The following is a 104,581-nucleotide window of genomic DNA, read 5'->3' as shown; positions in this document are numbered from 1 at the left end:
TATTCCAGACAATTCTTTTTTTAAAAATTTTTTATTTAAATTTTATTTCTATTTTTGGCTGTCTTGGGTCTTCGTTGCTGCACGCGGGCTTTCTCTAGTTGCGGAGAGTGGGGGCTACTCTTCGTTGCAGTGCAGCGGGCTTCTCATTGCAGTGGCTTCTCTTGTTGTGGAGCACGGGCTCTAGGCATGCGGGCTTCAGTAGTTGTGGCACGTGGGCTCAGTAGTTGTGGCTCGCGGGCTCTAGAGCGCAGGCTCAGTAGTTGTGGCGCACAGGCTTAGTTGTTCCGCAGCATGTGGGATCTTCCCGGACCAGGGCTCGAACCCGTGTCCCCTGCATTGGCAGGCGGATTCTTAACCACTGCACCAACAGGGAAGCCCCAGACAATTCTTTTGCTGAGGCCAAAATAACTCAGTATTGAAATAGACAACAATGCCTGAAGATGGTTTAGCTGTGTAGAAATTTGGAGAAAATATCAATTAAGACTCAACAAAAATACAGATAAATTTTAGAAGTAAATTGAAAAAATAAAGCCATAGAGGAGATAAAATAGAATTGTAATAGAATTTTATGGAATTTAGGGGGTTGGAAGGTGTATTAGTTAGATAGAGCCACTATAATAAAGAAGTACAAACTGAGTGGCTTAGACAACAGAAATTTATTTTCTTGTATGATCTCACAAGCTAGGATTACAAAATCAAGTTGTCAGCAGGGAACCAAACCAATCCTCTGAGGCATTTCTCCTGGGCGTGTAGATGGCCATCTTCTCCCTGTTTCTTCATATGGTCTTTCCTCTGTGTTCATCTGTGTCCTAATCTCCTCCTCTAATAAGGCCATCAGTCATGCAGGATAAAGGTCCACCCTAGTGACCTAACTTTAACTTAATTATTTCTTTAAAGGTCCTTTCTCCAAATACAGTCACATTCTGAGGTACTGGGGATTCGGATTTCAACATATGAATTTGGCGGGGGCTGGGGGTGGGGGGGAGGCACAATTCAGCCCATAACAGAAAGGAATTTGTTTCATCTTAAAAAGAATAGAAGAAACCACAAAGAAAAAACAGATATGAAAAACAAAGATTAGACATTTCAATATGTCACAAAAATTTTAAAACAAAAAAATTTAGGACTTCCCTGGTGGCACAGTGGTTAAGAATCCACCTGCCAATGCAGGGGACACGGGTTCGAGCTCTGGTCCAGGAAGATCCCACATGCCACAGAGCGACTAAGCCCGTGCGCCACAACTACTGAGCCCATGTGCCACAACTATTGAGCCCACGTGCCACAACTACTGAAGCCTGCACGCCTAGAGCCTGTGCTCCAGAACAAGAGAAGCCACCACAATGAGAAGCCAGCGCACCGCAACAAAGAGTAGTCCCCTGCTCAATGCAACTAGAGAAAGCCCACACACAGCAACAAAGACCCAATGCAGACCCAAAATAAATAAATACATTCATAAAAACAATTTAGGATAAATATGTGTAGTTAGTATCTTAATAAACAGTTCATACAAATATTAAAAAAAGAAATATAATTATTCCAATAAGAAAAACATGAACAGACAATACACAAAGAAGGTGGCTACTGAACAAACATATAGAAATTTGTTACCTTCACTTGTAATCAATAATATTAAAGCAAGATACATTTTTTACCTTTCAAATTAGAAAATAAATTTAAATGATACCACTATATGCTATAGAGAGAGCGCGTGCTCATCATCCATGATGCTTTAAACTAGTAATAAAAACCCTTTTCAAAAGCAACTTAGTAATGTATATCCAAATCTATAAAGTATGTGGTGATATTTTTAACCTATAACCCCAATTCTGGATATTTAGTCTATGAAAACAACACAAAATAGGTTAGAAGCCATGATCGAGGCATTATTTAAAGTAGGAACCTACGTGTCCAATAATAGGGGAGTATTGCATCCCTCCACTTTCCGGGCTATTATGCAGCCATTGAAAGTGAAAATAATGAAGGCTGTATAGCAATGTGGAAAGTGCTCAGGACAATTTTAAAAGAATATCAAATTGTGTGTATACTATGACTTCAATTATAGGAAAAGACTGTTAAGAAATATACCAAAATAACTTTAGTCGGTTATAAATTGAAGAATTATGAGCTTCTCCTCCTGTTTTTTTGTTTTCCATAAGGTGTTTAAGAGTCATCTGTTTAACTGGGCATAGTTTCCAAAGTACGCAATCCGCTGTCCCAGTGATTGCAAGTTTCTGATAAAGGGTATTCTAAGACGGTGAGTACCGAATCTTCCCACCATCTATTTTCTTGTTTCCCTTTTTAGGTCCTGGCAGTACATGTTAACAATTTAAGGAAAATGGTACCGATATCAATATTGTTATGTTTTTGTATTATAACAAACAAACCATCAAAATGTCAAAAACCTGGTGAAGTGGACAGACATTATCTTTTTAAAAATGATGCTTGGGAAGTATTTATAGTATTCCAGGACTGGGTGAAATCTTAGAAAACATTAATTCAATATTTTCCCTTTTGGATTCACAAACTATTTTCATAGTAGTATATAATCCTTCAAAGCCCTTAGGAATTTTAATAATAACTTAATTTTTTCATTGTGTGGTTTTGCAATTAATTTTGTGTAATTTTTGCATAGAAATGTAACTTTAAAGAAAAGGTATTTAGATTGCTATTTAATTAAGGTGGCATTATAGAATTCATCTTTATACAATATTTATAATATTTGTAATAAAAACATAGGCTGGCAATGCTTATTTTCCATTTAAGAAGTGATGCTCGCTGTTTATTTCACATTCAGTTAATTGTGTAAAAGATGAGAGGTTTTCTTTTGAAGATCAACTTTTTAAAAAAATTTATTTATTATTTGATATTTATTTTTGGTTGCGTTGGGTCTTCATTGTGGTGCACAGGCTTCTCATTGTCGTGGCTTCTCTTGTTGAGGAGCACGGGCTCTAGGCACGCAGGCTCAGTAGTTGTGGCACACGGGCTTAGTTGCTCCGTGGCATGTGGGATCCTCCCAGACCAGGGCTCGAACCCATGTCCCCTGCACTGGCAGGCAGATTCCTAACCACTTTGCCACAAGGGAAGTCCTGAAGATCAACTTTTAAAACATAGAAATGAGGCTATGACATATTATCAAAAATAAATAAAAAGAGCTTGTATGATATGTTACTTGGAATTCTTTCATTCTGCATCTAGAAAAGGCAAGGGATGTATTTTTTATTTTTAAGTACTGTGTTCTGTTTCAAAATGATGAGCAAAGGTTTCAAACTACTAATTTTAAGCACTTCTCAAATAATTAGCAGGGTGGGGAGTTTTTATTCACAATAAATGAAATACAAAGTTAGACAAAATTGCCACTATATTTTCTCTTTTTAAACATGTCTTAAGGTAGTTGCGACATCTTGGTGGGCTACATCAAAAAGAAATATAAGTCAAAACAAAACAAAACCCCCCAATACAACACAACACAACAAAACCCCAGATGATTGCATCTCAGATGTGATAAAAATTGCCATGAGACAAATTTACTGAATTACCATGCACTTCAGTAACTTATAACCTTATGTTGTGGTCTTAAAGCAATCATTGTAAGCATAAATTAAAGAACTCATTACTAAGAATAGGAGCATTAAATTCATTATTCATTAATTGTGTTAAAACCATCCACACAGCTAGAGGTGGTTGGCTGAGTGACTGAGTCGTGAGTATACATATTGGTCTCCACTAATATGTGGTACCAATTTGGAAACTCTCAAACTCTTGTTTTAAAAGAAAAAAGAAACATACAATGGAAAAAGAAAAAAGAAAAATAACAAATAGCCCTTTCAGGCTGACTTTAAATAAAAGCAAGATATGGAAACAGAGATCATTACCACCTTGGAAGATGATATTAACCTTCTGAAACACCTCTACAATGCCCAGAGACCAGGAACCCCTGGTGTAGCATAACCCTGTTTGACTGGACAATGTATGAGACCAGAGAAGTTAAGTGATTTGTTTCAGGCCACACAATTAACAATTAATGTGGCTTCAGTTTCCTTTAGACATTGGCCATATAACACTTTACCATCCCATTTACAAAAGCTGCTCTCATTTGGTTTACACATTTGAATTGAAATATGTTGGACATGATGGGGAAAGAGAATTATCCTAAATTATACTAACTTTGCTTTTTTTTTTTTTGGTTGGAGCAGTGTGGCTTGTGGAATCTTATTTCCCTGACCGGGGATCAAACCCAGCCCGCAGCAGTGAAAGCAAGAGTGGAGTCCTAACCACTGGACCGCCAGGGAATTCCCTAACTTTGCTTTTAATAATCACAACATATTTATGTCATTTCTAAGTTTCAGTAGTGCACAGAACTTTTTGAAGACACTGGATACTATTTTGCATAGTCCCTTCTTTTATTTCAAGTCTATGAATCCAAGGTTCTCAACATATTGTGAATTCCAGCAAGTCAAGGGTCCTCAGTAAGTTTAATACAGCAAGCACTTACAAAGTGCCAAACTTTTTAAACAATAAGCCTAAGAAGCCAGTTGAGTGTTGCCTCCTTTCCTTGATCTTATCTGTAACAGAGGAAAAAACTAAGCATAGCAAAGAGGTCAAAAAGTAGCAGATATTGGACTTTGATAGTCCTGTAATCAATCATAAGCACCTAAATGTCTTTTGCTAGACAAGTTGCTTTGGTCCTGTTAAAGTGTTCCCTTCTCCAAGTTGCCCCACCAACTTCTTTGAACTTTACTTTTAAGCCCAATGTGCCTGTTACAATAGTAAGTGGGTCAAGGACTTGGTGGCCCAGGCCTATCATTAACCTCAAAGAAGTATTAATTCTCACGGTAATCCTCTAAACTAATCTTCACTTCACCCTTAAGTTACCACAGTAATACCTACCTCTTAGGGTGGTTCCCTAGACGCAAATTCTAACAAGATTTGGACGTGGTGATTTATTGAGGGGATGCTCTCAGGAGAAAGGGAGGGAGGGAGGAAGGATAAAACAGGGAAGAAGCTAAGAAAAGATTTGGTCTCAGCTGGAGTCTAGCTGCAGCCTAATCCTATCCAGAGCTCTGAAACATGAACTGCACCAAAAGAGTTGGCCCTACCTTGACACAAGGGGACAGCTTTTTGTGCGACCACGCCAGCTGGTCGTTTATTGGTGTGAGGAGGGGAGGTCATAACGACAGGGCTGCTTTCTTTCAGCTGAGGGCAGTTCCCTGGGGAACAGGATAGCTGGGACCTGTTAAGGAGCCAACACTCTGGATCTGAGAGATGCATGCCCTGGTCCATTCAAGGCAATCTGGGCAGGGCACCCATAGTATCAATAGCATCTACCACACCTTGGTATCACACCTTCCTCTGGACTACCACCCAGAAACTACAAAAAAAGAAAAAATGTGAAATATCAAAAACATACTAGTTTTACACAAGCATAGTAAACAAAGGAGAAAAAACCCTATGTTGAGAGCTCTAGAGTTGTGAAAGGTATGGACTGAAAAGATGTATGTACTCACGTGGCATAGATGACGTGAGTTTTATCTTCACTCAAGACTCCAAGAATCCTAAACTAGCTGCTTTTAACACTTTTACATTCAACATTTTTCCAACCCCAATCAAAAATATTACTTATTATTCTGCTCCATAGCTGTAAACAAAAATACCCACACTTGGAATCCTAGACAATACTATGGATAAGACTGAAAGTGTTGTCTATTATGGACACTCCATATCTTTACTGCTGTAATATAAAGTATAGTAACATATAACAATGAAAAATTCAGTCTTTTATTCTGTTCTGAGGTATAACATAAAATACATAAAGTTTGAACCATGTTTAAGACAAAATACTATTAGCATAGCACAAAAGCTAATGAAATATCCTACAATGGTAGCAAAAAATGTATAAAGTTCTTTTCTTAATTAAGTCCTCAAAAGTAGAAACTAAGAAATAATCTTTAAAGAGCTTTATGTAGTTCCATTTAATGTTCATTTTTGTCTTCATGTCTAGAAAGCCTTCCTGTGTGATAGCAATGACTCAAAGTATTATGTATGTAATTGGCTTTTAGAACCTATAAAACTATTTATGATCTATGATCATAATTTGTATTCTGGTAAGGTTTGAGAGGAACAGACTGAAGAGAATTAGGACGGTAAGCATAACTCTGTGAGAGATTTAAACCTAGCTGGTTAAAACAAATACTTTGACGTTTTATGGTCTGTGAAGAGAGGAGGGAACTTACCAGTCTGTATCCCCTTTCCTAGTAAAGTCATGAGGCGTTGTGGATATTACCAGTGTTCAGCTCAGTTATATAGTAAGTCATACACATACATCACAATCTATTTTGTGTAGCAAGTGTAAGTGAAATGCCTTGATAAGGAAAAGGATGTCAATCATTGTAAGCAATGATGGCAAGAGATGCCTCAAAGGAAAATGAAACCCAGCTGGTGATGCTTGGACATGGCTTTCCAGGTACACAGCCTTTGCTCCTTCCTATTCCTCCCCATAGCATGCCCTCCAAAACTCAGAGTGGAGCTAACAGGCAAGATATGAAGTCAGTTGTTGATAACTTATTTAGCATTAAAGCATCAGAGGCAGAAATTAGGAGGTTATAACAAACTAACAACCCTGCATAATCCCCGACTCTACAAAATTCACCACCCCACTGACTAAAGTCACATTACTGAAAAAAACCAAATGAAAATCTAAGACAGTAAGCAAAAAGTATATACTTTAGAAAAATCTTTAATGTGTTGTTTTGAACAATTCTATGAAACAAATATGTAATGTAATTATATTTTCTAGTAACCCATTTCATTGTGAAATTCTTCATTCAGGGCTCAAAGCTTCTAGGATTATCAGTGATGTCAAAAATTCTAAGAAAATCTGACCAAGTCATAGCTGTTTGTAAAATTTTTTGTTTATATTTTTCAAAAAAAAATCTCTTTAGCACTTGGACAAGGGAATATATGCTACATAGTGATGGCCTTTTAATTTTTATTTGTATTTTGTTGGCAGTTCAGTTCAGTTGGTTTTGACAACATTTATTGAGCACCTACTATGTACCAGGCACTGTACTAGATGCTGGAGACACAAAGATGAATAAGACATGGTCCCTGTCCCCAAGGAGCTTACAGTCTCTTAGAGGCAAACAGGTAGTGCAAAGACATAGAGTTTATTCTAAAATGGACAAAAATATCAATAATGTAGTAATATTGGGCCTTTAAATACAATGGCACGTCATTGTTTGTAATGTCAAGGCAGACAATTAAAATGAAGACCATTTGCATGTGATAAAACAGTAAAATCATTAAGACCTAACTTTTAAAGATTCACATGATAAAGGTAGTTAATACTAAAAATTTACATCATAGTTTTTCAAGTATTTCATACTTAGGAATATTATTGCCCACAATTGTGCTACAGTCAAAGCCATAATTCCAGGTTACTGAATCATTCACATCTCAGCACGCTGGGATTCAGTTTCTCACTGAGTTTATGAATTAGAATGGCTAATTCCTCAGTCGCTTGGCTCTTGTCCTCCAAAAGTTCATAGCGAAGGCTGGAGATATCTTGCTTGATTTCTTTTAATTCACCTACGGTATTTGTATTAAAAAACATATAATTGGTAATTTGCCCTTCGTATTTAGAAAAAAACAAAGAGTGAAATTTATACATGAATGCATTTGTCTCATAACATCTCCAACATAGTTACTTTAGAATGTTTAAGCAATGTCTGCCTTTAAAAATGTACTGGCTTTTGAAAAAAAAGCTATAAAAAGTAGTTCAGCTATGTTTTAAAAGTAAAACTCAGCTAAAGTATTGTCCTGTGGCTCAGCCAATTTTTAACACAGGGTGATTTCTCTGTTAACTGGTCTATAATCAGAGTATCTCCTTTCTATCTTCAGGGAGTTTGTCTGGTTCCCTGAGCCATAAGGGTTGACACCTATATGGATCATCTCCCATTGCTAGGCTGGAAGGAAATCCTAGCAAAATGAAACATTTCCAAAAATGAATCAATCTATATAACAGGCAAATACTCACATGTAAGAAGTAAACTGAGGTCAAGTTTGAAGTAAGGGAAAGGAAGGAAAAAGAGTAGGGGTATTTCTTAGGGAAGGCAGTGGCAATGAACATGGAGCTAAGGAACAAACAAATTAGTTTCTGTGGCACAGGGGATGATGTATAAGGAAATAACAAGCAATGGTGAAATTAAGGAGTTTAGATGTAGTACCACTGGCAATGTTTACATACGCAGAAGTCTCCATAGGAAACTTCTGGCTATTAAAACACAACTATTCCCATAATTTAGCTTGGTAATACTTTGAGCATGTGTAGATTGCAATTAATAACTGGATTCTCTTGCAAATAATTGTAATGTAGATAAGCCATTGACTTTGAAAGGTAAACCTTGGCGCATGAATTTATCTTGAATCCAAGAAATGATTCTTTAAATCACTGGCACTTTAATAGCTTTCTATAATAGAATCATATGTAAAACATATCTTTCATGATATTTCCTGGTATCTTTATGATGCTTTAAAGTATAATCTATGTTCTTTTATTATATAAACGTCAGAACCTTTTATTTTAAAGAATTCTAGCTCTTCCTCAAGAATACACACAAAACATTTGATTCTTTTTGTGGCAAAAAAAAGGTGGGGGGGGGGCTTTTCCTTTCACATTTGGCAACGTAGAGGAAATAAACTGATCAAATTAGAAATCGCGAGGCCAGTCTTTGGTGGAAGAAATGGATTCTCACAGCATTTAATATCATATTTGGACCATAAGCCCAGTGGGCCCCCTTTCACCTCCCTACTACTACATTCTTCTTCCTTGTTTTTGAGTTATGGGAAGCCTACACACTAAGTGTTGTACTTAGTTTGCCAATAGAGGAAACACAAATTACTCAACCTCTTCGGGATTTAGCTTCTTCATTTATTCAGTGAACAGGTTAAATTATATGATATACTTTCTTAGTTAGAACTTTGTTCAAAACTCCAAATTTTCCTTAATTCACTTTCCTCTTTTGTATAAAAGGACTTGGAAGATGACTCCTTGTTTTTGATGCTGTCATGGTGGCCCATTGCCCCCTTCACTTAGTTTTTTTGTTTGTTTTCAGGGAGGTTATGGTACAACAGATAAGGTTTCTGCTTTCTAAACTAAAACTCAGTTCCAATCCTGTCTCTCTGAGACTGTTTCTAGGTCAACATGATTGGGTTTTTGCTGGTTTCCAATCACACATTCTTAGATTTCTACAAACACATACCATTGTATTGACTCAGATTTGTAAGAGATTCCTTGTATTAATCAAGTAATGGCTTCAAAGCTCAACAGTTTAGTTTAGCCTTTTCTTATCAGCGTAGCTCTATCTAGTAGCATCTCACTGGTGTTGAAAGCTATAGTTTCTATTTTTAGGGCAACTTATTTCTCCCTGGTTGAATTCTTTCCATCTCTGGACCTGTACTTTGTCTTATACCCCAGCCTTTGATGAAAAACTGTTACAGTCCAGACAGACGTGCTGCCTAGGATATGCCTGGAAAACAGGTGCCAAGAAGAAAAGTGAAAGGCAAAAGAGAAACACCAGATGAGAAAAATGGGTTAGAGATTTCTTTCTGGACAACAAAGTAAAGATTTTTCTGAAGAAATGTGGATTCTGTTTGAGCCAACATTATTCTATCTGCATCACTGGAAAAATGTTAACACTCAATGTGAACTCCCTGAAACAGAAGTGAAACTACAGACTACTTATGTAATAGGGATTAAAAACTCCCAGAAAGATGGCAGACTTTACATTCTAAGAAATCAGGGCATTCTGTAGTGATAAACTGTCTCTGATTGACAATTTAAGTGACGGTTTCTTTAAAAAGAAAGAGTTTTAGAAATGTAGCGTAAGATTCTCCTGTCAATCTTGGAGGAACCCAGTTACCTGAGATTGGATTTTTTTTTTCACACGTTTTAATTTTAATTTATTATTAAAATGTTTTGTACTGAAATCAGTAATGCTCCCGTCTTTCCTACTGGGATTAAGTGGCTTAGTCTTGCTTTGATATATTATGATGAGTCAAAATACAAGGCAACTCCAAAATCAACTTAAATTTGTTTTCTTTTTTTTTTTGAAAGCAGGGTAAGAAGGAATTGCACTAACAATAGTTATTTCTGGTTGACTTTTACTTTCATTTCTTACTCTCCCATATTGGATTTTTAAAGTATCCTTCAATATGAAGTTTTCCAAGTTTATTAAATTAGTTGTAAAAGGATGTTTCTCAAGTTGAAGGTGCTTACCTTCATTAACTTCATCATTTTCTTTGTCTACTTGTGCTTTCAAAACATACCGCTTTATAAGTCTTTTCATTATCTGCTGTTGGGCCAAAAAAAAAAAAATTGGATCACCAATGATACACATAAGTAATCTGGATCCTATTTCCCAAAGAGCCTTACATACCTGTAAAGCAAAGAACCCAGGGGAGAGAAGCTGTATGTAACTATTTACAGAAGACTCACCCAGATTTCAGAACCTCATCCCTTTTCACCTTGTACTGAGTTTTACTGAATGATCCACAAACATTGCCCTGACCCAGCCTTCATTCACCCTCACTGCCACCCCACTCCGGGGATGCAAGAAGCTTCGAAAGAAGTTAAGCTAAAAGACTTCAATTCATGGCTTCTCTTTCAAATAATGATTCTCTTTAAGGCGCATTGACACTAAATTATCATCTATAGATACCACCTTATTTCTCACTGTTTAAAAAATATATGTTCAATACGGAGAATTTGGAAAATACAGGGAACTAACCAATAAACGAAAATCATCAATGATCCCACCGTCCAAAGATAATCATTGCTGTTATTTTAGTGTATGTCTTTCCAATATCTTTAAATTTTGTATATATACTAATTACTATATGTATTACATTTTATGTTGTCTAAATACCATATATTCTGTTATATGTTTTCCTCTCATAGCGATATATGTTGTGAATATATTTCAAACTAAATAAATGCTCTTACAAGATAATTATTTACCATATGGAAAAAATTAAATTGGAGCCCTACTTCATACCATGCACAAAAAAAGGAACTCCACATGCATCTTAAATATGAAAGACAAGGCTTTTAAATCCTTTAAGAGGAAGTATAGGAGAATATATTTATAAATTCAGTGTACAACTGGATGTTTTTTAAACAAGATAAAAATTCTAATTATAGTATTTCTACTATAATTATAATTCTATTATAATTTCTACTTTTCAGATTTATAAACTCAACTTCATTACAATTAAAACTTCATTAAAACTTCTGTTAATAAAGGTACCATAAAGAAAGTAAAAAGGCAAGCCACACACTGGGAGAAAATATTGATGATACTTACAACTGGTAAAGAATTTGGATCCAAGATATATGAAGAACTTTAATAAGAAAAACTCAAATAATCCAATAGAAAAATGGGCAAAAGAAAAACAGGCACTTCACTGAAATGGAACTGTGAATGGCCAACATGCATACAAAACAGTCTCAAAATCTTTTCTTGGGGAAATACAAATTACAATTAAAAGGAGATACATGGGGGTGGGGAGGGGAATTGGATGAAGGCAGTCAAATGGTACAAACTTCATTATAAGATAAATAAGTACTAGGGATGTAATGTACAACATGATAAATACAATTAACACTCTTTTATATTATATATGAAAGTTGGTAAGAGAGTAAATCCAAAGCGTTCTCATCACAAGAAAAATTTTTTTTTCCATTTGTTTAATTTTGTATCTATATGAGATGACTGATGTTCACTGAACTGATTATGATAATCATCTCATGATGTATGTAAGTCAAATCATTATGCTGTACACCTTAAACTTATACAGTGCTGTATGTTAATTATATCTCAATAAAACTGGAAAAAAGGAAAAAAGTGATACAATTTTATATCTGAAAAGGGAAAAATTAATAAATCTTATAATGCCAAGTGTTGGAAAGGATATGGATCAATGGGACTTTTGTACTTCACTGGCATGAGTACAAGTACAGTAGAGCACTTTGAAAAACAAGTCGGCATCATCTTTTTGTAATTGAAGTACAGCTGATTTACAATATTATATTAGTTTCAGGTGTACAACACAGTGATTCAATATTCTTATAGAGTACACTGCATTTAAAGTTATTATAAAACAATGGCTATCTTTCCCTCTGCCGTACAATATATCCTTGCCGCTTATTTTATTCATAGTAGTCTGTACCTCTTAATCCCCCACCAATTTGGCATTATCTTTTAAAGTTGGACACTTGCATATCCTTTCACTCAGAAAGGCCACTCCTTGGTATAGGCCCTAGAGAAACTTAGCACATGTGGACCAAGAGACAGACATAGACAAGGTTTATAGCAATCTTGTCTGAGACAGCAAAAAACCTGGAAACAGTCCAAACAAATACCAACAGAAGAATAGACAAGTAAATCATGGTACGTTACACAGTGTAATGTCATTCTGTTCACTCATGAAATTAATTAATGCAATTAATGAACCATGGCCACACACAACAGTATGGATGAATCTTAGAAGCATAAATGTTGAATGACAAATTCAAGTTGCAGACTTCACAAAGTATGAAACTATCCTTATAAGGTTACTAAATAAAAGTAAATCCACAAAATGCATTTTTAGGACTATCTATATTTGTGATAAACCTATATTTGAAAAGAAAGCCAAAGCCAGAGGATGAGAAACCCAGACTTCCAGATAGTGACTACCCCTTAGGTGGAGGCAAGGGTGTGGCCTAGGGAGGGACACCCATGCAGAGGCAGTGGACAGATAATGTTATCCCTCTCACGGAAGTGGTGGCTTCCTAGGTATGCATGTAATTATACTTCATAATTGACGTGCTGCACATATTCTTGTGCATATATCAAGCATTAAAAAGACAATAAAGAAAAGAAAAAAAAGTTCTAACTGAAATGCAGATATAGTGAGGGTGGAAAATGTACCTCAGTTTTAAGAAAGTATGAATTATGAACCAAAGTGACCTACTAGATGCCAAGGTCAAGTAAAAAGGAGAAATCTAGGATAATTCAAAATGTCTGTCTCAGAGAATAATGACAGATTGAGAGGGAGCCCATGCTATCAAAAAGGAAAAGCCCATTTATCAGTCATAATAAAATATGTATAAAACTTGTTGAGTTGTGTGGAATCTGGACCCCAGGACAGACCTTAGGCAGGACTTTAGGCAGGACCTTAGGCAGGACTCATTCATTCATTCACCAAATATTTTTAGTGAGCGCCAGCTCTGTGCCAGGTACCATACTAGGCACTGGAGATGCAATAGTGAATACAATCCCTGCTCCAACGAAACCTCACTGGGACAATTCACTGTGGGTGGGATATAATTAAGTTTTGGGGACAATGCCGGCATATTCCTATAGAAAGAAAAAACAACGAAGTGTTTATCAGTGAAAAGCAGCTTGAAAGGCGGTAATACAAATCAGTGGGAAAGAAAAGACTGCTCAACAAATAGGGCCTAGACAATGGACTATCCTTACAGGGAAAGTTAAAATTAGACCTTCCTCACACCATATATTAAAGAAGAGAGCCAAATGGACGAAAAATCTAAATGTGAAAAGCAAAAACTTTGAAAGGAATATGGTAATGTTTCTTGAGAAAGCTAACAGAAAGGATAAGCCATAAGGAAAATGTTGATACATCTGACCATATTAGGACAATTTAAAACTTTCATACAAGGAAGAATATCAATAACATGTAATCTTATGTCAGATGGGATTTTTCCTGCTGTCCTGGAATTGTTGATAAACCCAAGACTGATGAAAAAGGATGCTAAGTACCAGGTCAGCCACCATGGTCTAAGACCACGTTGGTCCCTGCAGCTGGAGCCATCCACCTCCCCTCAGGGCTTACTGAGACTCACTAGATCAGTATTGAACTTACCAACTACTTTCTCCTCACCTCACATTAGAAAAGAGAGTGAGACACGGGAGGGATCATGGGCTTTGAGGGGAGAGAGGTTATTCTCTCCCTTACCTGTGTGGAAGGGAGAAGGTGCAGCCCGCCTCCTAGAAGCGAAGGGAAGAAGGAAATCCAAGGCAATGTAAAGTTTAGGGTTGCCTGTACGAAAGGGAGCCTGGCATCCTGCTTCCAATTAGATGGCTGTTCTAGCAGGCTTGCTGGCCTGATCCTGGTAATTTAGTCAGAAAGGAAAAAGAACTGTGATAAGAGAGGAACAGCCATTGGGTCAACCTGTACTCTCAATATTTGACAAACAGAGACAAATGTCCACTATGTTGGGTGGAATACACATCAGTGGGAAACGATAATCTTTTCAATAAATGGGGCTTGGACAATGGGCTCTCCTTATGGGAAAGGTGAAAATTAGAGCCACACCTCAAGTGAGAGCCAGATCTCTGCATCAGGGAGCTGTGCATCGCCTTCTCAAACCCTTTAAACGTGCCCCCGCCCAGTTAGACAGGTAGCAGTTTGGTGACGGCCACAAGCAGGACATCAGGATTTGATCAGTGTTAGAGCACTAGTGACGAACAACAAGGAAGAGACTGCAACCTGCAGTTAACTCAAGGGAAAAATGTTTACCTTTCAGCTTCTTCCCCTTGCCTCTCCACATAGCACAGGATGAACACCTAGAAGAGCTAACAGGAGGAGGTGTGGACAAAGCAGACCACAGCCTTCAGCCACTGGAATCACCTTCAGAGGTTTAGCTTGTGCTATAGGAGTGAGGAGAAGAGTGCTAGATTGATTTGGAGAGGTTTTCTTTCTTTCTTTCTTTCTTTCTTTCTTTCTTTCTCTTTCTTTCTTTCTTTCTTTCTTTCTTTCTTTCTTTCTTTCTTTCTTTCTTTCTTTCTTTCTTTCTTTTTCTCTCTCTCTCTCAATAATTTTTATTTATTTACTTATTTATTTACTTATTTTTGGCCCTGCAGCATGGCCTGCAGGATCTTAGTTCCCCCACCAGGGACTGAACCCCGGCCCTCAGCAGTGAAAGCACCAAGTTCTAACCACTGACTGCCAGGGAATTCTCAAGTTTCAAAATAAACATAACTATCTCTTTAATTACAAACATGAGACTTTCTAATAACCCAAAGTCACTGGAAAGTTATGGAGCCTTGACAAGGTGTTGTAAAGGGCTCCTCCATTCAGTGGAAAAGAAAAGTTCAAAAGAAGACAGTTAGTGGGAAATTATTGAAAACAAAGTCACTTTCATACATTCACAGGCTGCGACTCCTTAGTGAACCATTACATGAAGTTAAAAGACAAACCAAAGAGGGAGACAGGCTGCTTGCAAAACATACTGACCAAGGATCAGTATCCAGGACATGATAGAATTTTGACAAGTCACTAAGGTAAAGACAAACAGCCAAGTAGAATTAGGAAAAAGAATTTAAATTCACAAGAAAGGAAAACTGAATGACCAACAAATGGATGAAAAGATGTTCAATCTCATTGGTAACCAGAGAAGAGTACATTTAAAAAATTAATACCAATTCACACATATACGTTTGGCAAACGTTTTTTCTTTTGAAAAAAATTCAAACGCACAGAAAAGTTGAAAGGAAAATAAAGGGACTTCAGACTTTTCACCTTGATTCACGAATGTTAGAAATTTGCCACATTTGCTTATCTTGCTCCCTGTGTCTATTATGATTATATTGCTAAAGCATTTGAAAATAATTTTCAGACATCATGTCATTTTATCCCTAAATATTTCCATGAGTATTTTCTAAGAATGTTCTCTTATATAACCATGCTACAATGATCAAACTTTAGAAAAATTAACATGGATCAAACTGTCTCATTTTCCCAATCAAGGATCACATGTTGCTTTTAGATGTCATGTATCTTCAGTCTCCTTTAATCTGGAACAGCTCCTTGGCCTTTCCTTATCTTTCATGATGCTGACGTTTTTGAAGTATAAAGGGAAGTTGTTTTGTAGTTTGCAAAATTTAAAAATTCTGATGATACCAAGTTCTTGTGAGAACATTGGGAAACTCTTATACCCTGTTACTGGAAATAGAAATTGATATTACCACTCCCAGGTACACAACCCGGAAAAACACTTACAAATGTGCAAAAGGAGACATTTACTAGAATGTTCAATACAGCATTATTTATAATAGGCAAAAATGGAAAATAAGCTAAATTTTCATCAACAGAGGAATAAACAAAAATTGTGTATTCATACAATGGGATATTATAGAACAGTTAGAATGAAAAACAAGACATATGTGTATCAATATAGATAATTCTCAAAAATATAAAGATAAGTGAAAAAACCAGAATATGTAATGTTATTTATATATATTTCAAAACCACATAAAACTAGTATCAATACATAATGGTATGAATATACTTATGTAAATAATAAAGTATACGTGGGAAGAACATACTAGAACTTCAAGATAGTGAAGATCTCTGGGGAGGGATGAAAGCCAATGTAACAGAGTAGGGGTATTTTAGTTGTATCAAAATTTCCTTACAAAAAAGATCCGAAAAGAATATGGCAAAATGTTAATATTTATTAAAGTAAGATGGTAGTGACATAGATGTCCAACAGGACATTTTGTGATACCTTTCTGTGTTTGAAATAGTCCATAATCAAAATTTAAAATATAATAAAATAAAAACAATTAAAATACTCTTATAAATAGGTTTTTAATGCTGCCTAGCAAATCGATGTGCCTCGCTAGCCTGGGCATTCATTCCATCTTCAGTAGCCAACAGTCATTCAGTCATGATAAACAAATATTTTTCACTTTTACAAACAAAGCTGTAAAAACTTCATGTTGTAAAGAAACTGAGAATAACTCAGGGCTTATAAGGGTCTTATTTAGTACCATTCAGAAGTGCATTATTTAGAAATACTATCTCCAGAAAAAATGAAACTTCTAAAAATGGAAATGAGGCAGAAGTTTGGAGTAAAAAACTTAGGAATTTGAGGGGCTTCCCTGGTGGCGTAGTGGTTGAGAGTCCGCCTGCCGATGCAGGGGACGCGGGTTCGTGCCCTGGTCCGGGAGGATCCCACATGCCGCAGAGCGGCTGGGCCTGTGAGCCATGGTCGCTGAGCCTGCGCATCCGGAGCCTGTGCTCCGCAACGGGAGAGGCCACAACAGTGAGAGGCCTGCGTACCGCAAAAAAAAAAAAAAAAAAAAAAAAAACCCTATGAATTTGAATGTAGGCCTTTATTTACTAGCTGAGTGAATTAAAGGTGCTTAAACTCTTTAAGCTTCCATTTCCTCATTTATAAAATGGGGGTAATAAAACTCAACTAATAAGTTGTACAGATTAAATAATCAAATGCATGTAAAAAGCATAGTTCCTGCTTAGAAAAGGACAGCTCTTGTTGGTATTACTTATAAAGTTTGAGGACTAAGATACTGCTACCCATATTCCCTAGCATAATACTCTAAAACATTTATGTAACATTATCCAAAACCACACTTAGAAAGTCTATGAAAACTTACATTTACTGCCAGAAGGGACAATAACAGGAAAATAAAATATTTTAAACATTCATATAGTGTTCAAGTTCCCTAGAAATATCCTGAACAAAACTATTCAGATTAAATTCCCTCATTGAAGGGAAAAGAAGAGGGCATATTCATCTCCATTTCATCTTTAACCCACAGGGAAAATGGTAGTTATAGGCTTAAATTTTTCCCTTCAAAATTTGATGTGTTTTAAGCTTTCCGTGCATCCCACAAAAATGTTCACCTTAATATTTATAGCTTAAATATACTTTTCTACCACTGCACCAAGTTGGAGTCTCTCTAAAAGGCAAGAAGACACCTGCTATTGGGCTGAAATCAGTTTCCCCACCTATGACACTACCTGGTAATAGTCCATCCCTTAGTTCACGTTGGAAAGATAACTGATGTGAATTCCAAAATGATTTGCAGCTCAGAGAAGGTGCAAAGTTTAGCCATTTCCATTCTATTAGGTAGCTTGTCTGGTGAGCCCAAGGCAGTATTGTATAGCAGTTGAGGAAGTGGGCTACAAGGACAAATAGCTTGGACTTGAGTGTGTTTTGAGCTATTTACAAACAATCAAATCTTGGTGACAATCTGTGTAGTGGAAATGTTAGCATCTATCTTATAAAAGATAATACAAGTTAATTACATAGAAGGTGCTCAATTAATGTAACTATTATTCTTATTATCATTTATGTTTCTTTTATAAAGAAAATTTTGATTAACCCATCTTAATAATGCTGGTACTATAGGCAAAGATCATGAAACTTGTGAGTAATAAGTAAAAGTATCATTTAAAATATTATCTTTACCTCAATTTCTGATGGATTCTTTAATCAAAGCCAGTACCACAAATTAAATCGATCAATAACAGAATCATCTTCTTTCCCTCTTGGTCAAATTGCTAACTAATGCAACAGAAGTCTATAAATTAACTTCCACATTCCACATACCTCCAGAAATTATCCATATTTCTCAATATGAGCATGTGAGTCACTGTTTAAGGAAGACATTGTAATATTATTGAGTGGACTATGGATTTCCTCTATCCAAGGTGTGGAAAGCTTGGTCCTAGTTACCTCAAACATTATCTCCTGCAAACAAATCCAAGTTCATTTCTCAGCCCTCCATTAAGACTGGGAGAAGGAATGAGATTCGGATGGTTGCATATGTGTGCATGCCCTGCCTTTCCAGAAAGCATCAAAGCTTATCTTTGCACATGCTTATTTTTTACTGATTCAAATTCAACTAACAATTGTTAAGTAATCTATCAGATACTTTTACATTTATTTCCTCATTTACTCCTACAGAGAAACCAAATTTGACTGACATTGGCAGATTCTATAATCTGAATTTTAGCAACCTATAAAGTGTGACTATAAGGTAATAAGATTGATTTGGACAAACACAAAGAACTTGGAAGTAGAGAGCAGAATTTTAGGGAGGGAAGGGTCCTTGGAAATCATGTGTTTTTCATTTTTTCTTACCACTCATTGTGACATACATACCCTGACAGATCACCATTGCACAGCCTCTGAATAAACATCTGTGATTCAGACCCTGCTACTTTTTCCAGACAGTTGGTTTGGTCTATTTTTGGACAATTGTAGCTGTTAAAAAATTCCTTTGTATTGAGTCAAAACCTGCTTCATTGTACTTTCTAACTACTGGTCCAAGTTTTGTTCTTTGGAGAAACAGAGAATAGATTTCCGTCTTCTTCTACTTGATCAGCTTTCAAATATTTTCCTCCTCTGGGTTTCCCTGGGTTCCCATACCATTTTATTTATATCTCACTTATACCACATAGCCATATCCCAAGGTTGTATGAACGTTCACCTACTTTTTTCTTTCCTTCCCTTCCTTCCACCTCCATGCTGCCCTTCCACTCCAGTGGAGAGATACTTGAAGCCATGGACTGTATATTTGTAGTCTTACAACATAAGACCATGCATAACAGAGGATATCCTGAATGGGTCATGAAGCTTAAGGTGAATTCCTTATATTACCATGTACTTCCAGTAAAATCAAGACTACATGAATTAGATCAGAGACCATCATGTGGGCCGAAGACAGTCTAACACTATCTGAGCCAGAGGTGTTCCCAAGCCAAAGAAGGTTGTTAAAGCAGAGCTGCCACAGAAGAGAGCAGAGAGATAAGAACTTACAGCCCAGCTTTTGTGGAGGCTTACAATATATTCTCATTTCTCAAGGTCATATTAGCATATCTATGTACTTTTAACTTGAATTAACACAGGTATTCATGAGCAGAATTCAATCATAGCTATCCCTCCAAGTCTTTATGTTCTACAGAAAAATCATTCCCAGTTTTTCAAAAAAATTCTTTATATACATAAAAATTACCTCTGCATGCTTGTAATAATTAATGTTAATATAAATAATACTGCCATTAATTAAGGCACCTAAAAATTTTTCCTTTGTTGCCCTTTGAGACACATCTGAATCTCTTGTCTTTGAAGTAATTGTCATGGAGAGGAAACATTCATTTGAATGTAAAACATGTAAGATGATGACCTGATTGGTGATGGCCACATATTTTTTGAAGGTGGATGTAACTTTTTTTTTGCCGAGCCCTGCGGCTTGTGGGATCCTAGTTCCCCAACCAGGGATCAAACCTGCGCCCCCTGCAGTGGAAGCGCAGAATCTTAACCACTGAACCGCCAGGGAAGTCCCAGGATGTGATTATTTTTGAAAAAATGTGAAGTCAGATGGCACTGTCTTGTTAATAAGGTGAATGATTAGCTGAGTTCAGGACTGAGAAAGTAACAAAGCACTTTTTTGTGTCTTATAAACTAATTATAGACGTAACTGTTTAGAGATATTCCAGAAATATTCTGATCTGTGATATAAACCATTAGAATTAGTGTATTCCAAAGGTCACCCCTTTGAAGGAAAAATCCCCATTTAGCAGATTAAGATTTGGAATTTCTTTAAGGTAAATCACATAATCATACTACATGAAACAAAAATTCATAACAAATAAACCAATTGTTATCACTCATGGAGTTCATAACAGGTAGATTTTTATCTAAATGTAATCAAGACATTTATATGAAGTTTGGGGTATATATGGATGATTGAGACTTTTTCCCTCAGTTTCTCTTTTTCTGCTATCACTTCTGGGGAGCTACAGAAGACTATGCCACAGGCACAGGGAATTCTTCTCTTTAGAAAATACGAAATATACAGGATTCTGGAGTCTCTAGGCATTTAGCAAGGATCATCTCATGCGGAGGCATAGCCATTTTCAATTTAACAATATACTTAGAAGTTTCTCAACTTCTTCCAAATCACTCAAAAGCAATAAGGAGAATAGGAAACAGAAACACTAACTCCCTCATTAATGAGACTTAAAGGAATCCATATTCTTTTTTAGAAAGGTTATATGTAAAGGTCAAATGGGGATATGGAGAAATGCCAAGAGCAGACATTCATGGCTGAGAATGTCCTTGACCTTTTGATACAAAGGCTACAGAAGCTTGGAATTATAGAGCTGAAGGAGAAATTATAAAGAAAAGCCATAATTGCTAGAAGTACTTTGTGAGTGAGGTGGAGAGGGAGAGTCTGCCTTGTGAACAATCCTGCAGTGCTATTTTTGACAAGAGATAATAAAGAATAAGTTGAACTCACATACACAATGCTGTGCCTAAAGGCAAATTCCTACTAGTCTGGGACGGGCGCCCTGGAATTCTCTGGCCCGACTCCAACCTCCTGAAACCAGCTGGTCCGAGAAGAACTTACTTCATTCAAAACTGAGTAATAGTCAGTAAGGAATCTATAAAACATATACACTAAGACAGTCCAAGGAAAAAAGGAAACTAACAAATAGCAAATAGAGAACACTCACTAGAAAAATGCTAAAGAAGAGATGAAAACACATAACACCATTATTGAAACATAATCTTTTAAAAATAGGGACCAATCATGTCTTCAAAATAAGAGCACAAGGAAAATATGGTAAGTCAAAGTAGGAAATGATATATAAGTTGGAAAATCTCAAGAAGAGGAGGAAGAAAAAAATTAAATCATCACAGAAATGAAAGATATATTTGAAGCAGCACATATGAAGACAGACAGGAATAAAAGACAGGATGGGAAAAAAAGGAGCCAAAGAGAGAAATGGATGAAAAATTCAAAAGGAATAGAGAAAAAAAGATTCAGCAGGCATCTAATTGGTATCTCTGAAGATGAGACCTCAAATAATGGAACAGAAAAAATATTTCAAGGTATAATTCAAGGAAATTTTTCAGAAATAAAAGAAGACTTGAATGTACAATTTGAAAGGACATACTCCATGCTAGGAAAAATTCATGCAGATCCACCTACAGAACAATCAATTGCAAGTTATTGGATTCAAAAGATAAACAAAGAAAATTTGGGCATTCAAATCAAAATCTCAGGTCAACTATATGAGAGAAATAATCAGGCTGGCCTCAAACTTTTCCATATCAACATTCCATTCTAGGAGCATTGGAGCAATGTTTACAAATACATCAAGAAAATAAAGTCATATCTAAGAATTTTACAGCTAGTTAATATGAATATATAGAAAATAGGAAACAGTTTAGGACATGAAATAACTCAGAGAACGTAGTTCCCATGAGCTCTTTTTTTTTTTTTTTTTTTTTCCCGGTACGCGGGCCTCTCACTGTTGTGGCCTCTCCCATTGCGGAGCGCAGGCTCAGCAGCCATGGCTCATGGGCCCAGATGCTCCGGGGCATGTGGGATCTTCCCGGACCGGGGCACGAACCCGTGTCCCCTGCATCGGCAGGCGGACTCTCAACCACTGCGCCACCAGGGAAGTCCCCCCATGAGCTCTTTTTGAAGAAACTGGAGGAAGACAAACTTTACCTGACAAAGAGATTAATGGAAAATTAAGGCCAAAAGACTGGTGGTGAGTACTGACTGTTTAGCTGTGGGACTAAAACTAAAACAAATGTGAATTATAATCTTACAAGGTAGTGAAGGGGATCAGAAAATATCACCCTCAGATATATCACTTTGACATAGGATTACTTTGAGCTGAAGGCAATTAAGAAGCAGAAGACACAGAAGGAGCTCACTGCCTTCTTCCCAACTGCCCAAGAACAGGACATAAATTTCCCTTTGTGAAGGTCTTCCCCCTCCCCTCTCCCATACCAAGAGGAAGAGAAACAAGCATCACCACTAGAAACAGAAAGTTGGCTCAGAGATGGCTCTGCACAAACACAAACCTTACTACAATAACCCTAATCTTCCATTAATTTCCCCATATATATACTCACGTTCCCACAATTTACCACCCCTGGGAGCCCAAAGACATTCTCTTTCCTTTGTCTTGTCACTTCTCCACAATTCATTGCCCTTTTTAGGATGATATATAAGCCTCAATTTCTAACTACCCCTTTGAGTTACTCACCACAAAATTCTCCCATGTGTTTGCACTTTGCATGCATAAATAAACTCTGTTTTTTTTTTTCTTCTGTTAATCTGCCTTTTGTTAGTTTAATTCACAGGCCCCAGCTACAGAACCTAATGGGTAGAGGAAAGGTTTTTTTGTTCCACCCCTACAATTCTAATGATTTAACTAGCAAAAGCTGGGAGGAGGAGGGGAAAATGGTGAAAAATAAAATAAATATACTGATTTTTTCATATTTTATAGCTGGAGGGTCAAAAGATAAAACTTGAAACTTATAAATCAAATAACAGATATAAGTATGTGTAAAGCACCAAGACAAATAATATAATCCACTTTGGCAGAGACTGCCAATTCTCTTCCCTGGTTTTTTAGCTCAGCACACGGCCACTAGGAATTAAGACTTATTTTGTAGCCTCCATTGCAGACATGCTGTTTGTGTAACTTTACAGAATTTCCTTACAGGAAGGAGGCATCTTTCTTTCCTATCACTGTCTGACTATATTTTGGAATGCAGATATAATAGCCAGAGCTCCAGTAGCTTTCTTGGACTGTAAGATCATGTTAGAATGAAAGCCAATCATGACAGAGTAATATTATAGAAACAGCCTGGGACCCTGACAGTGGTGGGTACCATACCAGCCCTGGAATGACCACCTCCAGAATTCTTGAAGAGAAGAGAGAAGCACATTTCTATGTTCTTTCAGCTATTAGTGGTTGGTATTTGGTGGTTCTGTGTGATTTGCACCACTTAATCCTAATTAATATGAACACTCTGAGGACTACTTTAAAGTGATATTGGGTACACGAATGAAGATCTGAACAAATGGAAAGGTGTGTCATATTCTTGAAAAGGAAGACACAACATTATAAAGATGTCAATTCTTCTTAAGCTAACACAACCCATAAAATACCAACAGAATATTTTGCAAATTATACAAGCTGACTCTAAAGTTTAAGGAGAAAAATAAACAAGAAAGAATAACCAGGAAAATTATGCAAAATAATTTGAGTAAGAGTCTCTTCAAGTAAGAGTCTTGAAGTAAGGACATATGTATGTGTTTCTGTGTATTTTGTTTGATTTTGTTTTAAACTATAGTAATTAAAACAATATGGTTCTATAGCATATTGAAAGCCCAGAAATAAATCTAAGTAGATATGGGAACTTAGTAAATGATAAAAGTGATATTTCAAATCAATAGAGAAGACAGATTATTCAACACACCCAGTTCTGTAATCATCTGGAAAAAAAATATATTTGGATCCCCATCCACACATTGCATCAAACTATATTCTACACAGATCAAATATTATCATGTAAAAAGTGAAACCGTTAGTGTACCAAGGAAAATATGGGTAAAACATTTCTTAAATATCCTCATATAGGAGAGGAGCTTTTGAAATAGGACACAAAATCTGAAGCCATAAACAATTTGTAATGTTGACTACACACAATTCTAAACGGTTGGGAAAAAATACCCACAAATATTAAAAAGACACACAACAAACTGGGGGAAAAATTCTCAACTCCTATCACAGATAAAGGGCTGATTTTCTTAAAATTAATTCTTAATTCTTAAAAGAATTCTTAATTCTTAAAAGAATTCTTCCTAATTTATAACAAAGAGCCCATCAAGAAAAGCAAATAAATATTGGGTCTTAAGCATATAGAAAACTAAGTCTAAAAAGATGGTCAAATTCATTCATTACAAAGAATGCAAAGTAAAATGTGACACTGTGGTCTCATTTTCACCTATCAATTTGGACAAGACAAAAACCTTTGGTAACATACTATTGGTATATTAAGGAGGAAACGGGCACTCTTGTACGTTTATTGTTAAGAATATAAACCGGGCTCAGACGCCGGCCGAAGCCCTCGATGGCGCACTCGGGAGCAGAGAAGGTGAGTGTCCAGCGCCCCACATGACTCAGACCCCAAGCCCGGCCCTCAGGTGACTGCACCTGACTGGGAAGCCCCTGACAGGAGGCCACCATTCAGGCATCTCTGGGACCTGAGGAAAGGAGCCCCAGGACAGGACGCCCGGCCCTCAGGTGACTCTGTGACAGGACGGCTGCCCGAGGAGTGAACTTCCATTTTGGAGAGGGGCCCACATGTGAGGGAATAGCAGATGGTCTCTATCAGCTGAGGGCTTGAGCTCAACAACCAAAAGGAAGCGAATTCCAACAACAACCATGTGCCTGCTAGAGGATCTGGAGCCTTAAATGAGTCTCCAGTCCTGACCAGCAGCTCCCGTGCAGCCTCCTGTGTGAGGCCCCGAGCAGAGGACCCAGCTCACCTGCACAGGTACCCACAAAGAAACGGTATCCTGGCAAAATGAGGCAGGAGCAAAAGAGTTGAACATGCATGAAAAGGAAAGTGACTCATAGTCCCTTCAGTCTAGTATAAAACGGGAAAATTGTTACAATCATTTGAAGACCCAAGAGGATGATAAAAGGCACACTATCAATAGAGAACTGTTTACTCATGAGAAACTGCTACCGTGTAGGGGAAGGATAATAAACATGACTTGGTCGTCTAAGAGCACTCAAGTACTTCCACCCAACCTCGGACAGAGTTAAAGACAGCTTCTTTGTGGCTGGCAGAGAAAACCAAGCAGCTTCACTGGCGAGAGGATTCTAAGGGAGGAGGAGAAGGAGAGTAGCAGGAAGGAAAACAGACATCAAGAGGGTCTTGGTGCTCTGGCCTGGTGTCAGGCCTGAGCCTCTAAGGTGGAAGAGCCGAGTTCAGGACACTGGACCACCAGAGACCTCCCAGCCCCATGTAAGATCAACTGACGAGAGCTCTATAAAGAGACCTCCATCTCAACACTAAGACCCAGCTCCACTGAACGGCCAGCAAACTCCAGCGCTGGATGTCCCATGCCAAAAAACTAGCAGGACAGGAACACAACACCACCCATTAGCAGAGAGGCTGCCTAAATTAATACTAAGTTCACAGACACCCCAAAACACACCACCAGACGTGGATCTGCCCACCAGAAAGACAAGATCCAGCCCCACCCACCAGAACACAGGCACCAGTCCCTTCCACCAGGAAGCCCAGACAAGCCACTGAACCAATCTTAGCCACTGGGGGCAGACACCAAAAACAATGGGAACTATGAACCTGCAGCCTGTGAAAAGGAGACCCCAAACACAGCAAGTTAAGCAAAATGGAACGACAGAGAAATATGCAGCAGATGAAGGAGCAAGGTAAAAACCCACCAGACCAAACAAATGAAGAGGAAATAGGCAGTCTACCTGAAAAAGAATTCAGAGTAATGATAGTAAAGATGATCCAAAATCTTGGAAATAGAATGGAGAAAATACAAGAAATGTTTAATAAGGACCTAGAAGAACTAAAGAGAAAACATACAATGATGAACAACAAAATATATTAAATTAAAAATTCTCTAGAAGGAATCAATAGCAGAATAACTGAGGCAGAAGAACGGATAAGTGACCTGCAAGATAAAATAGTGGAAATAACTACCACAGAGCATGATAAAGAAAAAAGCATGAAAAGAATTGAGGACAGTCTCAGAGACCTCTGGGACAACATTAAAGGTAACAACACTTGAACTATAGGGGTCCCAGAAGAAGAGAAAAAGAAAGGGTCTGAGAAAATATTTGAAGAGATTATAGTTGAAAACTTCCCTAACATGGGAAAGGAAATAGTCAATCAAGTCCAGGAAGCACAGAGACTCCCATAGAGGATAAATCCAAGGAGAAACATGCCAAGGCACATATTAATCAAACTATCAAAAATTAACTACAAAGAAAAAATACTAAAAGCAGCAAGGGAAAAGTGACAAATAACATACAAGGGAATCCCCATAAGGTTAACAGCTGATCTTTCAGCAGAAATTCTGCAAGCCAGAAGGGAGTGGCAGGACATACTTAAAGTGATGAAAGGGAAAAACCTACAACCAAGATTACGCTACCCAGCAAGGATCTCATTCAGATTTGATGAGGAAATTAAAACGTTTACAGACAAGCAAAAGTTAAGAGAAATTGGCACCACCAAGCCAGCTTTACAACAAAGGCTAAAGGAACTTCTCTAGGCAGGAAACACAAGAGAAGGAAAAGACCTACAAAAACAAACCCAAAACAATTAAGAAAATGGTAATAGGAACATACATGTCGATAATTACCTTAAAGGTAAATGGGTTAAATGCTCCCACCAAAAGATACAGACTGGCTGAAAGGATACAAAAACAAGACCCATATATATGCTGTCTACAAGAGACCCACTTCAGACGTAAGGACACATACAGACTGAAAGTGAGGGGATGGAAAAAGATATTCCATGCAAATGGAAATCAAAAGAAAGCTGGAGTAGCAATTCTCATATCAGACAAAATAGACTTTAAAATAAAGACTATTATAAGAGACAAAGATGGACACTACATAATGATCAAGGGATCAATCCAAGAAGACGATATAACAATTGTTAATATTTATGCACCCAACATAGGAGCACCTCAATACATAAGGCAAATGCTAACAGCCATAAAAGGGGAAATTGACAGTAACACAATAATATCAGGGGACTTTAACACCCCACTTTCACCAATGGACAGATCATCCAAACTGAAAATAAATAAGGAAACACAAGCTTTAAATGACATATTAAACAAGATGGACTTAATTGATATATATAGGACATTCCATCCAAAAACAACAGAATACACATTCTTCTCAAGTGCTCATGGAACATTCTCCAGGACAGATCATATCTTGGGTCAAAAATCAGGCCTTGGTAAACTTAAGAAAATTGACATTGTAAAAAGTATCTTTTCCGACCACAATGCTATGACACTAGATATCAGTCACAGGAAAAAAGACTGTAAAAAATACAAACACATGGAGGTTAAACAGTACACTACTAAATAACCAAGAGATCACTGAAGAAATCAAAGAGGAAATCAAAAAATACCTAGAAACAAATGACAATGAAAACACCACGACCCAAAACCTATGGGATGCAGCAAAAGCAGTTCTAAGAGGGAAGTTTATAGCAATACAATCCTACCTCAGGAAACAAGAAACATCTCAAATAAACAACCTAACCTTACACCTAAAGCAATTAGAGAAAAAAGAACAAAAAAAAACCCCAAAGTTAGCAGAAGGAAAGAAATTATAAAGATCAGATCAGAAATAAATGAAAAAGAAATGAAGGAAACAATAGCAAAGATGAATAAAACTAAAAGCTGGTTCTTTGAGAAGATAAACAAAATTGATAAACCACTATCCAGACTCATTAAGAAAAAAGGGGAGAAGACTCAAATCAACAGAATTAGAAATGAAAAAGAAGAAGTAACAGCTGACCCTGCAGAAATACAAAGAATCATAAGGGATTACTACAAGCAACTATATTCCAATAAAATGTGCAACCTGGAAGAAATGGACACATTCTTAGAAAAGCACCACCTTCTGAGACTGAACTAGGAAGAAACAGAAAATATAAACAGACCAATCACAAGCATTGAAATTGAAACTGTGATTAAAAATCTTCCAACAAACAAAAGCCCACGACCAGATGGCTTCACAGGCAAATTCTATCAAACATTTAGAGAAGAGCTAACACCTATCCTTCTCAAACTCTTCCAAAATATAGAGGGAGGAACACTCCCAAACTCATTCTATGAGGCCACCATCATCCTGATACCAAAACCAGACAAAGATGTCACAAAAAAAGAAAACTACAGACCAATATCACTGATGAACACAGATGCAAAAATCCTCAACAAAATACTAGAAAACAGAATTCAACAGCACATTAAAAGGATCATACACCATGATCCAGTGGGTTTTATCCCAGGAATGCAAGGATTCTTCAATATATGCAAAGCAATCAATGTGATACACCATATTAACAAACTGAAGGAGAAAAACCATATGATCATCTCAATAGATACAGAAAAAGCTTTTGACAAAATTCAACACCCATTTATGATAAAAACTCTCTAGAAAGTAGGATAGAGGGAACTTACCTCAATATAATAAAGGCCATATATGACAAACCCACAGCCAACATCATTCTCAATGGTGAAAAACTGAAAACGCTTCCTCTAAAATCAGGACCAAGGATGCCCACTCTCATCACTATTATCCAACATAGTTTTGGAAGTTTTAGCAACAGCAATCAGAGAGGAAAAGAAGAAGTAAAGCTGTCACTGTTTGCAGATGACATGATACTATACATAGAGAGTCCTAAAGATGCTATCAGTCTTAGAGGAAAACATAGGAAGAACACTCTTTGACATAAATCAGAGCAAGATCCTTTTTGACCCACCTCCTAGAGAAATGGAAATAAAAACAAAAATAAAGACATGGGACCTAATGAAACTTAAAAGCTTTTGCACAGCAAAGGAAACCATAAACAAGACCAAAAGACAACCCTCAGGATGGAAGAAAATATTTGCAAATGAAGCAATTGACAAAGGATTAATCTCCAAAATTTACAAGCAGCTCACGCAGCCCAATATCAAAAAAAACAAACAACCTAATCCAAAAATGGGCAGAAGACCTAAATAGACATTACTCCAAAGAAGATATACAGATTGCCAAGAAACACATGAAAGGATGCTCAACATCACTAATTATTAGAGAAATGCAAATCAAAACTATAATGAGGTATCACCTCACACCAGTCAGAATGACCAGCATCAAAAAATCTACAATCAACAAATGCTGGAGAGGGTGTGGAGAAAAGGGAACCCTCTTGCACTGTTGGTGGGAATGTAAATTGACATAGCCACTATGGAAAACAGTATGGAGGTTCCTTAAAAAACTAAAAATAGAACTATCATACAACCCAGCAATCCCACTACTGGGCATATACCCAGAGAAAACCATAATTCAAAGAGTCATGTGGGCTTCCCTGGTGGCACAGTGGTTAAGAATCTGCCTGCCAATGCAAGGGACATGGGTTCGAGCCCTGGCCCAGGAAGATCCCACATGCCACGGAGCAACTCAGCTCAGCTCTAGAGCCTGCAATCCACAACTACTGAGCCCACGTGCCACAACTATTGAAGCCTGTGCACCTAGAGACCATGCTCCGCAACAAGAGAAGCCATGACAATGAGAAGCCTGCACACCGCAACGAAGAGTAGCCCCTGCTCACCGCAACTAGAGAAAGCCTGCACGCAGCAGCAAAGACCCAACACAGCCATAATTAATTAATTAAATAAATAAATGAGTCTTGTACCACAATGTTCATTGCAGCTCTATTTACAATAGCCAGGACATGGGAGCAACCTAAGTGTCCATCGACAGATGAATGGATAAAGAAGATGTGGCACATATATATATACAATGGAATATTACTCAGCCATAAAAAGAAATGGAAGTGAGTTATATGTAGTGAGGTGGATGGACCTAGAGTCTGTCATACAGAGTGAAGTAAGTCAGAAAAAGAAAAACAAATATCGTATGCTAACACATATATATGGAATCTAAGAATGGATCTGAGGACATAAGGAGGGGTAAGGGTAAGCTGGGACGAAGTGAGAGAGTGGTACTATCAAATGTAAAATAGATAGCTAGTGGGAAGTAGCCACAAGGCACAGGGAGATCAGCTCGGTGCTTTGTGAACACCTAGAGGGGTGGGATAGGGAGGGTGGGAGGGAGACGCAAGAGGGAGGATATATGGGGATATATGTATATGTATAGCTGATTCACTTTGTTATAAAGCAGAAACCAATACACCATTGTAAAGCAACTATACTCCAATAAAGATGTTTAAAAAAAAGAAGATGCTATCAGAAAACTACTAGAGCTAATCGATGAATTTGGTAAAGTAGCAGGATACAAAATTAATGCACAGAAATATCTTGAATTCCTATACACTAATGATGAAAAATCTGAAAGAGAAATTAAGGAAACACTCCCATTTACCACTGCAACACAAAGAATAAAACACCTAGGAATAAACCTACCTAAGGAGACAAAAGACCTATATGCAGAAAACTATAAGACACTGATGAAAGAAATTAAAGATGATATAAACAGATGGAGAGATATACTATGTTCTTGGATTAGAAGAATCGACAGTGTGAAAATGACTATACTACCCAAAGCAATCTACAGATTTAATGCAATCCCTATCAAACTACCAATGGCATTTTTCACAGAACTAGAAGAAAAAATTTCACAATTTGTATGGAAATACAAAAGAACTTAAATAGCCAAAGCAATCTTGAGAAAGAAAAATGGAGGTGGAGGAATCAGGCTCCCTGACTTCAGACTATACTACAAAGCTACAGTAATCAAGCCAGTATGGTACTGGCACAAAAACAGAAATATAGATCAATGGAACTCGATAGAAAGCCCAGAGATAAACCCACAAACATATGGTCACCTTATCTTTGATAAAGGAGGCAAGAATATACAATGGAGAAAAGACAGCCTCTTCAGTAAGTGCTGGGAAAACTGGACAGCTACATGTAAAACAATGAAATTAGAACACTCCCTAACACCATACACAAAAATAAACTCAAAATGGATTAAAGACCTAAATGTAAGACCAGACACTATAAAACTCTTAGAGGAAAACATAGGAAGAACACTCTTTGACATAAATCACAGCAACATCCTTTTTGACCCGCCTCCTAGAGTAATGGAAATAAAAACAAAAATAAACAAATGGGACCTAATGAAACTTAAAAGCTTTTGCACAGCAAAGGAAACCATAAACAAGACGAAAAGACAACCCTCAGCATGGGAGAGAATATTTGCAAATGAAGCAACTGACTAAGGATTAATCTCCAAAATTTACAAGCAGCTCTTGCAGCTCAATAACAAAAAAAACACACAACCCAATCCAAAAATGGGCAGAAGACCTAAATAGACATTTCTCCAAAGAAGATATACAGATTGCCAACAAACACATGAAAGGATGATCAACATCACTGATTATTAGAGAAATGCAAATCAAAACTACAATGAGGTATCACCTCACAGCAGTCAGAATGGCCATCATCAAAAAAATCTACAAACAATAAATGCTGGAGAGGGTGTGGAGAAAAGGGAACCCTCTTGCACTGTTGGTGGGAATGTAAATTGATACAGCTACTATGGAGAACAGTATGGATGTTCCTTAAAAATCTAAAAGTAGAACTACCATATGACCCAGCAATTCCACTACTGGGCATATACCCTGAGAAAAGTGTAATTCAAAAAGAGTCATGTACCACAATGTTCATTGCAGCTCTATTTACAATAGCCAGGACATGGAAGCAACCTAAGTGTCCATCGACAGATGAATGGATAAAGAAGATGTGGCACATATATACAATGGAATATTACTGAGCCATAAAAGAAATGAAAATGAGTTATTTGTAGTTAGGTGGATGGACCTAGAGTCTGTCATACAGAGTGAAGTAAGTCAGAAAGAGAAAAACAAATACCGTATGCTAACACGTATATATGGAATCTTAAAAAAAAAAAAGGTTCTAAAAATGGTTCTAGGGGCAGGACAGGAATAAAGACGCAAATGTAGAGAAGGGACTTGAGGACACAGGGAGGGGGAAGGGTCAGATGGGATGAAGTGAGAGAGTAGCCTTGACATATATACACTACCAAATGTAAAATAGATAGCTAGTGGGAAGCAGCCACATAGCACAGGGAGATCAGCTTGGTGCTTTGTGACCACCTAGAGGGGTGGGATAGGGAGGGTGGGAGGGAGACACAAGAGGGAGGGGGTATGGGGATATATATAAACATATAGCTGATTTTCTTTGTTATACAGCAGAAACTAACACACCATTGTAAAGCAGTTATACTCCAATAAAGATGTTAAAAAAAAGAACATAAATTGGTACAAGCTCCATGAAAATCAGTTTGATAATAGCTAAAAAATTAAAATGCACATATACTTTAACCAGACAATTCTATAGGCTTGCACGTTTCAAATATCATGTATAGAAGGTTACTTACTTGTATTGCTTGTAATAGCTAAATATTGGCAATATCCTCTATTTCCATCAATAGAAGGCTGATAAATTAAATACAACCATATAATGGGACATAACGTAACCATTACAAAGTAAGACTTTGACAGTCAGTGTGCTAAGCAATTTTGCAGAATGTGGTGTTTCCAAGAAAATCATATGAACAGGAGTACACCCATTAATTGACATTACCATTCATTATAAATTCTTTGATCCTCATTCTTGTGATCTTGTACTCAACAGAAATCTAAAGATTTGGTAGTCAAAGTGATCAACCAGATGGGAAGGACTATACCCTCTTCTGAGTTGGAAAATAGTGTTGAAATGTCACATCCAAGATCAAAGGGAAACAGGTATTTTAAAGTAGTACTGATGCAACAGTATAGCCTAAGATTCCATTTGAAAAACAGATTATCTGGCAAAATGTACCAGGTTTTTTTTGTACTGTGAGAACATTATTTTCCTAATATACCACATCTCCCACTGCGTTCTCCAGCTCAAGGTGTATGAAAGTGATCTTCGGAAATTGTGGCAACACTTTGCTTTCAATATCACAAAGGAACTCTTCTTCCTCAATCAAACAAACAAATAAACAAAACAACAGCAAGAAGAAGAAGGAGAAGAAGAGGAAGAACTTGGACTCTGATTTCTAAAGCGCCCTCTAACATACCATTTTCTCTGTTCTGTTCTACCCTCACAGCACATCTGAAGAACAGAAGAATATAATTCTACTCACTTTTCTCACACACACACACACATGCACACACACACACACATGAACACAGAGACATATATGGAACTACATACAGATAAAGAGATATGTCTAATGAATGCTTACCTGATAACGTGTTGGCGGATTGAGAATGCTGTTAAAACTGTGTGATTCAAAAACTCTTGAGTTAGACTGAGTGAAGAGGTTTAACTAGGAAAAAATACAATTAGCCTAGTAAATTAGAATACATTTATTTGGAAATCATAAATATAATCTACTTTATTCTCCCTCATAACTTTTCTGGAGTCAACATTTCCGAGGGACATTTTGTGGAAGCTGAGTTTTATGAATGACTTCATATATTTCCAAAGGCAAAAATTAATGTGAGCAACACGCTCACATTTATCAAAATGCTGGACAGATGTACTGTAATAGAACTGTTTAACTGAAAAAATATTTTTTAAAGTTGTCTCGTGTTAAACATAATTGTTCCTGGGGTCCTTGTACACTTTATCAAAATGTCTTCATGGCATCTAGAAGGAGAAATTGCACAGAAGCAACTCTATCTGCTCCTGAGCCTGTGTTCCTCTCCTACACTTGAACAGATACACACTACAAGTTCAGAGGGTATAGGGTATCATTTGGTATTTTGTAATCCTAAAACATGAGCCAAAACAAAACGTCTTCCTAAGTATCTTGGAAGTACACTGTGCCAGGTTCAACACTTTGGAGAGAACTGGACTAAGGTATTTTGGCTTTTTTTCTTTTCTCTTTCTTTTTAAGGTTTAACTTTTGAGTGGGTAAGAACAGAAAGCAAGAGGAGACTGTCGTTACTGTCTACCCTTCACGTATGTGTACGGGGCCTGCACCTTATTCACAGATAAGCTGCTACCTATACAGTGTGATTCAAAGGCAGGGCCCTTTATCCAAGAAAATGTATTCACTCCACCACCTGTCTTCCCACCATCATAACTTAGGAAGCGGTGGGACACTAGAAGGGAAGGAAGTGGCACTTATAGGTAAGGATCCTCCCGGTTTTGTCCTCTTTCGATTGTGGCAGGAGAAAACCTCAGCTAACAAAGCTAATTTTCCTATTTGCCACTAGAGGTCAGTCTCTGACTGTTGACTGAGGTTAGAGGTAAACGTTAGATTGATTTCTTGAGGTTCCTTCCTGTCCTCTAAACAAGAAAAGCAGAAACATAATTTCTCCAAATGTTTACTAAATTCAGGAGACAGAGAGTATCTATAAAGATTAATAAGATTAAAGAGATAAAAACAGCTCATGAACAATTTAAGAAATAAAATCAAAGCAGCAGGGCTTCCCTGGTGGCGCAGTGGTTGAAAGTCCGCCTGCCGATGCAGGGGACACGGGTTCGTGCCCCGGTCCGGGAAGATCCCACATGCCGCGGAGCGGCTGAGCTTGCACGTCCGGAGCCTGTGCTCCGCAACGAAAGAGGCCACAACAGTGAGAGGCCTGCGTACCGCAAAGAGAAAAAAAAAAAGGAGGTTTTTTTTTTTTTGGCCACACATGCGGGATCTTAGTTCCCTGACCAGGGATCAAACCTGTGCCCCCTGCAGTGGAAGCGCGGAGTCTTGGCCACTGGACCACCAGGGAAGTCCCCAAATGGCAGTTTTTAACCAGATATGGGCAGACTAGGAAGCCAAGCAGCATGGCTCCTGAAAGATCAGTGCTCAACCTTCTTCTGTTTCCAGCAACGTCTCTGAAGAAAGCTATTCTTCCTGCCGCTGTTGCAATACAGGCAGGAGAGGACACCCTAAACAGAACACAGCTGCCCCCCTCACATCCCTGTGAGCAAGCTGGGTTTTTTTGTTTTTGTTTTATAACAGGGGTCTAGGTAGCCACAGCCAACTTGAATGTGCTCCTCTCAACCTGTTAGTGTTTCTCCCCTTCTACATTATGACAGTATCAGGAATGAAGTCAAATGTCAGTGAAATCATTTGCCTACAGAAAGAAAACTTGAGGGTGTGAAGTGCTGGAGCTGTGAGTTCCCATGCTTGAACAGCTTCCCTTTTAAATAATAAAGACTCAGAGAATAATAATCAATCCCCAGAGAAACAAACTGCCTTCCAAACAAAGTCCATCTCAGCAGTAGCAGGAGCTGCCCAGGATGGCAATTAGAACCCAACCCCTTTAAGACACCAGCTAAGCTGCAGCTAAAGGCACAGCCCGTGGGGAGAAGGCGGGGCAGTAACCAAGCCAGAGCCACAGCTGCTCTGGGCAGGAGCAGCCAGGTGGGCAGGAGGCAGCCAGGTGCAGCAGAAGGAGTTAGACCTCTGAGGCCGGAAAACGCCAATTCCACGACTACCCCCACACTGGCTAGCTCTTGTGACCTTGCATAGGTGAGTTGTTTTAATGGCTTCAGTGGTCTTATCTATAAAATGGGAATAATAATACCTACCTCACAGCGTTGCATGAGGTTCAAATGTATGGCAGAGCACTTTGTAAACTGTGAATGAGGAAGGGCACTGATATTTGTTGAGGCTGGAATTTTGTGCCTCTCGTATCCTCCTCACAATAACCCTGTGAAGTTTTCTCTCTTTCAGGTGAGACAACTATGGCTTAGGGTAATGAAGTGATTTATCCATGTTACTTTCTAATAAGCCTTAAGCCAGAATTGAAACCCAGGTCTAATGCCAAGGCTCTCTTCCTTACATTATGCTGCTTCTCACAGTATACAGTGAGATATTATTTGAAATCGTAGCCAATCACTGTCTTAAGAGCCTTAAGAGCCCATATTCAGGTCAAACAAAGAAGGTTTAAAAGGCTACCTTCTTAAAGAGTAAAATGTAGAGTATTACAAATCTTGGAAATGCACATCTCTTTTAAAAAATGAGAAATTAAATTGCACTAATCCTGTCTTTTTCCCCAGCATCAACTGAGAAAAAATATGAACTTCGTGGAGGTAACATTGCTATATTGTGGGCTCCATTTTCACAACTTTTAGGCAAAATTATATTTTAATTTTGCTCCTGTCTGCTTCACTCCCTATTATTTGAGGTTCTGCCAATATCCTTCTGTCTCCTATACCAATTCTACCTCTGCAAATTAAGTTCCTGATTCCTGATACTAAAGAGCTAGCATGGAACTCATCTTTGTTAAAATACTTTGACTCAATCAGTGTGACTCAAGAACAAACCATTCTTGATTATTTATAAAAGGGAGCATTTATGGTTAATATTTGGGGGTGCTCTTAAGCCTGTATCAAGTTTATGATATTAAAGGAAAAACGATTATTTAGCCCAATAAAGGGTTTCTACAAATAAGAATAATATGTTGGTGGTGAACTATATATACAACCAAGAGAAAAATATGAGGATAGAACTATCTAATTTCAGAATAACAATTGAGAAGCATGGAACACACACAAAAAAAACAAAGTGTTTTCTAGCAATAACTTTTCTGTTTACTTTTAACAAGTTAAAGAAGTTTTTTGTTTGGTTGTTTCTAATTTGGTAGTTTACATGAAATTCTGACCAAAAACAAGGCATAGACTAAGTGACTTCTTGATATATTATGAAGACATTAAGTATTAGTCTATGAAAGACTACGGAATGGACGGTTACTTTCAACATCTTCTAAGTTCACACATAAAAATTATTGAACAAACGTCAAAAGACAAGGAGAAAGACAAAACATTTATCTTCAGGTCTCAGAAAGCTTTTGATACCTACCCTGGACTTTGAGTTACCCATTCCCATTTCTATATCCTTCTGTAGCCTTCTCCTTCTGCATCTGGAAAAGTTAATGATCCGCATGATGAAATAAACAAATGACTTTGGACTAGGAACCAGACTGAAGGGTGGAGGTAATGTTTTTCCATCATCAAAATACGATAACCAAAGTTTTGAGCGAGCAAACTTCCATTCTACGTCACTGTCATCCTGTGTCACAAAAACAGAAAAAATATAACAACTGATTTTAAAAACTAAAAAGTCTAGTAATTGATTTCAGTAGGATCTTAACAATGAACATACATTATGCTTTTGAAATACAAAAGTGGCATATATACATTTATCTGCATATTATCTCTATTGGGCTATATAATATCTAAGTAATATCATTTTCATGATATTTAAAATTTTTTTCTCTTCCATATGCCTCTGTCTGTACCCATTGAAATTTAACCAGAATTTCCTGTCCCCTATCTAAAAAACAAAGCATAAGCACAAGAAAAATTCAGGGTCGAGGAAGGATGAAAAGATTAATTCCTCCCTCCCTCCCCACCCCCTCCAATTCTGTGTATTCAACAATAGTTCTCCGTTCCCCTCCTCATCTACACCCATCCAAGCCAGGCTGTAGACACAGCATATTATAAAGGGCAAAGGAAAAAGACAGCAGCATTCAGATGAATTGCACTTTGGAGTTTATGTGTCTGCCATATGTACTCAAATGTCACATAAGGCCCCCAGTGGCCTGTGTCTGTCTTAATCTCCTTTTATCCTCAGTGCTGCCCCTGGTGGTGGGCATAAACATTCTATCTGGTAGGAAGAATGGAGAGAAGAAACGGAGCCCGTCCATGATTGGAAGAAGTTGGCTCAGTCATTTCACACTGCCCAGTCTGCCATTGCTACACCCAAGCAGGTGTTCAGAGTACCAGTTTTCAACTCTGGAGGACCTAACTTCTGCTTTGAGAACACTATCTTATGTGTTTCTAAAACACAGATAGAAAGACTCGATGGACTTAACAAACAGTAAAGCACACTAAACTGGAGTACATAAGAAAATATATATACAGTGATGAAGAAAGGCACCAAATCGAGCCCAATCCCAAACAAAAATAAAGTGATTTCTAGAATACTAAAAATTCTGACTAGATAAAGAACATCATCAAAGTTTACCAGGCACCTAGTAATTCCTCTACTGGGATCTTTCAGATGGTTGGCTGGCCAAAATAGGAGAGAATAATTTCCCTATGGCCAATACTTCTTCTAGACACTAATTCAGCAATATACCCTGAGAGAAGGCAGAGTGATGGTAAATTCATGAGGACCCTGCTGTGCTCCTAGAATATACTAGAAGGTGTATTACCACCTATCCAGATGGAAAACACAGAGAAAGGCCCTGCTTTGGTCTAAGCCTCTTTGTTGACGAGATCAGGAGCTCCAGCACAGGGCACAAAAGCAGACACAGTGTGCTATTAGAACGAAATGGCAAGGACAGACACAGTGGGTAGGAAGCAGATTTACCTCAATTTCTTGATAGGAGCTATTAATCATAGCAATGAGCATGTTGAGTAAAACAACCACCATAGTTACATTGTATATTCCATAAAGAACGTATCCAATATTCTCTATGAATTTGTGATCATATTTGAGCACAACGGAAGTCACTTCAGACAACCCAAATATTGACCAAAACAAAGTCTTGAAACTTTCTTCTACACTGTTGAAAGAATAAGGTACAAAGTAAATAAATAAAGAGTTTTCAGTATGAAAAAGTCAAAAGTAAAAACAAGTTAAGGTCTGAATACTGCACAGACGTAAAATGCTATTGTATTAAACTATCATCATAATACCCCGATCATAACAATTTTGTTATAATATTTAATAGAAAATTTTCATTCAGGTTTTTAGGAACTGGTGATTAAATGGTGCCGATACCTAGTTTTTCTTTAAGTTATCATCAAGTGAAAATTTTCCGAGCTTGGCAGGTGAAAGTTGAAGTCATGCCCCAATACCCATTCCTTTTTCCTAGAAGGATGGAAGTTTGGGGTTTGACTTTGTAGGTGGTTTAGGAATTTAAGTCGGGTTTTCTGGAGTAGAACAAGATTAGGATTAAAATTATATACCCACTTCAAAAAAGAGTATGTACAAACGTATTCCTTGCAGCATGGCAGCAGGGAAGAATGAAAACTAACAGAATATCTATCAATAGAAGAGTGGGTAAATAATTCTGGTACATCTATAAATGGATTGCTATGCAGCCACTGGGAAAAAAATGAGACCTATCTGGCTTTATGTGTTTATATAAAATGATATCCAAGATATATAAGAGAAAAAATGAGATGTAACAAGTGTGAAATAGTCTACTGTTTTAACAACAAAGAGGGGTATGCAAACTCTTATATTCTTGTTTATGCAAAAACCATCTCTGAAAGTAACCAAAAGAAACCATTGCCTCTGTACCTAAGGAGAACCTAAGAGACTGGTGTCCAAGGCTGAGGAAGGGGACAGGCTCTTCACTGTAGATACTGCTCTACATGTATTTTTCACCACAAGAATATATTACCTACCTAAAAGTTTTACTTAAGTGGAAGTGAAGAGAAGGCAACAGAATTAAAGATTCCTATTCTTTTCCCTTCATTTATATAGTCTACTTCCTGATTCTTCCATCACAGCAGTTAGCACTTAAGCCCTCCCCAGACTAATCACCTACTTGTATCCCTTAAATGAACTATGCCGACTGAATTTGGCTGGTTTTGTCATACAACCGAGTGGTAGTCACTGATCTGTGAACCATGAGAATAATCCTTAAACAGTTACACATGTAGAATTCCAGTAAAAAGGAGGGTTCCAAAGTAAGCCCTTTTTTTTTCAAGGAAATAGTACTTTTTTTGGTTTGTTACAACAGATGCTAAACAACAATTTTATAGATTTGCAGGTTTTAGTACTAGTTTAATTCAATCATTCAACAAGTATTGAAGGAGCACCTATTACGTTATAGAAATTGTGCTAGACACAATTTCTATAGAGGGTTCTGTAGAGGATAGAGGGTTCAACAGAAAGGTTCCTGTTCCTGTAGAGTTACTCTCGATTATGAAACATCTGATGATGTGACGTTAAAGCACAGATGCTAAAGGAAGAATAAGAAAGACTATTAGCCTCTTTGTTCCTGCCGTGAATTTAACAGCATCACAAAGTGTCCCCACTCCCTCCTCTTCCTTTGCAAACCTTCCCACCTCTAACGCTGGGAATATAGATTCCCAAGAATCCACACGTGTGGGGAGAGCGGGGGAGGGAAAAGGAGAGGACACTGGCAGTTCCTAAGCTCCTACTACGGGCAAGAGGCTTTACATAAATTACCTTCCATATCCTTACGATGACCTGATTCAAACCTTATTGTGCTTTTTTTTTTTTGGCCTCACCACGGGGCATGGAGGAATCTTAGTTCCCCGATCAGGGATTGAACCCGTACCCCCTGCAGTGGAAGCACAGAATCTTAACCACTGGACCACCAGGGAAGCCCCTACAATACTTATTTTGAAAACAAGAAACTAATACTGAGAAATGTTAAGATACTTAACCAAAGACCACAGCTAGAAAAGAGCAGACGTTGCATTCACAGCCAGGTCTGCCTGATTTTCCAGCCTATGGTCTTTCCACCATATCGTGTTGCCAGGTCCTCACACAAAGCAGTGACGAAATGTAGTGTATAAGATGAGTTCTCATAGAGGTCAAAGGGGTACTACTGTGTGCAGGATCTCTCTGTCCTTCCCCCCTGGGTTCAAACAGAATTTTTTTTTTCATCAATAAAGTGAGTTTCAGTTCTCTTTCACCCCTACGATCTGCTCTATATTAACTACTTGGAAAAATTCATTTCAAAACAATTTAGATGCCTGGAAGGGCTGGATATTCTACTTTAGTCCACAGGGAACTTACTGAAGGTCTAGTTTGTTTTCAGCTGTGGCATTACAGGGCACAGAGGGTACAAACGGAGGCACGGAGGACCTTCTGATCTCCTCACCTGGAAGGACCACAGTACAGACGGAGGGCCCGCCTCCCTGACCGCTAAACAGCAATGGGTGACAGAGGATCTGGCAATGTGGACTTCTCCATGCTGAGGGAACTTAAAGGGACAATAACTAAAAAAGCTTATTCAAGGAAGACTTCATGTGGAAGGTAGGCCTCCAGTGCAGATGTCAGTATGATCAAAGGAAGGAAGTGGTACTACTGTATAGTGGATGGTACAACGTTTAGTTATAATTTCTTCTTCTTCAACTCCCTGTACTGATTAATGATACATTAACATAAAAGCCAATGCTCCAGGACTTCCTTTGTGGTGCAGTGGTTAAGAATTCACCTGCCAATGCAGGGGACACGGGTTCGATCCCTGGCCCAGGAAGATCCCACATGCCACGGAGCAACTAAGCCCGAACGCCACAACTACTGAGCCTGTGCTCTCGGGCTCTTGTGCCACAACTACTGAGCCTGCGTGCTGCAACTACTGAAGCCCACGCACCTAGAGCCCGTGCTCCACAACAAGAGAAGCCACCACAGTGAGAAGCCCACACACCACAACGAGGAGTAGTCCCCACTCGCTGCAACTAGAGAAAGCCCGCACGCAGCAATGAAGCCCCACTGCAGTCAAAAAAAAAAGAAAAGCCAATGCTTCTTTTTGAAATAATAGTAATGGCTACAAAATGATGAAACTAAATTTAACGTCATACATAATGTAAGAGATATCCAGTATTAAAAATTTGCTACCCAATTCTCTTAAAATAGCTAGTTTTATCTAGAATTTCCCTGAGTTTTGATCCACTCTGTGATCAAACATTCACTAAACTCAAAGAGATGAGCCTTTGGAGCAATGTAATCTCACACAAGCACTGTTTTTGTTTTTTGTTTTCTTAGGTTTTCTCCATCCCTTTCCTTTTTTTTCTTTTTTCGGTATAGCTGATGTACGATATTACATAAGTTTCAGGTGTACAACACAGTGATTCACGATTTTTAAAGGTTATATTCCATTTACAGTTGTGACGAAATGTTGGCTATGTTCCCTGTGCTGTACAGTACATCCTTGAGCCTATGTTACACCCCACAGTGTGTGCCTCCTAGCCCCCCCCACCGATTATTACACGCCCCCACTGGTAACCACTAGTTTGCTCTCTACATCTCTGAGTCTGTTCCTTTTTTGTTATATTCACTAGTTTGTTGTATTTATTAGATTCCACATATAAGTGATAGCACATGGTTTGTCTTTCTCTGACATTTCAATTAGCGCACTCCAAGTCTATCCACATCTTCTTTATCCATTCCTCTGTTGATGAACACTTAAGTTTGTTTCTATATCCTGGCAATTGTAAATAACACTGCTATGAACACTGGGGTGCATGTCTCTTTTTGAATTCGTGTTGTTTTTTTTTTCTTATATATACCCAGGAATGGCATTGCTGGATCATATGATAGTTCTATTTTTAGTTTTTTGAGAAACTTCCATACTGTTTTCCACAGTGGCAGCACCAATTTGCATTCCCACCAACAGTGTACAAGGGCTCCCTTTTCTCCACATACTCGCTAACATTTGTTATCTGAGGCACTAACTATGTTTAATGGATTATTTTCCTGCTCTTAAAAACATCTTTATGACAATCATTGAAAAAAATTTTTTTGCTTCATCTAGACTTGTTAGAATTTCCCTTCATCCTACCTTTTTTTGTAAAATGTTTTACTTACGTGGTAAAAGCAGCATTTACTTTAGCCCCAAGGTAGTAAGAATAAAGTATGAACATGCCAATCATAAAAGCAAGAAACACCATAATAAAGAGGACCATGAACTTAAATATGTCCTTCACAGTCCTTCCAAGAGAGATCTGTAAGGGGCCGAAGCTCTCATTCGCAGGGAGGATGTAGGCGATCCGAGAAAAGCTGAGCACGACAGCTATGGCATAGAGACCTTCAGATATGATCTGAGGGTCAGAAGGGAGCCATTTATCTCTGGCTGCAAGAAAAGAGACAGAGATTAAAGATGGAACTTTCTATTCATTGCTAACTACGTGGAACACCTTAAATAGGATCTACCTTGTAGGTAGGTGGTTATTATCTCAATTGAAACTACTCTACATTTAATGAACTGTCCAGGCATTATTTTTCATGTTAAACCAGAAACATATGAATTCTACATTCATATGTTTCTTTTAATGGAGGAAACACTATTATAAAGATACAATGCTGACTTCACATTGAGCAGAAGCAGAATATAGTACAAGAGATGAAAAAAGAGGTGAAAACACTTCATTAGATACAGACTGTGTCCAGGATGACAAAACAACTGACCTGACTGATTTGTCCCCTCAGTTACCAGATTTATTGACCGGCTATTTTATCATCCTATAGGCTCAGTTGGCACAAATCTTCTTTTCCCTAGTTCATGGGAAAACTAGGTCATCTATCAGTTTATGCAAGTAAAATGTCATATTATAAGAAGTGAGAATGTCACTGAATCACAATGGTGCTGTCAATGTGATGTCTGAGCAACACAGCTGGTTCCTGGAAAGTATAAAATGCTACTGAGGTGCAAAAATCTTGGCAACAGATTCTAGATGAGGACCCCCAACACCCCTTTCAAGGTTATTTTAGTAAGTTCACAGCAGACTACTGGGTACTCATTACCCTGGAAGATCAGCAAAACACTATGTGGTTAATTCTGTGAGAACTGGGTCACTCCCAGAAGGATGGTGCACTGCAGACATTTCCAACAACAACAAAAGTGAACATTTATTGAATGTTTAATATGTACCAGACACTGTGCTTTCAATGACTCTATGGATCTGAGGTTATTATTCTCTTCTCAAAGATGCAGAAACCAAGACTTAGAAAGGTTAAAAACTTGATCAAAGTCACAGTAAAGAGTGAAGCCTAAATTCACAAATTTCCATTCCTCCCGATGACAGTCATTAGACACACACAAGTAAATCTAAATAAGAAGGTACTGAAATAGTCAAGATATATGTTACACACAAATACAATCTAAGCTATTTCCTTAATTATAAGTGGTAATCACTTGCTCATTTGATCCTTAGTATATAAAAATCTTTGCTTGCTGACAATAAGAGATAATGTGTTTAAATTTCACAATGTGTAAAACGTGCACCTTCATTTTAAAGCATGCACTCAGCCTTCTTCAATAATGTTAACACGCTGCTGGTACGTATCACAGTGTACTTATAAAGAGTTATTCCTTACAATCAGAACGCATTTAAACTCTGTGCCTGAGTTTCCTTATCTGTAAAATGAGGGTTAGACAATGATTGCTAAAATCTTTTCCAGGTTTAAGATTTTGCAACTATATGAAAATTTGCTAATTGCGGCTTCCCAATTTCGCCTCAAGGGAAGGGAAGCTAACATTGCTTAATATCGGTTTGCAGTGGGCAAGGAAGGCATCGGTAACCATGCACATCTGATGTCACTGGGGTCTCCTGCTCTCATGATCTACAGAAGCCTGGCTTCTCCATCCCATGTCGGTCGTAGGAGCACAACATCCTTCCCAGCATTTCTGCTGGTTCTGCAAAGCTTACATTCTCACTGTCACTTTAGCTCCTATTTCCTGCCTCTGCTGAATTTTTGTTCACTTCCCTCTACAGCAGTTTAGCACCTTTTATTATCTTCTCTAACCCAGGCTCTCATCTTCCACATCAAACAATTTAGCAAGCTATTTTTCCCCCCAATTAAAGACAATTTCACGTCCTAAGAATATATAATGTTATGTCATGATGTTAGGCTTAAAGGTAATTTTCTCCCACCTTGCAATACCTCCTTTTTATAGATGTGAAAACTGAAGCACAGAGAAGTAAACTAATTTGATGAGACAAAAGAGGACTCTGCAGCTGATAACTTACCATAAGTGAAATACTGTATCTCTGGTGGAAGTGTAACTTCACTGAGGTCGCTCTCTTGGACATAACTGTCCACATAGTGTTGTGCTTTTGTCGCCTGAAGGAAAGCCAGGAATCTGGCTGTGAAAGCAGCAATGAAGATGGAGAGCATCCCAAAGTCTAGGACATTCCACAACTGCAAAATGTATTCCCTGGGTCCTTCCAGCCAGAGCTCCTTACACTCAGACCACATCATTCCTGTCACAAGGTGCACAGATTACAGACAAGAGTTTATTGCTTGGATAGGGAAGCTACTATTTCGCCCACCATCTGTCCCCACCTATAAAATGCCCCAGTGTATAGCTTGCCACTGGGCACTGTAAAGCACTGATGGACTACAGCTCGGGAAGGGAGGTGCTGGGCAGAGTTAAGTGAAAGAAGCTTCGACCAAAGGAATGATTCACTCCATCAAGTTAGATTTTGGTGAAACATAATTCTACATGTGGCACCAGAAATGGTGCTACTCTTATGGGGGTAGGGCAGGAGGGAGGGAAGGAAATAAGCAAGGAAGGCTCTTCACATCAAATGATTTTGGCCCATGAAACACTTGGAGGAGAGGAGAAAATTCATCTTTATAAAATGACAATGGTTAATTATCAAATCATGGTGATTATTAGAGAAATAAGCCCCTAATTGAAAACCCTACTCTACACTTTTTTTTTTTTTTTTTGCGGTACGTGGGCCTCTCACTGTTGTGGCCTCTCCCGTTGCGGAGCACAGGCTCCGGACGCGCAGGCTCAGCGGCCATGGCTCACAGGTCCAGCCGCTCCGTGGCATGTGGGATCTTCCCGGACCAGGGCACGAACCCGTGTCCCCTGCATCGGCAGGCGGACTCCCAACCACTGCGCCACCAGGGAAGCCCTACACTTTTAACAAGAACAGTTTTCTAGTCATCCAGGAACACTTACCTCATTCCCCTACCCTCTCTCCTCATTTCAGCTTCATGCTGAGAAGGTGAGGAATGTCATTGGAAGAAGAAGAAACCCTTAAGCAGGAGGCCCTAGGACATTATGAAGAAACTGAAAGCAGAAAATGTCCTTCTGGGAGAAGAGGACAAAATATGCCAGTTTAACAACTTGTCCTGACTATGTAAGGGGAAAATATTGTAGCGCTTTTAAAAGACATGTAGTGGGGCTTTCCTGGTGGCGCAGTGGTTGAGAGTCCGCCTGCCGATGCAGGGGACACGGGTTCGTGCCCCTGTCCGGGAAGATCCCACATGCCACGGAGCGGCTGGACCCGTGAGCCATGGCCGCTGAGCCTGCGCGTCCGGAGCCTGTGCTCCGCAACGGGAGAGGCCACAACAGTGAGAGGCCCGCGTACCGCTAAAAAAAAAAAAAAAAAAGACATGTAGTGGCTCAAAATAAAATTTATAAAATAATTGACCCAGGTTAAGGCTACAGGAGTGAATGAGGAGGAGAACCAACCCATTAATTTGGGAACTGAGAAGATAATAAGAAACATTCTGTGTGAAATAGAATATCCAAAAATGACTTTGGATTAGTGATCAATAGATAAACTGGTTCCAATCTTTATTTTTTTCTCATATTGCTTAAAATGTTTACTTTAACATAGCTATTCAAAATGAGCTATTGTGAGGTGAAGTAACAAACATTCTGAAAATGGAAACTCTCCTTAAAAAAACCTCTGAAATGGAAGCAATAAATGTTCTTTAATCATCAGTTAATAGCCACTAGGTTATTTCAGAACTATTTCAATTAAATATTTGATCATCACAATGAGTCACATTTTATTTTTTTTAATTTATTTTTTAACGTCTTTATTGGAGTATAATTGCTTTACAATGGTGTGTTAGTTTCTGCTTTATAACAAAGTGAATCAGTTATACATATGTTCCCATATCTCTTCCCCCTTGTGTCTCCCTCTCTCCCACCCTCCCTATCCCACCCCTCTAGGTAGTCACAAAGCACTGAGCTGATCTCCCTGTGCTATGCGGCTGCTTCCCACTAGCTATCTATTTTACAGTTGGTAGTGTATATATAAAAATGGCATTTTATTCAGTAATTGAAGTCGGATTTCTGAAACATGGTATATTTATAATTAAGCTTATGTTACTCATAAAACTTTTGTTTAGTGTTAAGGGATACCTTTCAGCATTATCAAGCTGCCACGTTATTCCAGTATTTGCTATTCTGCTTATCTTACAGTGGGGATGTTGTCACCATATAACGTACCACAGCATTTTAAATAGAACATGGCAATCATTATATGGATGTTATTTTGGTAGAAATTAGAATACTTGAAATAAAAGGCTTACCAAGAACCCAGACCATAATTAGCATTTCAGTCCATGTGAACTGGGTGGTTTTCACCCTGAAGATCTGTTTGGGATAGTCAATAACAGTGATATTTGGCAACGTGGTGATTCCTTCGAATCTGTCTGAGGCATTGAACACAAGCAGGCACAGGAAGATGATGAAAGAAGCAGCGTGTGCCACAAACTTCATAAAAGGGCTTCGCAGAATTTTCCCCAGCTGTAAGAAGGCAAGCAAACAAACAAAACAAACAAAAAACACCAAAACCTTTTACTTTAGGAAATCTGGCTTCCACTTATGAAAACTACTATACAGGATAAAAAAAAAAAACAGAAAATGAGAACACTCTCAAAATTCTGCTTTTGTTTCTGAAGAGTTATACATTGTAAAAATTACTCCTTTTAGGGGATGCTTCCTCTAAGAATAATTTAAGAAGTCTTCAAACTTCATTGTTTCTAAGTATCCAATTTGTCTTAGGATGTACTTCATTCACAGATGCATTTCTGGAAATTACAAGGCATATACTGGTTATTCTTATTTTTATGTGAAAGATTATGCAGTGTCAGGATTTTAGAGTCTAGGAAAAGAAACTCCAAATTTGTAATATGTAATTCTTTATAATTGAAATGTTATGATGAGTTTGTGGACTCATTCATTTATAATTGAAATGTTATGATGTTTTTGTAGCACATTACAAAGCCTTTGAAGGTTAAAAAAAACTTACTACTACAGAAGTAAATTTTTGTTCTCACTTCTACATATTCCAAAATCAATTTGTACTTTGTATGATATAAAAAGGCAGAAAATATTATAATAAACATAAATATTTTATCTGTTGCTATCCAATAAGAGCAGAGAGATACACAATAATTAAAACCTCTAGGTAGGTTAACTTAATGAAAAGTCATCCCTGAGTTTGGAAAATCATATAAATAGTACAAAAGCACTTTTAAAATTCAGATTATAATGATTTTAAGGTAACTCTTTTTAAATCCCATGTGATATAATGTCCTTAAAAGCCATATGTTCTAGTAGAAATGAAAAACAATTCTTCCTGTCCCAAGAGCTTCTGCAGTCTAAGAATTAGGTATATTTGGTAGATTTATCAGAGAAGTTCTCTATTCTGCATACTCAGACCCTACTTTCAAACTCAGTCTGTGACCTTAAAAAGTACCAAGGTTCACATGTAAAAGACTGTCACTTCAAACAAATGTTTTTGTATGTCCAGAAACTTAATTTGATGTCAACAAATAACCAAAGAATGTCAAGCATTTCTGGGATTGGACATGAATGCACACAGACAAATGTCACATGTTCCATATTAGACACAGAAAAATAAACCACTCATTTACATAACACTGTGCTGTGCCCCAGCTGCCAAGGAGACACACTGGGGTAGCTCATCCACAGCACATCGTGATCTGGCGGGAGCTGCCAAGTCTGTCTCTCCTAAAGGTTGATCTTTGAAAATGTTAAATAACATAAAAAAAAAAAAAAGCAGCATGCCTATCTTAAAAAATGGGACACATGTGGAGAATTCTTACTATATTGTCCTTTCACCACAGGATAAGTGGTATATGGCAGGTATAAATGTGGGCTCCAGAAACGACTCAATTCCCTCCTTTCCCTTCTCTGCTGGGCAGAGTTCACCACATCATTAGCTGCACTTTTACAAGTGAAGAGAAAGAAGAATAGACTTCAAGATGCCTACTTCAAACTCAATATGTTTTAACTGGGTAAGCTGCCCTAAGAGACAAACATGTATAAATCTGAACATTCCAATTCATTTCCCCCAAGAAGGGAAATTATTTGGGTGGGATATGATTTTTGCTTTAATGAATGCTCTCTCCTTATTTATAGTTTTCAGTTTTTAGTGTTTATGTATTAGCAGAATCTTGAGGTATTTGCCCATGATATATAAAAAAGGAACTTAGCTGAGTCATCAAAATTGATCAAAATGACATTTCTGCCTTAAACTGCATGGGCTGCTCAACGACGAAGTGAGATGGATGAATATTCTTACACGTATATGGGCCTGCGGAGCAGGACTCTGCAGGGGGAGACAGATGCGCCAGAGAGATGACGGATTTCCAGGGTCATTTGTGAGTGGCCTTGACTCATTTTGCCTGAAACTGCCTCTGATTTTAACAAAACCAGATTGTAGAATATAAAAATAAGACTAAAGGATCTCAGAACTGTTTCTTCTCCCTGGCAGTGTCCTTTATTAACCTAATACAGATTCTGTTAGCATGACTCCTATGCCTTTCCACATCTTGTTTAGAGGACCTCTTAGGCACAATTAAAATTGACTGTAAACTGGCAAAGTTGAGAGAGGGATAAAGGTAGTGAACAAAATGATTCAAACAAAACTAAATATATGAACAATCTAAAAAATCCAAAGCCCCCAAACCCAAATTCAACACTTTTTAGAATCTCCTGAAGGAACAAAGGGCTAGGGGCACCTGACATGTGCTTTCTTAAAGACTTTGGATAATACCACTGTTCAGAACTTAGCTTAATACACCCAGCCTCAGATCTTTTTGACAGGTTCAACCGAGCTGCCTTTTCAGTTCTCAGGTTAACTGTTTCTTGGAACCACTGCAGTAGGGCTCTTCCTCTTCCACAGGCCAGCCTGGTAGACTATTTATTAAGCTGGCAATAGAATCGGTACAATTGCTACTTCACTTAAGCAGCTTTTCCTCCTGCTTACCATGGGGATTTAATCTTAAAAGCCTAAGTATTATATGCCTGCAAATATGATCTATCCCACTAGTATCAAATTCTTTTCATCCCTTATTTGAACTAATCCAGTCATTAAAAAGCAGAATTCGTATTCTTGAGTCAATTAACATTCAGGGTAAAACTGATAAGAGCCTTGAGTAGGAAGCTTTTTCCTTTTTCATCCTCAAAGGACATGGTACACCAACCACAGAGGAAACAGAGGTGGAAAAGCCGGTACCCTGCTGCAAGGTGCAATCCAGTAGCCGATGGCAAGGAACGGAAGGCCCAAGGCCACGACCAGAACCACCAGACACTTGATAGCTACCGTCTGTTCCCGCAGGCCTGAGAGGTTCTCGTACCAGATTGTCAAGAGCTGCTGCTGGCAATTGGGGTGAGCCACAAACTGTTGGTCGGAACAGAGAGAGAGGGAGAAAGAGAAGTAGGTTACCATGCCATTGTCGACAGCTGGGCTACCGAATGCATGTGCATCCTAAAGATATTAGGCGCTGGATATAGGCACTGGAAGGTTTCTGGTAATATTCTTTACTTTCCCTTTGTTTTTCAAAATTGCTTCAGAACTATTACAAGAACTAAAGCGGAAACATGAGGGTAAAACTGACGTTGTCCTTAATCATAGTTCTTTCTCTCTGTATTTACAGACTCCTCTCTGGAATCTGGGTGACATACTCTTTCCTTTGCGGAAACGTGTCCCATGTTGCTGTCTGTCAGCTTACTTGCATTCAGTTCAAAATGGAAAAGAAAATAGTTATTTGGTTTACTGGATACTACAGCTAAAAGAGAAATGTTACTGTTTCATGAGCAACTCCTAAAATGATACATCTATGTAAAATATATACATGATATGTCCCATGTGGATGTATGCCCTACCATAGCAAATATGCAAAAGATTTGCAAAAACTCAGTGAACCTCCAAGTGTTATGCTTGATCCACGTTTGCTCTGCTTCCAGGAATTGGCATCAAATATCATGTCCATCCTATTTTAGTAATCTGTACTCTTTTTGTTGTTTCCTCTATCACAGGTGAAAAACACACAAACATTTATCTCTATCAATTCTTTTATAATTACAGCTCTAATCAGGAAAAACATGAGCAAATTATACTTATTTTAGCCCTGCTATTTTATTTTATTATTTTTTTATTTTATTATTGCCATCTGATTTTGCTAAGTCATCTGCCTACATCTATATAGAAGGACTGGGATTTCATTAAGGTCCTGTCTTCATTAAGGTAGCAGAATATATTTGTAGTCAGGCCCATGTGAAAAGGCCCCTACGTCAAAAGGTGCCTATCTGCAGCTGGATATGCCTTTCTTTGAACGGCCAGCTGCACTTTGCCCAAGCTTGGGAATTATTCAGGGTCATTCACAAATCAGCGACGAGTGTCAACATATTTTTAAAAAAGAGTGCTTAGCAACACAAAAATCAAGGTATAACTGTCTTCTATAAAATGCTATAAACAACAAAGAACCTGCTAGGAAGTACCCATGAAATGTTTTTGCAAATTCTGAGAGGCAAAGGAAGCAGCCGCAGTTCCCACTAAGCAAAGGGGTCAACTTTAATCAAGTTCTAGTTAATGAGCTGAATGCTTCTTAGTAACTCTAGGCAATTCCTCAAGTTACCTGGCTATCTATCAATAGCTTACTTATTTCTTCAAGGAAATGAACAGGATTCCACTTAGTGGTGTAGAGTTTACCATCAGCTGTTCTAATTTTTTTAAAAAAAGAAAAGAAAAAACAAAAGTAAAACCTCATCTCCCAGGTTGGGCAGTAGAGGCACAATTTTCCTCAAATTCTCACTCTTTTCCCCAGTGTGCACCCGCCCTCTGGGAAGTCCACTGACTTTGCTATGACAGCTGCCACCACTGTGCAGAAGGAAAACTTGACAATCCATTGACAGAGGTGGTGAGGATGAGTTTACAAATATCAGGTTTGAAATACTTAACTGAATTTTTTCCCAATAATACAAAGGAAATGAACAGCAGGATTTGGGAGATTGAAAGTACTAAAAGGAAGATGCTATTTTTTTCTTGCTCGATGAGTTCAATGTGAAAAAACATATTTTATCTTGTAAGTTCCTTTTAATTTAGTTATAAAAATCCCAGGTCCTGAGGCTCATGGGTCATTGCTAGTGGCTAAGTATACATTAGATCTTCTTTCCAAATTCAAGATTCTGTCACTCTTCCAAAGTTCTGATTTTTGAAAACAGTATTTCAAGATCAATGCAGTCATTATTTGAACTCATGATGAAATAAAATCAAGGTTGAAGGCTTCCTGGGGTCTATGTAACAATTTCCTAGGAGTCTTACTGAGAATTTCTCCAAACTTCCACTTGTGCCCCTGTACTCTATTGGATCAATATCTTTCTGCTTCACCCCTCCTTTTGTGTTAAGAATCTTCATCCCCTCTATGGTTCTTCTTTTTTTTTTTTTTTTAAGATTTAATTTTATTTAATTTTGGCTGCATTGGGTCTTCATTGCTGCGTGCAGGCTTTCTCTAGTTGCAGCTAGCAGGGGCTACTCTGTTGTGATGCTCGGGCTCTAGGCATGCAGGCTTCAGTAGTTGCAGCACGCAGGCTCAGTAGTTGTGGCTCACGGGCTCTAGAGCACCAGCTCAGTAGTTGTGGCACACAGGCTTAGTTGCTCCGCGGCGTGTGGGATCCTCCCGGACCAGGGATCCAACCTGTGTCCCCCACATTGGCAGGCGGATTCTTATCCACTGCACCACCGGAGAAGTCCCCGTTCTACGGTTCTTAAATGTCTGTCTCATTCATTCATTCATTCTTCAAAATGTCATAAGCCCCTCCTACACGCCAGGAAGGTATTTGGTACAAGAAAACCAAAACGGGAACATCAGTATTGCAGTAAGTGATAAGTGGTCCCTGTTCTAGAGCACACAGTAAGCTCTGCATAAATGTGAAGAAGTTATTATAATGGAGACTTGGATTCCATATGCTTGCCAAGATAAATAATCAGCATTTAAAATACTCTTAATTTGAAAGTTGGTCCAAATGTCTTGGTGTTTGGAGGATCTGCATTTGTGGGAAGTTGGAGAGATGTAACTAAAAGGCAGTCCTGTGACTCCATCTAGGCTCAGCTTAGGAATGGGAATGTTGCATTCAGAGAAACCTACAGGTAGAGCATACACTGTCATCAGGTCAGATTACCACTTGGGAAGCCAACACGCACTTGTTTATAGGCCAAGGGTTTCTGTAAAACAGAAAATCCGCATGAAGTTAAGAGACACTTGGACACGTGTCCCTGTGAAATTGATGGACAAACTTCCCTTTTGTGGTTGTCTAGCCTTTCTCAGGTTTTAAACTCTTGAGTACAGAAATAGTAATGTAGTATGGCTCCATCTTCTTGCTCTTCCTCCTTGAGCTAATCTTTAAATTTGAATCTTTAAATGCTTTATGGGATTAATTATACTGTATAAAGTTTACAAGGCCCTCAAAGACTTGGTGGAAATCAATCCTTTCCATATGGCATTATGCAATGATCAATCTTTGACCTGGTGTGACTTGTACAATACAGTGCAGACACTTAACATATGTTAAATACTAGCCAAAATCATGGTGTTTGCACTTCACTTGTTACACTTTAAGATTCAACCTAACAGGTATATCTCCTATACCATTAATTCTACCCTCTTCTTAACTGAGATCACAATACGGCACCATATGGCATTTAATCCACGGAAAGCAAACACAAATAGATATTTTCCTCCAATGATTTAAAATCCTAATACAAGTACACAAGGAACATTTTAAAAAAGAAAAAAAACCAGTATAATAGTAGCAAGTGAGGGCAAAAGAGCTAATCCTTCTAGGAGCTGAGTTTTGCTCTTTTCAATGACTTCAAAATAGGGCAGTAACCTTTATCTCTTAAAACTGATTTACCTCCTAAAAAATGTCCTTATGCTGCCACACCAGTCACAGCCAGCTGGATAAAATTTGTATGCTGTTTCTTAACTTCAGTGGACCAACAAATTGAAACCATTACAGAAATAATACCCTTATTTGAGGTTTTCTGATATAAAGGGAAAATGCTTGACACACAAGAAAATCTCAGTCTTTCAATGGAACAAAACGACTGGAGCATAGAGAACAAACTCTATTCCCTACCGAATGACGGACAGATTGTAAACTGAACCACCAATCAGGGCAGTTGATAAATTTCAACCTAAAAAAGTTACACTGTCTTTTTATCAGATTAGCTTTTCCAAGAACTATCTTCATGGGAATACTGTTGTACAAAAACATGGTAGGAACACTCTGTTTTTGTTTTTAATGACATTGCTGGAGCCACAGTTTACAATATTTAAAAGAAAATATTCTTGTGAATAAAAACTAGATCACTCATCTTCTCTTTAAAGTTCTTTGAATTGTGAAATATAAACTGAAAACTCCACTGTGCTGCACAGCAGAAACTGGCACAACTTTGTAAATCAACTCTACTTCAATAAAAAAATTTTTTTTTTAAAACCCCTGAAAACTTACATTGTACACGTTTTCTGGATTTCAAACCCACTGAGTGCAAAGTGCTGTTACCAAGAGCTAACCGACTGTTACCTTTCAGGTGCCTGAGCACAAACATGGCAGAAGCCCTACAGTGCAGGACCCCTTCCCGTGCCGGCTGCCACATGCACGCCAAAGTCTCTGCAGTGGATTTACCACTCTTTCATTGTACTGCTCACTTTCTGGGCTTTCTTTTCACACTTTCTGCCTACACAGTGGATAATTTAATGTGTCTATATTGCTGCATGTCTCATTTCTAGATGATCTTTCTACGGTTAAACCTAATCTCTCTCTGGAGGAAATAGAGCAAGGAGGAAGAACTCAGGAAAGGATTTCCTCTTTCTCAAGAGCTCGGTTTTCCAGATTTGATGATCCATCCAGTGCTAGTATCTTTTATCTCTGTCAGGGGCTTTCTTACAATAGAGAAAGCTCACTTGAGATAGGTAGGACTCCCGTTACTTCTATGGGGGGAGTGGATTGATATTTATCCTCAAGTCAGAGAAGATAGAGGTACAGTCATAAATAGAGCTCAGGACTTTTTGGAGGGCAAATAGTCCATTATTCTAATTGGAAAATAATGAATGGTTTGCCTAAAATTTAATTTTCTTGTACTTATTTTCAAAAAACCAAATTTCACCCTCAACTCTATTCCATTCTCTTTTGTAGAATAATGTGGGTAACTCTACAAACGGTAATAACATTTACTATCTTTCCAGTTTTATTATTTACCTTAAAGACCCCTCAGAAGTGAATCTGGGATGAATAAGCTTCAACATCCACTCCCTGATAGAAGATACATTATTGTTTGTTCCCCACTAGTAGTGTATGATTGCTCATTTCACCAACAGCACTGAGAATTGTAATTTTTTATTCTTTAATAATTTGAGTGAGAGGAGATGGTATCTGTATGTTAGCATGCATTTCTTTTATTACTAGAGGGTTTGAAATTTTAAAATATGTTTGTTAGCCATTTGAATTTTCTTTTCTGTGAATTACCTATCCAAGCCTTTTGCTTATTTTTCTACAGGGCTCTGAAAATTTTCCCTATAAATTTGTTTGTGTACTTTGGATATTAAGAATATCAATCCTCTGTAAGTTATAGTAAAAAAATGTTCCCAGTTTGCCCTTCACCTTTTTTGTTTATGATCTTTCTGATGTACAGAGGTTTTAAGTTGCATGTGGTCAAACAATTTATATTTTTGTTTTTTATATCTTCTACTGCTTTTATATCAAAAAATCCTTTCCCACATAAACATTAAATTCATGTTCAGACCTCTCCTATTCAGATCTTTTATATTTTCATTTTCTTCATTAACTGTCATTGAGCCTCTAAGGCCTAAGGTGAACTCATGGTTATTCCTAGGGAAGACCTGAGCCCAGAAAGAACCCAACAGACTCAGAATCAGACTTGGGGGTAGGTCTTGGGCAGATGGCAGAAGAGACATCCTGAGTTTCTTATGGGACCTAAACAAATTAACATTAATCAAATTGGCTTCCTTGGTGGAATTATGGGTTGATTTGAACATATACAAGTTTATTATATTATTAGGGGGGGAATTCCATAACATATAAAGTATTTTGAAATCCCAATGCCATGCATATAGCTATGGGCTACTTCAGTGTCACAGTGGGTAGGGTTCATGAATCATTATAACCCAAGAGGTTATTTTACTTGGGGACTAGAAATGAGATGATGGAAAAAGGAAGCAGCAGAAGTGGGTGGGGGTATTTTTGATCCTTGCTAGATGGAGATGGGTGAGTATTGAGTGAAGAATGAAGGAAGCCTTGGAGAGAAAGAAAGAGGAACTAGGGCTTTTGGGGGAGGCATTCCAGAATAAAGTTCTTATATACAGTTATTGGGTGAAGATTCCAAATCAAATATTTTAACTAATATTCCTTTTATAGCATAAAACAGACAAAACCAGAAATACCTGCAAAGTCATAAATCTCCTTTCAGTTCCGAATGCATTTTTGTTGTTGCTGTTTCCTGATAGTTGACGGATAGCAAATTTATTATTAATTGACACTTCATACATTGTAACCTACACATCAATTTATTTAAAATCAACATGCAAGAAGACATTCACTCTGCAAGACAGTTTGGTTAACAGAAGCACATCTGTAGATGAGCTGTCTCTGCTAATACGACACTTTCAAAGCAATAATAAAGAACCAGTGACAACTGAAATCAATTCTCTCCTCTCAGGTGCTAAAGAGGAGAGATGCCTATTGCAAGATCTGTGAATAAATGTCCAGACAGTTTTCTAAAAACAGTTTAATATCAATCTTATGCAAAACTATCTTTTTCTTCCAATACAGCAAAACTTCAACTAGCAAGAATACTCTGAGAGGAGGGCAGTTAATCCAATTCATTTACCTTGTAACTGACACTTCCTTGAAAAGTTATTTTACCTCAGCATTTACTGAGAATCTTCACATTTCACTATCTTATAAAGTAGAGGGGAGATCTGTCATTAATGGCTGGCTATAATCTTGTGAACACTACAATGTGGAAGTTTTCTACATTGTGGTAGAACTGTGTATGTGTGTGTGTACACACATAGAAACACACACACACAGAGAGAGAGAGAGAGAGAGAGAGAGATTCCCCCATCCTCATTTGCTACCAGGGTGCAAACTTTGGCCTAGGTTCCACGGGTCAGAGGCATATGTGCACACCTCTGATTTGGAAGAGGCTTTTTATAACAGGCAGCACTCAGCACTCAGCACATACTTTCTGTTGGTGGGGAGCTGGCCATCTGCAGCAGAGGCAGAATTGTTCTGTTTGGGCCACAGAAACTCCCTTACCAGGTCAGTTCTGGGCCTGGTTCTGGGCAAGCTTTCTGCAAGCACAGCTTAGATAAGCTTGTTCCTCCACCTCTCCTAATGATTCTGTGAGCCTCCTAATATCCTTTACTGAATTATTTTCTGTTTAAATTGGCTATGGTCTACCACTAAGAACCAGAACCAGCACAATAAACATGAAATGTCGTTGATGACTAAGAGCTGAACTTGTTTAAGAGTCATCATTCTGAGAATGAATTTTCAAATGCAGAAATGTGATTAGCTAACACTTATTGAGCAATCACCATGTACTATGCCTGTGCTAATTACTTTACTTGCATTAGCTCATGTAATCCTTAAAACAACCAAAACAGTAGTTGTCCCCACTACCAACGAGCAGAATGAGGTTTAGACTGATCAAGTGACTTGCCCTGTCACACACAGAAGACAAGTCAGGACTTGAACCCTTGCAAGTTGGCTCCAGGGCCTGCCCTCTTATGCACCATGTCACACTGCAGGAAGGACAGAAGATTCCATAGATTGACCAGTTCATGAAACCAGATCTATTCCCGACAACAGCTTACTTCTTCGTGATTTAAAGAGCAAAAATTTAAGTTGTATAAAATATGTATAAGCGATTAGATTCTGGATAACTGAGATTTTTATTATAAGTGAAACGTCCTAACTACAATTTACATGAATTATTTCAAAGGCCCATACAAGTAGCAAACACATAATACATAACTGTTCTATCTGCAGTAACCAGAGTAAAAAAGTAATCATAATTTTTTTTTTTTTGGCAACTGCATAAAATTCCATAGCTGTGTGATCTGAGGCACGTCTTTTAAGCTTGGTGAACCTCAGTTTCCTTATAGAATAGAAATCTCATCATCGAACATTTATTTTATAGGTGAAATGGATAATAACAAAGGCTTACTGCAAGATTAACATGCGAATGTAAGTAACAGTGCCTTACAGAAATGTTTACAAGTAACAGATTTTATTATCATTAAATGCATTTTAATGAGCAGTTTACAAAGCTCTTTTGCATATCTTAATCCACTGAAATCCCACCAAGACCCTGAGACAGATAAGAGGTATTATTCTCCTTTTATATGAGGAAAAAGAAATTTAAAGAAGTTTTATGACTTATCCAAGGTCCAAAAATGGATAAAAAGTGGAAAGGATCGGAGCTAGATACTTGACTCACAACTTTACCATGATACTTCATTTAATCTCTTTCATGAAGTGAAATAAATCTTCTTATCAATAACATCTATTACTGCTATTATTTTAAAATCTTTCCTGGGATTATGGCATAGTTGATATTACATGTTTATTCTAATATGGAGCTGGATGAAAGTAGGCCACTCACCTTTTTGACTTCATACTTAATGGCAAGTTTGACACGACTCAGTGAAGCTTTATGCCTGTGCATCTCCAGAGGCTCTGCTGATTCCAGATCTCCGTTCAGAATGGCTTCTACCTCTTCCGAGTCTCGGCAAAGATCCAGCACACCCACTACGAAGTCTTTGCATTGCATGGAGAGCTTGCGATAGTCATTCTAAGACCAAGAGGTTTAGAGTTTAATGCAGAGAATGTGCTTTAATTCAATGGAAAGTGTTTAGGGGTTTTGTGAATTAGAAAAAAGTCTCCCTACCTCTGGGTAGGAAGTTGCAGCCCCCAGGTGGGTGCAAGTTTTTTTGTTTGTTTGGGGGGTTTTTTTTTTGCTGTACGCGGGCCTCTCACTGTTGTGGCCTCTCCCGCTGCGGAGCACGGGCTCCGGACGCGCAGGCTCAGCGGCCATGGCTCACGGGCCCAGCCACTCCGCGGCATGTGGGATCTTCCCGGACCGGGGCACGAACCCGTGTCCCCTGCATCGGCAGGCGGACTTTCAACCACTGCGACTCCAGGGAGGCCCTGGGTGCAAGTTTTGTTCAGTTCGATACCGGCTGGATTTGCTCCCACCTACCCCCGTAGCCAGTACCTTCCACAACCTGTACAACCATAGGAGACAGTTCTGAAAATGGTGTGCATGTCAGTGATTGATTTATATTAAGAGATGTTGGCTAAATGCTAATGCTGAAAGACTAAAGAATCAAAAGAATCTTTCTTGTACAGATGAACAATAGTTTTCTTGAAGCTCAAACAAAACCATTTCTACGATGAAAGTTCTTTAAATTAAGTGGCATTTTGGCATAGAAGATTGACTATGTATGAAAATAACCTGCCTGATTTACTATCCATTGCCTCTTTGGAGACAGTGCTTCTCAAATTGTAGTCCTCGGACCAGCAGCCTCAGTAGCACCTGGACATGTGTTAGAAGTGTAAATGCTCAGGTCCCACCCCAGGTGTCCTGAGTAGAAACGATGTTGAGGGCCCGCAATCTGTGTTAACACACTCTCCAGGTATTCCTGATACACATTTATGTTTGAGAATGATGGTTCATAGTGAAGGCAAAGAGAAGGATAGGTACCAACATGGAGGGTATTTTTTCTTGTTTGTCTGAAGGGCACATTATAATGTCCTGCAGAGCTTCTAGAGAGAGAGAAATGTCTGATTATATGTAACTGAATTCTCAAGGGTTGCAGAATATCAATACCTGAGAGAAAAATTTTCAGGCTACTGGAACTAACACCTTGCTAAAAATAATCTGTGAATCTTTAATTTCACTAGCATATTTATATAGTGCCATGGACTAGTATGAGGAAGTCAGCTGTCAGCATTCCCTGTTACCTACTGAATGGAGCTCTATTTCTAGCCCATTGATTCCGGTCTAGGTGTCAATGGCCATCTCTTCGGGAAAGGGCCTTACTTTTGCAACCCCCAGCTCCACTTCTATGGCTTTCACTAAAATTTTAGCCCATTAAGAAAATTAATCAGATGATAATCTAATTTGGTGCACTTGAGGAAAATAGAATCCCTCATTCCAACATGTCCTGAGATACTGTATATGTCTAATAACTGAGTAACATTTAGCACAGCAGAATTTCTGGGCTTCCAAAAATCATACTTTAAAAATGATGTATAAAGAATTTCAATTTTTTTCCCCTTAAATGATTAATTAACTTGATTTGATGGGCAAAAATCATGTCACCAACTAAAATAAACAAGAAGAGGAGAGACTGTTTAAAGGCTACACAGACTAGAATAGTTTCCATTTCAGATATCAGAAATCCAGATAAAGAACAGTTGCAGTTAATCCTTTTCCCCTCATAAGGGAACAGATAAAATGAATAAAAACTTCAATCTTTGGTTTCCATTCAAGTTGGTACCATGCAACTGATAAAATTAATAAAATGTTCAGTCTCTGGTTTCTATGCAGAGTGTCAGTTAAATATCCATCTGCCTTCCATTCCTGAAAGACTAATGAAATATTTTATTATAGCATCCAGAAGAAGTGTTATCCATGTCTGTTTCCATATAAAGCTCCCCTTTTAATACAATTTTTTAGATGAAATTTCCTCATGTTCCTCGTCAGTTCAGACTGTTCTGTAAGATTTGGTGCAACACAGGATGGCCAATCCTCCATTGATCAGAAATAAAAGAGACTATTTTCTATTCTTGAAGAAGACATAGGAACCAATTTTGCAGTAATACCTGAATAATAACTCATTATTTTAAAAAATTATAATCTGTAAAATTATCTGATCTTAAGGAAAGCTTTGTGGCCTTTTCATATCCACTAAAAGAACAGTCAAGAAGCAAAAAACAGGTAACCAAGTTGCAAGGACAACACTGTTTTCATAACAATTTAAACATTTCCTGCTGGAAGAAGTCTGCTATCCAAGTACAGAAAATAATCAGAGCTGGAGGTAATAGCGATTTCTTCTACTGGGGTTGTGGGATACCATTTGCCAATATATGCAGAGCTCTCAGGGAAAGATGGAGAGCACCACTAAAGATGGCCTTTCCTCAGCTGCAAAAGGAACTATCTAAAGTCTGAATTGCATCATGAGCTGACTCTGTCCGTTCTACCATGAGGTCCTGTCTCATGTTGCTTCACAACTCAGACCGTTTATCTGCTCTGAATTTTCTAATGATGCTGTCTTAATTTAGTTTTGCTTGATCATCTTCACTGTGCCGCTTTTCCATTACCATGGCCTTCCACAAAGTTACCAGATGGATCTGCAGCCCAGAGCAGGAACTCAAAACCTGGAAGAACTGCTCAAGCCAGAGGAAGAACAACGAAGCTCGCGCCTCATCACAACCTGTCTACAGGTTTCAGCAGGTTTTTAATGTGTATGCTTTAATCGTCATTCTAACCCCTTTTTATCCTTAACAGGAAAATTGAAATTCAACTCTAAGCAGGCGTGGTCCCGTCAGATCCTTTCCCTAATAATAAAAGAGGCAGGATAGTGTAGTGATTAAAAGGATAAATCTGAAACCAGACTTCCTAGGTTCAAACACTGCTTCTACCACTTACTGCTTCTACCACTATGTGATCTTATAGAAGTTACTTAGCCTCTCTGATGAGAATAAGCCTATCTAATATTGCTACTATGAGGATTAAACACTTTGAGTGTGCTTGGTACACATCAAATACTATAGAACTGCTTCAGTGTTACCAGGTACAGCATGTTACATAGAATAGCTAGGACTGGGACTCAAGGCACCCAAATCTAGGCTTAGCAGATGGGACCTTGGCTACAGTCTTTGTTTTCTCATTTGTAAAATGAGAGGTGTGTATAGTCAGATGATTCCTAGAGTATTTTCCTGCTATAAAATGCTATCTTGCTTTTGGATTACATTCATTTTCCTCTTCCTTACAGTCCTACTGTGATATAAGTTGAAATTGTTTTTCTGCTTTAAAGAGGGGAAATTTGAGGCATGGAGAAAAAAAAATGGCTTTTTTTTTTTTTTTGCAAAAAAAGTGCATCATTGATTCAGAATTAGGAAATTAGTAAATTTCAGCTTAATAAATGACCAGCTTCCTTGCCACTGACATTTGAAGGATTAGACATGGAATCCATCCTGTCCAATATTCTGTTTCTCAAAATAGCTTCAGATAGCATCTGCACATCGAAAATACGTCTTTAATAACCTGTCACCAAGCTGTCCTCCATTAATCTATCTATATCTATATCCTAGAATGTTCAACCCTTGGGGTAATGACCTTCACATGTTTTCGGCACCATGCCTCCTGCACTCTTAAAGGAACTTTGAAAACTGCACGGTGGCTGAGAACCTTCCGTGAAACATCTAAGTGATGGCAGTTTGAGGGATGAGATACTGGATCTTACAGGCCATTGATAAGATAAAATAGTCATAGGTGTCTGAAACGGAAAAAAAATCAAGTGTTTTTCACTAGGGAACACGTTGTCTTTTTTTTTTTTTTCCATTTCAAGGCCAGTACTTTGAGCTCAAAGCCTCTATGGAAAGAATATAGTGAACACCATGGAATAGGGTAAATTAAGTGACCCTGCCACAGAAATAAGCTTCACTTCCTGCCCTTTCAGAGCTCCGAGTCTCTGGGTCAGTGCTGTGAAAGCACTATTTTCTCTGTCTGTCGAAAGCCCTGACGGGTGGACATGAGTGTGGGATGAGAAGGCAAAGAGGTGAAAGGAAGGCAGATAATAAAAGAATAACAAGGAGTAGTGAGAATGGGAAAGAAAAGGAACATTTAGTCAGGGGAGAGAGACCTGTAGTCCTTAGAGACTGTAACTTCCAAAGAAGTGTCTGTATTTTGGCTCAGAGATGGTTATGCTACACGACTGCTTTCCATATAATTCAGAAAAAGGAAGTGTGAGATTTAGATGATTTTTGCATACCCTTAGATATATGGCAGCTTTATGGATGCCCTCTTAAACTCAGCTGTGTTTTCTCCTCTTTTTGCCTCTTCACTTATAATAGTTTCCCACCTTTGAAAGGTTATCAAAGGTGACTCTTTATGTCAGGGTAAAGGAGATTCCAAGCATTATCAATATGGGTTTAGCTGGCTTCAAGGGGAAAACTATGAATAAATTTTCTTAACATTGCTTCACTGAGACTACTTCTCTGGACAGAATTGCATACGTCACCATCTTTTGGAAATTATTAAAACATAATCTAACCACAAAGCTACAGTAATCAAGACAGTGTGGTACTGGCACAGAAACAGAAATATAGATCAATGGTACAGGATAGAAAGCCCAGAGATAAACCCACGCACATATGGGCACCTAATTTACAACAAAGGAGGCAAGAACATACATGGAGGAAAGAGAGCCTCTTCAATAAGTGGTGCTGGGAAAACTGGACAGCTACATGTAAAAGAATGAAATTAGAACACTCCCTAACACCATACACAAAAATAAACTCCAAATGGATTAAAGACCTAAATGTAAGGCCAGATAGTATAAAACTCTTAGAAGAAAACATAGGCAGAACACTCTATGACATAAATCACAGCAAGATCCTTTCTGACCCACCTCCTAGAGAAATGGAAATAAAAACAAAAATAAACAAATGGAACCTAATGAAACTTAAAAGCTTTTGCACAGCAAAGGAAACCATAAACAAGACAAAAGGACAACCCTCAGAATGAGAGAAAATATTTGCAAATGAAACAACAGACAAAGGATTAATCTCCAAAATACACAAACAGCTCATGGAGCTCAATATAAAAAAAAACCAAACAATCCAGTTAAAAAATGGGCAGAAGAGGGCTTCCCTGGTGGCGCAGTGGTTGAGAATCTGCCTGCTAATGCAGGGGACATGGGTTCGAGCCCTGGTCTGGGAGGATCCCACATGCCGAGGAGCAACTAGGCCCATGAGCCACAGCTACTGAGCCTGCGCGTCTGGAGCCTGTGCTCCACAACAAGAGAGGTCGCGATAGTGAGAGGCCTGTGCACCGTGATGAAGAGTGGCTCCCGCTTGCCACAACTAGAGAAAGCCCTCGCACAGAAACGAAGACCAAACACAGCAAAAATAAATAATAAATAAGTTACTAAACTCCTACCCCCAACATCTTCTTTAAAAAAAAAAAAAAGGGCAGAAGACCTACATAGACATTTCACCAAGGAAGACATACAGATGTCCAAGAGACACATGAAAAGATGCTCAACATCACTAATTATGAGAGAAATGCAAATCAAAACTACAATGAGGTATCACCTCACACCGGTCAGAATGGCCATCATCAAGAAGTCTACACATTATAAATGCTGGAGAGAGTGTGGTAAAAAGGGAATCCTCCTACACTGTTGGTGGGAATGTGAATTGATACAACCACTATGGAAAACAGTAGGGAGGGTCCTTAAAAAACTAAAAATAGAACTACCATATGACCCAGCAATCCCACGACTGGGCATATACCCTGAGAAAACCGTAATTCAAAAAGAGACACGCACCACAATGTTCACTGCAGCACTATTTACAATAGCCAGGACATGGAACCAACCTAAATGTCCATCGACAGATGCATGGATAAAGAAGATGTGGCACATATATACAATGGAATATTACTCAGCCATAAAAAGAAACGAAACTGAGTTATTTGTAGTAAGGTGGACAGACCTAGAGTCTGTCATACAGAGTGAAGTAAGTCAGAAAGAGAAAAACAAATACCATATGCTAATGCATATATATGGAATCTAAAAAAAAAAAAAAAAAAAAAGGTACTGATGAACCTAGTTGCAGGGCAGGAATAAAGAGGTAGACATAGAGAATGGACTTGATGACATGAGGTAGGAGGGCGAAGCTGGGGCGAAGTGAGAGTGGCATCAACATATATACACTACCGAATGTAAAATAGTTGGCTGGTGGGAAGCAGCAGCATAGCATAGGGAGATCGGCTTGGTGCTTTGCGACCACCTAGAGGGGTGGGATAGGGAGGATGGGAGGGAGGCTCAAGAGGGAGGGGACATGGGGACACGTGTATGCATATGGCTGATTCACTTTGTTGTGCAACAGAAACTAACAAAGTATTGTGAAGCAATTATACTCCAATAAATATCTAATAAAAAAAACATAATCTAGAACATTCCCTTTTGTAGAATCTCTTCTACAGACTTTCAGTATATATCAAGCAAAATGCTTAAAAACAACGTTTGAGTGAAACTTGGAATAGTGAATTAACAAATTTAGAATTATATTTTTTATTACTTTGTTGAAATAAAGTGACATTTAGACTGAATGCTTTTCTATTCTCTTCAAACAGAATTTGAAGTTTTAAATTTGCTCTACGTGAGTTCTGTCAAAAAATAATTCATTTTAGGTACAAGGAAATAAATCTTTTCAAATACCACATAATGAATCTTTTCAACGGGAGTAGATATCAGTGAGATTTATTTTCTTCTTTTTATTTTCCCACATTTTCCAAAAATTTTACAATAAATATGTGTAGCTTTTATATTAGAAAAGTATGTAATGGAATAACAAATAAAATTATACTAAGGCCAGATCTCCAGAAGGACAAAATGTGTGTTGATGGGTGTAGAGGGAATGTGGCGCATACAAAAGGGAAACCCCCCCCACAAAATTTTCCTACCATTTTCTTTCAACTACTTACCTTGAATTATATTGCTAGTCACATTTGTGTAGCTCACACCTAAGTGTGAAAAGCTGCAATAATATCTGAAAAGCAGAATCATCACTTTTTCTGTGATCTGATACCACAACACTAAATTAAAAAGATTAACTCAGCATACAGAAAATAATTCAAGGAATCTATGCCAAGAATCATCCTCTTAGGTGGATAACAGGAGGCAAGAACCTGCTGAAAAACAGTCTGACTTGGACCCGATCTACGAAATCTCCTTTTGCCCCAGATTTAATAGGTAGAACCATCCAAAATGCACGACAGACTGTAACAATTAAATTTAAAAAATGTTCCACTATTAATGTATAGGTTTTATAAAAATAAGTAATTCTGCTTGACTGGAGATGATGTCCAGAAAAAAAGTTCACTCATAAAAAAACAAAAAAATCTATTAAAGCAAATCACTCTGCTGTCCTTATTATTTCTGGGTTGACCTCATGTCTATGGCTCACCATTTTGAATACTGTGGATTTCACTTGTGGATTTCAGGTACAGCCGTTTTTGTCACAAATAAAATGACTTTAGTCATTCATTTAAAATTTTATATTAGCCTTTTGACTTTCAGTCTAAACAGACACACAAAGGGCTTCCCTGGTGGCGCAGTGGTTAAGAATCCGCCTGCCAATGCAGGGGGCACGGGTTCGAGCCCTGGTCCGGGAAGATCCCACATGCCGCGAAGCAACTAAGCCCGTGTGCCACAACTACTGGAGCCCGTGCGCCTAGAGCCCGTGCTCCACAATAAGAGAAGCCACCGCAATGAGAAGCCCGCACACCACAGCGAAGAGTAGCCCCCGCTTGCCGCAACTAGAGAAAAGCCCACGCATGGCAACAAAGACCCAATGCAGCCAAAAATAAAATAAATTTAAATACAATAAATTTTTTAAAAAAGTGATATACAAATGTTTGGGCCAATAAACAGTGCATGCAAAACTAATACTATTTCTATATTTTCTATATTGGGTGCCACCATACAATCATCTACAAAAGAGGAAGAATTTGGAAGGGAGACGATCACACCACATCCCTCCTTCAACAAAAGAGAAGTCTTGTGTACTACTTAACGCTTATCCAGAACACAGAGCAGCACCGTAATTACAGCTCTCTGATCTAGTATATACCCATCCTCAGAGCGAATTTATCACAGCTCCGTGGTGAGAAAGGAAAATCATCAGGTCGTTTCTGAACGACGCTCCCAGTCCCTCGTGGTTTTAAATCCGCTGGGCGAGACTGATTCGGGAGCAAACTACGGAAGGTGCCTGGTGGCAGCCTGGAAGCGGAAGAGCGCGCAGGGCAGCCGGGGTGGAGCGCACAGCTTACCTTGAACTCCTTCTCTATGTTGGCCAGCTTGGCCAGCTCGTTGCTGAGCTCCAGGGCGGTGAGCACGGGGTCCTCGCTGGACAAGGACAGATACGCTGGGCTGGCCAGCCCCTTGTAGGCATTGATCCTCGAGCGCGAGTGGCTGAAGGAGTCGTGCCTCTGCTTCTCCGTGCAGTCCCCGCACTTGCAGAAATAGTCGTGCGGCCGCTCGATCCTGGCGCCCTTCATCAGCAGCATGTGCACCACCTCGTACTTCTGGCAGTGCGCCGCCAGGATGATGGGGGTGATGTCGGGGGAGAAGCGCGTGCCGTCCTCGTCGTAGGCGTAGAAGTCGTCGTCCTGCAGCTCCTGCTCACAGGGGCTCAGGGTGAGGCGCTTGCTGGCCGCGAAACCCGGGTGGTTGAGGATGGCCTCCACGATGCGCACGTAGCCCTTGCTGATGGCGAGCAGCAGGGCGTCGCCGATGCGCGCCAGGTTCTCCTTCTTGAGCAGCAGCTCAGTCACCTCCAGGTGCTCATTGCCCACCGCCAGCTGCAGCGCGTTCTGGCCCATGTAGTCCACGCAGTTGACGTTCAGCGTCCTGGATTCCTCCAGCATCTTGCGCACCACAGGGATGTTACCGTACTCGGCGGCGTCGAGGAAGCGCTCCTCCTCGGCGGTGAGGCTGGTGCCCCGATCGTTGAACATGAAGGCCGGACCCCGGACAGCCTGGCGCCGGCCCTTCTCGCGCATCACTGTCTTGCGCCTCAGGGAAGGGCTTTCCTCCATTGACCTAATCAGCAACAGCAAGAAGAAGAAGAAAAAGAAAAAAAACCCAGATGTATAATATTAGGGCATATTGCTTCCTCCCAGATGTCGGGCCATTTCTGGAGTACACAGCAGCCACCGCGCACATCTGTGGCCCGAGGACAGCCAGGTCCGTTGCTGACACCCGCCTGAAATTTACACCTGTACCTAACACGGGGTGCTAGAACCCAGAGAGGGGCCGGAAGCCCTTCAGAACAAGAGTTCCTGCTCCATAGAAAATGACATTCACAAGGAATAATAATATAAACGATTTCCAGACACCCCGCGTCTCCCTTGCGACCCTGGCAAAGATGGGACTCATCATACCTTGTGGAAATAACCTTACTACTGCTCTTAAAAGCCTTGAAAATAGGGGCGAGCAGGTACCTGGCACCAAAGCACTAGGCTTGAAGGCTAAAGAAATTAAAATTTTCAAGAATTAGGCCAGAACAATCCTCTCAAGTCACTGCATATTTTTAACTAAATAAAATCATTGACACACACACACACAAAGCCCAGTATTTAGGCCAAGTATTATCTTTCAGGATCTTAGATTTGCTATTTTTTTTCTCTTAAGGGTATCCCACTTCACTCCCACACCCCTCCAAAAAACTTACAAGATTCATTTTTTTCAGTAACACAGACAAGATTTAGCAATTATAAAATGAGAATATCAATCTAGATTTATTTTTTTGAAAATAACTGTGTCTTTGTAATGAGTTGTTTAATTACCAATATTATATAGTTACCTCTTTGAACTAAAAGGATATGGTATGATTTATGGTTTAAAAATCACTAGTATTACTTTATGAATAAAGCAACGACCATTGACAAAATAGCATTCACATAGTCAGGGGTTGAAAACTAACTAGAGAGGCACTGTCCTCCGCGGGGCACCTGGAGGTGGGCATTAGGGAGCATCTCTAGCAGGTGAACTCAGAGGCGGGTAGCAGTGTCCACTCAGTTCTCAGTTCTGTGGGCCCCAAATTAAGAAAGGAGCACTGAAGCCACTGGCAGAGGTTTCCCAGATAGAGACCAAGGAAATGTGGCCAGGCAAACCTACAGAGGTAAGGAAACCAAAGAAATCCCCCGACAAGCTTGTAAACTTGTCCAAGGGCAGAGGGTGCTGTGACTGGCCCCCCATTCTAATGACTCAACTAGTGTCAGGTGATCAACTTTAAAAAATTAAATATAGTATTTATATATACACACACATTTATATGAATATACTTATATATACACATATGTACACACACATGTATCTATGTGTAGGAATTTCTAGAAAGCAATACAAGAAGCCTTTCATTGTATTTATACCTGGGGCTCTGGGGAGTGGAACTGAGGAGCACAGGGGAAGGGAGATTCTTACTTTTCACTTACAGCTTTTACACATTTTGAATAGTTTTAACCATAGTTTGAATATTTTTATTAAAAATAAAATTTGTTTAAATTTTAAAAAATCTTAATCCCTTAGTTGACAAATTTTTTTAAATATAGGTACATACTACATTATACATAACCATTACACTATAATCTTTCTGAAGCTAAATAAATGCCATGTGTTTGACTATTATTAGTAGGTGTGGTGTGTAGAATAGTGTGCGGAGTGAGGTGTGTAAAGTGTGTGGTGTGTGTGTGTGGGAAACAAGGAGGTGCAAGGCTGGTTGGGGGCATGTGTTTTTTGTGTGTTTTTTTGTGTTGTGTGTGTGTGTCTTTGTTTGTAGAATGATGATTTTTTAGGTGGACAAGAACTGGGAAATAGCATTCACTGAACTGCATAGAAGAGACCTTTGTTTCAAGATCAAACTCTATGACAAGGGTCTTTTTAAAAATCTTAAAAATACTGTCATTGTAATAAATTGACATACTTATTACATTAGTAGTACTGACTTCATTAGATTAAATATTACTATTAAGCTAAAAACCGGTACTCTTCAAATGGCTAGAACTTCCATATTGTATAAATGATGAATTTTGTGCTTACCATTGATAATATATTGACATTATTTACGACTACAGAATATGTATGCAGAATATGTAAGTCTGCAGAATTCCAGTCTATCTCAGACGGGTAATCTTTGGGGAAATAAACTCATTATTCAAGTGTCACATCTTAATGGAATAGGGCTTTTTATCTAATGATTGCTACCTACAAAGAAAATAACTCATAAAAACCCTACCTTTTCTCCCAAAAGAGAGTGATCTGAAAATACCAGAAAGTGATTCTTTCATAAATTTTTTCTTTGCATTTCTTAGTATTTTAAAGTTTTTTTTCTTAGTATCTCTTCTTCTTTTGGAACCTATACCTACGTTTTGTGTATTTGAGCTGAAATGTGGGGTTTTAGTACTATACAACACAAGTGACATGAGCCCTTTTGATTTTGTCTTTAAAAGATTCTAACACTGAGTTAAGTGTGAAGTAAGATTTTTCAGTTAGAACAAGTTATACTGCTATTTCAAAATAAAAGTACTGACTTAGTGCTACTTGTCTTCATGGTGAATCCACATAAGAAATGTCCTTGTTTTTTTTTTAACTTTCCTTACAGTATTAAGATAAGCTTCATGAATCTGGACTGATAAAATGGTATGAGTCACACAATCAGTTCATCCACAATGCATTAGCATGGCCTCAATCTTGGCTGGTCTTGACAACGCATCTCCTCTGGCATGAGAAATAAGGAAAGAGTGAGGGTGAATGGGAGAGGATGCCTAACCTTAGTAATGCTAACACTAAAATCACTTTGCCAGACATTTTCTTACCTTTAGCTCCTCACCCAGTGGGTCAACTCATTCAGCACTGCAAGGGTGCATTGGACAGTAAAAGCATTGGAGAACCGCTGACCTAAATCAGTTGCCCTACAAGCACAGTGTGCAAGCTCCTTCATGGCTGATATGGATGGCTGGTAATATCTGATTGCTATGGACTGCACTCTGTACCACCACAAATCCATATGTTGAAGCCCTAATCTCCAATATGGTATGTGGAGGTGAGGACTTTGGGAGGTAATCAGGGTTAGATAAGGTTAGATAGGTTATGAGTGTAGAGCCCTCATGGTGGAATCAGTGCCCTTGTAAGAGGAGAAAACAGAGAGCTTGCTCTCCCTACCCTCCCACCACCCCCTCCCTGTAAGGACACAGTGAGATGGCAGCCGTCTGCAATCCAGGAAGAGAGCACTCACCAGAACCTGACCATACTGGTACCATGACCTCAGACTTCTGGCTTCCAGAACTGTGAGAAAATATGTTTCTGTTGTTTAAGCCATCCAGTCTGTGGTACGTAGGCGTGACAGCCCAAGCTGAGTAAGACACTGACCATACATCTTAAGGCAAAAGAAAATGTTTTCGTGCTTTATGAAACAAACTTTGGATTCCTAGTACTTGTCCAAACACTTAAGCGGATAAAAAGTTCTTCCTGAGAAATATTTTTGTGCACCCAAAGGCAATCCTTTGCTCCATTCTATTCAGAGGCAAAAATATAAGCAATGCTCCTCAGTTTTCGTAACTTTGCCGTCCACTCATCTGACTTCTAACAGTGTGACTTGAGTCCCACCTGCCTCAAGATCACTTGGAATACCTGTTAAAATTCAGATTTCTGGGCCCCATTCTAGATGCACTAAATCACTCTCAGGGGTGGGGCCCTGGAATATATATTTTAAATGAGCATCCTTTGCAATTCCCGCACACACTGAAGGTTGCAAACCTCCAGTATAAAAACGGCGATATCCTGGATCAATGACCCCAGGCTCAGAGGCCTGTAAACACTTGTCACACTGGCCCTGCCAAAAGCAAAGTTGGAATAACATGTTTGAGCAGCGCAGGCTAAGAGACAAGCAGCCTTACATTCACTTAGGTTCCCTACCCTTTATTACCACTTAAAATTTGATCTTCAGGACGCTATTCACCTGAATCACAGTAAATGAGAAGCCTGTAAAATGCCTTCACCAGTGACCATTTAAGGTCATGCTCTTTCTTTTACCAAGGATTGATATTTTTAAAGGGTTACTATGTTTCCTTCCAAACTGCCTTTAAAGGGTTAAAGAGGTTTTCCATTATAGTATCTATTGTACCTCTTATGAGGATTCAAGTGCTAAAATCATCCTAGAATTGTGTATTAAGAAGCCTGTCTCTCCAGATGAGTTTGCTTCCCTTGATCTAATAATATGAACTGTATACCCTTGTCTTTTTTTGTGGCCCAGGGTACCCAGGAATTTAGCTTAGATCTAAAAATGCTCAATTACCATCAGTATCCTAACCCAGGTTTCTGGCACAGTCTTTCTCCTTCTCCTAAATCATTTCTGACATAGATTTTAAATCAGTTATCCTGTGTTCCATGTGTCTTAAACCTATTTTATGGTTATCTAAATTCTTTTCTGAAAAGCAGAGTATTAATAAATACCCCCTCATATAGGCCACCCCTGCCCACATTCCTGGATGGTAAGGTCATGCTTTATTTGTCATTACCCAATGCCCCACAGGGAGTAGATACTCAATAAATATCTATTCAACTGAGTATTCAAATCTCTTCCTGGGCCCTATCCTCTCCCTTGGCTTCAGCTCCCACATGTACAACTATCTGTCCTCTGGTCATTCTAAAATGCCCCAACTCACGTCCTCCCTTAAACCAGCTCCCCTCCTAACATTTGCATCTCAGGCTAGATATTCAGGCTTAGCAATTGCAAGGTCATCTGTGACTCACTGTCTTGATCCTGTCAGTCACAAAGTTCTGAAGCTTCTCCTTTGGAATGTTGCCTGTACCTGACCTTTCCTTCCAATTCTCATTGCCAACGCTATCCTCCAGATCTTTACCTCGTCGTGGCTGCATTATTAGAACAGCTCTCCGGCAGAGATGGCACAAGGGAAGGCAACGAAACTTTACTGAGTTCCTGGTATATGTGTCTGTTTCTCATGCACTCTCATATTTAATTCTCGTAACATTGCTAGGAAGCAGGTATTATTTTCTGTTTCATAAATAAGAAAACTGAGCTCAAAGGAAATTGCCCAAGGTAATACACAGAGTAAAATGCAAAACTGGGATTCAGCCTAGGGTCTGTCTGACTCCTATGCTTCCTGGCATTTCGTGCTGCTCCTGATTTCCTCTTTGTATCCCCACAGACATCCCCAGCACCTTGCACTTCTTAAATTCGGCTTTTACTGTCACACTTCTCTCTCTTTTTTTTTTTGTGGTACGCGAGCCTCTCACTGTTGTGGCCTCTCCCGTTGCGGAGCACAGGCTCCGGACGCGCAGGCTCAGTGGCCATGGCTCACGGGCCCAGCCGCTCCATGGCATGTGGGATCTTCCCGGACCGGGGCACAAACCCGTGTCCCCTGCATCAGCAGGCGGACTCTCAACCACTGCGCCACCAGGGAAGCCCCACACTTCTCTTAAAACCAAACCAAAACCAAAACCAAAACCAACTAGGTCCTCCAGCTGATTTTCAGGGATGCTGACAGCCTGCCCCCCCATCCCTAACCAACCTTCTCCTCCCTGCGCTTCAGATTCATTCTTCACTGTCTTATAAACATATTATTCTGCTTATTTCTGTACTGTAAAGGGTACAGGTATAAAATATCCTATACCATCAAGGATATTTTTTTGAAAAATTAGCAAGGTGCTTTTCGATTTTGCCTTTCCAAATACCAAATCTTGACCCTGGTTAATTCAGGGACATCTTGCTTCAGCCTTGGGGTGTGGGAGGGATGCAGTATAGAGTTGCATGAGTTTAGGGGGAAATAAATTTTAGAGGAGGAGTGCACATAGAGAGATAAAGGAATTTTCAGTGGTTTTTTTTTTTTTTTTTGCAAGAAAAATGGGGTTTTGTAAGCAGAATTTGGGAAAAGGGAAATTGTCTTGAGGAAGAATTTGCTTAGTTCCTTTATTTCTCTAATTAATTCCAAAAGAACCTGATCGCTGAGTGCTCTCGTCACACAGACAAGATAATTCTCCCACTTTTGACACCAAAGCAATGGTGCTTACTGTCCTGGGAGAAGAAAGAAATAGCAGAAAGGAAGTAAAAGTCAAGATGTGGATTTAGTAAGGTGAGGAACTACTGAGGGTAGGGGGATTCTTGCCCTGCTTGTTTGATTTGGAGATCTGGAACAGTCCTGCCTGGTTAAGTAGGGAATGGTCTGGGCTTTCTCAAGCCACCCTCAGCTTCCATGTAGTGTGGACCCTGCAATGAGAGCCAGGGAGCCTGCACCCAGACTAAGGATGACCAGCTGTGAGCTGGATAGAGGATGTTGCAGGCACCCAGCTTTGTAGCCCCCAGGAGCTGAGCTGAAACCACATATGCCAGCGAGCACATCTGGGTGACAAAGTCACGTCAGCCAAGATCAAGTTACTGCCACTGACAAGCAGCACCCAGCAGACAATGAAGACTGCCCAGAGACCACAAGAGTCAGAGAATAGCACCCTTTCCTCCCTCCAGGGGACACGTAAGTTCCCCTCCCCCAATGCCCAAATGCTACAGAGAAGAGCAGGGGAACCAGCAGCTTTCCAAGAGCCTGAGCAATTTTATCCAAGTGAGACAGTATTTCTTAAAAAGGAAACTTACTTTATATTATCAAACTAAGATGAGTGAAATTGGCCTCACAGCATCCCTCCACAGTGCCCTGAACCGGGGGTGGACATGCGGACCAGAAAGAGACTCCAACCCCTTATGGAGATTGCAGAGAGGAATCAGTAAGCAAAGGTCCCTTATACACCGGCTCGCAGCACAGGGAGACACTGTTCTAGTTGACTAGATCCCTGCGATAATGCAGGTCAAGGATTTCCTTCTTATTAACCCACATAATTGCTTAATTGCTTAATTAACTTAATTGCTTAATTTATTGATTGCTTAATTCACTTGCTGAATGAGAATGAATGTCTGTTTAGCAAGCAAAAAACAAAACAGAAGTTTAAAAATTAATTTAAACCACAGATTGAACATTTGGTCAACTTTTCTCCCCACTAGTCAGCAGGTAGGAGGCTCAGGGGAAAGGTCTGTTATGAGAGCTACATGCTGCCCATACAAGTTGTTCTGGTTTCTTGTTCCTGCTACACCTGCCTCTGGGATGTTCCTTTTGTTTCTATCCCTGGGCATACTCTTATTCTTGCCCTCTGCCAATTCAAATCCTTCCTACCTTCTGTGGCCCAGCTTACATTACACCTCTGGAAACAGAGGGTAAGGCTTCACATGGTAATAACTAGAAGACCTGCAAGGTTCCGTTCATTCTGAAATGTTGTCTTCTGAGAACCTTTCTGAAACCATTCCTGACCACTTCAGCCTGACCTTTTGCAATATTGCTAGTCTGCCCATAAATCTATACACTTTTTTTTCCCTCTCCTTGATTCTGTCTCCTTGATTATTGTCTCCTATGATATTCATGTCTCCTAAATCTGGTTAAGAATAAATGCTTCCTATCTTATTTTTCATACTTCTTAGCCACCTCTATAGTGCCTAATATAGTGCAGTATATGTTCAAAAATACTTGTCAATTGATGCTAATTCTACAGATAAAGTGACTCAGTCAGAATGTTAACGTCCTTAAGGTCACTGAAAGGAAGAGAATTAGAAAGTGAGAGTTCAGAGGTTCTCTCCTAGAGTCTCTCTACTTTACCATGCTGTCTCTAGGGAACAAGAAAAATGAATAACAAGTTGCAAATCAAAATAGCACTATTAAAATATAGGCTGAGCTTATGTATTGGAATACTTTGGTTCTATAATCACAAGCTCCGTAGCACTCAGCAACAAATGGACATTATTAAAGAAGTCCCCTCAAATCTTTTATTGAAGTGAGGTGAAGAATTCAGCAGCTACTCAATCTATCTAGCAAGCCAGCCAGCAGCCAGGCAAAGTAAACACCACCAACAATGTGAGCCAAAGCAGTAAGAATAACAGTCAAATTGCTTTGACTAATCAGTTCACCACACTGAAGGAGGCGCATGTGCCCACCGGCTAGGATCCGGTCCGTCCTTCTGTGAAGGGCAAGCAAAGCAGGAGGAGCCGCGGAAGATAAGTAGCGAGAAAGGCACAGAGGAGGGGGAGAACGTGTTGGAGAGCCACCACCGCATTAGCTACCGTATTAGGGTTGGTGATAATCGGAAGTGGTAATGAAGGTGGGAAGCAGCAGGCACCTGACGGAGGACAAGAAAGTCAGAGATGAAAAGTCAAAAAAGAGACAAACCCCACAGTCCCCCAGGGAAGCAGGCACCTGTCAGTCAGTGTGGTCGCCTCTGGAGACATCTGGAGACATCTGACACTATGCCTACGTGTGAGTGTGCTCGGAATGAGGAGAGGGCATCTGACAGCCTCGATAATGTCACGTTTTGAAAAATCTCTCATATGTGTATTTGTGGAGGGGAAGCAGTAGAGTGGTGGGGCACTCTGAGCTTGAGGAGCGCCGACGGGCACCAGCGTGCAAGGCTAGAGAGCGGCAGCCCAATCAGTCCGACTGTCTGGTGTACCGGGGACAGCGCTCTGGGTAGCGCCGCTTTCCACACCACCTGCTGCTGAGCCTGCCTCTACCATCACCACGCACAGTCCGACAACACGCTGTCACGACCGCGGCCACAGCAGCAAGACAAGGCACTCCGCTTCAGAAACAGGAACGCGTCACTTTCATGCCTAAAGAGTCCCACCCCAGAAAACGGTTAGAATGTAGAGATTCCAGAACTTCTAAGTCTGGGGAGGGATTTGGATCTCCACAGTAATTAATTTCCTGAGAGTTTCTGTTGGCCAGGGTTACATTCAGAATTCTCCATGCACCATTTTCATAAATCTATTAGACATCTGCTAATTTTGATATATGCCCTAATGACTCAGTCGGAGACAAGAAGCCGTTGTTGGAGGGAAGCTCCTGTCTCTGCTCTTCATCGCTTTCCCCGTCATCCCTCTCAGGAAAGTTCTGGAGACCCTTTAGCAGCTAAGACCAGAAAAGCAAAAAAGCTTTTAAGAGTGCGTTGTTCCCTCTAAAAGTCCACTGGGAGCAGAGGTGAGGACCCCTAACCACTGCCTGCATGAGTTCTTGGTGATGCTTCTTAAACGTACGTGCCCAGAAAAGCGTTTAGGTAAATGCCTTCTAGAACTTAGATGTTTCTGTTTCCAGGAACTGCATTTTGTGTGTAACTCCATTGAGCTGACTTATTATGGTTTTGTGAGTAACTGCTTTCATGCCAGTCTCCTCAATAATACTGTAACATACTTAAGAGCAGAGACTGTCTGTCTATATCTCTATATGCCTGGCTGTTAGTACGTGGCTGATCAATATCTATCTCTTGGAGGCACAGATGTGTGTGTGCTTAAAGCGTTAAGACTGAAGACCTAGGGAACAGACACTTTTCCCCTTCAGATTCAAGCATACCCTTGGTCACATAAAATAATGTGTGGAAGTAGTGGTGGAGGGGAATTTGGAGTAATTCTTCTATAAAAAAGAATGTCATGAATACATTAATATAAGTTAATTATCAGGAATTAAAGTAATATAAACAATCATTCTTTCAAAACAGATTTCTGCTTAATCACATTCAATTCTTAGTTACACCACAAAATAACTGACGAATCTTACAGCTTGTGATTTTGATCTTACATAAAGTTACATTTTGTCAGGATAATCTGAGGGCAAATGGAGGATACGTCTTAGAATTTATAAGCTTTTAGAGTTAATAATTAAGCTTGTCTTCAAAAACAAACTCATTTATTAAACTCAGTACTTTCTAAAACTAATTTTTATTATTTCAGGAAGATTAGTGACAATGAAATTAGAAATGAAGTACAAATTCAGTCTATAATTGATCAAGAACTTGAGATAAAATGAACTCAATAATAAAATCAAAAACCTCTACTGACCCAAGAGAAGTTCCTATTCGGCTATTTAAACATATTAGTCACTATCAATTAGATATATATTAACTTCTAATGTTATTAAAAGCAAAAGGATCTGGTTTTCTATCACTGTCATCCATATCTGAAGTCAAAAGCCTGAGGTTTTTAGATTCTTGTTCCCATCTCATCACCCTGCAACCTATTTTTCAACAGAGAACCCATATGCATCAGTCCTATTTGACAAAATGTATTTAGAAATGCAAAACTGGTGTAAAATATTTAGTAATGTCATGCTCTTTCCTTAACACGTCATGCACTTGTGGACATTTAAATCTCATTTTTTAAAAAAAGGTCTAGGGCCAAATTCATATAGTCACCTATTATTTGAATAGTGCAAAAAAAAGAGGGGCGTTTTCTTTTGAATAGGGGAAATTTTCTGACTAGATAAGTGTAGACAAATACCCCTGACCTAGATACTAAATTAAAGACAAAATGCTATAACAATCCTAATTATTCTCATAAAGTCACTGCTGAGCCCCTTATGCACAAGTGTGAATTTGGCACCCATAGCGCCCAACTCCAGACCTTCTATCTGGGGCCAGATTCCTCTGTGTACACCCTGAACAGGCCACTCTTCTGGCTCCCCTGTCAGACTGATAACTACGTAGTGTTGATTGCCTGAAGGGGGCTATATCAATCCTGAGCCAGGAAGTTGAAAGTATTCCTTCCTATGGAGAGCAGAGAGCTCTGCAAAAACAGTTGTCTTCCTCCCATTACATTTCCTGTGAAGTTTTATAAGGAGAAAACATGAACAGACAGACGTTTGCTATCCTAGCACAGTAATGAAAAATTCCTAAAGTTCTAACCTACTCTTCAGATGTTGTCCAGGATCCATTTACCTCTTTGATATTAAGAGAAAACCATAAATGATATTTGGCAGGGGTCAATTGTTCCTTGAGATATTCTTATCTCCACCCACCCACCCCCGCCCAATTCTTTTTTTTTTTTTTTTTTTCGGTACGTGGGCCTCTCACTGTTGTGGCCTCTCCCGTAGCGGAGCACAGGCTCCGGACGTGCAGGCTCAGCGGCCATGGCTCACGGGCCCAGCCGCTCCGCGGCATGTGGGATCTTCCCGGACCGGGGCACGAACCCGTGTCCCTTGCATCGGCAGGCGGACTCTTAACCACTGCGCCACCAGGGAAGCCCCCCTCCCAACCCCACCCAATTCTTAATCCTCCTACTTAGTTTAAAACTTTCTCAAGTTGATCTGCCATCAGTAGTCAAATTGAAATGATGAATTAATTGAATCTCATAAATGAGTTAATACTAATTATTAGTTTCCTGTGTTGCTCCTCCTAGGAGTAAGTGCATCTAAAATCTCTTTGAGGAAGAGAGAAATGCTTAACCCAAACTCGGCCACAGTGTAAACATTATAGTCAAAGGAAACTGGAGATTTCACAAGGCCTGGGGCTGCTGTGAATTCAATGTCAACCTTCAGCTTCAGTTTCTCAACTGGACTAGATGAAATCCTTTTCGACTCAAACATTCTATTCTTCATCATATTCTACATCAGTTAAATTTAGGAAGTGTGATTCTAAGATGATTTTAGTTGGGGGACTTCAGATGATCCTCAAATCACACTACAGATTACTATCTACTTCATTTGCCTAATAAGATCAGTCATAATTAAGAATAGTCTTCCTTCTGCAACCTTGGTTCTGTTAATAATACTGTCTTCATCTGGGCTTAAATGAATAAACACAATTGTAAGCATGTTTGGTTTCAAGATGATGGAATAAAGGCCTTTCTCACCCCTTCACCTCTCAAAAATTACCCCCTAAACAACACAGAAAACAAAGAACACAAATTTCATCTTCCATGAAACCAGAAGTATTTGTAACTGCACTCCACAATATATGAAAAGGAGATAAGTTGGAAGAATGGTGAATGATTTAACAGAGAGAAGGAAGGTCTAACCAGAGTGCCTGTAACAAAAAATAAGCTGATCCACCCAATACCGGAAAAGACTTGGAAACTAAGGGCAAAAGAAATCTCAGAAAGCAGAGACAAGGCAGGAACCTAAAATGGAGGAATCCGCTGAAATTTTGTGTAAGTGGTGTGTAGTAACCCTCCCCCTAGATTGCTAACCTCCAGCTGATATGATCAAGTGACAACCCTCCCACATCCCTATAAGAAATATAGGATACGAAATCTCTGGAGAAATAGAAACAGAGATTCTCTAAATGCGGGGATACCAGGCCCAGGGGAGGGTAGGAACTAAGAATGGGGGGAACCCTGGCCAGTTCCAGAATACTAGCAGCCAGGTTTATTATCTCCCAACCCCTACTCCCTTGTGACATTAAAAAAAAAAAAAAAGATACTGCATCTCTGAAATAAGAAAGAATGCTATAACAAAGGAATACTCATAAGACAAAAAGAGCTCTTAGAGATTAAAAATATAATAGATAAAATGGAAAAAAATTCAGTGAAAGAGTTGGGAAATATAGCCAAGGAAATATCTCAGAAAGAACAGAAAAGACAATCACTGGAAAACAGGATAGAAGAGATACAAAAACTAGGGGATCAGCCCAGGAGATCCAAAGTCCAAATAATAGATTTCCAGAAAGAAAGAAGAAATATGAAAATAACAGGTAGGAAATAATAAAAGAAATAATACAAGAAAACCTCCCAGAACCAAAGGGCATAATCTCCAAATACTGAAAGGGTTTACCAAGTATCCAGTTCACTGAATGAAAAAAAAGACCCATATCAAGGCATATCATCTAGACATTTCAGAACAACACTAATGATGAGATCATTCTAAAAGCTTCCTGAAGAAAAAAAAAATTAAAAACCACAAACAAAGGAAGTCAGAGGGTTTTGGAAGGGATGTCTTCGGGAAAACACACACAGTAAGAGACTGTAAAAGGTTTTGCTAAAGAGGCAAGAACAAGATGGAACACATATTTACTCCATGAAAAACAACTAATTATAAAAGAAAAGAAATGCAATCATACTATACTACTTGACTCAGCAGTGAATAATAGTTACATGATCATAATAATGAAGACTTTAAGTAAGATATTAACCACAAATTGTACCAAACCATGTGATGGAGGATGGGGGAGAATAAAAGGTATAAGTGAGTGAAAATTGTTTCCTGAGAATACTGATGACATCTAAAAACATGAATAACAAGATAGCTATACCTGAAGGAGTTTTAAGTGGAATGAAATGGAGGGGACAAGCAGAAAAAAGGAGAAAATCAGGGAACTGCTATGGGTTTGCTGTTGTTCTTATAAGCCACATTTTTTAGTATTAAGTTTTAAAACTATATTCTTGCATTATTTTGAAACTATATAAAATAATTTACAACAAACCAACAAAAATGACAACTCTCTATTGTACATAGTGAAATTACTACTCTACAGGATAAACTAAAAATACAATTCAAAGTTTCAGATTATTAAAGGTCTCAAGTCTAATGCCATGCTGTACTATTCTTGAAAATTATAACTATGGAGAAACCTGCCTCTTCCTTAATAATGCTAGTTTGACTTCAGTCCTTAAAGTCCAAATTCCTATCCCTGGAGATTCAACAGTGACTTGGCAAATCTCTGACTTCCACTCCAGCGGTGGAAGGGAAGTGCTACTTCCAGTCTGAAACACAAGCCAACATGCACAGCACTGCTCTCAATCCCACAGCCAAGCTAAACCTAGACTGGAACATTTTCACAGGCCAGTACCATAGAAACTAACATCCAAGTAGACAATTTGGGTTACGAGGCATTGTGTACTCATCTTCAGATCCCCTATCATACAAAGTTGAGCATCAGAAGCTCTATTATTTTTTTAAATCTTCTCATCACTCTGTGGATTTATTTTATATAACTTTCAAAATAAAAATTGAATATATTTATGGTATATAATATGATGATTTGATATACATATACAGTTGACCCTTGAACAACACGGGTTTGAACTGTGCAAGTCCATTTGTACACATATTTTTTTAACAAGTATATTGGAAAAAGTTTTGGAGATTTGTGACAATTTGAAAAAACTCACAGGCAAACTCTGTAGCCTGGAAATATTGAAAAAACTAAGAAAAATTTAGGTATGTCATTAATGCCTAAGATATATGTAGATACTAGTCTATCATTACATAGGCATAAGGTGAGTGACATTTAATTATAATGTTTAAATAATTAAATAATATATTTTAAACATATTTAATAATAGCAATAATGTTAGTTTTCTTACTGCTTTGTAACTTTGCTTTCAAAGAATTACATTACCATATAGTATGCGTCTCTCTCTCTCTCTTTCAATTGGAGAAGACGTGTGTCAGCCTATCATCACAGGTAAGTGGTTTTAAAAAAACATAATTATGTTTCCAATACTGTATTATGAATATGGCATGGTAATAATACCATATGCCACAAGAATTTTATAACGGTTCATTCGTTATTTATAGGCTACTGTGAAGCAGCCATATTGATTACACCAGGCTACCATAAAGCAATCATATTGCTGCTTCTTCGTTATCAATGCATGAATCATTATACCTGCAAATAAATATGAATTTCTTTTTCACATAATTTTTGATGTCTAGTGTTAGTATCAATAATACATATAATGTCTGCCGTGTTTTGTATCATATAAGACAATATCGTTGTAGGTACTGACAGATGATTCATTTTGTAAACAGATGACATAAGCATGGTATCAATAGATACAGTACAATACTGTAAATGTATTTTCTTTTCCTTATGCTTTTCTTAATAACATTTTCTTGCTCTTACTCTATTGAAGAATACAATTATAAAATATGTACATATAACATACAAAATCTGCGTTAATCAACTGTTTATGTTATCGGCAAGGCTCTGGTCAACAGTAGGCTATTAGTAGTTAAGTTTTAGGAGGAGTCAAAAGTTATACATGGATTTTAGACTGTGCGGGGAGTCGGCACCCCTAACCTCTGGGTTATTCAAGAGTCAACTGTACATAGTGAAGTGATTACTGCAGGCAAGGTAATTAACATATCCAGCTCCTCACATAGTTACATTTTGTGTGTGTGTGACGAAGAAACCTGAAATCTACCCTCTTAGCAAATAGTCCAAATATGGAAACAACCTAAGTGTCATAGACCCATGAATGTTAAAAGAAACTGTGGTATATATATATATATATATACAATGTAATATCAATATTATTCAGCCTCTACAAAGGAGATCCTGAGATTTGTGACAACATGGACGAACCTGGAAGACATTAGGCTAAATGAAATAAGCCAGACACAGAAAGAAAAAAACTGCATGATCTCACTTATAAGTGGAATCTAAAAAAGTCAAATACATAGAAGGAGAGAGTAGAACTGTAGTTACCAGGGGCTGGGAGGTGGGGAAACTGGGGAGATGTTGGTCAAAGGGTACAAAGTTGAAGTTATGTAGGATGCATAAGTCTAGAGATCTAATGTAGAGTATGAGGACTATAGTTAATAAGACTATATTGAATACAGAAGCTCTATTATTGATTTACTAACTAATCTTTAGAAATTGAGTTAACTTCATTGTGTATCAATTTCCTCATTTGCCAAATGGGAAAACCTGCTTTAAAGAGGTGTGATTGAAGTTAATTCATTTAAATGACAGCATGAGGTATAATATAAACACAAATTACTGCTTTAATTATGACAAATTTTTGGCAGCACTTCCTCAAGAAAAACTAAACAGAATCCTCTCTCTTTTTTTTTTTAAGTACGTTTATTATAATTTTTTTTTTTTGGCTGAGAGGTTTGCGGGATCTTAGTTCCCCAGACCAGGGACTGAAGCCAGGCCACGGCAGTGAAAGCACTGAGTACTAACCACTGGACCACCAGGGAGTTCCCCAGAATCCTCTCTTCTAGAAGCCTTTCTCTCTTAAAGATAACACTGCTGAGAAATCTAATGACTTCTTGCATGTATGTTAATGAGTAAGGATTGAGTCTTCTTACTAAAAGTAAGACAAAACACAAAGTTTTTCCCTTTATTTACCAAATATTTGCCAACTATGGGTCAATTCTTCCCTTTTCTTGAACCTCTTCTCTCTAGGCAGCCTTGTCTTAGTACCACCTACTCCTTCGTCTTTTTCCGTGTCTTCTGCTTGCTACTCTTTCTTTCTGCCCCTCTAAACAAAAAAGTTCCCCTCAGAAAACTAGCTCAGGCTCCCTTTGTTTCTCTCTTCGCACTCCCTCCTTGGGTAATATCATGAACTCACACAACTCTATAACAATTCCCATTAGACGCTCAAATTCTCCCAAGCTTTAAATGTGCATCTTCCTGCTTGACACTTCTATCAAAATTATCTGAAAACTCAGATTCTACTCTGTTTGTTCTTTTCTTTTCAACAATGACATCACGATCTTAGTCATCTACATCAAAATCACCAAGTCATCTCTGACCCTGCTTTCTCTTTAAACCCCTGATGGACAGTTAGCTGCAAATTCCCATAGATTCTTTGTGTATTCTCTTTTCCTATCTCTCCCCATTCCATCCCACCAGTCCTACACGATTACAGATCCTAATCTCAGCCTGGAAAGCTACAATAGCCCCCTAATTTATTTATTCACATTCTGCCAATTGCCACTTCAATCCATCCTGTTCTCAGAGTGGCTTTTATCAAACTGTTGCCGCTTTGAAACAATCAGTGGCTCCCTATTGCCTCCCCTTGACATACAAGATCCTATACATTAATGCCCCAAATAAGCTATGTTTCAGTAAAACTCAATTAATATTCCCTGGACATGCCTGGCATTTTGGAAGTGGGAGGGCTTGAATTAATTGCCCATCCTGTCTCTGCCTCCTATCCTATTTACTTTTTAAGGCTCATAAAGGTTTTCTTGATTTCTCCACAACCTTGTGTTGTCTATTTCTTCTTTGCACTTGACTCATCAGAGCTCTATTCTGTGTGTATGTATTTAAGCACTTATTTTACTCTAACTTACAGCATAATTGTTCATACGTAGTTTCATTTCCATCTCTCCCTTATGAGATTTTAAACTCCTTGAGTGCAGTAAAGTTGGCGTACTCATCTTTGTGGCTTACTGTACCTAGTCTGCACTTTGCACATGTAAACGCTTAAGAAATGCCTTTGAATTAAAACTCATAAGAACTGCCTTCAAATGCTTTTGGAGTTCATCAGACATATTTAATAACTAAAAACTTCGAGAATGAGTTAATCTTGCCAGTGACATACTACTTGGTCCTAGATTTGCAAACAATTGGGAAAAAAGAAGTTTTGTTTTGAATCAATGGTTGGATAAAGAGTTCTATTAAAGGATTAAAAAAAAAGTCTTCTTAGTGATATAGTAGATGACACTTTTCCTCCTAAGTCAGTCTGTTTAAAATTCCCAGATGTAATACTGGAGCATGGAGCAGTGAAATGAGCAACAGGGTTATGCTAAGGAATCCTTTTGGTAAAAGTGGGATTCTACCCTCGGCATTCTGCTGGATGTTAAATTCGGCTATTCTATTCTGCCTACTGAAAATGACCCTGGGGCTTTGGTAGACTGGGTATCCTTCTCCAATTCCATTCTGGGGCTGTATGCTTACTTTTTGAGCTATTAAACTGTGGCCATATTCTACTCAAAGGTGGAATAAAGAGCTAATCTCTGCTACAGATATCAAGTTAGTCTCTGCCGTTACCAAGTGACAGGCCTCAAAGAAACAAGAAGAGTTTGCTGCTCTACCTCTAGAAGGAACCTTTATTAATGGATATCGCCTTCAAATGACTGGGTCTTTTCAGCCAGCTGTATTTACTTTACAAAATAAGTACACTACAACATTTACCTGTTGAATTATGTAAAGTCAGAAGATAGATAGGAAAGATGTTCTCTTACGAGTTAGACATCGAGGCTACATTAGAATTTGTCCCAGTGCTTTGTGTAATTGACCTCAAGCTTCAAAAAGCAAAATGTGTAATCTCTGCTCCCCCCCCTACGTTCTCAGATAAGAGTGCTCTGGTGTCCCATTTATTGTGGATTTACGATAAAAGGAAAAAAAAAAACTAAAGAATCAAGAAGTTGAGCTGGGTTATAAAAACCAAATTGGCAAAAGGAAAAATGGACAACGTCTTAAAACCTTAGGGAGGCGGGGAAGCGAGCTGGCCGCGCTTTAATCCGAAAGGACCTACTTTCCCTCCATTTCCTGGGCCATTTCCAATCCAGGCTAAACTTCAGCAATAAGTGAACCACACTGGGAAGCGTCGCTCGTTTTAAATCAGAAACCTTCCCTAGATGACCTACTCCCAGCCAATGATTTGCGTTTTTAATAGACAAGTCCGGCCGAGCCAGGTGCGGGCTCTGACCAGCCGAGCAGTGCGCTACCCGACCGGTTCGAGGTCGTCCCAGAAACCTCGCACCCCGCCTGTGGGCAGCTTGCGGGCAGCAGGGGGCGCTGCGGAACCTCCGTCCCTTCCCGGGAGAACCCCTTCCCCGGCCCAGGCGGTTAGTCCAGCCCGTCACGACTGGCCCCAAGTTCTCTACCTCCTAAAAAAGACGCCCAAGGTACGTGACAAAAGAAACAGCACGCTCCCTATAAAACGTCCTTATCCTCTCTGAGTCTCGCGGCTGGTTAAAGGCTGTTTCCAAGATTTAGCAATTAAGAAAAGTTGTTATTTCTCACACATTAAAGCGCGGGCCTCTACCTTTCTTTAAAAAAGAAACAGCTACTGACCCTGAGCCGCCTGGGAACCACAACTAAGAACCTCAAAGCGGTGCCGGCGGCCGCCCCGCGGCCGCTCTCTCCCCGGGAGACCCGCTGGGGCTTCGGCTCCAGTTTACCCCCAAACTGTGACTGGACCGTCGGGAAAAGAGGTGAAAGGGCAAACCTTCACCCCACACTCTGTATCGCACACCGCCCCCTCCCTTCTCCCCACGCCCGACGGCCGGGAGCGTCGGAGGGGACTGAGGCTCCCAGGGTGGCTTCACGCTGAACGCCGGGAGGAAGCCGGGGTTCGAGCTCGCGCCGGTGTCTAAGCACCCTTCCCCTTCTTTGACCTCCCGGGGTAAGCTCCGGGACCCCGGGGTCTATCTTCCGCGAGGTCCCCTGACCACAGGCAGGGGCACGCCGGTCCTCGGTTGCTGGAGAGCAGGCGTCTGCTTACTGGAAAGCGTGCCTGGCGTCCGTTGTGTCAGTCCGCGGGGCTGTTCCGTGCGCTCGAGCCGGGACGGACACCCCGGCCACGCCTTCGGCACCCCCAAGTCCTCTACAGAACAGCACCAAGGGTGCGAGACCCCGCCCTAGGTCTACCGTACACCCGAGCCGCCCCGCATAGGACTGCGGTGGAGGGTGGGCTCTGAGGGTCCGGGGCACATCGCGAGGCGGCTGTGGGCGCGCCTTCCCGCACCCCGCCAGGCGCGGTCCTCCCGAGGCGCGGGCCGCGGGCCGGCCGGGTACTCACATGTCGGGCCCCGGCGGGAAGGGCGGCAGGCAGTAGTCGTGCGGTTCCCGCTGCAAGGGCGCCAAGCGCGGCTCGAGCCCCCCGTTGACGCCCCTCCAGCCCCGTCGGCGGCGCTGCGGCTCCGCGCCTTCGTCCTCGCCCTCCTCCTCCTCCTCCGGCGCGGGGAAGGTCACCCTCGCTTGCTCCTTGCACTTGCTGACCTTGGTGGACATCGCGCCGGCTGCGGTCCGAGCGCGGGGATGCCGGCCGGCGGCCTCCTTCTCCACCGCCGCCGCCGCGCGGTCTCCCCGCGGCGCCCCTTCCCTACCTTCCGCGGCTCCAGCAGTCCCGGGCAGCCCCGGGCGTGGAGGCAGGAAGAGGGAACGGCGCGGCCCGAGACCGAGCAGTTAGAGGCGGGAACCAAAGCCGTGTCGCCGCCGCCGCCCACCATCAAACCGTGGGGGAAGCCGCCACGCCCGTGGCTGTGAGGAGGAAGCCCGGGGCCGAGCGGGCCGCTGGTACTGGGAAACGCTCTCCCGCCCCGCGGCGGCGGCGACGGCGATGCCCCCTCCGTGCCCGTCTCCTGTTTCCGACAGCATCACTTGCTAGGACAGTACAGTTACTCAGGGTGAAGGAGAGAGAGAGAGGGAGGAAGGGAGGAAGGGAGTGAGGGGGAGGGAGGAAGGGAAGGAGGGAGGGAGAAGAGGGGAAGAATCAATTCCTTATCAGACAGTGAGAGCTGGAGAGGAAATCAGACAGGCCAGCAGGTAGGGAGTAAGGAATCAGAGAAACTTCCCTCCCCAATTTCCCCTTTCTCTTCCAAAAGAGCCTTTCTCCACTTAGAGATACAAGTTTCCCAAGGAAGGGAAAAGGAAGTCGTCTGGCTTGTTGATTTTCCTGCAGTTGTATTTACCCTGTTCAACTTTATATTTGTTTCAACAAGCACCGTTGCTTCGTTGTGTTACTTACTCTAAGACTTCGTTGAACCTACAGAGGTTTAAGTCCATTTCCCCAAGTGCCAAGAATGGTAATGTTTTAATCGTGCGTGATGCTTCAGGGGTTTTTTTTTGTTTGTTTGTTTTAAATGAATTTCAAAACATCTAACAAGATTTATATACTTTCCAAGAAATATTTTCCAGCAAAATTTAAAGTATTCTTTTTAAAACTTAAAAATTGCATTTTAAAATTCAAGAGCAGTATTTCTTCTGGGAGAAAAAACTTGTGGAATTTTAGTCAGAATGAGTTTTAGGGATCAAGGAATTTATCACTCGTTTTAGAAATAAGAAAACTGAGGCCTAGAGAGACTGAGTAAACTACTCAAGGTAGGTAATAGAAAACTCAGATGAGACCTAGGCAAGTGTATTTTCTAAAGTTTTCTATTGCCTCAAATAAACAGCTTTCCAGCAAGTCCAACTTGGAATAATCACAGAAATACCAGGTACGCTACTATGAAATAAGATACTCATTTTTACCGTTGTCCAATTATACTGTATTTTTTTGAAGAGCAATTCTTCTCAAATTTAAAGAAAGCACAAGAAAATTTAGCTCTTTTGAACTACGGTCTTAAAAAGTAAATAATATATTGTGTGTTTTATTAAGATGATAATGTCTGTATGTTTTAGGAAGCAATGATGTTTATTTATACACCTGGTACAGAAAAAACAAATAAGGTCTGGTGTTTTACAGTTGGAAACACCCTTCCCATACCAGCACATACAGAAGTAGAAGTGTCAAAATCCTCACAATGCAAGTTTCCAGACCCCTTCAATTCCACCTCTGAACGATCTCTAAAGCAGGACTGCTTTCCGTACCCCCAAACCACTGCTTCAGTTAAGGCTCCCATCATCCTCCCTGCCATCTAGTCTTTCTGCAGCCCACCTCTCCCCACAGCATTTCATTCTCCACGCTGCTAGAGAGACCATGCTCAGAGCAAGTCTGATCATGAATTTTCACTGTAAAAATCTCTGGTGGCTTCCCACTGCTCTCAGGTTAAAATCCAAATTTGACATGCCCAGCCCTTTGTGGTCTGACCTTAATTCTTCAGTCTCTCCTCCCATCCTCCTTCGTATACATCCTAACTCCAGTTACGCTGAACTTCTCACTCATCACCCTACATTCTAGCCACTTTCCTGTTTCCCTGCCTTTGTCTGTGGTATTCCTGTCACTGAAACATCTCTCTCCCCTCAGCCACCTGGCACACTTTTACTTTCCCTAAAGACCTAGATTAGGTACGGCATCCAATCTGATATCCCTCCTGCCTCCCAGTTAGTTCCCACAGCTCATGATCCGCACCCATGGCACTCTGTGGGTACCACAATCTTACCAGTAGTCATAGCACTTTGAAATTAACTCCTTATATTCCTGTCTCTTTTAAGACTGACTTCCTTGCGGGTGGTTTGGGGTCTTATATACCTTGAGCTTCTTGAGAGTTTATCTTTTCGTCTTTGCATCAGTACCTGATGTGCAGGAGAAGCTCAATAAATGTTGAATGAATTCAGGAAGTCTACAGGTTCTTTATAATTATGTTAACGACTGCGTGAACTGCTCTTATGAGGCTCTGGATAGAAGCACTGTGGGAATGCTGGACTCACGAGGGTTTACTCTTACATACGGTGTTAGTTTCCTAGGGCTGCCCTAACGAAGTATCACAGACTGGGTGGTTTAAACCATAGAAATTTGTTTTCTGATAATTCTGGAGGCTGCAGGTCTGAGATCAAGACGTTGACAGGGTTGGTTTCTTCCAAGGCCTCTCTCTTGACTGTCTTCTCCCTGAGTCTTCACATGGTCTCCCCTCTGTGTCTGTGTCCTAATCTCCTCTTCTTATAACAACACAAGTCAGATTGGATTAGGGCCCACTGTAATGACCTCACTTTTAGCTTAATTACCTCTTTAAAGACCCTATCTCCAAACACAGTCACATTCTTAGGTACTGGTGGTTAGGACTTCGACATATAAATGAGGGACAGGGGCACAATTCAGCCTATAACACAAACTAACTCTCCTGGGCTGAGGGAACTGTTTCATCCAGAGACTGCCAACATTTTTATTCTTAAGAAATGCATTCATGGGCTTCCCTGGTGGTGCAGTGATTGAGAGTCCGCCTGCCGATGCAGGGGACACGGTTTCGTGCCCCGGTCCGGGAGGATCCCACATGCCGCGGAGTGGCTGGGCCCGTGAGCCATGGCCACTGAGCCTGCGCGTCCAGAGCCTGTGCTCTGCAACGGGAGCGGCCACGAAAGTGAGAGGCCCGCGTACCGCAAAAAAAACCCAAAAAACAAAAAAACAAGTGCATTCATGAGATTAACGAAAACCCAGAGGAGAGGAAATCTAAAGAAAGTAGGTTCTTACAAGAGAGAGGAAATAGGGACCTCCTTGGCATAAGCCAGCTTTGTCTTTTTGGTTTTCTTCTTTTGTAAAAGACGGTCTATCACTGTATGTATGTTGTTGGCTGTCTGTGTACTCATGAAATAAGTGCCTAACATGCATTCAAAATCCATTACTCCTTTGGAGAAAGACAACAACAAAATCAATATTCAGTATTCAGAAAATCAACTGTTGAGGCTGGTTATTTTCAAGTAGAGGTGGTCACTGAGGCAGAAGAGAAGCATAACTTTCATGATAAGTCCAAATTAAATAAAAGCAAATTTTTTAAAACTGGTAGCAGAAGATGGATTCCAGTTTTCCCCCTGAATCTCTAAGAAATGCTATACCTTCTTTAAAATCTGTTTCACATACTGTGGAAGGCTCTGTTCTCTGTCTCTCTGTCTCCTCTCTCTCCCTCTCTCTTCTTCCAGGGTTGTCTGTAACACACCTAATAAGAAGACACTGTTGAGCAGTAATTCTTACACCCCAGGATGAAGTTTAGACTTAGCAGTTTTCTCAAGGGGGCAAGAGCATGGAAACAGGTATAATGTTCCAAGCAGCGCACATTTTAGAAAAATTTTTTATTTATTATCATTTATTTTTGGCTGCGTTGCATTGCTGCGTTCATTGCTGCACGCAGGCTTTCTCTAGTTGCGGCGAGCAGGGGCTACTCTTCACTGAGGTGTGCGGGCTTCTCATTGTGGTGGCTTCTCTTGTCTCGGAACACAGGCTCTAGGCACACGGGCTTCAGTAGTTGTGGCACGCGGGCTCAGTAGTTGTGGCTCTTGGGCTCTAGAGTGCAGGCTCCATAGTTGTGGCTCTCGGCTCTAGAGCACAGGCTCAGTAGTTGTGGTGCACGGGCTTCGTTGGTCTGCGGCATGTGGGATCTTCCTGGACCAGGGCTCGAACCCGTGTCCCCTGCATTAGCAGGTGGATTCTTAACACTGCGCCACCAGGGGAGCTCCAGTGCACATTTTTTTCCTCTTTAAGAATAGAAGTTCTCTTCCAAGTGGATTTTGCTTTGCTTTAAAAAAAAACAACTTTATTTTTTAGAGCAGTTTTAGATTCACAGCAAAAATGACTGTAAGGTACGGAGAGTTCCCATAGACCCCCTACCGTGACACACACAGCCTCCCCCAATACCAACACCTGCCACCAGGGCCGTATATTTGCTACCACTGATGAACCTGCATTGACACATTTTTATCAACCGGAGTCCATAGTTTACATTAGAGTTCACTTTTTGTCTTGTACATGCTATGGGTTTGGACGAATTTATAATGACATATATCTATCACACAGAATAGTTTCGCTGCCCTAAAAATCCTCTGTGCTTTGCCTATTCATCCCACCCTTCCCCCTGTCTCTGGCAGCCACTGATCTTTTTACTGTCTCTATAGTTTTGCCTTTTCCAAAATGTTATATAGTTGGAATTATACAGTATGTAGCCTTTTCAGATTGGCTTTTTTTCCCACTTAGTGAGATGTATTTAAGTTTCTATCATGTCTTTTCATAGCTTGATAGTTCATTTCTTTTCAGCACTGAATAATATTTCATTATCTGAATGCACCACAGTTTCTTTATCCATTTCCCTACTGAAGGACATCTTGGTTGCTTCAAAATTTTGGCAATAATGAACAAAGCTGCTATAACGATCTGTGTGCAGGTTTTTGTGTAGACATAAGTTTTCAACTCCTTTGGGTACACATCAAGGAGCACACTTCAGTGATACAGATCTAGCACTTTATGTGTTACAAACTTCTTTATAAAATATTTTAGCAGTATTTTGATGGATTCAAAGGTTGCGAAAAATGTCAAATGGAGATTTTCTTTGCACCATCAACAAGATGAGACTAGGCCAATGAAACATGAAGTCCGAAGGTAATGCTCACCTGAGAAGAGTTTGTGGTAGGAATGGCATTAGCTGTCTATTGTTTCTTAGCAGTTGAAACAACACACATTTATCATCACGTCAGGGAAAAAAAACGTGTTCTCATAGTTGAGTTTTAAGAGTTCTTTGTAAATTTTGGATAACAGCCTTTTATCAGATATGTCTTTTGCAAATACAGTAGCCCCCGCTTATCTGCAGTTTCATTTTCCATGGTTCAAAAATATCAAACGGAAAATTCCAGAAAGCAAACAATTCATAAGTTTTAAATTGCACGCTTTTCTGAGTAGCATGATGAAATCTCGCTCGATCCCACTCAGGACGTGAATTATCGTTACTCAGGATGTAAGGTATCTGTTAGTCACTTGGTAGCCATCTCAGTTATCAGATCCACTGTTGTGGTATTGCAGTGCCTGTGCTCAAGTAAACCTTATTTTACTTGATAATGGCCCCAAAGCACAAGAGTAGTGGTTCTGGCAACTTGAATATGCCAAAGAGAAGCCATAAAGTGCTTTCTTTAGGTGAAAAGGTGAAAGTTCTTGATTTAAGGAAAGAAAAAAAAAAAAGAAAGCGTATGCTGCGTTTGCTAAGATCTACGGTAAGAATGAGTCTTCTATTCATGAAATTTTGAGGAAGGAAAAAGAAATTTGTGCTAGTTTTGCAGTCACACTTCAAACTGCGAAAGTTATAGCCACAGTGCATGATAAGTGCTCAGTTAAGATGGAAAAGGCATTAAATTTATACAATATTTTAAGAGAGACAGAACACATTTACATAACTTTTGTCACAGAATTTTGTTGTAATTGTTCTGTTTTATTAGTTATTGTTGGTAATCTCTTACTGTGCCTCGTTTATAAATTAAACTTTACCATATGTATGCAAGTATAAGAAAAGATTTAGTGTATATGTAGGGTTGGATACTGTCCGCGGTTTCATGCATCCACTGGGGGTCCTGGAACATATCCCTTGAGGATAAGGGGGAACTAGTGTATTTTCTCCCAGTCTGTGGCTTGTCTTCTCATGCTCTTGATTTTTTGATTTTTAAAGGAAACATAGGTCATTAATTTTTTTAGCAGCATAAACTGGTAAGATGGGGAATGCTGCATATCGGGATAATTGAACCTGAAAAAGGAGGATCCCTGAATGTATGATGTGGTAATTAGTACTCTAGTGCTTTTTACGCAGAATTGGCAGGGTTCTATTAACAGGGTCTCACTGATGCTTGCAGCTCTCTTACAGGCCCAGGAGGCCTCAGGGAGTTTCCTACCCCTTAAAACGTTTGTTTTGAAAATTTGTTCATGGGTCACAAGTTTAGAACTCCACATTTACTTTATCACAGAAATAAGTTGTAAGTGATGGGTATAGTTCTTGGACAGCTCACAAAAGCTTACTTAACTTAAACTTGTTTCAGTGACAGTATAGAGAGGTATGTAAGAACATATACTCTAGGCCAGAGGCCTGGAGTCCAGTCCCACCTCTGCTGCTCTGTGACTTTAGGGAAGCTACCTAACCTCTCTGAGCTTCAGTTTCTTCCTCCATAAAATGAAGATATAATCATAGTACCTATTTCATAAGGCTGCTAGAAAGATTCTAGGTGTTAATGGCATGGAAAACTGTGCCTTGCACCTAACAGGTACTGGTAAGAATTATCTATTCTTAGTTCACTATTGTAAACTATAGAACTTACAATAGAAGTCTGAAGTCTGGGTCCTAAGGCAGGGAGGTGCCATGTCTGACTTAGATGCCCCTCCATATAAAAGCATTTACTAAATTGTATAATTGTATTTAGTAAATAGCATTTACTAAGCTGCATAACTGTTGACTTATTTGTCTGTCTCCCCCACTGGATGGTAAGCTCTATTGAAGGCAGGGACAGTGTCTTATCTGACACGGTCACACTGTGTAATCATAAACCTGAAGACAGCAAGTGTTCAGTAAGTGGTAACTAGTAATGGTAGCAGTGGCAGTTGCAATAGCAGATGCTCGATAAATATTTATGGAATGAAAATCCAGGTACGAGGAGAAGGAGGGAGAGAACTTCCTCTGCTTTGGGCACAGTGCCAACTTCAAACAAAATCTGGGAATGGGCAAAATTCCTCTCTGGTATCTTTCGACTCTTTCTCTCACCTCATCTTTTCCCACCTCATGGTGCCTGCCTTCCCTGGCATCTATGGACTCAGTGACTTCACGTTGCTTGAATTATCCCACAATGTTATCTCTCCGGCCTGCTGAACCCAAAAAGTGCTCCGTGCTTTACAATCACCCTTCTATATGCTGCCAGTCAAAATCGCTCGTCCTTCAGGGCAACCAACCTCAGCTAGCTATTAAAGGGAAAGTGTCTTACACAAATTCCCACTAATGTGTGTGAACATCTAAGAGCGCTTAATGCTCTGAAGGATTTACGTTTTTCAAAAACTGCAGTGAATGTCCATTTAGTGGAATTACTAGCTGTGTATTAAAGTGAAGTGAAAGGAAGATACTTTTTACAGGGGTGGGGAGGGGTGAGGAACTGCCAAGTAGCGAGCTGGCCAAGGAGGAACTTTCCTACAGGGTTTCTGACTTTTATCTTCCCTGTTACTAAAGTTACCATTCCCAAACATTTTACATTCACCCCCTCAGCCCGCTCATCAGCATCTTCCCACGGCACTGTCAAGAAAGGGTGCAGTTTGAGGAGGGAGTGCAAGAAGGGCTAAGAGGCAGAGCTCGCGACTTCATGTGTAGTCTCAATCTTGAGAAAATAGGAACAAAAGTGTATTATTTTTGGAAGACAGTTCTCCATGAATGCCTCCCATTTCTATACATCTTGCAAGCAGAGAGTCTGCCTTTGTTCTGGAATATCTTTTCAAGGGTGTTTGTAAGGCTAACAGCTTAGGAAGGCAGAGGGAGTGTCCCTCTCTGGAGCAAAGACTAGGTTTGTATACTGTCCAGTATAATAAAGATGGTACTCCCACTGGGCAAAGGGCAGGGAGGCTTACTGATCCTTACAAAAGATTCAGTTACCTAAGTGTGGGGTTCCTCTCTTGTAATGCAACCCACTGCATGTACAGGGATCATCTGGCCCCCTTCCTGTTACTTTGTGGGAGTTGGGACTCAGGGAACTAGCACAAATGCTGACACTCTATCTACTGCTATGGCTGTGAGTAAAAAACTGTCCTTTATTTCTGGTCTGGGAGTTTTGTGCCTTCTGCCGGCATCCACGAAACTGTGACTGACCAACTTGTTAGCTTGCAAATAGTGTAAACTCTCAGAGCGCTTGACAATTATTATGTTTTACAGGTGAAAAAATTCACAGCTCTCCTCAGAGCAGAAATCTCCAAGAGTGTATTAGGTTCTGAGAGGGGTTGTATTAACTTTCCCACGAGAATAAATGCATTAATTTATTAATTAATTTTTTCAATATTTGCTACTGATTTTTATATGAAATCAGTACCAAAGGAAATCAATACCCTCTACTTTAAAAAAATTTTTTATAAGATTTTTTTTTGATGTGAACCATTTTTTTTAAGTCTTTATTGAATTTGTTACAATATTGCTTCTGTTTTATGTTTTGTTTTTTTGGCCGCGAGGCATATGGGATCTTAGCTCCCCACCAGGGATCGAACCCACACCCCTGCATTGGAAGGAGAAGTCTTAACCACTAGACCTCCAGGGAAGCCCCAATATGCTCTACTTTTTAAGATACAGACTTTATGACTGCTAATAGTTTTGTGTTGACAGTCTGAGGAGTGGCTTGACATTGCTACTCAGCCAACACTGCTACTCAAGGCTTAGAATGCTGTTGTGTTTGGAGACTTGAGGAGAGGTGAGGGTGAATACTTAGCTTTCACTTCCTCGACCTCTGTCTGCACGTACATACAGAAATCAAATCTGTCCAGCCTCTATTTTTGGCGTGGGCAAAAACAACTCTGCTTCATCCTAATCCCTAAGATTCCTGCCCACCCTCTTCCGAAACCTATTTAAAGACATGTTCCTCAAAGTTATATTTGTCCTTCCTTGAGGGAGGAAAAAGTACTGATCACTTACAAATGGAAAACTGGCAGAAATGTGTCTATGTAAGTCACCTGTCAGAAAGAGAGTTTGAGAAAATGGAGTAGTCAAATTTTCCGATGATAGTATATTCACCATTAGTGAAACGAGCTAAAATCGTTTCTTATTCATATTATTTTTGTGCAGGGTGAATCCTTAGAACACATTAATAATGGTGATAAAAACTAAAGTGCAATTCTCTTTCCTTTTCCTACTCATATAGCTCTTTAATGTCAAATTTACTCTGTGCTACGTGCACATGACTTACAGGCTGCAAATGCAATCCCATTCTAAGGTCTGAATTGTTCAGTAATAGAATTAAGTTGTTAGTCTCCATATTACCAGTTTAGCTTCCTTTGTTTTGTTTAAAAGCATAAATATCTACTCACCACCAGTGGATGAAGAGAGACTTGACTTTCTGACGCCTAATCAGGTGTAACTAGGTATGGATTTAGGGAAGGGAAAGTGGGCCTCACTTAAACATTCTGGATATATAAAGGACAATGTTTCCCCACTGCTTTAAACCATGCCCTTCCTCCCCAGACCCCAATTAGCTATCCCTAATCTTCAAATGTAACTTCTTTATCTTGTAACTCAATTAAGGCAAAGAGTTAAGAGAATACAAAAGGAAAGAGAAATGGGAGAGAAGACACTGTTTTCTGCTTCTCCCTCCCTATATTCACCTGGACTAAATTATCTTAAATAGGTCGGACATATCCACATACATGGGATGCTCAGTGGTCTAATTTTAATGCAAACTTTGATTAAAAATTAAAATTACAAGATAGTCACACAGCAACATAAAACATATAGCTCGATTATTAATACTTTTGACATGATATTATAATCAGTAGAATGTCTTTAAGGACTTTAGGGATAAAGAGAAAGGAAGGAGATTATACTGTCTAAAAAATCATGAACTATGTGGATTTGAAATGTATCTTAAAGGACATCTAGTCTGATCACATTATAATGCTTGAATCCCTCTGCACTGTCCTGGCTAAATGTTCGAACATATATGTTAATATTTTTATAATGTCAACAGTTTTAAAAAACACCATCCACATGCCACTGTAGCTTCTTTTTTAGTTCAATAAATCCTTTCTTAGAAGAGTTTCAGATGCTGGGGTAAAAATTAATTGTGTGGACTACATCTTAATCAGTGAGTCAAATCTGTGAATAATTGCCTTTATAAGGAAGGTTGTTGAATCTCTTTGCGATGGAATAATTGTTCAAAGGGGAACTTTAAGTGATGCCTATGAGGGTTCCTGGGAAGCACTGATGTTCAACACCATCCAAATCTACAAGGCCTGGAAAAGTCCAATTGGACATGTACAAATCAAATGGGACAAATGAGTCTCCATTGAAAGTTTGGGCTTTTAAAATTTGAGCCTTGGATACAACCCAATCAGAACTTCTTAGGATTATGAGTTGGAGATGGGAATGGAGAGCAATTACAAGGATCTGCATCATTATAAACCAAAAAGAAGACAGATTATAGATTTTTTGCATACAATAGATTTCAGTTTGACTACAAAACAGGAGAGAATGGTCTAAAATATAATTTGAAAGTGGAAGCTTTGAATCTTGGCTTGAATTTAATTTATCCTGGAAAAGGAGTTTTGTCCAAGGGACTTTGCTGGGATCCTGTGAAGGTGCTACTTGCTGCGGAGCCCAGCCACAATAACAAAAGAACTGTATCTGTATCAAACAAACAATTCCTGCACACAAAAGTCTTCCTCATAAAAGTTAGACATTAGTCTCGGCTGCAGAACCACAAAAAGAAATCGTTTCTCTAGGATGTTCTGTTTCATGAGGACTTTTTTTTCTCTACTCAACTGTTTAGCCAGCAGCTTCAAATTCTGAAACCCCAAGGGAGAGAGAGGCTTCTCACACACCCAAAAGAAGATGGCAGGCTCCCAAACCATAAATGGCTTCAATTTTCTTATAAAACCAGCGTAGTGAATCACAGGTGGATTTTTACCAAAAATGCATTGATAGGCTTATGCTACCAATAATACCTTACTTAAAAAGAATCAGCTTTTTCTTGGCTAGAAATAGTATGCGTACTGTAGCCAAATACATTAGAACATCAACAAAGACAACTTTGGAGATAATTCAGGAAAAGCCCAATATCCACAAATGAATTGATTTCAGGAGGAATAATAAAAGCTCATAAGCTAACAAGAGTACATTAAGGATTTATAGTACTGTTAAGGGAACAAAATGGAATAGTGTAATTAGAATGACTTTCTGTGAGAGCATGTAAGATCTTATTCATGGGTTTTGATTTGTTTCAGAAGCTACTTTTATATAAATGCAAACTATAAAATTGAGTACAAAGCAGGAAAAAATCACCAGTACCTAAGGAAATGAAAAATCCCAAGGTATCAGTGTGGCCATGAACGAAATGATCTTATATACAGAACATATAGGACTGGTGTATCATGGGAGACAGTCATGATCAGAGTCCATGTACTTTATATCCCAGAATCTCACATCAGCAGCAACAACTACCCTTTTCTACTATTCCTTTCTGTTTAATGTGGAGTGAGCCTCTATAGAATGATGAGCCTAAATTAAACCCACAATCAAAGAATAGTGAGATGCCCACCACTTAAAACCCTTCAAAGTCTCCTGATGGCCTCCAGATAATGTCCTTTACCTAACACTTAAGACTTTTGGTAATCTGGCCCTTGCCTCTCTTTCTGGTCTTATTTCCTGCTACCTTCTCTTTGAGACTTTGTATATGTGTTCCCTCTGCCTAGAATACATCCATTCAAAAAAAGTTATTGAGCATCAATTATATGCCCTTCCTTAAATGTCTGCCTGGCAAACTCTTCAACTTTTAGAACTCAAAAATCTCCTCCTCCTTGAAGTTTCCTTCCTCAAAGCAAGTTAATAACCATCCTCTTACCCTTTTAAATAATGCCACCACTGTACCTTGTACACAACCCTTGTGGAACCATACAGCAACTCTCTTTTTTCAAGGGAGTGAAAAAAAAATTACACAAGTGAATGTATGCCAATTGTTAAAAGTTTTCAGTGTTCCAATTGTTAAAAGTTTTCTCCTTTTCAGAAATAACCACAGTTAAGAGTTAGGGACGTATTTTTTCAGGCTTTTTTCTATATACTTATATACCCGATAGGCAATTTAGTGTACTTAAAAACACAGACCTGGAGACAGGCTGTTTGGGAGAAAATTCAAGCTCTACCTCTTAACATTTTGGGGTTCTTGGGCAAATTACTTATACTCTTTGTATCTCAGTTTCCTTATCTATAGAATAGCAATAATAATAATAATAATAGTACATAGCTGACTGAGTTAATACATAAAGCACCTAGAACAGTGTCCTGCACATAGTACATTCTTTAAAGTGTATGTAAAGATATGTTATGCAAGTATAGGTTTTTATGATGCTTTTAAAAATATATAAAGGAAATTATACTATACTTGCTGTTCTGCAACCTTTAACTTTGCTCACTATCTACCTTATTTTATAATATGGATTTATTATATGCTACTTAACCATTGAATATTTATTTTGTTTCTAGGTTGATTGCTACATGACAATATTTTGCAGGAAAATTCCTAAAATTTTTGAGTCGAAGTATATATTCACTCCTTGTTTACTTAGCTACTAAGGAATTGCCCTATAAAGAGTCTGTAAACAATTAAATTCCCATCTGCAGTCTTGACCGGCAGTGTCAAGGGTGTATCTAGTACACATTGAATAAGACACCTCTACCAGGTCACACACCCTCATCAATAGGTGTCAAGAAGCCTCTGAGATAGGGCTTCTCTGGCTCTTTATCTCTAACTCCTGAGGTCATGAAGGAGCCCTGAATATGCCGAATATCTTCTTTCCCTTCTCCTAACAGACACAGCCTTCCCATGACCTCACTGTCTGCCTTGAGTCTACCAGGACTATCTTCATGACGCCCTTTGTCTATATGTTTATGTCACTCACCATAAGAAACTCCATATTCCAGGTCACCCCTTCTCTCTCATCAACTATGCCCATTTCTGCTTCTAACCCTGTCTCCTACCCAGCCTTCACCAAATTCCTGAATCCCTTTCACTCTTCCTTCTGGAATTCAAGATCCATCCTCAGCAAAATCTGCTGTCTTCAACCTCCTTTCTGAAACTCTCCTTTACCTTCTTGCTTTACAGAAAAGTTGGCTGTCCTTCTGAGGACCCATCTTCCCCTGCAGTCTTCACAAGCGGGGACTGTTTTCCACACCCTTTGTATTTATAGACCCAGAATCAGGGTAGATTTCTCTGTAGCTTGACTCTGATGTCATCAAAAGGTATCACTGATTAACATCATTGGTGGGAGCATCTTCCTATGCCTGAGCCACTCCTAATTTCTCTATGATTTTAGCTCCTGACTCTCTGTCACTCTCCCCAGCACTTTTCCTATATTAATTTTTGAAGCTTCAGGATATATCGATGATATTTCTCTCAGTTTCTTGAGCTCCTTTCCTCTGTCTTGTCCTACACTCTACCTCAGCTACTCCTCTCAAATTCTACTCCTAGACGTTGTCATAACCATCCCTCAAATCCCTCCATCCTCGCAATTTCATGCACCTCACTCTCTGGCCTTACCACCCCCTATAGTTGCCATTTATTCTTTCTAGTAGCACAACTCTAACAATACTTCAATCTTTCCAGAATCTTTAATTCATTAATCCGACCCTTTTCCTTCTGTTCCACATGCCCCCTTACCCAACTTAAACTCCACAACTATAATTATTACCATTCCCCACATAATGCCTTCAACTCCCTTGCCCCCTTCCCTTCCTCCTAGTCACTTGGCAAAACTAATCTGCTATGTCCATGCCTCTACTTGTACTTGTACAGCTGAATAAGCCTGCAGGAAAACACAGTCCTGCTTATTGAATCACATTAAATCAAGACCACAGATATCAAGTGGGCTCTGAGGCTGTCTGACCATCACAACATAGAAGGCAGTGGAGGATGGAGGCGAGTAGAAACATGTGAAGAGTCATGTCCTGTGTGGAGGAAAGGTAGCAATATGGATTAACTCTGTAAGGTGAGGAAAAACAGACATTTAAGTATGCGTTATTTATGAGCAACCACTACTGTTTTTACAAATTGTTCTTCCTTCAGGATGTTACTCTTGAGGATGAGGACTATGTTTATTCATTCTTTTTTTTTTTAACATCTTTATTGGAGTATAATTGCTTTACAATGGTGCGTTAGTTTCTGCTTTACAGCAAAATGAATCAGTTATATATATACATATGTTCCCATATCGCTTCCCTCTTGCATCTCCCTCGCTCCCACCCTCCCTATCCCACCCCTCCAGGTGATCACAAAGCACGGAGCTGATCTCCCTGTGCCATGCGGCTGCTTCCCACTAGCTGTCTACCTTACATTTGGTAGTGTATATATGTCCATGCCTCTCTCTCGCTTTGTCCCAGCTTACCCTTCCCCCTCCCCATATCCTCAAGTCCATTCTCTAGTAGGTCTGTGTCTTTATTCCTGTCTTACCCCTAGGTTCTTCATGACATTTTTTTTTCTTAAATTTCATATATATGTGTTAGCATATGGTATTTGTCTCTCTTTCTGACTTACTTCACTCTGTATGACAGACTCTAGGTCTATCCACCTCATTACAAATAGCTCAATTTCGTTTCTTTTTATGGCTGAGTAATATTCCATTGTATATATGTGCCACATCTTCTTTATCCATTCATCCAATGATGGACACTTAGGTTGTTTCCATCTCCAGGCTATTGTAAATAGAGCTGCAATGAACATTGTGGCACATGACTCTTTTTGAATTATGGTTTTCTCAGGGTATATGCCCAGTAGTGGGATTGCTGGGTCATATGGTAGTTCTATTTGTAGTTTTTTAAGGAACCTCCATACTGTTCTCCACAGTGGCTGTATCAATTTACATTCCCACCAACAGTGCAAGAGGGTTCCCTTTTCTCCACACCCTCTCCAGCATTTATTGTTTCTAGATTTTTTGATGATGGCCATTCTGACTGGTGTGAGATGATATCTCATTGTAGTTTTCATTTGCATTTCTCTAATGATTAATGATGTTGAGCATTCTTTCATGTGTTTGTGGGCAGTCTGTATATCTTCTTTGGAGAAATGTCTATTTAGGTCTTCTGCCCATTTTTGGATTGGTTTGTTTGGTTTTTTGTTATTAAGCTGCATGAGCTGCTTATAAATTTTGGAGATTAATCCTTTGTCAGTTGCTTCATTTGCAAATATTTTCTCCCATTCTGAGGGTTGTCTTTTGGTCTTGTTTATGGTTTCCTTTGCTGTGCAAAAGCTTTTAAGTTTCATTAGGTCCCATTTGTTTATTTTTATTTCCATTTCTCTAGGAGGTGGGTCAAAAAGGATCTTGCTGGGATTTATGTCATAGAGTGTCCTGCCTATGTTTTCCTCTAAGAGTTTGATAGTGTCTGGCCTTACATTTAGGTCTTTAATCCATTTTGAGCTTATTTTTGTGTATGGTGTTAGGGAGTGATCTAATTTCATACTTTTACATGTACCTGTCCAGTTTTCCCAGCACCACTTATTGAAGAGGCAGTCCTTTCTCCACTGTACATTCCTGCCTCCTTTATCAAAGATAAGGTGACCATATGTGCATGGGTTTATCTCTGGGCTTTCTATCCTGTTCCATTGATCTATCTTTCTGTTTTTGTGCCAGTACCATACTGTCTTGATTACTGTAGCTTTGTAGTATAGTCTGAAGTAAGGGAGCCTGATTCCTCCAGCTCCATTTTTTATTCTCAAGGTTGCTTTGGCTATTCAGGGTCTTTTGTGTTTCCGAGTTCTAGCAGCCTATCACTCAGTAAACGCTTGGGAAATCATTTTTGACCAGAACATTCCTTTGTTATAGGTAACGAAGTAAACTGATAAAGATGGTGGTGGGGATGGAAGTGATGGTGATGATGTGGGTCTAGACACTTCTTAAATATATTTTATCTAAACATCATCCTCTCAGAACTTTGAGAACTTATTAAGCAATAACTGGTTGCATTTACAGGGCTAGATTTAAAATTTTAATTCTGAGAATATTGTGAATTCTTCAGTGCAGAAGTCCTAGATTCTTTGTGAATTTCTCCATCCCATGGCCTAACTCCATTTTGTTACTTTTCCTCTTGCTACTTTCTTTTATTACTATTTTATTTGTTGGCCCATATTTAAGGTATAAAGCTATTTTGGGTGCAAGGGATCAAATTGGATAAAATACTGATAATCTTAGTAATAATCCTTTCCCTTAAAGCCTTTTTTATTAATAATTTGATGTTTTATCTCCTATTAAAATTTTTGGATTAAAAAAAAAGGTCACTAGCTATCAGGGGGGCTAACCAATGAAAGGAAGTAGAAATAAATAGTCCACGCACTGATTCCTTTAAATGGCATATTCTGAGATATTTTTGAGGTTTTTTTCATCCATCTGTGTTGGTGATAGAATTATTAAAAAAAAACAAAAAACCTGATGTTGGCCTGTGATAGATAGTCTCATTATACTTAGAATTAAATAAATATGTAATTATAATCCAGAATTTTAGGCTTTTTAAAAAAGCCACATAGATTTTTACATGTGACACAAGTCACGATTGAAATTGAACAACAATCATGTATCAATACATTCAGCATTTATATAATTTATATAGAATGCATTTGTATTCAAACTTTCTTGAATTAGCAAGAATTCTTCCCATATTTATTTTTAGTAACTCACTGAGATATGGAAAATGGTGCAGAAAATAAATGCGAAGCCTTTTGTTTGTTCTATTGTTAACTGATTTAAGGCTTTGATTATCTATAGGCACTTTACACTGTAAAAAATGAAATTAGTCACTTTATCAGGGCATACATTTTTTTCTGTAAAGTCCTAGTATTTTATTTCTTAGTCACACTTCAAAACTCAAGAGATTAGTAATTTTTCTATATGAAAATGTAAAATATGTAATACATGATTATACAA

At 39.3% G+C, this 104,581-nt stretch overlaps 1 protein-coding gene across 3 annotated transcripts; it reads right to left on the bottom strand.

Moving 5' to 3' along the window:
• Positions 1–5,767: 5,767 nt before the first annotated feature.
• On the bottom strand, positions 5,768–87,979 carry TRPC3 (transient receptor potential cation channel subfamily C member 3). 3 transcript variants are annotated; one of them, XM_067735151.1, is made up of 12 exons: positions 87,344–87,979; positions 67,311–68,082; positions 58,848–59,036; positions 50,394–50,558; positions 47,437–47,653; positions 45,126–45,359; positions 42,964–43,228; positions 38,758–38,953; positions 37,243–37,452; positions 33,676–33,759; positions 10,274–10,349; positions 5,768–7,584 (listed from the first exon to the last, which is right to left on the bottom strand). In XM_067735151.1, the coding sequence occupies exons 1-12, from the start codon at positions 87,553–87,555 to the stop codon at positions 7,442–7,444; spliced, it is 2,763 nt and encodes a 920-aa protein (XP_067591252.1). In that variant the 5' UTR covers positions 87,556–87,979; the 3' UTR covers positions 5,768–7,441. The 3 variants fall into 3 exon arrangements, with proteins under 3 accessions (XP_067591252.1, XP_067591253.1, XP_067591254.1); XM_067735152.1 differs by having other exon boundaries at positions 10,274–10,346; XM_067735153.1 differs by lacking the exon at positions 33,676–33,759.
• Between the last annotated feature and the right edge of the window lie 16,602 nt (positions 87,980–104,581).

Source organism: Pseudorca crassidens, chromosome 4, assembly GCF_039906515.1.
Source record: "Pseudorca crassidens isolate mPseCra1 chromosome 4, mPseCra1.hap1, whole genome shotgun sequence".
Lineage (NCBI taxonomy): Eukaryota > Metazoa > Chordata > Mammalia > Artiodactyla > Delphinidae > Pseudorca > Pseudorca crassidens.
This window is presented reverse-complemented; position numbering and strand designations above follow the sequence as displayed.

Bases quoted from the DNA above. Each gene is read 5' to 3' on its own strand.
- TRPC3 (XM_067735151.1), bottom strand. From the start codon at position 87,555: ATGTCCACCAAGGTCAGCAAGTGCAAGGAGCAAGCGAGGGTGACCTTC. The intron at 59,037-67,310 runs GTAAGCTGTGCG...TCTTGGTCTTAG, and splicing joins ACATAGAGAAGGAGTTCAAG to AATGACTATCGCAAGCTCTC. The intron at 33,760-37,242 runs GTAGGTATCAAA...ATTTTTTCCTAG, and splicing joins TGGGTAACTCAAAGTCCAGG to TTAAACCTCTTCACTCAGTC.